We start from the raw sequence: 116061 nt of genomic DNA on the forward strand, positions 1-116061 counted from the left end.
ATAGCCCTCGCCGAGACGCTTCTTTTGACACCACTCACGTTGCGATATCTTTTACGAAACGTCAAAAAATGCCCTGCCCACCCACCCGGTGTGTACAGGGCAGGTAAACTTTGCCTCAAGGTCATATTGTGATTACCGCGTTTTGAATGAAATTTCTCTCGAAATGGGCTGTAGTTGCCTGCAGAAACTTCTTTTGTTCTAACAAAACCCTCATAGTCGTACCAGAGAGCGTCAATGCGAGTGTTTTGATATTGACTTTTCGATATGTCGACTCGACGAATAGTAGGTAAAGTAAGGCGGCCAACCGTCCCGCATTCTGCAGGACCGTCCCGCAATGCTTGACGAAATCCCGTTTTGAAATTATTAGTAAAATAGTCCCGCAAAACGTTGTATGCGTCCCGCATGTCCCACATCCCTATTTTTCTACCACGCTTCTGCTTCTTCACGCTTCTACACAACACCCACCTGCGCGCACGCTCAACAGTGAAGGAACACAGATTACCTATAAGTAACAGAATCTCGTTCTCTTTATTTCTGCTGAACTCGTGAGGCCTAATGATTTTGAAAATAAGACATTAGTGCACGTTGTGACACGATATTGATAGGTTAAATTATACCTTTTTGCTTACGGTTTTTATTTTATCAGTTCCGACCGATCATTTTTCAATGCCTCCCCCCCTCCCCCCCACTTTTCACGAAAGGTTAAGTCATCATCAGCCTATCGCAGTCCACTGCTGGACATAGGCCTCTCCACGTGCACGCCACTGAGATCGATTTTCAGCTTCTCACATCCAGCTCCTGCCAGCCGTCTTGCGCAAGTCATCACTCCACCGTGCCTGAGGACGTCCTACACTACGTTTGCCGAGGCGTGGTCTCCCCTCTAGAACTCGTTTACCCCAACGGTTATCGGTTCTTCGGCTAATATGGCCAGCCTACTGCCACTTCAGCTTGCTGATTCGGTGGGCTATGTCGATGACCTTGGTTCTCTGACGGATTACCTCATTTCTGATGCGATCCCTCAGAGAAATGCCGAGCATAGCCCTTTCCATAGCCCGCTGAGCGACTTTAAACTTGTGAACCAGCCGTACCGACAGTGTCCACGTTTCGGCTCCGTAAGTCATGACAGGTAGGACGCACTGATTGAAGACTTTTGTCTTTAGGCACTGTGGGATCGACGATGTTAGGACTCGACGTAGCTTCCCAAATGCAGCTCAACCCAACTGAATTCTCCTATTCACCTCGTCCTCAAAGTTGTTTCTACCTAACTGCAATGTCTGCCCGAGGTATACATATTTCCGAACAACTTCGAGAACGGCGCCGTGTATCGCAATCGGTTCCGGTAGAACATGTTCATTGAACATGACCTTGGTTTTGTCCAAGTTCATCCGTAGGCCGATGCGTAGAGAAGATTCAGCCAGGTCGTTCAGCATCTGTTGTAGGTCCTGCAGCGTTTCCGCCATGATGATGATATCGTCAGCAAATCGCAAGTGAGAGATGTGTTCGCCATTGATGTTGATGCCGCTTCCTTTCCAGTTCAGCGTCTTGAACATATCCTCCATTGCATTAGTGAACAGTTTCGGGGAAATAACATCCCCTTGTCTCACTCCTCGATGCAACGGTATGGGCCTTGTTTGCTGATTCTGTACTTGGACGGACATTGTAGCGGCTTCGTAGAGACATCTCATCACTTGGATGTATCGCTAATCTACTTGACAACGCTGCAGGGACTCCAGAACAGACCAGATTTCAACCGAGTCAAAGGCCTTCTCATAGTCCACAAATGCTAGGCACAGGGGCTGATTATACTGTTCGGTCTTCTGTATAATCTGTGTGGATCGCACTGTGTGGATGTGGTCTATGGTGCCGTATCCGCTCCGAAACCCAGCCTGCTCCGGTGGTTGGAATTCGTCGAGTCTTCGCGCAAGTCCGTTCGTGATCACTCTTGAGAACAGCTTATAGACGAGGCTTAGGAGGGAAATGGGTCGATAGTTCTTCAGCTGGGTTTTGTCTCCCTTTTTGAAGAACAGGACGACAACACTCCTACTCCACGCCTCTGGAGTTCTCCCTTCAAACAGGACGGCATGAAAAAGCTTCTGGAGCTCCCCCAGTAAGGGGTTTCCTCCTGCTTTTAATAGCTCTGTTGTAATGCCATCCTCGCCAGGGGCTTTTCCATTTTTGAGCTGTCTCAGAGCGATCTCGATTTTGCCACTGCTGACTTCTGGCAGGTCTTCGGTGAAATGGCGTGTTAATGTGGCTCTAGAATCCTCATTTCCGGGATCAGGTCGAGATGCATGCGATGCGTATAACCGGCCATAGAAATTTTCCACTTCCGAAAGGACTGCCGGCACCGAAGAAACGACTTCTCCACTTGTTGTGGTCAGCTTCGTCAAGTGGCTTCTTCCAAGAGATTGTACGAACACCTTTGACTCCCGATTCAGCTCAATTGCTCTTTCATTGGCAAGAGTATTGGAGCACCGGAGGTCACGTCGTACGTGCTTGTTGATCTCTTGGTTTAGAGCCCGCTTAGCTGACGAAGTGACAGGCGGGTTTTCACGTCGTTTCTTCATAAGCCCTAATGTCTCTTCCGAAAGTTTTGATTTCTTGCCCTTACGCTGCTTGTTACAGAATCTCGAACCTTCCTCCCTGAGGATCCGAACCACATATTCATGGTTCTGGTTAACGTCTGTTGTGGTTTCCACGGCGGCAAATCGGTTCTCCAGATTTGACTGGAACGTTTCAGATCCTGTCATGGTTTGGAGCAGTGTTGGTCGGAGCCTGGCCTTCATCAGACGGAAACGTTCGGCCTTGAAGTTGATATTCAGAGAGCCTCGGACAAGTCGGTGATCGCTCCCGGTATTAAACTTATTGATCACGGAGACGTCTCTGAATATGTGCTTCTTGTTCGTCATGATGAAGTCAATCTCATTTTTAGTCATAGTGTCGGGGCTTTGCCACGTCCACTTCCTTTGGGGCTGCTTTTTGAAAAAGGAGTTCATCATCAAAAAGAGCCCCTCGCGTTCGAGGAAGTTGACGAGCATTTGCCCCCTATGATTCCTGCTTCCAAATCCATGGGATCCTACTGCCGATTCGCCGCAAATCTGTACTCCCACTCTCTTCGAACTTCACATAACCCTAATATGTGCCACCTAATCTTCCCAAGTTCCACCTCGAGTTGCGCCAGATGCGAGTCAAGCCGTAGCGTGCGGCCGTTGTACGTCGCAAGAGTCAGTTGTGTTTGGTGGCCTCCCGTAACCCGGAGATTCTTCGCACCCCCTGTCCCGCCGTAACCACGGTCGCCACCGTGACCGGGAATAGCGGGACTGCCGGGAACTAGGGGCAGTGGCTTTTTTGTGCTGCTCATAGAGGTATTTAGCCTACTGCTATCACGCTCGCCGGACGGGTTGATAGAGGGTTTTTTTCGAGTTTTCCTTCTCTCGCACTGGTGTTCGGTGTATTTTTGACTCCATTAGTCGACTTCTACGACACCCACTGGAAGAAGGGGTAGCGACATATGTATTCTTAAGCCGTCGCTACACGGCTGTCGCTACAAGGTTAAGTCCCGCATTCAGTTTTCAGAAAGTTGGCCGCCTTAAGGTAAACATTAGTTTTATGTATGAAGTTGTTCAAAAGTAGATATTGATAAAGAATAATGTTATTTTTTTTTCTAGTGCAGAACTAAGTGGATACTTTTCCCTATTCAAAATTATAGCAAATAAACCATTTTTAGTTTTCCACAAAAAAAAACATTTAGGTACTTAGTAATAGTTTTACCTAATTTTTAAACTGTACCCACAGGCTACAGGTGTAAAATGGGGTGCAGTAAGCTCTAAAGTGTGTAATTTTTACATCTTTAGCGGCCCTCGCGAACCTTTTCGACGAACGCCCACCGTTTTGACACGCTTGCGCGTGACAAAAAATATATTATTGTAAGTATAAGTATTTCTTGATTTTAAGTTTCCGGTGTAAGTTTACCAGCCTTTATTTCCTCAGTCCATGGCACTGAGAAATTGATCAGTAAAATATTACCCACCACACTGGTCAATTTTGAGGTGCCAAGCCTGACTGAGGCTTTAAATGCTTGGAAAGTCGCATGCCCGAACACCGACTTACCCGCCTACCTGTCCTCCCAGAGACAGTGGGATGAGCCGCTCTGCAGAGTAATACGGAAAAGTTTAATCGATACGTCAATTACTTCTGCGGAGCGAGCGCGCCTACTGGCTGTGGGTGAATGGGAGTCGGGTCTATGGCTTCTTGCACTTCCGTCCTCAAAAACAGTCACCATGTTTGATGATACCACCTTCAGACTCGCCGTTTGCCTCCGACTAGGTGCTCCATGCTGCTCTCCTCATCTCTGTCACTGCGGGGAAGCTGTCAACAGCCTCGGTCACCACGGCCTGTCGTGCAGCCGGAGTGCCTGCCGCATATCACAACATGCCAACATCAACGACGTGATCCGTCGCGTTCTTGTTGCCGTCGGCGTCAGGCCCGCCGTAAGCGGGCGTGCATGGCGTGCACCGCACGCGGGCGGCACGTCCTAGGGGGCGGCAAATCGAAATATCTTTTTACCAATTATTTCATTTCAATATTTCCGAAAACAGCAATAAGAATATTACTTACACTGCCGGTTTCAGTAGCATCTGTTGAAAAATCATTTTCAAAATTAAAAATTTTTAATAACTATTTAAGATCAATAATGCTCCAGCAGAGACTTAGTAATTTATCTATAGTTTCAATCACGGACGTCAGTAGCGGCGTAAGGGGGAGGCGGGGGCGGTCCGCCCCGGGTACCACGTCTAGGGGGCGCCATCTCGGTCGGCACATATCTGCACGACCAGGATGGCACGGGCAAAAGGGAGAGTGCTTTTGTAATCTGCAAAGCCTAGGTTCACTACCAGTCGCAGTGCAGGCCCGAGACACGCATTGCCACGGGACTAAGCGAGGTGACACAGTCCGACTGTCAACCCTCTCCCCTCTGAATTCCTTAAAGTTAGAAAAAAAGCGCTCGCTTCGCTCGCGGTTCTTTCTTTGCACGTTTTAATTTATTCTGCGCTTACTTTTTCAGTCCTCAATCTAACAAAAAGTTGAGGCACCGAAGTGACAAAAATCACTGGTTCTCGCTTCAGTCACGGTTTCTTTGGGTACTTTTGTGTCCCAAAACTCAAAAAATTTCGCGCTCGTTACGCTCGCGGCTTTTCCAATTTACCTATAGTGCTTTCTTTTTACCGCTTTGGGTACTTTTGTGCCCCAAAACTCAAAAAATTTCGCGCTCGCTACGCTCGCGGCTTTTCCAATTTACCTATAGTGCTTTTCTTTAACCGCTTTGGGTACTTTTGTGTCCCAAAACTCAAAAAAATTCGCGCTCGCTACGCTCGCGGCTTTTCCAATTTACCTATGGTGCTTTTCTTTAACCGCTTTGGGTACTTTTGTGTCCCAAAACTCAAAAAATTTCGCGCTCGCTGCGCTCACGGCTTTTTCCACTACTTTCTTTTAATTTGCTGGGGTATTTTTGTGTGCTTAACGATTTTTTCATTTTTGACAAAGCCCAGTATAATATGTAGTGTAGTAGGGCGGCATAATCAGTTTTGCACGCGGGCGAACAAACTGCTAGCGGCGGGCCTGGTCGGCGTACCAGCCGTACTCGAACCAAATGGCTTGGCACGCGACGCGACGATGGCAAGAGACCAGACGGTATGTCGCTATTTCCATGGAAGGTGGGTAGGTCTTTAGTGTGGGACGCGACCTGCGTTGACACTCTTGCGCCATCTCACCTTCTCGGAACTGCATGTTGTGCTGGCTCCGCCGCTGCACAAGCAGAGAACCTCAAGCGGCGCAAATATAGTAACCTTATAGGCAAATACAGGTTTGAGCCGTTTGGGATTGAAACCCTTGGGCCGTGGGGTCCGAGCGCCCGCCTTCTTGCCAAGAATATTTCCCAGCGCCTGGTTGACACTTCCCGGGACCCAAACTTTATTTTGCACAGAGCTGAGCATTGCTTTCCAACGTGGCAATGCTGCCAGCCTTTTGGGTACATTACCCAGTGACAGCGACGGGCTAAACACAGCGCGAGTGACCGGAGAGTTGAGTAACGGCGAATCAGTTCAGCTAAGAAAAGTTATTCTTAGAAACCAGAAATGAGCGGATTTTAAAAAGTAACGCACAACTAAGTGCCCTTTAGATTACTTAAAGACAATCAAATTCATTCACAAAAACTATGACTGAACTTTAATTACCTACTGCAAATAATAATTTTACTAAATACCAATACCTACCTGAGAAAGGCGGGCAAATTGACATAACCGATGCCGACCGTCGTCCGGGTGAATGAATTGTACTGATATTCCTCTATGGCAGCGGTTCTCAAACTTTTTTGATGACGGAGCCCTTTTGGGAAACAAAATACTTGGTGGAACCCTACAATAAAACAATAGTTTTTAAACGTGTATCTTTATAAAGCCATTTTGCCAAGCATTGGATATTCAACACGAATCCTGCACCTACAATAGGCATGATGACAAATTTTTAAATTCCTTTGTATGATGTAGGTATACGTCTATTTTATACGGAAAATCATTAATTTAAAAAAAATGCGAAGTTTTTTTGTCAAATAATTGCATTTTTCTCTGTCCACTTTGAATCCGGCGCGAAAACGCTTGTCAGTGTCATGCCGTCACTTGTGACGTCACGCTTTGGGTTGACAAGATGCAAGTAAACAACGCTCGTTCAATAATTAAGTTTTTTTGTATTATTAAATATGAATTCGAAAGTGTATAAGTGGTGTGGGGTCCCCCAGTGTAAGAACACATCCATAACAACTCATTTTAAGTTATTTGTGTACGTTTCTCTGGTTTCTCACATTAAAAAATACGAAAAAAGTGGCTTAAACTTGCAAGGCGAGATTCAAAACCAATATTGCCCAGTATTTTTTACCCACACCATTATTTTTGTGAAGATCACTTTGATGTAAGTTTTTACATAGTTTTCTAGATTCTAGTATAATATAGGTTTTGTACGAGGTATAATGGTAAAAGACCGGCCAAGTGCGACTCGGACTTACCCACGAAGGGTTCCGTACCATAAAAAAAAATCACGGGGAGCCACCCAAATTATTTATTTTATTCAAATTTTCAGTATTTGTTGTTATAACGGCAACAGAAATATATCATCTGTGAAAAATCCAACATGGACGGACGGACGGACGGACGGATGGACGGACGGACAGAGGAGCGAAAACAATAGGGTCCCGTTTTACCTTTTGGGTACGGAACCCTAAAAAGGTGCACAACTGTCTGTTACTTTTAGTTTACACATAGACATAATACATCTTTTTTGCATCCTAAAGATATCTTTATTTGATGCCAAAAACTCTCCTAGCATATATCGATTCTAGGCAAATTAGCGTTGTTTGCCTAATCAATCCTTGCTTCATGATTCGTGTTATTTTATATTCGATTTTAATAACATTTACATTCAAATAGTACTCGTTATAAACAATTAATTAATGAAAACACAGAGATTCGCAGAGGAAGTTTACAATACGAAATGTGACGTTTGTGCGAGTTTTTAATGCGTCGACCAAAAGGTGACGTCACGCGCTCTGATTGGTGTTCAAGATATCATGGCGGATTGCCTTATTTCGTAGTTTTATTTTATAAAAATAAATATTAATCACATTATTAAAAAAGAAAACAATGCGCGTTTTATATTCCAAGCTTCAACTTTAATTTAATAAGTATAACATTTTAATGATTTTTAATTACTGTCATCATGCCTATTGTTGGAAGACATCGTTTTGGACTGTGACTTATGTCTGATGGATATATTTCTAAAACAGATTCATATATCTCATTTGACATATTTTCAGGCTTTTGCAGGCTGAGTAAACTCGGCTCTACGTTAAAATAGCCTTTTTAATGTTTACCCCGAGACAGCCATCGCACTCCTGTATGGAGCAGCAATGTTTTATCTTTGCTGCCATAATCTTCACACAATAATGAGAATTATCGGGATTTTAGTGGTCGTGACTATTTAACATTAATTATTTTTGTCGCTTCATCCATAACTAATCTGTCTGGAAGAGATCGCTCTTAGCGATAAGACCGCCCATTATGTCACCTACCTTAACTAGTTTAAGATCAAAAATGTAAAATTGGTGTACCTAATAAAGTATATCAATCTATCTATCTAATCTGATGGCATTTGCTTCATTTGCAAGTGCTTGTATATGCACAATATAATGGAGGTGTTTTGGTTTTTTTTCTGAATTCTTGCGGAACCCCTCCAGAGATATCGCGGAACCCCCGGGTTCCGCGGAACACACTTAAGTATAGCTGCTCTATGGGATGAACTGATAACCGGATGTTGGGGAGCGCGTTTATGGCGGGTTTGAGCGAAAACTATATTCAGCTGCATCTGGTGAAGTTTGAAGACTTTGTCAACATAGTTGGGGAAGGGCTACGTGTATATGTATAATAGTGGGGCATAGACAAATAAAACAACCTCGTTTGTGTAGAATTGTATTACAAAACAATAGCATCTAGTCTAGAGTTACAGTTGTCTACGGTCGAGAAGAATTACATGATAGCTCGCTACGGATATAAATGCTTGTTGATAAGATTTTATTATATTTCTTTTTTGTGTCTTTTCTATTTTTTTGTTTATTCCCGACACACGAGTGTGACTCGCAGCGTGTAATGGATAGTAAGTCAATATCATTAAGGAATATGGTTATTTACATAGACCTACATTGCGGGGTTTTCAATCATCTCCTTCCGACTCACTCACACACACACACGCGGCCGGCAACACAACATTTTGCCTCTTTCATACGTCACTCAATGATATAAAAAGTTAAAGACATAATAAATAGTTTTTGTCATTATATACATAACATTTTATTTGATATTCCTTTTTTAACAAATTATATAAGTTACTGCGGTTACATTCTTGCTATGTGCAGGCTTGCGTCAAAATCACAGCAATATGTTAACGTCATTAGGTATTTCATTTATCACTTAATATAATAAATGCGAAAGTAAGTCTGTCTTTATTTAATTTCCATTAAAGTAAAACTTTTGAACATTTAGAAAAAGCCACTTATTTTGAAAGCAAAAGTTATTTTGAAAGCGCTAAGGCAGGTGTAGTTAATTGATATAAAAAGTATTTTAATAATGCACACCATTTAACCGTGCCTAATACACATCTCTTTACCTACCAAATACAATTGCTGTAATTTCAACACAAATATCAGCTATACACACTCCCACCCACTCATCACGTCACGACGCCATGACGTCACGCTAGTATAACGTTACGCTGTCATGACGTCACTACCACGCTAGTATGACGCCACATCATCATGACGTCATGACGTGACGTGACGTGTCGCAGCTAGCGGCTGGGCAGGTAGTCGTCGGTGTTGATGTCGTTGAGGCCGAGCTCCTCGTTCTGCTCGAAGTTGCGCTCGTAACGAGTTATCTTCAGACCTGCGGGTACAACGTAATAATATTACTGAAAAGAAATTACTTCAAAGTTATATCTTTTCATACTGAACCATTGCGAAGATCTCGTGGCTAAGTTAAGAAGTCAGAAGGTAGATTCTACATAGTATGTTCGACAGTCAAGCGTATTATGTTGCCCTGGTAACAGTAGGTTGGTAATGACATGGGGGTCTCCGGCGGGGTCGTCCAGGATGATGGTGACGGCATGGGGTCTGGCTGGCTGGCTACACTACATACCGGGGTCGGGCTGCGTGGGGTCGTCGGCGAGGCTCTGCACGTACGAGTTGCCGGCGGGGTCGTCCAGGATGATGGTGACGGCTCTCTCTCCTCGCAGGACTTCCTCGAGCTTTTCGATGAACCTGCGGAGGGAAGAGATCAATTGAGAGTGAAGGAATAGTGAGTGCACCTGTGTCTGTGCAAATTCGCCTGCACTATAATATGTTCTGCGCAGCTGGTTGATCTCCGTATGTTGTCGATGTCTCATTGTTGCAAATAATGCTGGCCCAAAATAATGTCATGTTGATTTCTTTTCACACACCTTGTTATAAACCTACTAAACGCAATGAATCAAGTATATAATTTTCTATTAAAACTTGCCAAGGAACATCATCAAAAAGTAACTATTTTTAACTGAGGTATGTGTATGGAACTTGGTACTTATTCAGATCTCACTTCTTTTATAGGCGAAGCATTCTCATATTATCGAACTTGGCAACCTTTCACATTTTTGTTTTGGGTGGGATCTTTATAATACTGTAGAAGTACTACAAAACGTGTACACCGTATACGAGCAGTACATACTTGTCGAGCTTGTGAGTGGAGAGCGAGGGCGCGTCCCCGGCGCCGGGGCAGGCTCGGAGCTGCGCGGCCGTGGCGCTGAGGACGCCCTCCGCCGTCGTGAAGCGCCCGCCCAGCGCTCGGCCCCCCACCTCCAGCTCCAGCTCGGGGACCTCCATGCTGCACGTCTCCGACTGGGAGGGATACGAGACACAGATACATCAAACTGCTCGGCCATGACTGACAAATCAGTGACCGATTTTTTTGTACGAGAAAAATAAAACACACTGATGGTCACATCCTAAAGAAGTCAATTAAGAAATCCTAAAATCGGTCTGATTACCTATTCTACAAAAAATCTGATGTGAGCAGTTTTATACATATACAAGTCGAGTAGTTTTGCTCGTCTGAAGTTAAATACTAGTACACAAACAAATTATTTCTTCCCGTGTTACGTCGAATAATTAACTTCAGGTGATTTTACGTCGATGACTGTATATGTGCAAAAACACAATAAAATACATAAACATTTTTTTATAAAAATTACAACATCACGTTATGTGACTGACCTTAAGTATATCTCTGGAGAAGTCTTCCCTCCCGGCGACTCGCACTTCGAACCTCACGCCCTTGTCCTCTATGCCGCCGCCTGACTTCACCTGCGCATACAATACGATAATATTAACATTTGCAATACATAGGGGTATTGGCTTGCCAGCGTAACTGGGTTGAGGAGGTCAGGCAGCCAGTCGCAGTCAAAGATACTTTAAATTGGTGGGGTCGGATGCATTTGAACTTCTTTGACAGTCGTTATGAGTAGTCAGAGAGCAGAAAGTTTGACTACCAGTCTTACCAAGGGTTGCCTGGGCGACTGGGTTGAGGAAGTCAGGCAGGCACTCACTCTATAACGCATTGGGGAGTTTGTTCCACCACTTCTTCTTTCCAGCAATAACACATAGGAAGTGAAGGGTGGGCGTTTTGGGGCTGTCTTTTGTAAATCTTGACGTTCAAAAAGTGCTGTTTAGCATTCATGTCTGAATTAATGAGTTTGACACCCAGTGTGTCAAAAATTTGGACGGGTGACCATCTTGACACGAGTTCTTCCGTGTTTCTGGAGACCCGTTATATCGGTCTTGGGTGTCATTTGAACATCTTTGACAGTCATTACGGGTACGGCAGTCCAGAAACCAGAAAGTCTAACAACCAGTCTTAAAAAGGGGTATCGCCTTGTCCAAGCAACTGGGTTGAGGTCAGATAGGCAGTCGCTCCATGTGGCACACTGGTACTCGGCTGCATCCGGTTGGACTGGAAGCCGACCCCAACATAAGGCCAGGGCTAGCCGGCTCGCTACCTCGTTGGTGCGATGCCCGCAGTAGTCGCACGTGGTGCTCATGATCACTACCTCCTTGAAGTGCGGGATGTCTGTGAAGAGAACAAAGTTAATGTTACAGTAACAAGTTACATGTTATACAAAGTGTGTCGTACCTAATCACATTAAATTAAGAACGTTAATATATGTCAATTAGCACAAAGAAAAACAAAAATACGTAAAACTAAAAAAAATGTTTTTCAAACAAAGTAATTAGAATAAAAATGTGCGACAATTAGAACACCATATAATAAGAGTCAGTCATTACAAACAACGGAAATTCTCCCTTGAAAACTGAGAGCTGTCAACTGATCAAAACATTCGATACTCCTAACTTTATCTCTGCTTTACACATGATGAACGAAAAATGACTCCTGTGGCTAAACCACTGAATGGATTAGGTTATTTCGCCATAGAATATCATAAAGTATATGGGACAAGATTTAATGTGATTAGGTACGACACACCCGATATGCGGGTGCTACTATGTTCCAATGAACTGCCTCGTTAGTCTAGTGGTCGCAAGCGCGGCTGCTGTGCTCGAGGTCTCGGGTTCGATTCCCGGGTCGGGCCGAAATCGCTTTGTAGGTTTTCTTAAACTTTCACAAGGCAGCCCGTAGTCTGGAAGTTGGTGATTGATTCACCCGTGCATCGGAGAGCACGTAAATGTCGGTCCTGCGCCTGATCTCTCTCCGGTGGTGTCGGATTGCCGTCCCATCGGGTTATGAGAGTGAAGGAATAGTGAGTGCACCTGTGTCCAAGCAAATGTGCGTGCACTATAATATGTCCTGCGCAGCTGGCTGATCTCTTTAAATGAGAACAGCCGCCGTGGCCGAAATCGGACGTGGACGCCATTATTACTATGTTCCATTCCACGCTATACTCACTGGTCATCTTCATGTTAGTATCGCAGGGCGCGTTGCAGTCGGGACAGTTGGTCCTGAACTGCAGCACCTCGTCGGCCTCCAGCCGCTCGTACGGCATCGCGTCCGCCCCCGCCGGCGACAGCAGCCCCTCCGACGGAGTGGGGGCCGAGGGGGCGGGGCTGGGGGCGGAGTCTGTCGGCTGGAGGCGGAGCGACGCGATGTTGGGGTACGAGTCGCTGTTGTCGTTCTCTGAGGGGGAGCTGTCGTCTGGCGTCTGTTGGTTGAAGAGATGATGTAACATTGTAATGCAAAAAATGCGAATCTATTAGTATCTACGTTTTTAGGATTTCAAAAATAAGCATGTATGTGTGTGTCTGTCTGCGTGTGTGTGGATATGTGTATAGTATATAAGTAAGTGAGTGTGTGTGTGTGTGTGTGTAAGTGCGTGTGAGTGTGTGTGAGTTTGCGTGTAAATGTGCGTGTTTGTGTGTCTGCATGTGTCCTCGTGTGTGCGTGTGAGTGAATGATATAACATTTTAATGCAAATGCATGTGTGTGTGTGTGTGTAACTATGTGTGTGTCTGTGACTGTGAGTGTCGCTGTATGTGAGTGTGTCTCTGTGTCACTGTGTGTGTGTAAGCGTGTCCCCTCACCTCGTCGCTCTGGTTGTATATGCCGAGCTGCAGGTCCTGTGCTCGCGAGCGGCTGAAGTCGCGTCGCTCGCAGCGCGGGTCGCGGCGCGGCGCCACAGGGTTCTCCACGAAGCAGTTACCTGCAACACGGGAATAATATCTATCAGTATCCACTACATCTGACATCCTCAACCCAGTTACCGTTGGTAAGACTGGTGTCAGACTTACTAGCTTCTGACTACCCGTAACGACCGCCTAGGATGTTCAATGACAGCCGGGACCTGCAGTTGAACGTGCCATCCGAAACACAGTCATTGATGTCCAGTTTGACTCACTACTCACCTTCTTTTTTATAGTGATGGCAAAAATCATCAAATGACCCCTCTCGCTGTGGGTTAGCAGCGGTGAGGGAGTGTCAGCGGACTCTTACTGACTAAAAACCGTTGTGTTCCGTCGTAGGCCTTTGATGTACCAGGGCCGCGGTAACTCGCGCGAACAATCCTGCAGTCTCGGCAGGCCTTGGCCCTGCTGGGCCCCGCTGGGGGCGCCGAGCTTCTTGTTCCAATGTGTGAGTACAGTTTGAGTGAGTACACACCTGTAATATCCTCTAGCTCGAGGGTCCAGCTGTCGTGCAGGTCGCGCAGCGCCGCCAGCCGCTGCAGGAAGTCGTCCAGCTGCGCCGCCTCCGCGGGGAAGGCAAGGCGCCGAGCTTCTTGATCCTGAGACAGCCCGGAGATGGCTCGGGACAGTATACCCTCCACAGTTGTTACCTCTGCAAGAATAGATAAAGAATAAAGATAAAAAGTCATTTATTCAAAGTAGGCTTAAAATCTGCACTTTTTGAGGGCAAAATTTACAAAAGACAGCCCTCAAATCGCTTGCCCTGCTCCACTTCCTACAAAAAAAAATTATGCTACTAGTGCCGAGAGTGTAACACACATCAAAGCTGGAAAACTGGTTCATGTAGCAACGTACCTCCGTTCTGACTGTTGGCAGGTATCTCGAACTCCAGCGAGGGGATGCGGACACAGGTGTAGTCACTCTTCACCACCTGCCGGTTCAGGTCCTCTGGCGTCTCCACACGCAGCTTCCATCTGTAACATAGCACACAACATCATCATCGTCATCCTGCCCTTATCACAATGTTTCATAGGAGCCTGCAAAGGTCTATTTGAAATGAAAAACATTTGACTTTGACTTCAAATGATAATTTGGGATTGGCACAGCATGTCTTCTTCTTCTATTCTCTTCTATCTGATAATGTTGTCCGGGTATCGGCTACAGCAGCTGTTCTCATATAAGGAGATCAGTCAACTGCGCAGGACATAATATAGTGCAGGCACATTTGCTTGGACACAGGTGCACTCACTATTCCTTTACTCTCACAGCGCGATGTCACGCAAGTATACTCACAGCACCCCCTTGTCAGCGTAGGCGCCGCCGGGCTGGATCTCGTTGTTCTCGTAGCCGCAGTGCTCGCACGAGAACGACATCACCACCACGTTCTTGTAGTGCGGGATGCGCGTAAGTAGCAGACGGGTTACACCCTGCAGGGACAAGAAAGAAAGAAAGAAAGAAAATACGTTTATTTACGCACGCGTGTGACACAGCCTTACAATCAATGAACAAAAATAATATTAAAAAGAAAATAACAGTCGTTAGAAATAAGACAAGAAAAGACGAATTACAATTAAAAAACAGTCATGGGAAATATGTGTCACACCCCACGTGAAACGGCCCTTGCTCAGCATAATGCTGAGACCCTGTATAGGACAAAAGCCTCAGCACTGATTTTCAGCGAGAGCCGAAGCTAACGCGATGACGTCTGCTGGGGCAAGAATTAAATAAAGACAAGTACACACTCAATATCATTTATATCATTCAATCGTTGCTGCAAAGCACTTTTCAAATGGTAAAGACAGCCCTCAAAACGCCCACAATTCACCACTTCCTGTGTTTTTGCTAAGACTCTACTGAAAGAAGGAGTTCCACTGAAATTCTACTTATATTTTATTTAGAATTTCATGTAAAACTGCAGCATGGATTTTTATTAAACTAAGCAATAATACAGCTTCTTTATCAGAATATTATATAGGCTACTTCTTATCGATGTATGGGAAGTAGTTCCCTCAGGACACAAGTGAAACGGTGAGCAGAAACTAATGTTCTTTGAGCAAGGACCTTTAAGCACTGTAACCACTACAGAAATTGCTAAAGTACTATAAGCTGTACTGGCTATGCTGCAGTAGATGCAATAGTCCTTAGACAGATCAATATGTGTGTCTGTGTAGTTTTGGAAGCAATCCAATTCACAACTGCATTTAGGGTCATAAAAAAGTCCTTTTATACTTTAGTGCATTGAACTTTTGGATCCTTTAGAACTAGGTAGTTGACCCCCACAGTGACACATCTTGGTCAGTTTGTTGTCTTAGTATTGTTATATGGTTAATATGGTACTAACTATTCTCATGCAACGTAGCCAACACTGACCTACCAATACTGACTCTGTTCAATAACATTTCATTCGAAAATAATAGAATATCTGAGACCCCTGGCTGCATTTACTAGCGCAGCAGACATCTACGCGTTAGCATCATCGTATCAATGTACTTTTTTACACGAATAAACTAGGCCCTAACCTCGGCTATTGATCTGTCTACGCAGCAGTCATTTGCGATAAAAACAACGCAATTCCCAACTTTTTAACTAGAATAAGCGTAGTTAAGCGTTAAAAACACCATAGAAAGTGTGAAATACATGAGAAATTTGTGTTTGAACGTAGTTTAACAACAATAACAATGTTCGGCGGCCACGGTCTCATGTTTACGTACGTTAGCGTGGCAGTTCATGCAGAGTGACTCGATCTCCGTGACCTCCGGCTCGTCATCCTCGTTGCCGCCGAAGCCGCGGAACACGGGCTGCTGCCCGACGCTCACCATCTTGTCTGGGAGTTGGGATAACTTGTAAGTTTACTGGAAAATTCTCGCAATCTTGCTTGCGCACGTTGCTTTGATGGATGACTGGACTGACAGTGACAGAACTGCGTTCCAATTCCATTTGACGTTTGTTTGACAGTTAACAGTTACGTTTTTTTTTTGTTCGAAATTCGAAGCAAAGGAAAAAAGGAAGAATAAAATTGTTTATAATTTGAAGGCTAAAAAATACTACCACATTTGCGTGCGAAGCTGCGGTCATGATTTGATATATCAAACAGACCCAATACACGTGACCCAAGTCACTAAATCGTATTTTCAACAAAACAGGGTCCGATTCTCCTAATTTTACTTAAGCGACATACGAGTCACATTCGATTGCGATCCCATCACGACTCGATTACGATTGAAGTTTATGTGGCATCCTCCTCTGTCATTTAACACCTAATGAATCATTTTGCCTGCAAATGATTTACGATTGCAATATGATTGTAGAGCAAACTACCGTATAGACCAAAATCACCAAAATAGCAAATCGTATTCCAACGAAATTCGATTGGTCTTGATATGGTTAAAACTGCTATTGCGATCATGTTGCGATTCGATTTCTATTCAATTTTGACATTAGTAACTTAGGAGAATCGGTGTATTATCAGTCGGATTATATTCATAATGCATATCAGTTAAAGGCCAATGCCATTATCCTGCAAGCGATAGCGGCATCAATCATCTTGTTTCTCAGGCATCATAAATCCGTGAGCGATAGGCGTCCATAACGTCTGTTTATCAAGTGGCTGCAGTAAATAGTAATAGATCAGTGTGTAACATCGCTTACCGAAGGTTACGGGTTCAGCCCGCGCGATGAGGTCACGACGAGATATAAACACAACCTTGGAATAGCGAACCGAATCATTGCGTCACCATTTTATTTTCGTTGATTTTCATCTCTATAACCGGACCAGTTTCAATAGCCGCTAACGTACCCCATTATGTGCTGTAACTTCTACGTCTGAAATTGGTAGTGTTATAACGAAAAGTTCCCGCTCGTAGCGTGGTATTTGAATGAATATTTAGTCAACACGGAATCTCAGTGCGTGCTAGTAGTGTTATAAAATTATTTAGTATAAGTAGGAACACGTGAAGAGCAGCTAGTCTTCTCTAAGGAATATTCATTTATACATTTAATCGTAAGTAATATGCTTTAGTATTTATATTTCCCGCGCTTTAGTGCCGACAACTGCTAACGATAGATTTGAAATAGAGTTATATTTGTGGAAAATGTAATGTTTAGTTTTTAGAACATTATTCGTGTATGATAATGACATCATTTCGCTAATATTCGCGTGTTCTCTCATCAAAGAGTTTTTCCGATTGTAGCTCTCGAAATCCGGTAGGAATTCAACATTCACAATCATATCGGCATTTTCTTTTCTACTAAAGCGTTTTAAATGTAATTCTGCCGTCAAAACCTAGGTGATGGCAGCTCTACTAAGTCCTAAACTTAGCTCTAATGTTTACATTTAGAATAATATCGAGGTTACTACCGTCATAAACACTTCTTCGTCATAAGTAACTGATGCATTCTGTGAGCTATTTTATTGCCTGTACCTGTGCAATAAATACTGAAAATATAGTCTGATTTGTAAATTATAGGCAATGTTATATCAAATCACTCAGTACGGGAAATGCCTTGATGCCATACCACTTGCCTGCTTTTAAGTGTCATGCTATACTAATGCAAGTTGCCTCTGCTAATGCTAGGGATGGGCTACTTTAGCCGACGAAATAACATCGTGTGTCTAAATCGCCCACTGCAGCCTACTGCCAATAGTTGGCCCGATGGTTTTGAATTCAACAAAGATTTTACTCGGTCCAAGTCTGTTTGATCTGCCGGCCGGTACCTGTCGTAATATGGCCCACAATGCATACTGCCATTCATAAACCCATACAGTGATGATGATTATCGCCCGACTAAAAGTTTGCAGTGGGCAACGGCTTTTACGGAAATTGAGACATACTTATTCGATTTCTACGACAATGTGGCATTAGATAGTCCATTTATCGCGGAAGGCTTCTTTTGAACCGAGTAGGTATGCGGAGTAGTCTCTAAGAGACGACTGAAACTGCTAGTGGAGCTATAAGTTCTCCTATAAAACCGGCATCTATTGAGCATATCTACCTACTCGTAGATATAATGTACGAACTCAGTGAGAGTGATGACGTCTTGCATTTGTTTTTCTTCGCCTGCCAAGTGGGTCGCCGCGCCGGTGCGAGTGACTTACTACTAACATTACTAGTAGTGATGCAGACATCAAGAATGAGGATATATTCACATCATCGTCACGGATTACTTAAGGTGGGCCTCACGAAAGCGTGTGAGCCGCGCTTGTGTGAGTAAATATACATGCACATTGTCTATGTATGCGTAAGCTCGGGAGGCCTCATGGAGGCCTCGGCTGTTCTCATGTAAAGATATTATCCAACTAACGCTAGTTAGTGCACAAGCATTTAATAATCACCAACTACCAAGCTCCAAGCTGCTTTGTGAAAATTTCTAAAACCCACAAAGAGATTTCGGCCCAACCTGGGAATTGAGACCGAGACCTCGTGACCAACGAGGCAGCCAAGATGTACTACACATACACACTTAACTATAGCTTACTGGCTTTCGTAAAATAAAACGTCTATACCAAATGCCTACCTGTCTATAAATGGTCTATAGATCTATGACGTCACAGGTGACAAAGACTAAGTACTGAACTTGGCGCCAGACATATGCCTACTCGCGCCTTCCTCCTAGCTGCACCTACGCGTTGCATTGAACTCGGCTCGTCTTGTATGTAAATTCACTGCATATGGCTATATCTACGTCAGCATTCACCTAATAAGGTGATCATAATGTGTCTATTTATGTTGGGGTCGGCTTCCAGTCTAACAGGGTGCAGCTGAGCACCAGTGCTTTACAAGGACTGACTATATCTTACCTCCACAACCCAGTTACCCTTGGTAGGTAATAGTGGTTGTCATACTTTCTGGCTTCTTTTCACACTTTCTAAGGTGCCGGACTAACAACTGTCAAAGATGTTCAAATGACAGCCGAGACCCTATTGCTCCTAGCTTTGAGCTTTGACTCGGCCATGACTTCACCTAACAAAGTAAAAACTTATAATATTGTAGGTAACATGTGAAAGTCCTTCACTGATCAAACACACATTTGTAAGGCGCGCCATATCGCGTCATCGTCTGGGGCCCGATTCTCCTAAGTTAATAATGTCAAAATCGAATAGAAATCGAATCGCAATATGATCGCAATAGCAGTTTTAACCATATCGGTCATTCTGCTACTAATAAAAGACCAATCGTATTCGATTGACATTTGATTGGTGTGCGATTGGTCTGCTATTTTGGTGATTTTGGTCAATACGGTAGTTTGCTGTACAATCATTTTGCAATCGTAAATCATTTGCAGACAAAATGATTCATTATTGAATAACAGAAAAGGATAAAAACGTTTATTTCAAAGAAAAAATAGCGGAATGCCACATACGTTTCAATCGTAATCGAGTCGGGATTGGATATCAGTCGAATCGAGTCGAACATGAATCGTATATTGCTTAAGTAAAATTAGGAGAATCGGGCCCCTGGTTACCTCGACAGTTGTGTAGCTGCTACTAGCTAAGTCATAAATATTGTCACTTTCAATAACAAATACCTAAGTAGTGTGTTAATGCTTAAGACCTTTACTACCTCCTCTAAGGTCGAACCCACAACCTTCTCAGCCACTATACATAGATAGTACTTGTGCAGTAGAAATAGTAGGTACAAGGAAATTCACAACATAACAACACATCCATTCGAATAGCTAGTAAGTACTAAGTAGGAACTTAGTCTATGCTGTGAAGTTTATCATAAGGTATTCGGTACCACCAGCGGTTTTACCCGCATCCCGTGGAACTATTCCCCACACCACGAAAAAATTGCCTATCGGTAGTTTTCCTGGTCATAAAGTAAAATAGTCTTTGGGTCCGGTAGTTCCTCAGATTAGCGCACACAAACACAAACAAACAACTCTTCAGCTATTCTATTACTTATAGTTTTATAAATTCCGCCTTTTAAAATGATCGGGGAAGAATGAAGTTGAACTGATGTCATTATGTAAAATGTATGCAAATACTGTAAAGCGACTGAAACCCGCGCTCAGCGAGTGACTGACCGATACGACAGCCTTGACGTAGCAGGTATAGGTAAGGCATAGAGAACCAAATAAGTAAGTAGCGGAGGCTGCGGAGGTGCCAAAACGGAACATCTAAGAAAGTAGGGCACCAAAATGCACGGGGACGAGAAGCGTTACTGTCTTCGCCCTTTGGAAGCCTTCTATGGACCCGAAATTTTTTGAAATACCAAAAATCGTTGTCAGATGTCTCAAAGAACCCGAACACCTCGTTAGTTCATTCGTAACTAATCGTTTGGTCATGCCCGCTGTTTGTCTTCGACCTAGCAGTAGGCGCCTGATCTACCTGCATTATGTCATCTCCGCTCATCGTTCCTTATTCCGTGGTACAAGCTCATACACAGATACATGCATCGTTATGTGTGTATGTTTGAACGAGGCATCACGCTTGTATGTTGTTATGTAATGTTAGGTAAATATGGTAAAAACGCACTATTTGCGTTTAAGATTTAAGTATCTGAAGATTTTGTGCAAGTCACGTGTGTACACTAGGTATAACTTATAATAGTTAGTTGCTAAGCTTAATTAACGAAAATAACAATATGAAATCCAGATTTATTGTTGTCTTACTATTCTTTTTTTTTTCGTATTTTCCGACTGTCGGCAATTCAGCATCAACAATATTTCTATGCCTACGCAGTGACCTACTGAAATACTGTAAAAGATGTATTAAAAGTCAGACAATATCGCATAATTTATGTAAACCAGGTGTGTAGCTCGTTAACAAACATATTAAAGGTTTTTTATATTATTACGAAACGTTAATAGCTAGGTTCCTAGGAGTGGGTCTTATAGAGAAGAACCGGCAAGGATCTCCATAGACACTATTCTTATGTTAAGAAATAAAAGTAATTTTATTTGATTTATTAAGTAGTTCTTACAAATATAACAATGATTAACACAACGATTACTTACATTTTACCGCCAATGCGTATGATTCGCGCCATTTTTTCGGCGATGACGTCACGTTAAGGTCAATACTACTCGAAATTATTTAAATAAATTCTCCTCAAATGTTCGAGTCGTGATGTAATGTCTAAGATGAGATAGTTTACATGTCAATTTACATAAATAATGAGTAGTACGTCATGTGAACATTTTTAACAGTGAAGTAATAATAAAAATACAGGTTCTATAAGCAATTAATACAAACAACTTATTTATTAATGAATGCATCTCCTTGACCTACACGACGGGACAGGTTGTAAGTCTAACTCCTAGGCTCATGAATAGAATAGCTAGTTACAGTTTAAATATAGTAATGTTCTATTAATAAACTGTTGTTTGGAGTGTTTGCGAATTCATTGCGCCCTGTGACCACCTTTATAATTATCGTCAAATAACTTTTCCACTCAAAAGTTACTAGTAACTTCACGATGGTAAAAATGTTCCTATTTTTTACGCACTTTTGCGCACGTGAGCATGTCATCAATTAGCTGAACTCAGAGAGGCAAAGTTTTTTGACTTTGAAGTGGTATAGTCATCTTGAATAGTAAAAGTGCAGGGTTTAAGTCAGTCGATGGACTTTCCAGTTTGTCAATTTGGAAACTTCACACTAATGTTTCACAAGTTTTAAAGTTCCCCAATCTAACCACAGTCGTACTTGTGTTGCAGATCATGGGCAAGGAGGACAAGGAGGAGTCCGGCTTCGGGTTCAAGGACCGCGCGAAGGCGGAGGAGACGCTACGGCTGCTGCAGGCGCACGAGCCCAACTACCGGCGCCTCACCGTGCGCGGCCTGCTCGGCCGGGCCAAGCGCGTGCTGTCCAGTGAGTACCTAGCGTGCATGTATTTGTACTGCAGAGCATGGCCAAGGACAAGGAGGAGTCCGGCTTCGGGTTCGCTTAACGCTGTTCGGAGTGACAATATCCAAACAAACAAACAACCGGCGCATTTGGCTGATTATGAAGTAAGTCACGCAGCAGACACAACGTTCTTAAAAGATCTATATTTACAGCCAAAGGGTGTCTGAGTCGAGTTGGTTGTATTATGTCTTTTTACTATTTTTACAGTTGTAATTTGAGGATGTGGTAGACAAACTATATACACCAAAACACTTGAAGACCTACCCAATTTCTTGTTAGTTATTTTATACAGTTCACACAAATGCATACCTACTTTACGACTTTGTTTCTTATTTCAGTGACAAAAGCAGAAGACAAGATCAAGAACATAAAGGAGGCGATGGAGGTGTTCGAGCAGTGGCTCGCAGACCTCGACAAGGACAAGAAGACTGACAACAAGCAAGACAAGAAGGACGACAAGAAGAAGCAAGACAAACAAGAGAAGAAGAGTGATAGTGATGATGTGAGTTATGAAGTTGATTTAATTCTTGTAGGGGCATTCCAAGTAATGCATACTCAGTTAATATTAGTATACCTAGATTACAACGCTAATCCGTTTGTTTGGTTTAAAGCTCTAATGTTAGATATCTGATTACAAAAAATATGCTTTTTTTATTACGCTACAGCCTATAATTTAACCTAATGCTTATTTTGACGCCTTCCGGGATCCGGCGAACCGCAGAAAACATATACTATCTTTGTAAAAGATCATACTTAGGGCTAACTGTTTCTTAAACTTCCGAAGGTTCTTGATTCTTCAAATCCTCACTAGAACCTGTTTGAACTTCCAGAGCTCATCAGCATCAGACGTGGAAATGGAAGAGAAGCCGAAGAAGGCCGAGCTGCCTGCGGACACGGTGCCAGGACTCGGCTTCAAGGACGCGGCGGCCGCTGAGGGCACGCTGAAGGAGTTGGAGGGAAGAGACCCTGATTATCAGCGGCTGGCGGTCAAGGGACTTATCGGGAGGGCTAAGAGGGTGCTTACGTGTAAGTATATTTTAGTATCATATAAGACGGATGAAATCTTTTGCAGTTATTGATAGCAATGTATCTATGTATTTATTTTCGCACCATGATATGCTTTTGTACCTATGTCATAAAATAAGTTCGATCATGATGTGATGATAGCTACATTGAGCCCTTGGTGAAAATGATTTACCTTAATCTTGGATAGATTGGTATTGTCTATCATACTTTATTCAAACACATAATGTGTGAATATGATATAGCGAAAAATACGTTACACTACTCTTCTAAAGAACACATACGACCATGACCATAAGTAAAAATCTATTATTTTTACGTAACTGTGCAGGTACCCGCGACGAAGCAAAGATCTCGAACATAAAGGAGGCGATGTCGATCTTCGAGAAGTTCCTGGACGAGTTCGAGTCGCTGCACCTGAGCCGGCAGAACAACCCCTACCTCAGCCTCGGCGTCGTCAGAACCGCGGAGAAGCTAGCCGGGGAGGATGTTAGTGAACAACAGGTGAGTACACTAATATTATAGGAAGATTTTATTGTTTGTTTGACATAATATGCTCTGAAACTTCTTGACCTAATTGAAAAAATATTTCACTATTAGGGAGCTCCATTATTCTCGGTGAACATGGGATATATTATATCAGTTAACGGAAAAAAGTTCCGCCAGGACGCTTGTGAATCCGCGTGGAACAGCTAGTGTTACATATCATATAGTCAAAACGACCCTTAGTTGGGTTATGGGTATGGAATACAGATGGACTGGCCGTCGGATCTACCTCGGAAACGTGGTGATACGTTCCCTTGCTTTGACTTTTATTGTATTGGTCCAGCGCGGCTGTCGGAAGCCATCTACGTATATCTGAAGTATACTTTATTTTTTTAATTAAATGACATAATCATGCCAATCTACCCTCTGTTTCCAGAAATCGTTCATATTGGCGTACAGCAGCGTCCGCGGTGAGTACAAGCGTCTCCGCACCGTGCCGAGTGACGGCGGCAAGACGTGGGACATCGTTAGGAATAACGCGCTGAAGGACCTTAAGGAAAAGGTACATTTTATTTTGGTTAATTTTTGGTGTTCAGTGGATTTGAAGCAACGTAATAGCACCAACTAAGTTAGCAAAATTACTTTTTTTTATTATATAAAACTCGATTATTGTTCCGAGCAGAAAAGCCACTATATTCTATTTAACTAATGATAAACAATCTTGAAAAGTGTTTTTATTTAATAACTCACTTTAAAAATAAAATGCCGCTAAAAACCTATGTAAATTAAATAAATAAATATTGCTTAGTCAGTTGAATCATTACCTTAAGCAATGGTATATTTGTGAAAAACATCCTATCAAGATCTTTTACCTTAGTTACGTACAGTTTTTGAGTGCTTAAGAACGTCAGAGCAATAAATAGACCTTTACATATCATTTTTTTAATACCTTCCTCCTTCTGGAAAAACTTCTATCACGCATGTAACAATAACTCTAATTGCTCCTTACAGCACGCAGACGCGAAACTCTTCAACGACAAAGACGAACCTACAGCGGAGCACTTACAAATGTTACTGTGGGCGTACTCGCCCGAACCCGCCCGCGTCAAGAAGTACGTCCCCGAGACTAAAGAGCAGAAGGAGAGCAAAGAGAAAGAGAGTGAGAACAACGACAGGAAGAGACGCCGGGAGAGCGACGAAGAGGGAGACAGGCGGAGCTCGCGCGAGGACGAGTCGCCTGCCAAGAAGAGCAAAGAGTGATTGTTAATGCATTTATTATTCAATAAATATTATTTTCTGTCTTTGAATTTATTTGTGAGTTTATTTTGGTTTTCCTTGCAAATTGCGTATGAACCAGAAGATGTAAATCGAAAAATGTACTAATGACGATTTACAGCAATAGGGAATTAAAAGGTTGACATTAGCTCCTAGAACTTCAATTTCATCGAATTACTATGTCTAGATGTGGTGGCCTTATCGTAGACTTGACCACTTCATGAAATGACTCGACCATTTCATGAAATGGTCCCGTTTCATGAAATGTTTCACTGTTTATTGGCCACATCATGATGTGACTTGGGCAAATCAATGATGAGAAATCGTTTCTCGATATGTGCAACTAAAAGCTCGGCTTCTTCATGAAATTATCAAAATTAATTGATCACATCGTAAAATAGTTATGTAAATTGCCCCTAGGGGCGCTGCCAGCGCTTTATTTACGTTTGAAGATGGCGGCCGTTGACTGCATTGAAAATTCTCGCAGCGAAAAATTGAATAATTCGTTTGAGGAAGAAAGTGACAAAAGAGTGTACGACGAAAATAATAATAATATTAAATAATTCTACGTTGGTGAATTATAACAACGTTTTTAATTATAAGGTTATAAAAAAAATCAAGAACAGTAGGGTGACCACGCCAAAGACGTCCATGGACTATTACTGGCTGTCAAAATATGACGTTATGGAAACTGCAGATGAGGAATATCTTATATTTAATAAAAAATGCGTCGACGATCCTACTATGCGTATAATTCCGATGGAGAAGAATTTTGAAATATTAAAGGAAGTTCATAAAACTGTTGGATAAGGTGGATGACTAAAAATGATTCAATACATTAAAAATAGGTTTATATCCCAAAGAAACCCATTGAGCTATTTATTGACTATTATTGTGTTATTAATAATAATATATATGACAGGAACATACTTTTCTGTTTAATTTGCTTACTCCAAACCCCATGGAATTATTTACCAGCGATGTAACCCTTATAACTTCTTGCGAGTAGTAGCGAGTGTAACATCCACCAGATACAAGAACCCACCGCTCTCAGAACGCATCCCAAACGAGCCAGCTGAGCGCAGACCTAGGTAAGGTGGGGAAACTCGTCTACCCCTATAGTCTGCAACATAGTATGCAACAATAATGTCCTCTTAGCCAATTATCGGCTACGGCGGCTGTTCTCATGTAAGGAGATTAGCCAACTGCGCGAGACATATTATAGTGCACAAGAATTTGCGAGGTGACACATAGACACAGCTGCACTCACTATTCCTTCACTTCCATAGCCCGATGGGACGGCAATCCAACACGATCGGAGAGAGATCAGGCGCAGGACCGACATTTACGTGCTCTCCGATGTATTTGTGCAACTTCCAAGCTGCGGGCTGTTTCGTGAAAGTCTCTAAAACCCACAAAGCGATTTCGGCTCGACCCGGGAATCAAGACCTCGTGCTCGACAGCTGCGCTTGCGACAGCTAGACCAACGAGGCAGTGAACCTACAGGTTACGTCATTTAAGATTAAGTGTGTTCTATTTTAAGATTCCTAAAATGTTACTAAAGTTCCTTTTTTATTTAAATTATTATGTATGTCGGACTTAAAGGACAGGAACAAGTTCTTACTCTTTATATTTGCAATCGAAGTTATGAAAAAAACCTAAGTGTTTTTGCCTCCTGACAATTTTGAGCTGTGAAAAATTTCACAACTACCAGATTTTATGAAATTAAACTCCAATGGGTCGAATTACCTATGCTACGCGAGTTTCCCCCTTACCCAAAATATTGTGGATTTATATTAAATATTTTATGGATACCCTATTATACCATACGGCCAGACGTGGATGACAAAATCGAGAAATGTTGACGATTTAACGATCTGGTCAAATTAACATGAACATTTCATGAAACGCAACCATTTTATGAAATGCTCAAGCTTTTCATGAAGTGGTCAATTCTACGATATGGCTACGACACTACCCCTTAAATTGCCGTATAACGTTTCGTTCAACTGCTTCTCATTCACATGCAGTGCTGTTTATAAACCGATATAGAGACGTAAGTATTAAATCATCAAAAGGTACACAATATATGAAATTCTTATTTGAGAGTATATTTACGTAAGTTGTTAATTCATCTAGTTGTAAATTATTTGTTATTATAAATTTACCTGCTTGAAATTACCAAAGCAAACCATCACATTATCCATTTACGTAAAACGGAACGCATTCAGCCGTGATCGATTTGACACTTTGACAGTATATTGTAAACACAGAGTACAATGAACTCTTTCATTTATAACACAAACAGTAATTATATTGAATTAATTGTGAATTAAAACCGTGTCATACATCATTCCTGTGTCTTTGTGTGTCAAATTCGGCTGCGTCTGTGTCGTAACTCGCGAGTTCTGGGCGCCAGTGTGTTAGGGCGTGTGTGTCGGCACTGTGGGCTATTTTTGGATGAAAAGTGAAGTAAAAGGCAGTGAAACTATCGTGCAAGTGAATGTGTAAGTGATTCACGATGTCCCCGTGCGGTGTGCAGTGAGTGCAAGTGCAGTGCGAGTCACGAATATGAAGTAGTCGCCATGTGAGTATAATGCTGTTAGATTCTTATTAAAACCATGGACAGTGTCGTCTTATCAGATTTAAAGAGTTTGTAATGTAGCTGTTTAGATTTGAATACTCTTAAATCTGAATAACGGCATGTTCACCCCAAACTTTGCTAGTGTATGTAGTTATACATAGATACAGTAGTTAGAACTTTTGTAAATATTATTTGAATGCGACTAAGGGCTTCCCCGCAGTATGATATGCTTTTATGATAAGTACTCTCCCGTTAAAGTTGTTTATAGTTATCGAATCTTGTTGAATCTTGCGCGCTGACCTTCACCTGCGCAGAAGTAATTTATTGGGTCCCTTTTGTAGTATGAAGTGAGGCGCGGGGGCATTCTAAAGCGGTGATTGGCCCGCAGTGCATCGCGTCATAGCCATCACTCGGGATTGGTTCTTTGCTAATAAATCACTTCTGCGCAGATGTAGGTCAGAGCTCAAGATTCGTGCCGACAACTATATCATATTTAGTCAACTAAGTATCTGAATGCCTAACTTTATATCTCTTGGTTAAACCAATTTACTGCTCTTATTGAAACTAATATTATAAAAAGGAAAAATATATTTGTTTGTTCGTTTTTAGTGAAGGCTCTGTAACTATTGTGAAAGCAGATAGTTTAAACTATTAAGTATCTTAGACCAAAATTTCACATAAATCTCTCAAGTATATAAATGTTTTTCAGGCAAATACTGGAACACATTTTAAGGACTGCTCAATAATTCTATCTCTGTCACATTAAGGTTGAACATGTAGTCAAGTAACGTTCAAGTATTTCAATGTAAGCAATGTAACTTTACTGAGATGTTCATGAAACTGTACAGCACCATTTGTTTCAGAGTGCAGCGCGTGATGCAGGCGACGGGCGCACGCCTCAGCATGGAGGCCAGCAGCGAGGCTAGCTACTGTACGTAATGCTTCCACATAATCCTGTAGACCCTGCTCTACTTCTTCTTCTTGCTAGCCTTTTCCCAACTGTGTTGGGGTCGGCTTCCAGTCTAACCGGATTCAGCTGAGTACCAGTGCTTTACAAGGAGTAACTGCCAATCTGACCTCCTTAACCCAGTTACTCGGGCAACCCAATATCCCTTGGTTAGACTGGTGTCAGACTTACTGGACCCTGCTCTACTATGGTCACTGTTACTGTCCTCGTATGTATTTCCTTGTGAACTCTCTTTTGTGCCTACCCGTTTTATGTACTAACGACGCTGTTTACTCCCCATTTGAACTCACCCAATTAAATCTATACTAATATTATAAAGCTGAAGAGTTTGTTTGTTTGTTTGTTTGAACGCGCTAATCTCAGGAACTACTGGTCCGATTTCAAAATTTCTTTCAGTGTTAGATAGCCCATTTATCGAGGAAGGCTATAGGCTACTTTTTATCCCGGTACGGGAAGGAGTTCCCACGGGATGCGGGTGAAACCGCTGGCAGAAGCTATATAGTTCCTTATATAATCCCCCTGTATACTGACCCTACGTACTCCCAACAACACTGCTCTTATATACTTATGTACTAGTCCTATGTACTCCCAACTACACTACCCTCATGTACTCTCTTATATCCTACTCCTATTTACTCTCCTATACACTCCCTTGTGTTCTATTATGTACCTCTCGTGAACCCCTTTATCTACTCCCTCAATGTACTTCCCTTATCTCTAGTGTAGTTTTTTTTTTTTGAGATAGCCCATTTATTAAAGAGTAACGCTCAGTCCTTCTCCATGTGAGAGGAGGCCTGTCCCCAGCAGTGGGACATTGAAAAAGCTGTAACTATAGCCCATTAACGGCTATCAAGAAGGGCTATCTTTTTATCTCTAGACTTTTTATCCGGTTGCGTGAAATAGTTCTCTCAAGCTGCGTAATCATTTTGATTGATGTTGGTGTATTGTTGCAGGCGAGCGCGAGACGTGGGACGAGTGGGGCAGTCGCTCCTCGCTCAGCCAGCTCGACGAGGTAGGCTCATGTGTGACATGCTTTAAATTATGTTGAACTAAGCCGTCTTTTGTAGAAACGCTAAAGATAAATGAATGTTTAGTGATTAAGTGACAAGTGCCCAGGAATGTTAGTCTGTTCAAATGTTTAGGCAAGTTTTTCGCTGCCGCCTGTTTGTTGTTTTCGCGCCACATCGTGCCGCTTCGCGTCTGCGTCCAGATCGCTCACATAAGTCACATGGGTAGCCGCATCGTAAGTAATTTCATTCCATCTACCCAACACCCATTCTGAAAAAACTGCGTCGCTAAGAACGCGATGCCACTGCACCACAGTTTGCAAAGCAACGCTGCAACGGTAGCAGGAAGTAATGTGTTACCGCCATTAACTTAGAAGCGCTATTTGTGTGTGGTGTGACGTGAACTACCGCACGCCCCGCCCGGGCCACGGGGTGCACCGCTAATGAATAGCTTATTTATATAAATAACTAGCTGCTTGTTTCGGTTGTACTCATGTCTAGAGAGTACTTCCCGCATCCGGGTAAAAGTAGCCTTTGTCCTATCTCAGGCTCTAGCTAGACTATCTGAGTAAATCGGTTCAGTAATGTTGACGTGAGAGTCAGACAGAGTTGCGTTACTAAAGAATGAGTGATCTTCATGTCTCCTTATAAAAATAAGCCTATATTTTCTTTTAGAGGAGTTTCTTCTCAGTCTCCCTACCGATACAGTTCTCATCATATAATTTTGCCGCTCAATACAGCCACTTGATGGGTTACCCGGGTAATTGGGTTGAGGAGGTCAGATAGGCAGTCGGTCCTAGTGGCACACTGGTTCTCAGCTGCATCCGGTTAGACTGGAAGGCGACCCCAACAAAATGAGGAAAAGGCTCGGCAGATGATGATGCCTCACGCATGCGCAATAAGGCTTTTCTTCATACGTTTTGACAGTTGCACAATGCACGATCGGTAGCCGAGTTCAGAGCGTGAAAGCTATTAATTGACAGCACAAAACAGTGCCCATTTAAGTCGTCAACATCAGTAATATCAGTTACGTAATTAATTCCAATCCAATAAGGCAGTAAGACAGCTGACAGTTATCATATGATGCAACCGAGACGCGGTACTTAGCGCACGTGGGCGACGCGACGCGACTCACAATTTTGTAGAAAAGAGTTTGGTGTCGGACCTCAAAAGTCGGAGTGTCGCGACTGTGAGCGACAAGTTATATCTCATTTTACAAGGTGGCCTCTTTAATTAAGTATGATGAATTCATTTTTTTGAGATTTCCTCAAGATTCTAAAGACGAAAAGTTGTTACGTTAATTTTATAACCCGGTGCGGGACATACATACATAGTTATTTCGGGACGCAGGTGAATTCGTGGGTTAAATCTAGTTCACTATGAAAGTCGATAATGCGTCAAACCTTAAAAACCTTACTAAAAAAACCTAGTCTAGATCTAGAGCTAACTTTAAAATCGAATAAACATGTAACAAAGCGATACGTGTGCTGTGAGGTCACCATCCGTATCCTTACTACGAGGAATATTATAAATGCAATAGCCGAACTCAGTGTCCGGCTTTCACCCCAAAACTACTACCCACCTACTACTAAACCGAGGTATACAGAGACTAGGGTAGAGCTAGAGCCTGAGAAAGGACATACTGGTACTTAGGCTACTTTTTTATCCATTTGCGGGAAGTAGTTCCCTCATTAAGTGGGTGGAGCTACGTTGCACAGCTAGTAATAGTAATAAAATATAATATAATATCTTCAGGTCATAGCTACTAGGACATAACGAAGTGACCTGTATGTGGTGTGACCGCGAGCGGCGCTGAATAAACTAACAGAAACGGACGTGCTTGCACTAAATGTCGCCCAAAATTCACACACAAATATGAATACGCTGCACTACGTGCTATTCGAAAAAGGAGTTTGCATTTTTAGGTGTCTTCCGGAATAAAGTAGGAATATTTTTATAATCTTTACTTCCTTATGAAGTAGTACTATAAGTAAATGCTAAATTAGGTAACTCTACGACATGGACTTTGGGTGTATTTCACCCGGGAGACGCAGTTTGAATGTTAAGACTCCGATCATTTGCGTACCTATCTTATTTCTCCTAAATAATTAATTAACTCTCACACACATAATAAAAGTATACTAAGTGTATTTATTTATACATTTCAATCGCATACTCGGCCTACGCCGCACAAATTGCATTTTACAAGAGCATCTTTAGAAGACTTCTTGCTAATTAAAACTGATTCCCTTCTTCACAACGTAGCGAGATAGGACTTTCATTACCAAGCACCGCAAAGTTAATAGAACATTTTACAAGTACATAGATCGTTGCTTATTTCTGTTTTGAAGCCTTGACTTCGAGTACCAAAAGCCTGTGCTTTCTCTCCTATTAAGTGCTACGTAACCTAGATTTGATTTTTCTATGACCTAAATCCTTGCTTTTAAAACTAGGGTTCAATAATTTTATCTTAAAACGCATAACGGCACGGACGGGGATACTTCCGTAAAAATATATCTATGAGAACAAGATCGAGTCTGTTTTGACGCACTTTTATAACAAAACATGCGTTATCCCGTCTAGCTAGCGAGTATCAAACGTTTATTGTTACGACGTTCCTTTATTAGACAATTTACGATGTTAATTGACCTTCGATAGTGTTCAGCCGCTGGGCAATCAAGTGCTAGTTCTAACATCCTCATGCAAGTGTCGCGCTAACGGTATTCTGTCGAGATCGCCGCTCGTGGTACCGCTGCCGGTAAACCAATGACATTTGTTTTAATGTTGCCAGTGGTTTCGTTTTTGGATTGGTTGTGGGAAAACTGTTAATTTGAGTATTAGTATTTGTGATTTGAAATTAAGTTAAGAATTATATTTTTAATTGTTACAACAGGTGTTAACAAATTAATTGAAGTAGGTATCATCACATAGTGTGGCGGCAGCATGTTCTAAATACGGAATGTCTATAATTAAAAAAAAATATTAAAATTCATGCGCACATACATGAATTTTAACAAAATCGATCTCAGTGGCGTGCACTTGGAGAGGCCTATGTCCAGCAGTGGACTGCGATAGGCTGATGATGATGATGATGATGATGCACATCCAGATCCATCAGATTTAAACCTACTTAATCTAATATTTTTAATTTTAGATTAAGTAGGTTTAAATCTCACAAGTAAATAACAACAGTGCTAATACAAAGTGGTAAACTATATTAATAAGATGGTATCCCCACGTCAAATGCGCCATTCCGCGGCGCGCTACGTCACTCGGCGGCCGCTCGCCGCTCGCGTTCACATCAAAATAAACTCCGTCTAACATTTTCAATACAAATACAACAGCAATTAAGGCAAACATCCCAAATTAATTACCTAAATACTGTTCAGTGATAGTTTAGAGTGCACAACGTGGTGTCCAAACCGGTTTCCGAAGTGTTTCGCAACGGAAAAGTGTGTTGTATCGGTATTATTGTGAAGTTACGAGCTAATAGTGCGGTGTTTGTGTGTGTGAGTGTTTGCCCACGTTTGCCCAGCTAGCCCAGGCTGCCCAGTGGGTCGGTGTCCAGCGCTGGGCTAGTGGGAAGTGGTGAAGAGTGTCGGCTGTGTGCATCGGAGATGACCTACATTTAGATGGTAATGCAGCGTGACGTCAACGGCTTTCGGCGTTCCATTTTTGAATTTGCTCGAGGTATTTCGCGCGGATTTGTCGTCAAATCTGCTAATTATTCATGTTAATTAATAATTTAATAAGTACCTATCTTATTGTTTTTGGGTAACGTTTGATAAGCATTATTTTTATTAACACTAAAAAGCTTCGGCAATGGCAACGGAACTGGATACGAGTTTTATGTTCTACGATCTACTTTCGAAAATAGCCTCCTTTTTGAATAGTTCTACTTTTATTTTGATAGACAACATTGAATTCCAGTTTTTAATGTTTTAAAGATGTAGTTTCAATACAATTAAGGATATTTCTTAAATTCTAAAGATAACCGCCAACCTAGTTTTAAAACCTTTCACCTACTTGCAATAAGTAATTATTGACCCATATTAATAAGATCAGGAATATTAACTATTTCTTTTATAGTGCGTTTCCATAGGACTGTGAGATATTATGTTGTAGGTAGTAAAGACACAAAGAGAGTACAAAAAAACTTGATGAACAAAATAAACACAGTTAACATTGAAATCACCACACTGGTAATCCAATAACACTTAGCATAAAACCACTGCAAACCACTGCAAACCACTGCACAGTCAGCAAAACAAAAGCAAAAGCAGTAAGTAAAGGACTACATGACAAAATAAGTCACAAAAGTACACAAGTCACTGAACTGTAGGTCCCGACTGTCATTTGAACATCCTTGGCAGTGCTCACGGAGAGTCAGAAGAAAGCAAGTCTGACTACCAGACTTAACAGGGGGTTTAGGTTTGTTCAGGTAACTGGGTTGAGGAGGTCAGATAGTCTCTCGACATGACACACCGGTACTCAGCTGCATTAAACCAACATAGTTGGGAAAAGGCTAGGCAGATGATAAGATCATGTTAATAATGTACCATTGTGGCTAACTGTACAGCAAATGCAATAATCAGAGTGTCGGGTGTCAGTTGATATTGATCCCCACACCACAACTACACACACATGTTGCCCTCACTCTAAATTACTGCACATAGTTCTGCTTATGGTATAGTTCTTGTATTATATTACAAGGAGAATATAACTTGAATATATACATATAGCTATGAGTTTTTTAGACGAAAGAAGTTTTGGTTCAGTCATTCTATGGATTACACCTTACATACAAACTCAATCGCTGTCTGTTATTTTAGTTAATGAACAATTGTGATATCCACACTTACATATACATTGGGAAGGTTTGATTGTTCTTTTGAATCAGAACAGTTACTAGACAGTCACTAGACGAATAGTTCAGAAGGGCTGAGCCAATTTGATCAAAGATGTATAAGCAATGAGCTACTGTGCTGCAGATAAACATACATAGTGATCAAACTTGTATGTAACACCACTCTTTTTACATAGTTGTTAAAATATATGTATATAAGTTTTATTATAACATTGCTATTTAAAATCTTCCCATTGAAATACAGTCTGGGGTTTACCCCACAACTCTTTGAGGAAAGGAAAGAGTTGAAAACTATTTTATGACAGCAATAAAAACAATAGAATATCAATTGAATAGCCTTGTGGTTCCCCATACTAGACTACAATATGATTTATTATTGTTACTGCAAGCATTGTGTAGTTCCCAATAAATGAACTACAATAGTCTACAGTGACCGCATTTTAACAATATAAAAGTAGTCCTCATGTTATGCAAGCCATAGACTATAAAGTTATGGCTAGGAACCTAGGTCATCTGCACAGTTAAATAGGTATATGTAGTATAACATGTCCATCAGGATTGAGGAGCCAGTTTTTGTATCTTAATGAAATTTTGTACTTATTTAGTAGTAAGTTAAAAAGTATTGTAGGCTCAATCTTGGAATTTGTAGTATAATAGTTCAAAAGTTATATGAACACAAAGGTGGCTCCTCAATCTAAATATTTGGACTGAGGAGCCACGTTGGAACACAGAAAGTATACGATGTACATTCTTGAAAATTTTGTATGATTTAGTAGTAATTGAGCGCAATGCGTACTAAAAATTGAACTCCAGTACCTTTAATATTTAAGAAGATACAATACTTTTAATGTGGCACCTTAACCCATACGATGAAAGTGTGAATTCCCATGAATCGTAAGTGGCAAATTCAAATTACACCCCATAAACATTTAGTAGTAAGTGTGTCTGAATTTGTAGTACATAAACAAAGTAGTAAAATTGAGTGAATTTTGTAAAAATACGTATTTTAAGTGGCTCCTCAATCCTGACGTTTCTGAAACGAGAAAATGCTTGGGTTACCTGAAATCGGAATGGAATTAAAAAAATAAAGACACTAACATTTAGTATAAATTTCTACTAAATATACATGCACAAATGAAAATTGTATGTATTCAATATCTGATAAAAAATCATCTTTTCCATTTTCCTTAGGACGTCGCTAATAAGGGTGACCATGTAATGTGAATAAAAATCAGGATAAATAGGTAGGGCGACAGATAAAGGCGAATATCTGTTTCATATTAATGCTGTCATTATTAAAAAAAATGCGAAGTATCGAATTTATGGACAATGAAAATCAAGTAGTGGTAATCACTACGAAATACTAGGCAGTACGGTCGTAACATTTTAGCCTGCCCTAAGGGCAAAAAAAAAAACCATTGCAGGCGCGTTTTTTGAATTTGGAACATTACATCGCTCCAGCAATGTTGAATGGCAAAGCAAGTTTATTAACTACTTTATTAAGTAAGGTTATTAAATACTTTTGTATTTAATAATATTTTGTCATTCACGAGGCGGAATAGCCATACATGCGTTTGTCTACAGAGGTTTCATAAAAAATTGGCGTCAAAGCTAAGAACTACCTATTTATCCTGATTTTTATTCACATTACATGGTCACCCTTATTAGCGACATCCTAAGGAAAATGGAAAAGATGATTTTTTATCAGATATTGAATACATACAATTTTCATTTGTGCATGTATATTTAGTAGAAATTTATGGGCGATTCTCTGTAAGCTCGTTCAGCTCCATACAATTTCTGTCCTGGCAATTTTTTTTTAAATTTGACAAAAAACCTAGTCCTATGCCAAAGAAAATTAACTATTCATTTAGTTAGACAAGGAGGCCCACTGAATTTGTACCTATTTTCCGAGTTATTAGCGATTTTCCAAAAAATCATGACAGGGGACTGTTTGAGGCATCAGGGGACTGTTTTGAATGTGAACAGAAACCCACATTTTATGACTTTTCTATGATCAAAAGCCATATATTTTGGGGTTTTATTACCGCAAGCATGACACGACATAGATCTAGATACGTCGCAACATAGATATTCCAGCAACTCCTGGTGATTGTTGTAAGTTAATATGTTAGCAGTATGAAGAGCGCTGAGCTTCATGTCTATGTGGCTGTGAACTATACAAAGACGTGTTTCGCCATTTTGAGCGTTTGGTTTGATAACCCATTTCTTTCAACTGCTTACCAATGACGTCGCCGGCCAAAAAGTCGTGGTAGACCTCGTGGGTAAAGAACCAACTTGTCAATTATGAGGGCGCGGCTTCGATTCCAGGTCAGGCAAGTACCAATGCAACTTTTCTGTATGTACTTTCACCAGAGACTGTGTTTCGGATGGCACGTTAGACTGTAGGTCTCGGCTGTTATTTAACATCCTTGACAGTCGTTACGGGTAGTCAGACGCCAGTAAGTCTAACACCAGTCGAACTAAGGGGTACAGGGTTAGGGCACGCCACCATAGCGGGGACCTCTTTGAGGAGTGGCTCGGGAGGAGTCACGGCGCCCTCATTTACCGCATGACGCAGGTCCTCACCGGACACGGTTGTTTTGGGAAGTATCGAATCGGTCGTGAGGTGGCGCCCGGGTGTCACCACTGTGCGGACAGTTTCGAGGACACGGTGGACCTCACAGTCCAGGAGTGCCCTGCATGGGAAGGACACCGCCGGATCCTCGTCGAGGGCGTCCGGCCCTGGTTCAGGCCATGGTCCGGGGCGAGAGGAATGGGATGCCGTCGCCTCCTTCTGCGAAGCAGTCATGCTCGAGAAGTAGGCGGCGGAACGACAGAGTTCGCATCTCTCATCCCGGCTGGACCAGGTAGTCACCACGGGCGCCGGGTTGCGCGAGACGACTCCCGGCCACCGTAGGCGTGGGTCTGTGGGCGATGAGTTCGGATGGTTCATCGTTCCTGCGTCTTTTTAGACAACAGACCCGTGTTGGTGGCGTGCGTAGTTCCACGCGCTCGTCAAGTTGATGTCAGCAACCCATACATTATTACATACCAAGCGAATACATTTACACAAACAATTCATGAAAACTATTAAACCAATACGCAGAATACACAGTCCCCTGTTTTGTTAAACAGTCCCCTGTTGCGTTTTTTGGCAAAGGACTGTTGCCAGAGGACTGTGTATTTCAGTTAGATTTCACAATATTTATGAAACCGATGTCTTATAGTTTTTTAAGAACCTACCGATCAATTAAGGCACAAATAATGTAACAATTAACTATAAATAGAGATAATTTAAGTAATTAAATTACATACAATTATTTACCAGAGGCCTGTGTGAGGTAGCGGCCCAAACGCTTGTTCACCTCACAAATGACGCTCTAACATTAAACAGAATGGCGTATCGTTACCGCATTTGATTAGTTTGCCAACTTCACAACAATTGCATTTCGTTGCACTAATAAAACGATTGTAAAATATTATAGTTTTTTTTAAATATTGATTTAAATTTTTGGCAGGGGACTGTATTAAAATTCTCAGGACAAAGTTTACAGGAGTTTATTAAAATGAATAAAGTTGTAATGAGTGCTTGTTTTACGAAAATAATATAATTTCATTATTTTTGTTTGTGATATTAACTGCCAAGTGAATGTAGTTTCATCAAGTTTTTCGGAAATCGCATTTCTAGGTGTAAATGCAGTGAAAGGGACAGCCAGGGGACTGTATTTTTCGAGCTTTTAAAACGTATAGAAAAAAAATTAAAGTAATTATGTTTATAAAAACAAAGGGCCCGTGAAGCTTCAGGGTTAAAGTTTCATAAAATGTGATTTTTTAAATAAGAATTAAACTATTTATTGAAAAAATCGGTCCGGACAGCCGATTACGAGCTTACAGAGAATCGCCCTTATACTAAATGTTAGTGTCTTTATTTTTTTAATTCCATTCCGATTTCAGGTAACCCAAGCATTTTCTCATTTCAGAAACGTCAGGATTGAGGAGCCACTTAAAATACGTATTTTTACAAAATTCACTCAATTTTACTACTTTGTTTATGTACTACAAATTCAGACACACTTACTACTAAATGTTTATGGGGTGTAATTTGAATTTGCCACTTACGATTCATGGGAATTCACACTTTCATCGTATGGGTTAAGGTGCCACATTAAAAGTATTGTATCTTCTTAAATATTAAAGGTACTGGAGTTCAATTTTTAGTACGCATTGCGCTCAATTACTACTAAATCATACAAAATTTTCAAGAATGTACATCGTATACTTTCTGTGTTCCAACGTGGCTCCTCAGTCCAAATATTTAGATTGAGGAGCCACCTTTGTGTTCATATAACTTTTGAACTATTATACTACAAATTCCAAGATTGAGCCTACAATACTTTTTAACTTACTACTAAATAAGTACAAAATTTCATTAAGATACAAAAACTGGCTCCTCAATCCTGATGGACATAGTATAACTGTTCCCTGTGGTTATTACCAGTGACCTCTAGGGGAGCCATTTCCTGCACTCTGATAAAAAGTAGATTTTATTCTTTCTCAGGCTGTAGACAATCTGTGTAACTTTCAGTTAAGATTTTTTAAACGGTTTTATTTAGCTCACCCCGTTTGTTTTATTTATTATTTATTCATTCTTGGGTCAAATTTAGAAATTAAAATTTCAGTGCCTTCCTGTTGTCAGATTGATCTGAAATTTGGTACACACCTTTAATTCCGATGACAATACAATATAGTAATATCAATAACATTGTAAATCCAAGATGGCCGCCGGTACAAAATGGCGGATTACATATTTTTCCACAACCCCCTCAATATGGGTATCAAATGAAAGGGCTACTCAAGTAGAATACTGTCAGCAACCCCAACGGGGCCCAACAGGGCCAAGGCCTGCCTGGGCTGCGGGATTGTCCTAAAGAGTTACCGTGGTCGTGGTACATAAAAGGCCTACGACGAAAAACAACGGTTTTTAGTCAGTAAGAGTCTAGCACTCCCTCACCGCTGCTGACCCATGTATAGAATGAAGAATATTCGGTAGGCATTTTCATTAAATACTAAAAACTAGATAATAAAAAATCGGTAAAAAAACTTTTAAGTTAAACGGTTTTATATCTTATGTGCACTGAAAAATAAAAAATAAAAAAACAGTTACTTACCTATAAACCTACGTAGGTGGTCCCGGTCATATTAGACTAAAATAAAAACGTGGGGCCCTCTGAAATCCTACTTATGGCAAAGCATATCTTTATACTTTGGTAGATCGTGAGCTCGGCGTTCGCTGATGAAGCCGCTACGGCTGATAATTGATTGTCAAAATCTCCAGTTATGATTATAGTAAGTCGATGCAATCCACACCTATTATACCTCTAGCTAGAAGAAAGTATTACAGCAATAGTTACGGAATGGGCCCCACGTTTTTATTTTAGTCTAATATGACCGGGACCACCTACGTAGGTTTATAGGTAAGTAACTGTTTTTTTATTTTTTATTTTTCAGTGCACATAAGATATAAAACCGTTTAACTTAAAAGTTTTTTTGTTTGTAAGTTGGTATTCTGCCTTTGGGCTAAGGCTGAATCTTTTTCTGGGACGGGAAACAGCAAAATCCCGAATTACACCGTCACATCGTATTTATTATTCATTTGTTTCACACTTTTTAACCGACTTCCCAAAAAGGAGGAGGTTCTCAATTCGGCCGGTATGTTTTTTTTTTTTTTTTTTTCTATGTATGTACATCGATTACTCCGAGGTTTATAGACCGATTTACGTGATTCTTTTTTTGTTCGACGCGGAATAGCTGCCAGTTGGTCCCATAGTCATCAGGTCACGGATCTGATGATGGAAACCCTGAGAAATCGAAGGCAAACTTCGAAAGTTGTAGGCATACATAGGGTAAAAACTTGACACTCAGGTGTATGCCTGAAAGCACTATTCAACAGTGAAGGTTTGGAGCTGACCTGATGATGGAGACCAGAGAGGGTCGAGGGAACTTGACAACTGAATATGTAAACTACCTCGTGTTTGGGCTTATATTATTTGTATTGACGAGACCTTTGCAACTGTGAAGGTTTAGAGCTGATCTGATGATGGAGACCAGAGAAGGTCGAGGGAACTCGACAACTTTGTATTGATGAGAACTTTCGACTTATATGGATAGTGACAACTATTCGTATAACTGAAAAGCTGTAAATAAAAAACTTTTTTACAAAAAAATTAAACCGACTTCCAATAACACTAAAAAACAAAAAAAAAACTAATTTTATACAGCTGCCGTTAATAACATTGAAGTTCTGAAGTTTGATAAATCACACGGTGCTTTTAAAGATATTTGACAAAACCTGTGATGTGCTTGTGACGGTTATATTCAAACACAACTTTACATTACATGGTGATATGTATTATACTATGAAAATCAATGACTCCTCCTAAAAATAGAATCCACGACCTGAAACTGTAATAAGTACGAGTATAATGTATTGTTCAGTGGTGTATGATGTCAACCCCCACAGTAATGTTAGTAGCCTAGTTAGAAAACCTTGACTATATAGAGTACACAAGGATTTCACTATCTATGCTCGACTGCCGTGTAACGCTAGACATATATGTTAATTGTGCTGTTTCTTATATCCTCATGATGTCATATAGTAGACACTAGCTTCCGCCAGTCGTCTGACTCGCGTGTCATGAGAACTACGCCGCGCACATGGATTAAAACGCCTATCTCCATTCTCTATCACCACATTACCCCCTCTAAAATCAATTTCATCCCCATATCAATCAATTCACGGTCACGCGGGAATAATTTCCCGCACCCAGATAAAGGCTGGCCTATGTTCTTTCTCACGCTCTAAACTAACTTTGGCAATTTTTGTGTTAGTAAAACTGTTCTGCAGTTTCCTTGTCAGTACCTACCTACTAACTTTCGCCGCATTTATAGTGTTAGTAAGGGTAGTGTTCCGGGACCATTGTAATCTTTACACAAAACCTTTCCTTCAACAGTGGGAACTATAAACGAGCACCTCTGTGATCCCACTTTCATGCATGTTTAACACTCCGTGCGCAAAACTGCTGACCTTTGCAAGGACACGCCGATGTCCTAGATACTACCCCCTCCACCCCTCTATGCCGTCCTCCCCACCCCGGGGCCTCGCGCACTAACGCTAAAAATATTAGCTATCCTTTCATGTTGCCTGATATTGTACCGCTTTACAATATTATATTGCCTTGTTAAATATCTAGTAGTATCATCTGCCTAGCCTTTCCCCAACTATTTTCAAGTCGAATTCCGGGACTGACTATGTGTTCTAATAAACCTATTTACCCCGACAACCCTTATTTAACGCTGATTGCCAGACTTTCAGGCTTCTAACCCGTAACGATTGAAAGATGTTCAAATGATAGCCTGGACCAATTTAAGCCTTCTGAAATACGACAGAGATGGTCACCCATCCACATACCAACAGCGCTAAGCGTTGCTTATCCTTTGTTTTATCGTCAGTATGACTGGCATTTCACCAGCTTTGCAAAAAAGTAGGTATGTTAAAGTATGGTATTACCTACAATAAACTATGTAGGTAACGAGCAAATTCTCCAGTATTTTTCTGTCTGCTAGTGTCGCATAGCAACACGCCAACGCGTCGCGAATAATATTAGCATGCCATTCGGGACTGTATCATCCAAAATGTACTAGCTTTTCACATTTGTTTCAAGCTTTTCCTAGGAAATAGGAAATGGTGCTGAACTGTTCACGTTCTTTACATTTTAGTATTTTGCTCTGAAATATATTACATCTCTACGACTGAATACTGAAAGGACACTCAATTTGAAGTGCTGCTTCAACAGCATTATATCTCTGTCACACATAAGTAATCTTTTATGTACTCTAAAGGCTCCGAAACTACAGAAGCGATTTGAAATATTCTTTCTCTGTTGGAATGCTACACTTTCCCCGAATGACCAGTAGTAACTAATTTTATTCAGTCACCTGCAGTTCTCCGGGATGCGGGTGAAACCACGGGAAAACAACTAGTCTATTATAAAGCTAAGTAACGAGTTTGTTTGAACGCGCTAATCTCAGGAACTATTGGTTCGATTTGAAATATTATTTCAGGGTTAGATAGCCCATTTATCAAAGAAGCCTATAGGCTACATTTTATCCGGGTGCGCGGAGTAGTTCTTAGATATTAAGGATCTGCAAGTGCACTCTGTCTTCCCAGTGCACTGAGCTGGCAGTTGGCAGTAGTTCCGCTCTCCTCGCCCTTGACCCGGCGCGTCGCATTGTGCCAGTGTCGCGTCTCACTGCGCCAATGTAATGAAGCCTTTACTTACATACACTCTTATTATGAACTTAGCGGTTTCCTACTATTTCATAGCATACATCGTTGTTCCTATATTTTCGAAAATAAATGTCTTTGTCTTCACTCGCGTCACGTTGAAACTACTTTCTTACTTTAATTTCCGGACCTGGGTAAAATATACTCGGGGATGTTGTAGCTTTCCAACAGTGAAGATTTTTTCAAAACGGTTCCGTAGTTTCGAAGGCTTTGGGTTACAAACAAATCTAGTCTAGATATTAGGTGAGTCTGAAAACCAATCTTGTCGAATGCAAGGTATCGGGCTGTAACTGTGTTGAAGAGGTCACATAGGTAGTCGCTCTACATGATGATGATAATATCCTCCTAGCCGATTATCGGCCATGGCGGCTGTTCTCATATAAGGAAATCAGCCAACTGCTCAGGACATATTATAGTGCATTTGAGCAGACACAGGAACACTCACTATAACACAGTGGTACTCAGCCGCATCCAGTTAGACTGGAAGCCGACCCCAACATAGTTGGGTACAAGCTTCATGAACGGATAGATTATAAAGAACAACAGATTAGTGAATACGTGTCGATGAAAACACAACATGCGGTTATCTATAATTATACCCGCCACGGGTGAGAGATTATTGCAAAGCCAAAGGTCTGTATATTTAGGTCGTTTCAAAATACACCCGAGAGGTTTTAATCTTATTCCAAAATATTCATTGATGTTAACCTTTAGCGAATGTGTCATACCAGCACGTGTGGCTTCTCTTGTTTTCTAAGAATATTACTGCTTGCATCGTGATACAATCGTCCGTAGGAGATTGTTTGCTCATTACCGCGGCGCTGGTACGTAAAGGGCTTTAGAAGGTACATGGCGGGGTTTAGTCAGTAAAAGTCTGACACTCCCGAGCGCTGCACACACAGCGAGAAGAGTCATTTGATGATTTCCTAACAAAAAAGGGTCTTTACTGTCTCTTAAATTATCCTGCTTGTTGCCAGTTGCAAAAAGTCCAAAAAAAGAACCTCTGCGGAGAAAAAAGGTGTTTAGGGATATGTTCGCTACATATGCACATAAAAACTGAACAGTTGAGGTCAGCAGCCCACAATGTGTCACCGAGGTCACGGACTGACCTCCTCTTATTTAGGACAAAACATATTAGCTCCACCTACACTCAAGGCATTACAAGTAGAAAAAACTTAATCAATTATGAACGACGAACCACCTCACTAAACTAATCTTAGATACAAAGTGATTGGTATTTTAAGCTGTATCCTTGGAAAAGTAATAAAACTAATTAAAGCCCTTTGACCCTTTCCTTTCTATGATCAGATATGAATCTTGGTATGATTTCAAAATTGTTCAAGTTTTAGATAACTTATTTATCTAGGAATACTATAAGTAGGCTACTTTTTATCCCAGTGCGCGAAATAGTTGCCACAGGACGCGGGTGTTACCGCAATCAGAGCTAGTTAAATATAAGTTTCGATAAAGAAGTAGGCTGATCGATAGACAGCGACCTATATTAGTCGCTTTGAACTGAGCGCCATTATACACGATCATAAATAATGTGATTCTCAGAATATAAATGTAGTTGAGATGCACTAGCGTATTGTAATCACGAGCCGCTGACGCACGATGCCGCTCAGTAATTGACTTCACGATGATCAAAATGTATGACCGAAACACTACTTACATCGTCATCTGCCTATCCTTTACCCAACTATGTTGGGAGTCGGCTTTCAGTCTAACCAGGTGCAGCTGAGTATCAGTGTGCCACATGGAGCGACTGCCCAACCCAGTTACCCGGGCAACCCAATACCCCTTATTCAGACACGCTTCTGACTACCCGTAACAACTGCCAAAGATGTTCAAATGACAGCCGGGACCAATTTAACGTGCCTTCCGACACTCATCATGTCCCGATAGTCATCCATCCACACACCTTAACATTATGATCGATTGACTCCCACTGTTACTTAGCCACAAACTCCTACCATTTCCCAGTTCAATAAGGAAGAGCCCACACCGAGTTAGTATCGACAGCACAGGTGCTTTACGATCCGGACTCGCTCGAGGTCGCTCGAGGTCACGCGAAGTGCATGCGATGTGTATTGTGCACGACCTGTTTACATGCATTGTGTTCAAGCTATTACTGTTTGCTATACATATGCTAGGTAGGATGTTTTCTTCCTTGCTTGTTTAGGATGATGACCTTTCATTGAAGAATCATAATTTACTGTACATTTTGCAGAAGCTTCCGTCCCGGGAGGAAGCTATTTCCTGCTAATAGATGACGAGTAGCCTATGTATCAGTTATTGTCAAGTTTCTTCAAATTCCATCCTGTAGTTTTTGTTTGAGAGAGAAACAACTGTGCATCCTAACATACATACTTCCGCATTATAATATTAATGTGACAGGTCATCAAACAAATGTATTACAACATAACCTTTCTTGGCAATTGGATAAAAATAGAAATGCTCTCCATTACCCGTCAATTTGTCAACTAATAAAATAAAAATCGAACGCCAATACTTTTGTCGTGCAAATAGTGCGCAATAGACTCCCGGTGACGTCACCGCCTCACCCCCTAACACCCCCCGGCACTCCCAACACCTCCCAACACCCCCCAACACCCCCACAGGCTAGGAGGACAGGTAGCGAGCACTTGTGTTGCCTAAATCCTGGGCTTAGTGCCTAGTTTTGGATTCTGTTACTAAAAGTCACCTTGATACGTGCACTTGACTTTAAGTCGTAATAAATATACCTATTTGGGAGATTTTGGGTGGGTTTTGGGGAAAATTGTTGTTAAAGGAATAAATATAACGTAGGTTTGTACCCCACTGGGGGTTTGGGTTTTGAACGGTTTGACAATTTCACGCTCAGAAAGCATCCTCCCTGGCGGGCTGTCTCCGATGTTATTGTGATTTGAAAGCTAGAGAATTAGAGACAGAATTTTGAGATCGTCCCATTACAAATATTGCCCAATTCCTATGGAAAGCAAAACATTAGCCGTCTTACTACAAAAACTTTTAAACGTCAGTTTAAGCCTTGTCTAAAAAAATGTCAAATTATGACGTTGACATATGGCTCATTTTGCAGCCACAATTTTTTTAGACAAGTGTAAAATAGGTGTTTATGTTTTTGTAGTAAGGCCATATGTGTTTCCAACTGTTCTACCTTATATTGGATCCCACCTATCTCTATATTTTTCAGAATAACACACATTTACATTTCCATTACTTATGAAAGCATGTCTTAAATGGTTTAGTTGAATTCAGTCCCGCAGCAGCAGGTAAACTCTGACCCAGTTTAAGTCAATAGCAGTTAATCAAGAAACCACAACTTATTACCAACTATCCGTTTCCAATACCATTCACTATTGCCCCTGAAGCTTCGTACTGACTAAACCTAAAGATTTTTTTTTTGATGTTTTACGTAAGTTCGCAGAAGATATGAGGCGTGATCTTAACTTTGCGTTTAGTTTTGATGTCTTTTTTAGGATTCCGAACCCAAAGGGTAAAACGGGACCCTATTGTTTTCGCTCCTCCGTCCGTCTGTCCGTCTGTCACCAGGCTTATCTCATGAACCGTGATAGTTAGAGAGCTGAAATTTTCACAGATGATGTAAGTATTATTGTTGCCGCAATAGGTGAAAACTAGAATTAAATAAATATTTTGGGGGCTCCCATATAAAATTGTGATTTTTTTTGTCCGTTTTATAAATCGGTCCGGAACCCTTCGTGCGCGAGTCCAACTCGCACTTGGCCGGTTTTTTGACTCCGAAAGTTCGATCTGATCTACTATTATATTTCGCATTAAATACATTATAGAATTACATTCATAATATTTATTTGCATTCCACAATGTATAGAGTAGGTGTTACAAATAAATGGAGTTATGTACAATTGTGGTCATTAGACACTTGACTCGCGCCGAAGCTCACACATTTTTTGTTTGCGAACAAATGTGCGTTTAATCTGTGTGAAGCACCAAACTCAATAAATGCATTGAGCTGGAAGATATCCCAGTGGCAATGCAACCCGCTGCGGCAGTAGGGCACTAATTAGTGAATACCATAGGGGATTTGTGCTAATTGAGTTGTTGATAGCAAGTCATACTGCGGGATATGTGCTGATAGGTTTATGTACATACTTACCTGTACAATATTAAAATGTATATTTTATAGTTTAATTATGTAACTTGTTAAGTAATATGAATTCACTTGATTTCTTCGTTGGTTTAGCTGATGCGTAGTGCGACTGCTGTGCACGGGGTCTCGGGTTCCATTCCCGGGACTCGTTGCAATCGCTTTGTGGGTTTTGAATAATTTTCCCAAAACAGCCCGGAGTCTGGTAAGTTGGTGATTGATACACTCGTGCGTGGAAGACCACGTAAATGCATGTTACAATGCACCAGTTGGTCCTAAGACTAGCACATACAAACAAACTCTTCAGCTTTATAATACTGTATAGAGCATTTCACAAGTGATCTATCATTTCATGAGTTTCGTTTTCCCCCAATCTTTCCGAATCTATCTCCTTACCGCCGCAATGGCGTCCAATTCCAACACTTTCCTTGTGTGTTGGGCGCCAAAGTGATGACGTCACGCAAGCCGTCAGTTTTATGGCGACACCCGACAGACTGGCAGACAGGTATAGCTGTACGGCTATGGGGAAACGAATTCAGGGGGTAGTGAAACTAAGTTGTTGATAGATCTGAGATGGCGCAAGAAAGTAAGGAAGGAAAAATAGGTATTCACACTAAATGACTCATATCGATGCGTCTAAGGGTGCATCTACAAGGTGCAAGTAACTTGCGCATGTTGAGGTACATGCGCAGGTTACATGCATTTAAAAACGTGCGCGTCCAGCGACTCGCGCATGTACCAAGGGAGAATACTCACCCGCGTGCATTTGTCACTTGCGCGTGTTAACTTGCTCCAGCTGCATGCACCGTGTAGATGCACCCTAACTATCCCTGCTCATGAGATACAGCCTGGTGTCGGACGGACAGTGAAGTCTTAGTAATAGGGTCCCGATTCACTCTTTATGTACTGAACGCTAGAGAATGCGCCAGTGGGATTTGGGACTAACTTCTGTAATGTTTCCTAAATATTTGTCCATGTTTACAAATCGGATCGTCCGTTCAATCAATACATTACTATGGTATTCATTGATTGTACATACCTCAAATGTACACACACATCTACAGTAATATGTATTAGTTAGCTAGCTTGCACCAGTGGTTTCACCATTGACCCGTGGGAATAACTTGGCGCACTCGGATAAAAGTAGCATTCATTATATCGTTCCTATTGTTCCTATCTTCCTCGATAAATGGCCTTTCTAACACTGAAATAATTTCTCTAATCGGTCCGGTTGTTCTGTGACTAGCGCGTTCAACCAAACTCTTCTACGTTACAATATAAGTGTACATTATCTTGGATAATTATACGGCAAGGAGTGTGATATTAGTAATTATAATAGTGGATATATTTAGACGTGACATTTCTGTGGCTAATTACAGAATATTGATTATCGCGGTCGTTTGAATATCTGGAACGCGGTACACCTTTTATAAAAGGATATACAAATAATCTGTGTCTTTAATCTATACTAATATTATAAAGAGGAAAACTTTGTTTGTTTGTAATGGATAATCTCAAAATTTAGAAAGCTATATTATCTGCGAGTAACATAGGCTATATTTTATCCCGGTGCTGGCAGTTCCCACGGGATGCGGGTGAAACCGCTGGCAGAAGCTAGTATTTCATATACTTGGACCAATTATAAACAGGTTGAAATACTACATTAAGATGGATGCGTGGTTCGGAAAGTGTCCTCTACCAGAATAATCAGCAAAAAACTCCTCGGATATCCTTCAATACACCTTGTAACAAGGAAGCAAAGATAGTTCAAATTAAACAATGGTTTCGTCTGTATGTATCTATTTGGACATGATGCCGAATTTAACATAGTTGGGCAAAGGCTTCAAAAGATGAGCATTTCTCTATTGAATACAGCTTTCAAACAACTTTGTGTTTCTCAAGTTGACTTCTAGTGAGAGTCATCCTCCGAGCCTTTTTCCCAACTATGTTGGGGTCAGCTTCCAGCCTAACCGGATGTAGCTGAGTACCAGTGCTTTACAAGAAGCGACTGCCCTGCCTCCTCAACCCAGTTACCCGGGCAACCCAATACCCCTTGGTTAGACTATCAGATTTACTGGCTTCTGACTGCCCGTAACGACTGCCAAGGATAAGGATAGTGAGAGTAACAGTCAAATGTTGCCTAAAACGCTATCCACATTTATTCGATGCTAACTAAAGTAATGATCAAACGAGTAATGTACACATAATTTGGACTGGCAACACTGGTGGCCGGTTGTCAAAAATATATGTCTTAGATTTTATTTAAAATTAAATAGTTTTAGTGCTTTAATTATTGTAATTGACCTTAGATTCAGTAGATTTAGTGATAAGATATAAGGATAAATGTTTGTGAGTGATTTCGGTGCAAAATAACGATAGAAATCAATCGGAAAGATACTGGCTGTCATCCCAACGAACGGATTTTGAAAGTGTTCGAGACAAACATAAAACCCGGGGAGTATTTGTTTATTTATTATGTATTAGATACCCAGTCCCCTCACTTATCAATTTTGTATACCCTGCACATCGTTAAATGACCAAATCTTATACAAGCTGCTATCTAAATATGCCCCATAAGTTTAACTGTCTATACTAAACAAGATCAGCTGTTTTCTTGTGGTCATTGTAAGACTATATTTCATATCCAGTGAAAGTTTATTTTCAGAAATTTATTTCAAATAGAATTTATTACACACTACTACAATTAACAAACACATTCATTTTCAACAGATATTTAGAAAAAAAAAAATATATACCCTCAACAACTTTTTAATTTTTATTTTCTCTTTTCATAAAACATAATTAACTTGCTCACAATCCAGCAATACAGAGTACTCTTTTCCTTATAATTAGCTTCAGCATCTTTAACTCTGTATTAAGAATTAATTCATTAAACAATAATCCTCCAGTCTTTTGTTTCTAAACTTAACTTTACTTTTAACCTTTCTTCCTTCTTTCACTTAGCTATCTCTTCTCACATTCCAGGGTGCCTCAGGGTTAACTTTTCATCATGTTAACCCGTAGAGCTGCATTCTTTGAGGAAAAGTTGAGGGCTACACTGAAAGACTTGGAAACCAGCAAAGATCTGTGCAAACAGCTGTTACAAGAACGGGATGACAGCGAGGTAGAAGTTAAGGTCATTGTTGACAAGAACACTGAACTTAAGAACCAGTTAGCTGAATTACATATAGAACATATGGATATACTCGACCAAAATCAACATCTTAATCGACTAGTGTCAAACATGCAAGAGTGCAGCGACACACATGAACTGGCTTTAACCAGGATCTCTGAGCTGGAACATGAGCTAAGCAGAGCCCACAACACCATCACACAGTTGGAGTCTGCAAAGTCCAGTGAACGGTCTGCGAACACCTGCAGCCTGTACGATGAGCTTGTTGGTAGTGCATCCGGTTCTTGTAGTAATCAGCCAATGATAACAATTGACTTGACCAATGATACTTTAGCTCAGGAAAGTAAAACATTTACATCACACAATAAAATTAAAAAGTATTTAAAATTAAATAGAATAATAGGTAAAATTAGAAAATCATTAAAAAAACAAAAAGTGTATAAATCAAACAATTTCCTTAGGAAAAAGAACATTAGTTTAATAAGTGATTTAGAACTTTGTCAATCAGAATTAGACGTATGTAGGTCGTTTCATGACACTGAAATTCAGCACTTACAGGAGGAACTTCATATTAAAGAAATTTGTCTTAGGGATATTTTCCACAAATATGAAGCTTCACAACAGGATTTGAGTAAGCGCATGCAAGAGGCCTGTGAGCTGGCAGACATAGTGAGGTGCAATGCAGAGAGGTATGAGTCATTGACAAATAACCTTTCCTGTAGTTGTACTTGCTCCCCGACACCTGAGCCCCAGTCAGTTACCCCGGCACCTCAGGTGACTCAAGTGGCTGTCACCCATGATTCTGATTCTATTACAGTTATAAATAAAAGTGTTACATACATTTTTTCTGACAAATTTGGTCAAGGATTAGGTAGTATATTTAATCAGTGTTCGCAACAATATGTAATTAATAATTGTTTACCTGGTGCCAGTTTTAGCCACTTAATAAATACTATTAAATTGACAAAGCTAATCCCCTATTCTACTATAATATTGCTTTATGGAGATAGCTTTAATGTTACAAAAAAAGATATTATAGATTGCATTAGTCTTGTTCTACATTTAAGTGAAATAAATAAATGTAAATTCATAATAGGTGCCTTACCTTACTCTTACAGTTTGACTGAGGAACAGAATAGGCACATTTTCAATCTAAATATGTTAATGTACAATAGGACTAACCGTCTTGACTCTATTTCAATTTTTGATGTTAATCAGTTTGATAATAGATTTCAATTAACTGAATATTCTATGTATTTGCCACCTAGCTGTAGACGACACATTGCTAATCTTTTAGCATATAATATACACATAGACACAGGTACTTGTCATGTACCTCCGGATATTGTTAGTAATACTACTAACATTCTTATTGATATGCCTACTAGTTTAAACTATTAGGCACGACAACAGGTGAGTCAAATGTTTTGAATCTTGTACATCAAAACATGCAGGGCTTATCTGGCAAGGAGTTAGAGTTAAGTTTGTTTTTGGAAGGTTTTAATGTTCATGTCTTATGTTTGACTGAACATTGGTTAAAAGAACCCGAAATATTGTTTTTAAATGATAGCAAATATACTGTACAAAGTGCGTTTGTAAGGAAGAATGCCATACGAGGTGGATCTTTAATATTAGTTTCTAACGAGTTAAAATGTAAACAACGACAGGATCTGGTTAATCTTTCTGTCGAGCGCACTATCGAGTTGTCTTGTGTAGAACTTGAGCGATATGTTATAATTTGCGTATACCGCCCCCCCACAGGTGATTTCAACATATTCGAGTCAGTTATAGAAGACTTGTTTAATAAATTGAAATCTAATAATAAACGTAAAATAATATGCGGAGATTTTAACGTAAATATATTAGAGGTAGATTCTCCATTAAGTATTAGACTCGTAAACCTATTTAAATCTTATAACTTAGTCAATTTGTTTTTTGAACCTACAAGAATCACGGCCACTTCTTCAACTTGCCTTGATAATATTTTTTGTGATTGTGCAGCCTCAAGTTGTATGCTTCTTAATAACCTGACGTCTGACCATTGCGGACAAAGTGCTTGTTTTCCCATGGTAATCCACAAAAAGCCATTTAAAATTGAATGCAGGCCTGTTACAGCTAGTCGATGTAGTAGATTTAAAAGTAATATAAACAAAAAACTTAAACCTTCTATTCTTGCAAATGAAGATCCTAATGTCATGTATGGATCACTCTTCGATGTTGTAGAAAAGGAATTCAATTCCACGTTTAAGACTAAAACCATGACTGTCAATGCTACCTCTGCCAACTTTAATAAATGGGCTACTGAAGGTATTTACAAAAGTCGAGCGAGGCTTTACGAGTTATACGGTATGAAAATGTACAGGTTTGATACTCCGTTCTTAGATTATGTTAGAAAATATTCAAAATTATTTAAACAAATTTGTAATGTTGCTAAAGCAAAATATTTAAGTAATACAATAAAAAATTCTTCTAATAAAGTAAAGACTACTTGGAAAATTATTAATCAGGAAACTGGAAAATCGACAAATATTGAGAATAAATTAGAAATAGTCGCTGATAATAAACGTATTAGTAATGCGGCTGACGTAGCCATGGCATTTAATGAGTTCTTTGCTAGCATACCTTTAACTACGACTCGCTCCTTGAGTTCTTCTGCTACGGACGCTGAGAATCTCCTGCATAATAGTGTCCCAAAGTGTGACGCTATTTTTAGTTTTGAGCAAATAACGCCAATTGATGTTATTAACGTTTTTAATTCGCTGAACTTAAAAAACAGTGGTGACTATTGGGGCATTTCCATTAAACTATTAAAGAATATTATCGACATTGTTGCCCCCTATCTTGCTATCACATTTAATAAATGTATTGAAACCGGAGTTTTTCCCGACCTAATGAAACTAAGTAAAGTCATTCCTTTATTTAAATCAGGCGATAAGAAGGATGTAAATAATTTTAGACCCATATCCATCTTACCCGCTTTTAGTAAAATATTCGAAAAATTAGTACTCAAGCAGTTACAAAGATATTTCAATGTTAATAGCCTCCTTCATAGTGAACAATATGGCTTCACAAAAGGTCGTTCGACAACAGATGCTGGTGTAGCTCTTTTAAAACACATTTTTAATGCGTGGGAAAACTCTCAGAATGCCATTGGAGTATTCTGTGATCTCTCCAAAGCATTCGATTGTGTGCACCACGATACGCTTCTACGTAAATTACGTTATTACGGAGTCCAAAATGAAGCTCTTAGCGTAATAGAATCCTATTTAAAGAACAGAGTGCAATGCGTAGATGTCAATGGCGTCAAATCATCAGGTTTATCAGTCCAATTAGGTGTGCCACAGGGCTCAATATTAGGTCCGTTCTTATTCCTGGTATATATTAATGATCTACCATACCATCTGAAGAATATCTGTGACGTTGTACTGTTTGCAGATGACACTTCACTTATTTTTAAAGTCGACAGAAATAGGGATCAATTTGACGACGTAAACAGTGCACTTTCGTTGGTTACACACTGGTTTAGTACTAATAACTTGGTCTTAAATGCGAAGAAAACAAAATGCCTTAAATTTACTCTACCGAACGTGAAAAACCTAGGCCCGAATATTATATTAAGTAACGAGGTTCTAGAAACTGTCAAATCCACAGTATTTCTTGGTATATCAGTCGATAGCAGACTTCAGTGGGGCTCGCATATAGCTAGCCTCGCGGGAAGGCTTAGCTCAGCTGCGTACGCCGTCAGAAAAGTAAGACAATTCACTGACGTAGACACAGCTCGAGTAGTCTATTTTAGCTACTTTCACAGCGTTATGTCCTACGGTATTCTTCTGTGGGGCAAAGCTGCTGATATTCAAAACATATTTGTATTACAAAAACGAGCTGTTCGTGCGATATACCGGTTAGGTAGTAGACATTCGCTAAGAGAGCTTTTTAAAGAAATAGGCATTCTTACTGTGGCATCACAATTTATCTTTGCCAATATACTCTACATTAGGCAAAATATTCATTTGTACACCAAAAAAAGCGATGTTCACAGTATTAACACTAGAAACAAGCATAAACTGTGTGTACCCACTCACAGACTTCATAAGGTTCATGGATCATTTTTGGGGCTCGGTATCCGCTTTTACAATAAACTACCTCTAACTTTACTACAATTACCGTTTAATGCATTTAAATTACAAGTAAAGTCAATTCTTTCAAAGAAGGCTTATTATAGCATTAATGATTATTTAAATGATAGGAATAGTTGGTCGCTAAGTTGAACGCAAGGCAGCTCATTCTTGTTATCACTATAATTAAATTATTAACTTATTATAATTTTTTTTACATTGTTTGACATTACTTCTGACATTAATTTGATTTTTAATTTTGCTTAGCATTGTTTCTTTATGGCTTGCTAGTACTGCAGTACTTCTTACATATTCTACTTTTCTTGAATAGCTGCAAGCACGTCATGCTCCCTTAGACGGTATGGCCAGCGGTAGCGTTGGGGGTCGGGTTGTCCCCTTCCCTCAAAAATGTGCGAAGGGGGCGATGGCTGATCCTCGCGTTATACTCGTGAACGGGTGCTGCTGGCGGTACCAGGTCGTGTTGGTGGCTATTGACACTATTCATAATAGTATGATTTTCTATTAGCTTTTTTTGGAGAAAATAATAATACTGTAGTCCTGGCAGGTACACCTTGTTTGTGTTGCTACAACATAATCATCTGCGCATGTGGGTGGGCACGCCGATTTTATGCTTATATTAAAAATACATTTCTATTTTATTATCAGGAGGCTTTAGATACACTTAACAGACTATAAGTAATGCTTGAGTACCTACTTAGTCTTTATGGGTGTAAATCTGTGTGCTAGCCTACTTGTGTTAAGTTTGTATTTTTTGTTCTTTCCTAATTTTATATAATGGTTATCATGTGATAATGATATTTTTATTTGACTTGTTTTGTATACATTCTGGTTCTTCAAACCTTACAGACAGACATGTGTTGCTGGGGAGTTTGTTGCGCCACTTCTTCTTCCCAGCAAAAACACATAGGAAGTGGTGAAGGGCGGGCGTTTTGGGGACTGTCTTTTGTTTTTGACGTTCGAAAAGTGCTGATTTATCAGCCTAATTTGAATAAACGATTTTGAGTTTGAGTTGAGTTTGAGATCTATATAGTTCCCGGAATGCCATCAGATGGATGTATAGCGTGCAAGCTATTTATATCCGCGTCGTCCTCTCGCGATGCCATCTTACTTCCTGAAATGCTTTGCGTTGAGAGTTACGTAATGTAAACCATAGATATCTTTTTGTAGATTCCCGTTTATATTCCAAGTACAGTTATTTATCCGTGTGTTATGAAGTCGTGTAGGAAGGCACGATAAACTGTAGGTGTGTCATTTGAACATCTTTAGCAGTCGTAACGGGTAGTCACAGCCAGACTTAACAGGGGTATTGGATTGTCCACAGTCCGGCAGTCAGCTGCATCTATGCAGACTGTAAGCCGACCACAACATTGTTAAAGAAAAAGCTAGGCAGATGCTGTTTCTAAAGATTGAAAAGAGAGAAAATAAAGTCTTAAGTTTATAACGATATACGATCGATCTAGCTAGACAAAGACTACCCTTAAAAAATATAGGCATCCGGATACAAAGTCTTGAAAACAGCAATAAAAGCCATGACGTGATACCCGTAGCAAACAATATTGATGTTCAGGTATATTGTCGGTACTGCGGCACTCTAAGCAGGGTTTACGCAACTATGCGGCGTGACGCACTCACTGCCGAAGACAATACCTCTAATATGAGGTGCTTTGACCTAGCTCCGTACCTAAAGGGTCAAACGGAACTATTTAATAAGGTCCATAAAAGTTTTTCTTAAAACAGCTATTTATGTTGACCGGTGAAAATGTGTCTAAGACTTCGCTCGCTGTCCTACTGTCACCAGGCTGTATTTCATGAACCGTGATAGTTGGGCAGTTGAACAAGATGATGTATTTCTGTTGCCGCTATAACAACAAATACAGAAAACTAGAATAAAATACGTATTTTAAGGGGTCTATAACATTTTTTTTTTAGAACTAGCTGTTCCCAACCGCAGCCCGAGGGAACTACTACCAGCAATAATACGTTATTTCCTTTCTCAGACTTTAAACTATTCCTGCACCTTTCATCTAATAGTTTTGGCGTAAAATCGCAACAGACGGACAGAGTTACATTACATTCGCATTTATGATGGGTATTTGTAACTACGGTTAAGATTATAGATAAAAGTGGCTTCAAGTAAAGGGATTTACTTCTGTCCAGTTTGTCAGAATATAAAAGGCGCGCTTATCGTGTGACAGTCGCTTTGTATCTCCTGATGCTATCTCGTCAGGCCGACAGAGTTTATAAAGCTTATGTTTTTATGAGCATATACATATAAAAGTATAATTATTTCTGTATTTTTGCGTTAATGTCCTTTGGATTGCATGCGTCATTTGGTACCCATTTCCTACAGTGATGAGACCTATGTCATATGATAGCTTTTGAAACGTATTTTATCAGTCGAGTTTGATTCCAGCGCGATCTCGGTATTCCTTTATTCCATACCAGCTTCTGTCAGCGGTTTCACCCGCATCCCGTAGGAACCACGGCACGAACCCGGATAAAAAGTAGCCTATAGCCTTCCTCGATAAATGGGCTATCTAACACTGAAAGAATTTTTCAAATCGTTCCAGTAGTTCTTGAGATTAGCGCGTTCAAACAAACAAACTCTTCAGCTTTATAATATTAGTATAGAAAAGGCTCGAAACACATAATGAAACTTAACCTCGAAATACTCAAACGTCTTATGTCTTTGAATTGCAGATATTTATGTAAAACATGAAGATAAAAAGGATAGATAAAGATATGAAGGATATTAGAGCAGTCCTTAAAATGTTCAATTGCAGTATTTGGCCGTTAGATCTTTATTCCCTCTGAAACCCGCTGGCACGCGGAAGAGTCCACTATAAACGCTAATAAATAAATAAAAAGCGTGCGCCCGCGCGCTGTCGCAAGCGTTTGATGCGCGTTGCATCAGGCGCGAATGTGTGCGCTCTAAGCTCAGATCACACGTATGTGTAGTGTTTTATTATAGTTGGATGTGGGTTTATGGGATGTTCTCGTTTTTATTCTAATCCCGACTTTACACTTCTATGTTGCTTCTGTAAAAAATACTTGACTTCCGTAATAAATAAACAAATTTCTTCTTCCATAAGTTGGAAGAAGAAATTTCTATAAGTTACTTTCCAATATGTAAAATCTTAAGTTTGTACCTATGTAAAACTTTCAAGTGTAGTTAGGAAAAATTCATAACTTTACCTTTATCCCTTAAAATAGTTATTTGTTATACAAGAGTGCAAAGTTGCTTTTTAACCGCGGGCTCAATTTTGATGACCGAGCAAGCGAAGGATTCTAAAATTGAAACACGAGCGTAGCGAGTGTTTCAATAATTAGAATCCTGAGCGATAGCGAGGGAATCAAAAGAGCACAAGGTGAAAAATCTTTGCACTCGAGTGCAACACGTAACTTTTCATCCCACCTCATCGAGGAAATTACTAAATGCAAAAAAACAAAATGGCGCGCACATACGAGTATCAAATTAAAAAGATGTACCTATTAAAGTTAACATATTTGAAAACTCACTTTAAAAATGAAACGACGTTAAAAATATGTGTAAAAACAATAATAAAAAATACTTAATTAATTGAATAATTATTTTAAGCAGTATTTTATTTATTTAATATGTATTTGTTTGAAAAGTCTTATCAAGATTGTCACAAATGGAGTATTGCACACGATGTTCTAAATTCAAACCACTTTGCCGCTCTAGAGGATAAAAACGACTTTTGCGCTCAGATATCAAAGGGTAAAACTACTCTTTCCGAGATGGTGGGATGAAAAGTAAATTTACATAATTTTCTATTTGAGATTTAACGTATTTAATAGATATAGTAGGTATGTAATTTATCCCTTACAATGCTAATCAAGTTGATGGAAACGTATAGTCATAAGTTCATAAGTCATTCATAAATAGACATGTTTCCGTATGTTGCTTGTCGGTATTGTCAGGAAAAATAATATATTTTCTCTTTTACCGTTACCGCGTGACATCGAAAGTAAACAGTCAAGAATCGTCCTCAAAAACATAAAAATACATTATTTACTTGTTTTCTCAAGTTTAGCAAAAGATGCACTTTTACAAGCTTTTATATTTCACTTTGCGCTGTTATTTAAGTGGTACGGATCTTGCAAGTTTTATTAAAACCACTTCTAAAACTTTTTAACTTCCCTTTGAGATTCAAGACCCATATAACAGGGCATATTATTTACTAATTATCCCCCGTGGCTCCACTCGCGTACCGAGGAAACTACTTCCCGCACCCGGATAAAAATTTCATTTAAAGCGCTTGCAGTAATTTTGATATGAAAGCGCATCATACAGCAGACAATTTCTTTCTCACTTATAATATTACCCACTCATCAATAATGCTTTTATTTCCAATACATAAAATGTAGATCGCCGCCGTTATTCTTTCACAAAACATTCGTAAAACCGTCAACATTGCACCCACACACATATTCTCACACACACATACATACATCAACATCGTTCGAAGTGATTGCAACACTCAGTATTGAAAGCTGATCACATTACTGACAGCTCTGCTTGATGTACCAGCACATGCATTAGCAATACACATTACTGCTCTAATCGATGCTATCCGATTACAACGTTTATATCGATTACTTGTTCATCGGTTGCTTATGACCTAACGTCTAAGCAGATGCGGCTGAGTACCAGTGTACTACAAGGAGCTAACCTCCTCAACCCAGTTGCTTGAACAACCCGATAGGAGGAACCCCGTTGTCAGACTTACTGTAACGACTGCCAAAGATGTTCAAATGACGGCCGAAATCTACCGTTAAACGTACCTTTCTAAAACACGGTGGAATTCGTCGTAAGAAGACCACCCATCCACTGAGCGATCGCGTCAAGCGTCGATCGACCCGTGTGTCTTACTTAGCCCACTTACGAGGTCGTCTATGTATTCCAATTAATCTAGCCCATGCTAAATTATTCAATTGTACTAAATTGTTGAGGACTAAAAATACTCATCTCATAGATCATCAATGTAAGTCTATTAATAACTCTTCCCATATCTGCTTGCCTAGTACTTCTCTCCGTGCTATATTTGTACCATGTCCTTATAAAGCGGGCATCCGGCCCCGAATTCATTAGAAATGTGACCGACTCAGACACATTGATCTCCGAATCACTGGGAATTAAAAAGAGCTGTTTTTATTAATGGTGTTCTTAATTTATGAGCCGTTTCCTGGCTTTCGTTAGAACACGGAAACAGTGAAATTATAAGCAAAATGCTGTCTATAGTTCACACTGAATAATATTATAAAGGCTTAAGTTAGTGTGATGTTCCTCAATAGATTTTGATAAAAATTAACAGTATTATAGCTTAGTATTATGTATGTTAGAATATACATATAGGCAACTTTTTATCCATGTGCGTAGAAAGTATATTATATATAGCCTAAAGCCTATCAGAGTAGAAACTATAATATAATAAATAATAGACTTTTGGCTACGGTTTAAATTGTCGAGAACTAGTTCCATAGGAACACAGGTGTAACCGCGGAACACAACTAGTCTAAAATAAACAAATAAACTACAGTTTTAAAACTGAAATCCGATCTGGTAGATTCATAAAGTAGAATTTTGATGACATGAATCATATCTTTACATAATAAATGTGTCTAATATTTCACGTATTAATGCGAGCGGATCAGCCTACGAGTTATAGGAGTATTGGTGTCGGGGCACTAAGGAACAGATTATGACGGATTACAACGTGTAAGGAAGATTGGAGGGTCTTATGTGCTCATTACACCATGTTATAAAGCTTATCATTAAGTTGATTATTCTCAAAAAACCGAAAGAAAAGTTGTGGGAACTTTGATTTATTGCTATGTTAGCCAGAAATCGACACCAGTACGTTTGTTTTCACTGTCTTTGGTTTACATCAATTCAGAATTCCAATCATCGGGTCACTAGACTCACTAGGGTAAGCAAATTCAACCACATACGAGTATGCATTATCTAAAAATACTCATAATGGCTCCTAGCTGATTGTCGGTCACGGCGGCTGTTCTCATATAAGAAAATCAGTCAGCTGCGCAGGACATGTTGTGTGTTATATTACACAGCCGAAGAGTTTCTTGGTAACTACCGGTACAATTTCAACATTTCTTGTGCTATCCAGCCAAGGAAATCTATACAGACGACTTTTATCCAGGCGCTTGATGTACACAATATATAGATGACTCTGTGAGAGGAAGCTCCTCTTAAGTAATAAATAAAATCTTAGGTAATTACCGTCGATGCGTCTCGCAATCTGTTTGGACAGATGTCGGGTAACCAGGCCAAGGCTTGCAACACGCGCTTCTAATGCGTGTGCTGTGTAGGCTATGTTATGGTGGAAACTAGCTGTTGTATGTGGTTATACTCGTCAAAGACGGCTAAATAGCTACCTGATGTTTTTAATGTGCTTCATCCTTATACTGATTTATCGGGAGACTCAAAGTTTACAGTGTGCTTAGTACACTAAAGAGAAGCTTTTATCAGTCTAGGGCTAAACATCTTTATCGGCTTAGAAGTTGAAGACTGTCTTGTGTCAGATACAAAGGTTTTCAACAAGTCGCGGATAAGATAGTTCGTTGTATAGTTCACCCCAAACTTTTTGTTGTCCTGGACCAATTGAGCGGGCCCATTTTTAACCGACAGCTAAGAAAAGTTGTCTATGTTTTTCGCGCGTTTATAAAATTGTTTATTCGAAACGGCGCGGCTGGACGGATTACGATTATCAGGGTATCGTTGGATTCATCTCAATTCCCCAACTTAGATACATTCTTCAAAACAAATAGTGGTTTTCTTAGCATATTAACTAATATACCAGAAGAAGTAAGCACGTCTTGCATATAACATTGTAACATATCATAACATATTATAGTAATCCACCACTATTTACCGAGTCCAGTGCAAACACGGCGCTCCTGAGATTAGCCGGCAGACGTACATATTGACTATCGCGATAACGTGCCCACTGTGCACTAATACACTGATAAGACTAAGCTTTCCCACGTTTTACCTGGACTTATAGTTCGCAGCAAATTACTTGACAATTGTGAAGTTAGCGTGTAGGTACAGACATTGTCGAGAAGATTTGCTTGTCCGAAGATGGCTGTTATTGACTTCACAATAGTCAAAAAAGTTATGAACAAAATACTATTTACTGCACATGTGTCAAGCGTTATATGGCCAACTTCAGAATCACAAACCTATGTGGCGCAAACTGTACGCAGTTTAGATAGTGAGGGAGCTTACATCTGAAATACTCAAGCGCTTTTTCTATTGCAGCAATTTTCGCTAATCTGCTAGAGATGGAATAGAATTACGTTTGACCAAAACTACTACATGGTTTTTGATGAAGCTTAGCGTATAATCAGAATAACGTATTCACCATCACGGGACAGGGGTCAAACGGGGGGATCATCTAATTACATATTTTGATATTTTTTCTCGAATCTAGCAATAAGCCACTATACATATATGAACACATAGACAGCCTTACCCACATACAATGTATTTACCCCACAATTGTGCGGGTAACGTGAGAGTAACACATTAAAGCGAGCTTCGTTATCTGCGCGGAACTCGCCGAGAACTTTTAATTTTCCGCCGCCAACACTACCCCCGGCTTGAACTGGGCTTACTGGGTTTTTTACGAACATTGTTTCAACTGCAGTCGTTGTTATGTACTCTTTATTTATCTAGTAGGTGTTCCTAGTGGTTTTGCTTGTGTTCCTAGAGAACCACTTGCCGCAACCGAGTAAAATGAAGCTATGTCCATTCTTAGGCTCTAGCTATTAGATAGATCTGTGTACATTACTTTTCAATCCGTTCAATAGTTTAGGCGTTCAAAGTTCAAACACATCAGACAGACCTAGTTTCGTAGTTTCGGTTTTACTCGCGTCCGGTGGAAGCTACTTTCCGCACCCGTTTAAAAAGAAGCATTTCTAAAACTGAAATATATATGTTTTCAAATGACACCAGTTTTAGCACTTTCAGTTAGAGTGTGAAAAGTAGCATTTTATCTCGTCACCAACTTATCTAATTATACTAAAACTCCAGCAACAGTTTTGAATATATAATAATAGTATAATTTCTCGTATTGCTAGACATTGTACCTCGCGCGGTGGAAGTTTTTCAATTACAGTTGTCGCCGCCAGAGGGCACTAGCTGCGACTTGCCGACTTTACCGACAGAATACATTTGTATTCCTTTATTATTTACATGTATTTTACTTATAATGTACTAGCTGTTTCACGCGGTTTCGCCCGCGTCCCGGGGAAACTTCTTTCCGCATCAGGGTAAAACAGTCCATCAGTTTTCTTCTACATTAGCCTATAAGCTATTGGTCTACTGTTATAGGACTTTCGTCATATCATTTGTATTAGAAAATTCTTTGATAGCCAAAATAATTTTCTGTCATAATTTTTCCGTTACCAATGGCACTTTCAATCTTCCAGATTCCTCTTAGCATTGTCATCTTTACCTCTTAAAGTTTTCTTTAATTCTTTGCTTTTGTGGGCCAACACTCAGAACCATAATGACATCAGGTCTGTCCATAGTCTTATATGTAAATCTTCCTCTCAAGTTAAGAACCATAAAATGTATTTGCCTACGATCCTGCGAGAAAGCCCAAAAAACAAACTTAACTTATCGGCCATCCCAACCTATTGTCAGAGTGATGTTTATGTTCGCATCCCGCTTTTACAGAAAAAGCCTCCTTAAACAAATGACGGACAATATGCGTATATCCTTCTAGCGCACCATCATTTGAATTCCCACTCTATAGCGTTAACAATAGATTTGAAAATCCCACTGCATCTGTACGGAAAACTTTTAGGAGACTGCTCATTCCTAATCGATTCAGTAAAGGTGCCCCAGGGCTTGGCGAAACTCCTACTAATTTGAACCCTAAAACTGTGAGCATAAGGTTGATATTTTCTTCTGTGGGTATAGTTAAGTATTCAGGAACTTGACCATGAATTGTGAATGTAGGAGGTATGTACTTACTGCGGTATATAGAGAGTGCTTGAACAAAATGTAGCAGAAATTATTTGTCTTAATATAGCCATGTGTGGGAGAAGGTATAAGCTTAATAATGATTTACTAAACTGCCTTGTTGGTCTAGTTGTTGCCGAGCGTGACTGTGCCGTGCCCATAAGGGTCCATAATTGTGACAATCCTAACTAATATTATAAATACGAAAGTAACTCTGTCTGTCTGTCTGTCTGTCCTTTCTTCACGCCTAAACTACAGAACTGATTTGTTTGAAATTTAGTACAGACACAGTTTGGAACTTGAGAAAGGACATAGGATAGTTTTTACCAAAAAAATCGGTAAAAAAACTTTTAAGTTAAACGGTTTTATCTTATGTGCACTGAAAACTAGAAAATAAAAAAATAGTTACTTACCTGTCAACCTACGTAGGTGGTCCCGGTCATATTAGACTAAAATAAAAACGTGGGGCCCATTAACTATTGCTGTAGTACTTTCTTCTAGAGGTATAATAGGTGTGGATTGCATCGACTTACTATAATCGTAACTGGAGATTTTGACAATCAATAATCAGCCGTAGCGGCTTCACCAGCGAACGCCGAGCTCATGATCTACCAAAGTATAAAGATATGCTTTGCCATAGGTAGGATTTCACAGGGGCCCCACGTTTTTATTTTAGTTTAATATGACCGGGACCACCTACGTAGGTTGACAGGTAAGTAACTATTTTTTTATTTTCTAGTTTTCAGTGCACATAAGATAAAACCGTTTAACTTAAAAGTTTTTTTACCGATTTTTTATTTTCTAGTTTTTAGTATTTAATGAAAATGCATACCGAATATTCCTCATTCTATCTAATTCATTTAGTGTATCATTATTACACGGTCTCTTACCTGACAATTTATTACAATCTAATTCCTCAATACATAGCCCTTCCAGATACTTTTTTTTTTAACAACCCCAAAAATCATCACATGACCTCTCCTGCTGTGGGTCAGCAGCGGTGAGGGAGTGTCAGACTCTTGACTAGAAACCGTTTTGTTCCGTCGTAGGCCTTTTATGTACCAGGGCCGCGGTAACTCTTTCGAACAATCTCGCAGCCCAGGCAGGCCTTGGCCCTGTTGGGCCCCGCTGGAGTTACTGACAGTTTTCTACTTGTGAAGCCCTTTCATTTGATACCCGTATTGGTGGGATTGATAAAAAATTGTTATCAGCCATTTGGTAGCGGCGGCCATCTTAGATTTCAATTTTGCATAGTAAATTGTATTCTACTTGTTGAGACCTTTCATTTGATACCCATGTTGATGGGATTGATAAAACCTACGTTATCCGCCATTTTATAGCGGCCGCCATCTTGGATTTAATTTTTTATAGTATATTGTATTCTGTTTGTTGAGCCCTTTCATTTGATACCCATATTGATGGGATTGATAAAACCTACGTTATCCGCCATCTTAGATTTCAATTTTGCATAGTAAATTGTATTCTACTTGTTGAGACCTTTCATTTGATACCCATGTTGATGGGATTTATAAAACTTAAGTTATCCGCCATTTTGTAGAGGCCGCCATCTTGGATTTTAATTTTATATAGTACATTGTATTCTACTGGTTGAGAACTTTCATTTGATACCCATATTGATGGGATTGATAAAACCTACGTTATCCGCCATTTTGTAGCGGCCGCCATCTTGGATTTCATTTTTTATAGTAAATTGTATTCTACTTGTTGAGTCCTTTCATTTGATACCCATGTTGATGGGATTTATAAAACCTAAGTTATCCGCCATTTTGTAGAGGCCGCCATCTTGGATTTTAATTTTATATAGTACATTGTATTCTACTGGTTGAGAACATTCATTTGATACCCATATTGATGGGATTGATAAAACCTACGTTATCCGCCATTTTGTAGCGGCCGCCATCTTGGATTTCAATTTTTTATAGTATATTGTATTCTGCTTGTTGAGCCCTTTCATTTGATACCCATATTGATGGGATTGATAAAATCTACGTTATCCGCCATTTTGTGCCGGCGGCCATATTGGATTTACAATGTTATTGATATTACTATATTGTATTGTCATCGGAATTAAAGGTGTATACAAAATTTCAGATTAATCGGTTGACAGGAAGAGGGTGAAATTTGAATTACTAAATTTGACCCAAGAATGAATAAAACAAACGGGGTAAGCTAAATAAAACCGTTTAAAAAATTGAAAAATAAATTTTATTCCGGACGTACAGCGCCATCTATTGGTCAAACCTAAAATCTGCCGAAAGTCACTATTCCACGCGAACAAAGTCGCGGGCAAAAGCTAGTCATTTTATATTTTCCACCTCATCTACGTTATGGAATGATATGACTTCTGTCAACGGGGTCTCAAATTCGAAATTGGTTTTTGGGTGTTAAGTAACTTTCCCAGAGTCTGGAAATTGGGCACAGTTGTTCCCTAAGAGCATATCATAAACATTACTTTCATCTGAATTGAGAACCTCCTCTTTTGGGAAGCCGGTTAACAACTTCCTGCATGTTTAACCTCTGTTATCACATAGTTATGAAAGTGACATCATAGTTAATTAAAAGTGCAGTAAATAGGTCGGTAGGTCGCGCTATCTATTGCATCACTGTGCACTGTCTATCTATACTAATATTATAGCGGAAGAGTTTGTTTGAACGCTGTAATCTCGGGATCTACTGTTCCGATTAATAGATTATTACATTACTAGGTAGCCCACTTATCGAGAAAGACTATAGACTTTTATCCAGGTGCGCCGAATAGTTGGAAGGGAACGCGAGTGAAACCGTTGGCAAAAGCTAGTGCAAGATATGCCTCGTGTACAGAGTTATCATCGGTGCTTTAGTCAAATCCGGGAAGCGGAGTTACGGAGATCAATATTAACTTTTTATAGTTTGTCGTCTATGAAGATGGTTCTAAGACTTCATGATGGGTCAATTGGTTACAGCGCTTTGTGAAGCCATTTTAATACTTCCTCTAATATGTACTGTAAATATGATGAAAAGTTTATTTATTTCTTTGTTTGAACGCCCTAATGTAAGATAGAGAGGGCTGACATTAGGGCCGGATTCGTCCAAATGCATTTGATTTTTCCATGACTGGGTCGATTGTCCCCAAGGAAAACTATTGGGCGTCAAGTGGCCCACTGAGGTGCATTCGGAAAGGCTATATATCCGGAGTAGTTTTCACGGGATGTATGTAAAACCTCTAGCGGAAGCTATTTACTGTGGGGCCAGTAACAATATATCTCATGCAGTAAAATCTTCGTCCACCATATATTTAGTCAATAGCACAGTATCTACGTCACACAGCTTACTGCTGAACTACCGTAACTCTGTAACTACGGCCTACCACAGACTATAAAACTTTATGCCTATGGTACACCGTATGGAGGTCAGCTTGCCGATTTATGCTGACTCGTGTCACTGAATAGATAGTGTTGTTTGTGTACTAGCTAGGTTTTTATGCATTGTCATATTTTTGGGTGCTTGCTAGGTATAGAAGTGTCAATTATCTATACTAATATTATAAAGCTGAAGAGTTTGTTTGTTTGAACGCGCTAATCTCAGGAACTACTGGTCCAATTTCGGTGTTAGATAGCCCATTTATCGAGGAAGGCTATAGGCTACTTATCCGGGTTCGTGCAGAGGTTCCCACGGGATGCGGGTGAAACCGCTGGCAGAAGCTAGTACTAAATAATTGACTGATGTGTGTTATCGTGAGCTAGATTAAGATATGTGCTACAGCATGGGATATCAAAGAAACTTTAACAATATAGCAAGGACAACATCAGGCAAACTTCACAATCAATCCTTCGCTCTCTACGTAATCCTCATTGATGGATAGATGGATAGACTTACGTCAGAGAATTTTGCATCTCCCCCCAAACCAAACCCTTTCAATATCAACTTCTATCACATCGACCATCTTAGTGAGCTACTGAGGCCCAAGTCACCGACACAATAAACGTTAGTTTTCTTAAAACAACTGTTGCCTATGACTTTTCACGTTTAACTTTCAAAATCAACAGTTGTTCTAAGAAAAACTGACGTATACGTTGTCAGCCTTAAGAGCCTCAGTTTATGACTCCCAGGAACATTTTTATGTAAGTGTAAGTGTAGTGTTCACACAATGCAAGACGTATTAGTCGCACACACGGTGCCGTTCGTCCTTCACATTATACCGTCTTACTTTGTGACTCCGACAGTATTATGCACCAATTGTTTTGTCATGTCCTGTCGGTCTGTCTGTCACACCATACTTAAACGGATGAAGCTATTTGCATGAAGTTTTTTATTGGTATTTCTCAGTTCTTAAACATGTTGCATCAAAGCTGTTTTGTCAAAATAAAGTAGAAGATAATGATGTGTTGGAGGTGTTTAAAATATAGAATAAAAATGGGAACAAATATAATGACCACCATAAAATGCTTTGATACCCTAAGTTTTGTAACCAGAAATATCTACTGAACACCAGAAAAATAAAGTCTAAAAATGTAATAGTACCAGCTATTTTAGTCACGACTTCACTTTAAATTGTATTCGACCACCAAATTTAGTAAATGATCACCAACTCTTGACGACCAAATTAATGTATTATTTTTGCCTAAATAAGTCACTGTGATTGCCATAAAATGTAGGCTTATTACCAAATAAAGTATTATGATGCCATATTAAGTTATGTGTCCGGCTTGCAATGCATGCGTGAGTGTCAGTATGACGAGTGACAGGGGAAAATGGAAGAAAATGACATATTGCGCCGACCCCAAGTAAAATTGAGAACAGGGCAGGAGAAAGAAGAAGAAGAATGTGTTTCTCAATACACTCCCTCGAAAACACACTCTTATCGCACTGTTTAGAGGCATGCAATAGACAATTTTCCACCCTAGAGCAGGAAAAGGGTCCCCATAATGTTATTACATTTATTGTATCAGGCCGAACTTATTTTTTTGGAGTCAGTTTATTTAAACAGGATAGCAAGATGTAAAAACTTTGATTATCATTTTGATATAATATATCTGGTATAATTTTGATGATCATTTACTACTTTTGGTGATCATTTACTACTTTTGGGATAACAATGATTTATTTGGACTCATTTTGCTTAAATAGGATAGCAGAATTTAAAAACTTTGGTTGTAATCTTACTTTAAAATGGTGGTTTAATTTTGGTGATCGTTTACTATTTTTGGCTTACGCATGATTTATTTTGGAGTAATTTCACTTAAATAGGATAGCAAAGTGTTAAAACTTTGGTGATAGTTTTACATTAAAATGCGAGTTTCATTTTGGTGATCATTTACTATTTTTGTCTGCTATTTGTTACTATATCTGGTGATCATTTAAACATAAGCCAATAAAAATTATACCTATGCACAAAGGCTGGGCAGATGATGATCAACCAATTCCTAAAATGTTACTATGTTATATCTTCAGTGTATCGCCATACAAAATCTTTGCTACGATTACTTTGTGACCGCAATACAATGCGTCAATTGAACGGCAGGCTCCCTACTCTTTATGCTGTAATGGCGAGGTCGCACCACAATTGTTCGCGAACAAGGCTCCGAAACTACTGAACCGATTTGAAAAAATCCTTTACTAATACGGATATAAACTATTCCCGAATAACAGGCTATATTTTGTCCGACGACGAGAAAAAGGTCTCCCGGGATGCCGGGGGAACAGCTAGTGAAGAGTGTAGGTACGCTATGTGTTTAGTCCACAGCTAGCATGTGCGGTTGCAGTGTCGCGGACATGTTAGTAATGTTCGCACGCAATGTGTTACTGTTTGCTACAGCGAGTACACCACGAGATACATTCGTATGCCTCACTCTAGTGGCAACTCGCCTTAGTGAAACATCCTTTGTTCAGCTCAGTTTGGTGCTCAAATAAATTGTTTCTTCAAGTAGTGTTTGAGATAATGTGTAGCGAATTGTTCTGACTCATACATAAAGAAATAACTGATGGGTTTTGACCTCTGCCTTCACTCACTGGCAGACAATTGTTTCACAAGTACTTTAGACTTTTAAAGAATACATATTTTGAAGATTGAACTTTCAGATGAACAAGTTAAGAATGATTTTCCTGTGACTAGGACAAGCTATTGTTAATGGCTTTGCCAAATGTAAAGATGTTAACAATGATTTTTCTGTGAAGACGTTACAAGCCATTTTGTATGTATAGGGTTGCCAAATGTTACAGTTCAAGACTTGTTATTGTTGATGCTTTTCTGCCTCCTTTTCCTTAACTATGTTGGGGTCGGTCGTAGCCAGATGTAGCTGAGTACCAGTGTGTTATAGAGCGACTGCCTATCTGACCTCCTCAACACAGTGAGGTGGGTAACCCGATACCTCTTGGTAAGGCTGGTTGTACATACCCGTAACAATTGCCACAGATTTTGATGCGATGATCATAAGAGTAAGAACTAGCTACTGACTAATTCAGATACACTTAAAACTTACGGTACTTTAAACAAGCAAATCAATGAAGCATACCAATCAAGAACTATAACAACAGAAAGCACTAAACACTTCATTATTGCTTCTTCCCTTGCCGTGACGCGCCTGAGAAGGCGTCGGATGCAACTTGTCTTCATTTCCCTGAGTAGTTCATTGTGTATTGTGTAGTGCACACCTGTGTACCTGTGTATTGTGTACTACACAGTGGCGTAGATCTGTGTACTTGTGTAGCTGTGTATAGGTAGTGCAGGAGTCAGGAGAAAGGAAAGTGAGGTGTCAATGATCCTAGGGCTGTTGGTTTGTGAGGATGTTTTGATGCGAAGGTGTTAATAAATGCTGTCTAGTTTCTTATGTTTCAGTAAAATGGTGGTTACAGTTTGCTTGTCTGAACATGCTTATCTGAGATCAAAAACTATCATCATCCTCCTGTCTACCTCTTCGATACTTTTACGTAAAGCCATCTCACAAGTAACGCCATAGCCACAATCCTCTTTCACGCAATTTATCCATCGTTTCTTTCATGTTACATCAATAGACAGGATATTGAAATTGCAAAGGGTAGCTTCTCATTATGCAATGTTATCGATTGGTTACGGTTTTGTTGACTGGGTAAATATGTTTATGAACTCGCACATTGCGTATTACATAACCTTTAAACCTACACACACATGTGTAAGTACCTATTTCAATAACAATATCCAAGTCTCAAGCAACAGTTTTTCACACACACACACACACACAGACAACTAATTCATCACATTGCCATACATCAGCTGACTGTATAAAGGTCACGAGCCCTCCCCCCGCAGCTCACCGCACCCCGCACCCCTCGCCCCGCGGGTAGGTAGGAAACAAAAGTGAAAATATCCTTGTAGAACAATGTTTACGCAGATAAGAGCTGCGCTTTGTGTTGAAACCTGAAAGTACTGGAGGAATCTAGATTTTGTATTGTGAAAATGTGGTTTTACAAATCGAAAATAACTTTGAATCTCTGCTATCGCAATGCTGGATATTCTGACTTTAAGTCTATCTTATTGTACAAAATCAAAGGCTTATTTATATTTCAGGGCAAATTACATAAACTAAAAAAAAGTCAAACCGCACACTGTTCTAAAAAGTTGGTTTTGTGGAGAGAATCCCGCTATAACTCCTGAGGGATAAAGAGTACTATTAAATGATTGTCCCATCATGTGTAACAACTGGATACAAATGACAATCCCAAACGTGGGAAGGCAGTAAAGTCAGCTTCCCGAATGCTACTCAGTAGCACTCGTTGTTACAATTCCACGTCAGAGGCCGTCAGGCGGGGTTGAGTACACTCGGACACTGGTGCTTGCTAGCTGATTAAACCTGCAGCTCACTCGATGAGAAGTGGTGGCAATATGTCTGTATACATGTGGCACTGAAGTTACTGCGCAATATATTGAGAGCCAACAACTGTAAGCTTAGGATGTAGCGCACTGCGACGTGCACCACACGCCACATAGCAGCACAAAGTTCGTCCTTCTGCATCGTATGTGGTCACTAACTTGAACAGCAAGGGTTATGCAGGGCTGTAGGTTCCTAAATAAGACGGAGATTTGGCTGAAACAGTCCTAAAGAGCCAAAATACTTCCGTTAACCGATATAAAATTGCGTAGTTGTCATAATGCGGTTACTTCAACGAAAGCTCGTTTATATAAAACTCCTGATAGCTCGTCATACCTTATTTAAATACAAAATCGTTTAGCAGTCAAAGTCAAATCATGTATTTCACTTAGGCAAGCACTTATGAACGTCAAAATTATAAATGAATTTGATTCTAGTTGCTCATTCCAAATTCTATGGAGAAGAACGCAGTTAGGTAACAATGCTACTTCTATAGTTAAGGTCAGGCAGAGCAACAATAGGTTTTAAAAATCCGCACTCTTCTACCTTCCTACATAAAGAGACTAGGTTCAGGTCTCGATATCAAGAGCCTGGCATCGAACAGCGCAGAACAGCTGACTCGGTCAAGGTCGCCCCCTCCGCCCCGCGCCTCACACCCTCCCGCCCTCGGGGGAGAGCTCTCGAACATCATCGGGGTTGGGTTCCAGTGATAGAAAGTAGTTACTGAAAATGATTATTCTCTGTACCTTTTCATCCGTAAACAAAGAGTCGTTTCTCTTTATGGATAAAAAAAAAAACTATTTGCTTTCACCAGCGTCCCGTAGAAACTAGTCAATACCTACCAAACAAAATATAGCCTATGTTACTCGGGGATTGTCTACCTTTCCAACACTGAAAGAATTTTTCTAATCGGTTAGAAAACTGAATTTCGGAGAATTTATGGTACAAACAAAAAAATGTTTCTTCTTTGTTATATTAATATAGTATAGAAAATCGGTCATCAGATGCCATTAAACCACATCACCGTCTTCACAAGATGGCAGCCTAATCGTTTAGCTACGGCTGTTTGTTTTGGCGAGATCTTAATCGATTTGTGTTGGCGCAGTCGCCGTCTATCGATTAGACAATCTAAATGTTTATCGATTATCCTATTGGTGGATCTTGTGATCTCTAGACCGTTTTATGTACGGTCTACCCACGTTTAATAAGGTCAGATATAATCTTTACCATTATAACGTAGCAACACTGTCTGCCCAAAGCTTTTAAACTTATTATTTTACTGCATTTACTGTGAATACTCTTGGCTACAATATCGCTTCCTAATCTCAAGTTTTATTCATTCAGCAACTCAAAATAACTTTCTATGCTTTCCGTTCCCCGCGGTTTCGTCAGTGTCCTGTGAACCTCTTCACATATACCCATATAGAATTTAGCCTATGTTTCCCTTGAATGGTGTGGCTTCTCAATAGTGACTAGGAATATCATTTCGGTACAATTTAAATCGGACCCATTAGGACACAAACAAGCAACCTTTTCCTCTTTGTAACTTTACTATAGAGTTTACACTAGTGACCAGCGGTAGCGAGTGAAAGTGGCGCCCAACCCGACCGAGGGAGCAAAACTGTAGTGATTGTATTAGCCGCCCCCGGGACACAGGCAAATACCTGCAGAAGTTCCGCCGACTCTAGTTCACAACTACGCAATTACCAGCTGCCTGTCGTGATTTTATTAGTATGTAGAGGTAACTTAGTCATATAGGTAGCTAGATTAGATGTTTGGCGTGCAACACGTGTAAGTATATCAAGAACTACTGGAACAATTATGCCCATTTTCACCAACAATCTCTTAATCTACGTGCCACTTAGAATAAGGGCTCTCCCAATTTTGACATAAATAACTATGGATAAGGGATACCTAAACTTTGGTGAAAACGAAATTCTTATTAAGTGTTCCGTAAATGCTCTTAGGGGATCCCTTAATTTAGGTATTTGTTGGTGAAAATGGGCATGAGATTTCCTTTTTCGGTATTAGATAGCTTACTTATTGAGGAAGGCCGTAAGGCAGGACTGATTCCCGTGGTGGTGGTGTATTTAGTTTAATTTTTATCTGTATCTGTACTTCCCTTTCTCACTCTTCAAACGATTTACGTTTTGAAAATTGATGATATATTGTTCTAACTACCCAGAAGAGTTGTCCTAATATTTACTACCCCGTCGCAAAGGCTGGCTACTTCTCCCCGAATGGTACTACTGCCTCCTCTAGCAGTTGTCTCAGGGTGGAGGGCAGTGTGACAACAGGCGAGGAGGAATTGAGTCATTCAGCAATTAGACAAGATGGCGTCAATGAGTCGCCCTCACTCTGACGAGGCGTCACATGTCAACAGCTTGAAGTTTGGGGGTATTACCTGAGGAAGTGAGGAGATGGGGGTGCGTACTTGTGGCGATTTCGGGGGTTATGTAAGTTGGGGTGACTTTTATCGTGTGTGCTGTAGGATACTTATTTCGTATTGGTTTGGTTCGTGTTCCTACAGTTAGTTATCTAACAAGCGCTCATGACTAGTGTGTCAATCCTCTGAACTGCAAAGAGTTAGATTCCACAACATCGAGTTATCTGCATAAGGCAATAGGGAATGAATCGGACAGAATTGAGTATTTATTGACTTGTAAATTCTAGTTGAGTGGTTACATTACAAATGGCCACCTTCAGAAATGTAAAGTTAATTCGTGCAAACTATAACTTTACCGTCAAAAACCTTTCTTGGCAGTCGGGTAAAAAGAGAATGCATTATTTATGTTTTTAGTGCACTGGCAGTGAGCCTAAAACACTGTCAGCATTGCTTTGTTAACTTTGACCAAAAATAAATTCCTCTTTACATTTTTCATCCAAATCTGGCCACTTACATGAGCTCAGGATTTTTGCCAACATTTTTGTTAGTATTCTGAAATAATGACGTTCATAACATTTAATGTGTCAGACTGTGGCTGCTCATCTAAGAGCCTAATACCAACTGGATACGCCTATTCGGCGTTTGTCCTGCTTTTCTCTCGTAATGATGAGTGAGGTATCATCACTATTTTGGCGTTGCCTCGCCCCTCGCGCTTATATTCGAACGAAAGGTTTGTGCTGATGGCAGCGTCAGTTGGTGTAATACTCTAAGCCACCTTGAGAACAATGCCTTGTACATAATTAACGCATAGCCTAGACTTGTGTATAATTAGTACTAAACATCGGCACTAAGTAGATACTGCTAAGTGCTCACATGTAGTGCATCGATTGCTATTTAGGTATATGACATACTTAGTTACGCAATCATGCCCAGTACGTAACACCACTTCTCGGCTCTAGTGTAACGTTTCATAGGAGCCTGTAAAGGCCTATTTGCAATAAAAATATTTGATTTTGACTTGACTTCACATTACGGGGTGGTCCAAATGATGTCGTCAAACTCCATGCTTGTTCTGCAATTTTGTTGTGGTTCTTACTTGTTTCGATTTCCGTCCGTCACTTGTTTTATGTGATGAACTTTCAATTGGTGGCTTCCGGCTGGCAATTAAACATCTTTGGCAGTCTTTAAGGGTAGTTAGAAGCAAAAGGTCCTGCATTAACCTCCTAAAGGTCCACTGGATCCTCAAATGTGCATCAGTCGGCATGCAGTCGCGTGCGTCGCATTCGCCGGCGGCTGGCTCGCTGCCAGACACCCGCATACTTCATTCATTCGGACAAGAGGACACTGTCCTTGCGAGACTTTGTTTATTTACCGGCACAGGGAACCACGCCTCTAGTGTCCGTCTGCTTTGGTCCTAAACTATGTTGAGGTCGGCATCCTGAGGTCTTACCTGGATGCAACTGAGTCACAAGTGTTACACATGGACCAGCTTTCTGGCTTCTGTCTACCATAGGCTGTCAAAGATGTTGAAATGGTAGCGGGGACCCACCAAAGACGACCCACTGACCACCAATTTAACGTGCCTTCCAAAACAAGAAGGAACTCGACATAACAAAGTGGTCACCCATCCACAGTACTTGTGCGTCAAGCGTTGCTTTGCCTTGTGACCGATACACCCGAACAGCTGTTACTTCGTCACAAGCTCTAACATCTCTCCGAAAATAATGTAAAACTATCCTATACAAGCTATTCGTACAACAAAAAGTACACACATAGGTATGTACATATTGTATCGTATGGCATTTACACAAAGTTACACAGACGCAACTCGGGGCGCGAGTCAGCGTTGTGTAACTTACTAGCTGATCGTCTGCTGTTTGTGTCGCCGACAATATAACTCGTGTTGGAAGTTATTTGTATTGTAGTTCGCGAGGCCTTGTGGCGAGTAGACTAGCTTCCAAGCGTGGATTCACCCGAGTACTGTAGGAACTCACTACTCACGCAACTGGACAAAAAGTACCAGTACCACAGTCGTCTTCAGTATCTAATGGCAAGATTCAACCAAATTCTGTAGGTTCGCTGTCTTTAGTCCACAGCTAGCATGTGCTCGCGCGGCGGTTGCAGTGTCGCGGACATGTTAGTAATGTTCGCGCGCAATATGTTACTGTTTGCTACAGCTACAGCGAGTACACCACGAGATGCCGCACATTAGTGGAATCTCCTTAACACAAACATTTTCCATCTAACCACCGTTTTTAAACAACACACACAAACACAGGATATTTTTCCACGCGAGTGCATCACTCAGAACTGTAAAACATGTTTGTTTTTTTTACAAACACACAAAGTGCAATACCAAGTCCCAATTAGTGTGGAATTCGAGTGTTTTATCCGCCGTTACTATTCTTATAGGAGCCGCTTCCGCATCGGCGAGCCGCGGTCATTGATCCCGCTCGCAACAATTGAAACTGACTAAATATAGACGACAATTAAACTGTTGCTTCTCTTATAACTTCGGTTTGTGGACGATTCTTGTTGCATGGTCATCGGCTTTAAAAGCGAATCATTCCATCTTTTGGCATGAAATATTTTGCATTGAAGTCTGAAATCACCAATCTGCCCTCCGCGCACGCACGTGGTCATGTGTGCTTATTCCTTCTCTATACGAGAAGAGGTCAGAGAACACCCGGGGGACGATATAAAGGACGATGATGATAATAAGTACACATGTCTTAGTAGCGTAGGTAGGTACTGGTTGTGTAAGTTACTGGTTGCAAATACATTACTAAACACTAGGTTGGTAGACGCGACAACCTTAGGGAGGTTAGGGTGGTTAGGTAGGTCTTTGCTGATGTCCTATAAAAACTATGGCAAATAGTTATAGGTACGGCTTCAGACACCTAAAACCTTGAGAAAACCTAACTCAATTTCGCATTGTTAACATTAGATTGACAACAAAACAAAATGAACAAGTTGCTAAGCGAACTCGGTAACTTGACGAACAGATGAAATGTGCACAAAACATCGGAGTTACATTACGAACAACAACAATATCAATCAAATTAAACTTTTATTTCTGTCGCGTCTTCACAAGATTGATCGCTCTGATTATAACAAGATGACGGAATTTATAAGGAAGGCATAATGTTATTTGTGTAATTGTAAAATTTAATGTAATGTAAGTTAACTGGGTTGAAGAGGTCAGATAGGCAGTCGCCTCTGTGGCACACTGGTACTCAGCTGAATCCGGTTAGACTAGAAGCCGGGAGATGATGAATTGTATTTTACGATGGGGTAGGCGGAAGAGATGCACCTATTTTACACTCTCTTACATTAGTGATCAACTGTTCTAGTGGTCGTGAATGTCACCATTTTGAACGTAGTCTCGAGTTCTTATTGTTTCGTTGATCGTTTCCTTGTGTCTTGGACGTCAGAGGAAATAGAGAAAACTCATTGTTTCCCTTATGATTACGTTAACCCCGTCACTGTATAGATAGCACATATGCTGTCTATGGCTGTTTCTCAGTACCATTAGGTCAATGTTAACCGACTTCTAAAAGAATTTTGTTTATTTTCTCAGACTGTTTCTTGCTATATCTCTAAGTATTTCGTGATAGGTTCCCCTCCTTATGATACTTAGGTACCTATAATTCGTCACTAATGTCTGTGCGGGGGACAGGGAGGAGGTCTTGCTTGTCGATCAACAACCAATGAGCATCATTAGCAATCAAGGCTGCTGTTACTGTCATCACGAAGGTTTTATAGTTCTGGGTCTGGCAGGAGTGATACTGTCATTTGGACTTTGATGAGGTCTCTTTATTAAGCAATTAACATTAACATTTACGCGTAGTTAGATCTACTCACTCATAGGTCGGAACTTAGGAAAACACTGTTTGTTGTGCAGGTACTTATTTACCTACTGAACTTTTGGATTTTATTATAGTGTACCTACATATACTAGCCAATTGTCGGCCACGGTGGCTGTTTTCATGTAAGATACGCAGGACATATAATTTTAGTGCTCAAGCATTTGTCAAGCAATCTAATAGCTTTTGTGTAAATCTTCAAAGGTACAACCAGAGAAATGTTTCCATAGAAAACCATAATATTACGTGAGTAGATATTTTAAGCGTGGCATCCAAATATGATGTTACACATGAAATATACAATGTTACAGTTCTAGAAATACGAGTAGGATAGCTTTAGCCGCATTTAGAATTTACTGAGAATTCTATGTAGTTACGTCAATGGTATTATCTGGCTTTACATCATATCACAAAATTATCCTACAAACGTTACCCAAAACTACTTGGAACGCCGAAATCCGTTTACCATTCACAAGAGTCTTACCGACCTTGTCTTCTATCCTTCAAACAATATTTCTCTACACAGGACCGTGTCACATGTAGGATTAGAAGACTCCAGAAAGTTCGAGACGCTCCGAGAATGTTCTAGAAGCATGCTATGAAAATCCAAACGGTGGCGGGGACGCGCACCCTCAGCGGGGAGCCGCCGCGCTCCACCGCCTATTACTACGCAGACCTCGAGAGGCTCAAGCGGAAGACCTCCGAGCCCCCTCAGGAAGCACCTCCCAACCCTGACGAGCTCAGCGAGTATGTCGAAACAAATGAAGTAGTCAACGACGGGGCTGTTAGAGAAGTTCCTCCATTGAGAGACAGAGGACGCCAATGGAGTCTTCCAGAATACAACACTCCGGAAAATTCTAGAAAGATCGAGGAGACGTATTCCACTGCGGGAACGTTTCCCATGCCTGAACCGAAGGAGAAGGAGCCTTTGTTAGCTGAGCTGGAGGTGGTGGGTCGGTTGCCGCTGACGCAGCTGGAAGGCGCTGGTGGTGTTCGCCGCAGCAGAAGCTGGTACCTGTGCTGCCCGAATGTGGCGGATGAGGAGATGTCCCGCGAGTCCTCGTGGCGGTATTCCAGTCTACGGCCCGTGACGGCGCCCCCGGTGCCGGGACATAATGGATTGAGTGTGCTGGTAGGTTCGGATTTAAAAGGATTTAAATTGGGTTGTCTTGAAATTGTTGTTAACGCAGTATTCTTTAACTCAGGTCTACCATATCTATCTACCTGCACGGGGTTTAATATAAAAGGTATAATATGAAGACTAGGTAAAGTTTGAACGTATCCTGGGCACTTGTCATCTTTAATCAGTTACATCCTGTGAATTCTCTCTTCAGTGTTATTCCCTAGTAAATATTTTCATTAGGCATATTTTCCGCCGAATTGAATTGTGGCTCGTAACTAACTTCGGAGCACACACATACCCTTCGCACACCTCTAGCATTCCGCTGAAACCTAAAAATAATTTCGGCAGTTTTCCGTGCATCTTAGTTGTCACGAACCACTTATGAGAAAGTTTGATCTCCATGATTAATCAAACCCTATCTTGTACATTCCAGGTGAGCAGCGCGCAATCAGGTCGCGAGGACGTGGCGTCGCTCCGCGCGGAACGCGACGCTCTCGCCCGCGCGCTGTCGGCGGAGCGCGCGCGCGGAGCGGCGGCGGCACGGGCGCACGACGCGCGGCTCGCGGAGCTGCATGGTGTGATCGCGGAGTTGGTGCGGAGGAGAGCGCATGATAAGCAGGCCAGGGCTATACCTGAGGAGGAGGTGTCGGGTAAGTGGTATATTTGTTCTACTAGATTTTGTAGCATTTGGCAGAATTATGGTGACATTTTTGGGATAAACACATTGGGGTAATGCTTTGCGTGATAGCTAAGTAAAATTCGTGCACCAACTTAACTCCCATTTCAGCCACTAAAAAGTCATATCTCGTACGTTTGCAGACGAGTGCGAGTCGACGACGCAGCCGGCGGGCGAGCTGGACAATGACGCCGACAACTCGCGCACTGAACAGGTAACTAATGCATTGCTTTACTACTGATGCCCCTACTCACTGATACTCATCGAGGAGCTCGTGGCTAAGTAACAGCCGTACGGGTCGAGTCGCTTATTCCGTGGATGGGTGACCACAGACCATCTTGTCACCAGGAGTTCTTTCGTGTTTCGGAAGGCATATTACATTGGTGGGTCGTGAATGAAAAGCACTGGCACTCAGTTGCCATTGCTAATATTGGAAGCCGATCCCAACAAAGTTGGGAAAAGGTTAGGCAGAATATCACTTAGAAACCAGGTAGTTAAAATGAGAAGACGGTCAACCCTCTTGTTTGTTTATGTGAGGGATATGGCTCCCGTTGCACTGACCTTTACTCATCTCAACAAGTAGTCTTCTTAGAAACATGATCATCATTCCCTCTTTAGCACAAGCAATAGGTCGATGACGACATTAACCAGTATTGTCTTCTCTTCCAGAACGACACATCGTCAGCCATCAGCCCGGAGCTGCCGACTCCTCAGGAGTCGAAGGTGGAGGCGACGCCGTCCGCCGTCGAGGACCTGCCCACCGACACCGAGACCAGCGTGCACGATGTCAGGTACACACTCCTATATGTTGTCATCAGCCTGGAGCTGCCGACTCCTCAGGAGTCGAAGGTGGAGGCGACGCCGTCCGCCGTCGAGTACCTGCCTACCGACACCGAGACCAGCGTGCACGATGTCAGGTACACACTCCTATATGTTGTCATCAGCCCGGAGCTGCCGACCCCTCAGGAGTCGAAGGTGGAGGCGACCATAAGGTTAAGCAATAACTGTCGCACTTGGTCTGTGGATATGAGGCCAGGTCACTAGTATGTGTCATGACGAATTCCTCCGTGTTTCGAAAGGCATGTAATTGGTGGGACCCGGATATCATTTGAACATCTTTGGCAGTCGTTACAGGGAAGTCAGTAGCCAAAAAGTAACAACCACTCTCACTCAACGGAATTCAGAAAATCAGATAGGGCAGTCACTCCTTGTGGCACACTGGTACTCAGCTGCATGCGGTTAGACTGGAAGCCGACCCCAACATAGTTGGGAAGATACTTGATGAGGACCGATGAGGACGTTTTTTGCGGTGTTCCTTTTGTGACGTCATGTATGCTCGTGTGTTACAGAGCGGAGGGTCCGCGCGTGGAGGTGCGGCCGCCGTCAGCGGAGTGCGACACCAGCCTCAACCTCTCCGAGAGAGACTCCGACGTGTGTCTCAGCACCGCCAGGTATGTACTGACATTGTGTCGGGCAGGGCGGAGGGTCCGCGCGGAGGTGCGGAGTGCGACACCAGCCTCAACCTCTCCGAGAGAGACTCCGACGTGTGTCTCAGCACCGCCAGGTATGTACTGACATTGTGTCGGGCAGGGCGGAGGGTCCGCGCGGAGGTGCGGAGTGCGACACCAGCCTCAACCTCTCCGAGAGAGACTCCGACGTGTGTCTCAGCACCGCCAGGTATGTACTGACATTGTGTCGGGCAGGGCGGAGGGTCCGCGCGGAGGTGCGGAGTGCGACACCAGCCTCGACCTCTCCGAGAGAGACTCCGACGTGTGTCTCAGCACCGCCAGATATGTACTGACATTGTGTCGGGAAATTCTCGCACATTTTTATTCTATTTGTTTGAAAAAAAAACATTTTTTTTTACGTATTTTATTTTTGTCTTTGTACTAATTGACGTGTGATTAGGTACGACACACCCGATATAAAATGTATTTGTTCATCAGATGCTGCGAGGCTGTGGGGTCTGACTTGGCGGCGGGGTCTGGCGCTGGGGGCTCGGGCGCGGGGGGCTCGTGCGAGCGCGAGCGCGGCTCGCCCACAGAGCCGCGCCTACACACCCCTTGTGCTGGTCAGTCTATTACTGTATACAGGCTGTACTAACAAGTCACACCGTAAAAGTCTAGATTCCTCATAGTAAGGGGCTCACGGAGATACCCCATGTATGTTGCGAGGGTTTTTGAAGGTTTTCAATTGACTGTAAATTGAAGATTGTAATTTTTTTGGGGGTTGCTACACACATAAGCGGACCGGCATTGACGGTTCGGCAGTATATGTTGAACAACAAAGCCGACCCGAAGCAATGACTACACTTGTTCGCTCGTGCCGATCGAGACACAACTGAAATAAAATTGATCGCTATAAGCCGAATGGCAGGAGTCGACTCTTGTGGTTCTTGAGGTTCGGCAGCCGAGCGCATAGTTATTCCCGAACGTTCATGTACACATTTTATCGCCCAGATGTGCCGTATAATGCCGGCCCACTCATGTGTCACCCTGACTGATAGATAGTCTCCCCGTATTTTCTACAATAAAATCATAATATATTCCAATCTCTTAAATATAGTGTATGTGTGTATGTTACAGGTCGGTGCGAGTCCCGGCAAGCCAAGATGGCGTCCCGCGTGAAGTTGCGCCGCACAGACAACTCCGACTCCAGCGAGACCAGGAACAACGAGGTTAGTCATCTTTCTATTTCTAATCATATATAGTTCACGTCATCACATCCACAGCTGACGCCCATATTCAAACGCCAAGAATTCGGTTATGCTTTTATATAAACTCTTTTGCAAAAAAAGCGGGCACCTATGTGAAATCTTGGTTTTAAGGACTTCACGTGCTTTTCAAAGGGTTTTAATGACTGTAGTAAGTTATTACTAGCATCAAAAGCAAGCAAAGCCAAGCATGCGTGAGAATGTATTCTAAATTTGAATTTTGTAGATTTGCTAAGAAACGGGTGAAACCTTGTTCTGGACTAATTCCTGGTAGAAAGTTCGTGGGCGTTTTGAAAAGTTTTTGACGTGATTTTCAGAAAACTGATAATGCAGTTTTAATTAATGATTAATATACCTTTCTGTCAAATCAAAACATTTTTGAAAAACTATCCGTATTTGATAAAATTTTCACCTGCTCTAAATGGTCAATGCTGATGATTGATGGCAATGTTAAGAGTTTCGGTATTTTTGCGTAAAGCGTTCTATTGTTTAAATATTGTACCCACGCGGTTTAAAATATCCCTTTCTCATAAATAAACACAATTCAGAGGAGTATCAATATTTTGGGCTGCGACGAAACCAATTTAAAGTTAGCAGTGCCGTTCACTAGTCGGCTCCTATCAGACTTTGACATTTTGAAAAATCTTGAAATTCTACAAAATACCGAAAATAACGCATAGACTGTGAGCACGAGGTCTTAAGGTCTAACCTCGCCTCTTGGGAAACTCCGTAGACCTCTAAAGATCTATGAGTCTGAGCGTTCAAATGTTTTTCGGGTTTTCATTACACGGACATTTTATTAAATAAACCTTTCTACTCCAAGGTTTTCTGGTATCCACAGCACTTTCCTGCTTAAATCATAACAATTATTGGCTAACTGATCATTTACAAAAAACATACGTTTGGCCAATAATTTTGAATTCATGACTCGCTTTCAGCTAAATCATCGTTTAGTAACCCGACACCTATGGAGTTATCGAGAGCTTCAACGCGGCAATAATTTGACCGTTTGGATAGTTTTAACCTTTCTCATTATTTTTCATATGGTTATTTTTGCATTTGTCACCAAAGGTATTTTTTAAATGTCAAAGTGTGATAAAATCAAAAGTCATTTATTCAAAGTAGGCTGAAAATCAGCACTTTTTGAACGTCAAATCTACAAAAGACAGCCCAAAACGCCCGCCCTTCACCACTTCATGTCACTATGTGTTTTTGCTGGGAAGAAGAAGTGGTGAAACAAACTCCCCAGCAACACAATTCTGTCTGTATGGTTTGAAGAACCAAACAAAAAAATAAATAAAAATATCACTCAAAATTATACACATAAATTTGTATAAAAAAAGCAAGTAAACATGTAATCATGTTAGCTAGTACACACCTTGCCTATACCTATTACTCAAGCAGCTACAAAAAAAATGTGTAAAATAAAAAAAAAACAAGAGAGAACATAATGCCTCCATTCAGTGAAAATTGGTATAGTTTTAGGGCGTACCCACCGACATGTGAAACACGACGTGTTTTTATACAACATGTAACTTAATTAACGCACATCCTGAAATTAGTTTATTCAGAATCGTTTACTGAATCGATTTATATCATTTTTAATATAGGTAATTTTTTATCCCAAAAATAATTAAAACTACGGAAATTATTGTCACATTAACCCTGTACTGTCAAAACAAATTCAAATAGGCCGTAACTCAAAGTAATAAGACTTCGTGTATTGTCGGCTTTTTCCGTAGTTTCGTTATGTTGTGTCGAGTCGAGCGGCGCGCGGCGCGATATTTGCGTGCGTAGTAGTATGACCAAAAAGTTCTCCAAGAATTGGTATAACTAATTTAGTAAATAACAATGCATATACATGTTAAATTAAAAATTCAGTGTATGTATTATGATTATAACATAATATTCTAATTGGCGTGTTTGAGGGTGTGCGTTAATTACGTTACATGTTGTATATATAAAAAAAAAAAAAAAAAAAATTACAACATAAACAGTGAAAACGGTGAACTAGGACTACTGTTCAAATCAAAAGTCGTACACATTATATTACGAGTCAAGAAAATATGTAGTCAGCAAGACGACCTGGTACCACAAGCAGCACCCGTTCACGAGAATAACGCGAGGATCAGCCATCGCCCCCCTCGCACATTTTTGAGGGAGGGAGGCAACCCGACCACCGACGCTACCGCAAGCAATACCGTCTAAGGGAGCATGACGACTTGCAACCACATAACAAGAAAACAGTTAATACTAATAGATTCACAGTCGCTAGTAAACCATTTACAAAATTGCGAAACAACCCATCGTGAAAACAGTACGATGGTGGTAATCTGTCAGTATACATACAAAATGGAAAATGTCACGTATATAAATAAAAAATAAATCACATCAACTATTAATGACAACTCTTGAAGCTGTCCGGTGTTTAACATGAGGACCAACTACTCTTATCGTTTATGTAATCATTAACAGTATAGTAGGCTTTCTTCGACAGAACAGATTTGACTTGGACTTTAAATTTATCAAATGGCAATTCTAATAACGACTGAGGAAGTTTATTATAAAGTCGTATACCTAGCCCCTTAAATGTTCCATGCACCTTGTGAAGCCTGTGAATGGGTACGCACAGTTTATGCTTGTTCCTAGTGTTGATACTGTGGACATCACTTTTCTTAGTGTAGAGATGAATATTCTGCCTAATATATATAATAGTATGTTAGCAAAGATGAATTGAGATGCCACAGTAAGGATACCTATTTCTTTGAAAAGCTCCCTTAAGGAATGCTTGCTACCTAACTGATATATTGCACGAACGGCTCGTTTCTGTAGTACGAAAATGTTTTCGATATCTGCAGCTTTGCCCCACAGTAGAATACCATAGGACATAACGCTATGGAAGTGACTAAAATAGACTAGTCGAGCTGTGTCTACGTCAGTGAATTGTCTTACTTTTCTGACGGCGTAGGCAGCAGAACTAAGCCTTCCCGCGAGGCTAGATATATGCGAGCCCCACTGTAGCTTTGCATCAACTGTTATTTCCAGAAACAGTGTTGACTTCACAGTTTCAAGAACTTCATTATTTAGGATAATATTAGGTCCTAAGTGTTTCACATTAGGCAACACAAGGAACTTAACACATTTAGTTTTTAACCGACTTCCCAAAAAGGAGGAGGTTATCAATTCGGCCGGTATGTTTTTTTTTTTTTTTTTTTTTCTATGTATGTACATCGATTACTCCGAGGTTTATAGACCGATTTACGTGATTCTTTTTTTGTTCGACTCGGAATAGCTGCCAGTTGGTCCCATAGTCATCAGGTCAGGATCTGATGATGGAAACCCTGAGAAATCGAGGGCAACCTTCGAAAGTTGTAGGCATACATAGGGTAAAAACTTGACACTCAGGTGTACGCCTAAAAGCACTATTCAACTGTGAAGATTTGGAGCTGATCTGATGATGGAAACCAGAGAGGGTCGAGGGAACTCGACAACTGAATATGTAAACTACCTCGTGTTTGGGCTTAAATTATTTGTATTGACAAGACCTTTGCAACAGTGAAGGTTTGGAGCTTACCTGATGATGGAGACCAGAGAAAGTAAGTCGAGGGAACTCGACAACTGAATATGTAAAATACCTCGTATTTGGACTTATATTCTTTGTATTGATGAGAACTTCTCACTTGTATGGATAGTGACAACTATTCGTATCACTGAAAAGCTTTAAATAAAAAACTTTTTTACAAAAAAATTAAACCGACTTCCCAAAACACTAAAAAGCGAAAAAAAAAACTATTTTTAGGTGCATCGGCCTAGAAGTCGGTGGCAAAATTAACTTAGTAACATCCATTAGACACCGACTTCTAGGCCGGTGCACCTAAAAATAGTTTTTTTTTTCGCTTTTTAGTGTTTTGGGAAGTCGGTTTAATTTTTTTGTAAAAAAGTTTTTTATTTAAAGCTTTTTTTAGCATTAAGAACTAAATTATTTGTTGTAAACCAGTTCGTAACTATTAACGTATCAAATTATTCACGTCATCAAATTGCTCTCTATTCCTATCAACTTTGAAAATGAGAGATGTATCGTCTGCAAATAATACTACATCACATATATTTTTTAAATGGAACGGTAAATCATTTATATATACTAAGAATAAGAAAGGACCTAAAATAGAACCCTGCGGCACGCCTAATTGAACTGGTAGGCCTGAAGATTTGACACCGTTGATGTCTACGCATTGCAATCTATTATTTAAATATGATTCTATGACGTTTAAAGCTCCGTTTTGAACGCCGTAATAACGTAACTTGCGTAAAAGTGTGTCATGTTGAACGCAATCAAAAGCTTTGGAGAGGTCGCAAAACACTCCTATTGCGTTTTGAGAGTTTTCCCATGCATTAAAAATATGTTTTAAAAGAGAAACGACCTCGAGTAAAGCCATATTGTTCACTGTGGAGGAGGCAATTTACATTAAAATAACTGAGCAACTGCTTGAGTATTAACTTTTCAAATATTTTACTAAACGCAGGTAGAATTAAAATTGGTCTAAAATTACCAATATCCGACTTGGTTCCTGATTTAAACAAGGGAACGACTTTACTTTGTTTCATTAGGTCGGGAAATACACCAGCATCAACGCATTTATTGAATGTGACAGCTAGATAGCGGGCAACAATGTCAATTATATGACTTAAAAGTTTAATGGAAATACCCCAGTAATCACCGGTGTTTTTTGCCTTGAGAGTTTTGAAGACATTGACCACGTTTTGTGGCGTTACATGCTCAAACTTGAATAAGAAGTCACACTTGGGTACACTACTACGCAAAAGCTTCTCAGCATCAGTCGAAGAAGAATTTAAGGAGCGAGTTGTAGCTATGGGTATATCGGCAAAGAACTCGTTAAGTTTGTTATCGACTAAGATCTCAAACTTCTTTTCATGACTGACCGATTTACCAGTTTCGTATTATTTTCCATGTAGTTTTAATTTTGTTATTTGACTTTTTAATTGTATCGCTTAAGAATTTAGATTTTGCCATATTACAAACCTTTTTAAATAATTTAGAATATTGTTTAACATAACTAACAAATGCATCATCAAATTGATACGTTTTTATTTCATACAGCTCATACAGCCTCGCTCTACTTTTATAAATACCTGTGGTGGCCCATTGATTAAAGTTGGCCGAGGTATTATATTAATTAAGGTAAGGTATTATATATATTATTTGATTCAACAGAATCGGTAAATATATTATCGAGGCAAGTAGAAGAAGACGCCGTTATTCTCGTTGGTTCATAAAATAAATTTACTAAATTAAAAGACTTAAATAAGTTCAAAATTCTAGTAGTTAATGGCGAAGCCTCCAAGATATTAACATTGAAATCACCACATATAATTTTACATTTGTGACTTGATTTTAATTTATTAAGTGAATCTTCAATTACCGATTCGAATATACTGAAATCTCCTCCTGTAAGCGCTGTATTTCAGTGTCATGAAATGACCTACATACGTCCAATTCTGATTGACAAAGTCCTAAATCACTAATTAAACTAATGTTCTTTTTTCTAAGGAAATTATTTGATCTATACACTTTTTGTTTCTTTAAAGATTTTCTAATTTTACCTATTATTCTATTTAATTTTAAATATTTTTTTATTTTATTATGTGATGTAAATGTTCTACTTTTAATTAAAGTGTCATTGGTCAAGTCAATTGTTACAACTGGCTCATTACAAGAGGGTCCGGACAAACTACCAACTAACTCATTGAAAAGACTGCAGGTGTTCGCAGACTGTTCACTGGATTGAGCAGCTTCCAACTGTGTGATGGTGTTGTGGGCCTTGCTTAGCTCAATTTCCAGTTCTGAGATCCGCCTTAATGCCAGTTCATGTGTGTCATTACATTCTTGAAAATTTGTCACAAGTTGACGGAGGTGACTATGTTGATCAAGTATGTCCATGTGTTGGATATGTAATTCCGCCAGTTGGTTCTTAGGGTCAGTGTTCTTGTCTACTATACGTTTGACTTCTACCTCACTATCATCCCTCTCCTGCAACAGCTGAGCGCACAGGTTTGTTTTGGATTCAAGTTCCTTAAGTGCAGCCCTCAACTTTCCATCCAAGAGTGCAGCACTGCGGGTCATCATGATGGTAAGTTAACCCAAAGGCACCCTGGAATGTTAGAAGAGACAGCTAAATGAAGGAAGAAGGAGAAAGTTAAGACTCTAAGTAACTTGGGAAATAGGGGAAACTATTTATTGAAATTAGTATCGATTGTACATTTTTAAGACTATTTAAATTAATTAAGTTCTGGAAATACCTACAGTTTGAATTATAAGAATAAGAATTTTCGGAAATGTATGTATAATGAAATGTAAGATAAAGAAAAATTTTAAGATAGAAAATAAAAAATATGTTGAGGGCATAATTTTATCATTTGTGATTTGAAAAAAATAATTAACTTTAATTGTAGAATAACGGCCACTTTAGGTAGGCAACTGTGAGATTATAGGCTAAATTATCGTACACTGAGCTGTTGTAAGTTTCTCAGTTACTGTTGCTTCAATCAGCTGTTAAAAATCAACTTTTTACTTTACAACAAAGCGGGCTATTCTGCTATTGTTTACACCGCTGAAGACTTGTATAATAAGAAATCTGCATATGGAAGCAGGTATCGGACAAGATTAGACTATATTATAGTGAAAATATAGAATACTCCCCGGGTTTCAATGTTGGTTTCAAATCCATCCGTTGGGTTGACAGCCGGTTCCTTTATTGTTGATTTCATGCACAATCTCGCAACGAAATCACTCACAAACGCGTGTACTTATATCTATTCACAATATCTATCGAATTTAAGGCAATTTACTATATTAAAAGCACAAAATATATTAAATTTTAATTTTAAAACTATCACATATTATTTTGACAACTGGCTGCCAGTGTTGCCCCAATCAAGATATCAAAGAAGATATAGGAGACGAGTTGTGATCTGGCTCTGCTAACTTTAAGTTTGTTTTGTCGCAGCCCAAAGTACTTATACTCCTCTAAATTATGTTTATTTATGAGAAAGGGTTATTTTAAACCGCGTGGGTACAATATCTAAACAATAAAACGCTTTACGCAAAAATACCGAAACTCTTAACATTGCCATCAATCATCAGCATATACCATTTAGAGCAGGTGAAATTTTATCAAATACGCATAGTTTTTTTTTAATGTTTTGATTTGACAGAAAAGTACATCATCCTCCGAGCCTTTTTCCCAATCATGTTGGGGTCGGCTTCCAGTCTAACCGGATTCAGCTGAGTACCAGTGCTTTGACAGAAAAGTACATTAATCATCAATTAAAACTGCATTATCAGTTTTCTGAAAATCACGTCAAAAACTTTTCAAAACGCCCACGAACTTTGTACCAGGAATTAGTCCAGAACAAGGTTTCACCCGTTTCTTAGCAATAGGGTTGTTTCCAATTTTCGGAAATCTATTTAGATAGCTTCTAAATAATTTTAAGATCACCCTCTCTTTCATTTTTCGTCTCAAATCTTTTTATTTTTTATGTATTACATGTTTTTCTATTTGTCTTAAAATATTGCTCAGAAAACGCTAGATCACGTGACTGTGACGTCAACGTTCTCTGTTCATTCCTTTACATTTTAAAGGAGAGAAAACGAGAAAAAACTAACATACCAACTAATGGATTTCTTAATTTTAATAATGTATTTTTATAAAATAGCTACAAAAACTATAATATTTTATACATATAGATTATTTTTATACATTTGCACAAAAATAAAATACCTCAAATGTTTTGAGTTGTGTACGCGGAAAAATGAAATGGTGCAAAGAAACGTAAAGTTTGTGTTTATTTATATTGAGGTTATGTTTGTGTCCGCGTTCGAAAAGATTTGATGCTTTTTCAAAAAACTTAAATTAAATGAATGTCTACAAGGTTTGTGTTGTGCGAGACTGTGGAAATACGACCATTAGTGCTCTAAATAAACTGTTCATCCTCGTACCGCTGAATAAAAATCTTGGTTATTGGCAAAGAATTGAGCGACCATAAAAAAGTCTACTCTTGGCAGATTGGAACTATCAGCTTTCATAAATCCTTTCTCCATAATTCTTTAGCAGTTGTATCACTTAAATGCAATTAAGACACAGAACTTCACAGAAGCAAGTAAACAAAACATTAATTCTGAGGTTATTTCGATATATCTGTCACTGTCAAATACTTGTCATTGTCAAATATAGAAAGGATGACGTCATCGGTCTCTTCTCGTCGTTTTTAATGGCGTGACGTCACAGGCTCAAAATTAAAATTTCATAAATTAATTAAAAAATATATGGTCAGTTATAAATAATATAATATAGCTTATCGTGTTTCTAGTTTTGTGAACTTTCGGTGCATTTATTTAATTTTAACTAAATGAATACTAGGAAACAACCCTATTCTACAAAATTCAAATTTAGAATACATTCTCACGCATGCTTGGCTTTGCTTGCTTTTGATGCTAGTAATAACTTACTACAGTCATTAAAACCCTTTGAAATACACGTGAAGTCCTTAAAACCAAGATTTCACATAGGTGCCCGCTTTTTTTGCAAAAGAGTGTATATTTAGTGTTTTTTAGGCACCGCAATCTGGCCTGTTTACATTTTTATATGAAACAAAACTCAGTTAAAGTTGTTAAATCTACAGTTGACGTATTCACATCCAGAGCCTCATACGAAGTACACCCATAGCTGACGTTTACATTAAAATCTATCGCGGATTGTATAATCTGTTTATTATGAAGAACAAATAACATGATATAATGTAGTTTTATTTTAAAATTAGCCTATGTTGTCCCACCGCTGGGCAAAGGCCTTCCCCATGGCCATCCACCTTTCCCTACCGGTCACTATTTGTGGCCAGTCCTTGTGGAAGCTGTCTAAGGTCCGTATTACAGAAGGCTACTCAAGTCAAGTTTGATCTTAAATCACCTGATCATAGTTTAAATATGGAATCTGCACTTGAGGGTTGTTCTTATTTCAGAACAGTACTTAAACTGCACTCAGCTGAATCGAGATTCAAATCAAATATATTATCATAATAATCAATTTCTTCAAAAATATCAATTTTTTGTTCGTATTTTAATTTTAACTTCCTATTCGACAACAAATTATTTGCTAAATTGACAAGGAAATCTCTGCTCAAGCGTGGCGTCGACCACACTTGCGTGATTATAGTTCAAATCTCTACTTAAACTGTAATCTACAACTGAGTAATGATCTACACTCGGCTGAACTATGATCACCGAATCTATGCTTGAGGAGCGTTCTAAAATTAAATCTCAACTCAAATCTAGTTTTAAACAGAGATCAGGACTTGAGTAGCCTTCTGTAATACGGACCTAAATCTTCTCTCCACCGTGTTCTTGGTGTTTATTTACGATAATATAATGCAGTATGTACGTCCGCAGTGGTGGAGCTCTGAGCGCGTGTCGGAGCTGTGCGCGCGCGACCCGCTGCTGCGAGACGCGCTGCACGCCGCGCAGAATGAAGGTCAGATCATTTGTGTTATACTTTACTACTTGCACTTTTTCAATATCTTCCAAATTCACATATTCCTATTGTTTTTTGTATTGATCATTCCAATATAAATATTCAATAATGTATTTAATACCCAAACATACTTTAAATATACTTACTTTACATATTTAAATTTTAAAATAGATAATACAACTATGTATCAAAAAATTCATCCGCATCGCTATCGTCGGGAATCGTGCCCAAAAGACTGGCTGCATTGCCACGCTGAATGACAATGCATATGCTTGGGCCGAAGTATAAGTCAGCCTTTAGGTCATCTACCGGGGCTGCGGGATTGTTCGCGCGAGTTACCGCGGCCCTGGTACATACGCGGCCTACGACGGAACTCGACGGTTTTTAGTCAGTAAGAGTCTAACACTCCCTCACCGCTGCTAACCCCCAGCAGCAGGGGTCATTTGATGATTAAAAAAAAAGCCTGTTGGTCTAGTTGTTCTAAACTTGATAAAAAAAATATTGAACCGATTTGAAGAATTCTTAGGCCGCTGCCTCGAATTTTGCGGGCAGCGGGGCGGCAGCGGCGGCGGCGCGGGAGCGGCTGGATCTTACGCGTATAATCAAATGGACCGGCCTTCGAATACAGCGGCGCGGGGAGCGGGCAACGAGCGGTGAGCTCCAGTCAAATGGTGACCGCCCGCGCCGCCGCCGCTGCCGCCCCGCTGCCCGCAAAATTCGAGGCAGCGGCCTTACACAATTGTAAAGCTACACTCTTTCCGAATAACATAGGTACGGGCAGTAGTTACCACGGGACGCGGGTGGACCCTCGGGGAAGTGGCTAGCTATACAATATATGTGTGTTTAGGTTGCACGTGGGCGGCGCGGTGCGCGCGTCTCCGCGCGGAGCGGCGCGTGCTGCAGTGCGCGTTAGCACGGGCCGCCGATACTGCGCACAGGTACGTACACTATACAGTCAAAGTCTAAGTTAAATGTTCTTATTTCAAATCTATAGGCCTTTCCAGGCTCCTATGAAAAGTCGCACTAGTTACACAAATAATACATTGACTTACGTTCGGCGTTCTACATTTACATGTGTACTTTTAAAGAACTATTGTAGTTTTGTTTTTAATTTTTGATGTGTAAAATTATGTGTTACCATTAGGAGGATAGCATTTTACAACACCATAAAAAAAACAAGATTAACATGCTGTTATGTGACGCTATTTGTAAAAAAAATGTGTCTATGTAAACGTTCTTTATTATATGGCCACACACACAGCTTCACTTGACATCACACACACAGCTTCACTTGACATCACACACACAGCTTCACTTGACATCACACACACAGCTTCACTTGACATCACACACACAGCTTCACTTGACATCGCACACACAGCTTCGCTTGACATCACACACACAGCTTCACTTGACATCACACACACAGCTTCACTTGACATCGCACACACAGCTTCACTTGACATCGCACACACAGCTTCACTTGACATCACACACACAGCTTCACTTGACATCACACACACAGCTTCGCTTGACATCACACACACAGCTTCACTTGACATCACACACACAGCTTCACTTGACATCACACACACAGCTTCACTTGACATCACACACACAGCTTCACTTGACATCACACACACAGCTTCACTTGACATCACACACACAGCTTCACTTGACATCACACACACAGCTTCACTTGACATCGCACACACAGCTTCACTTGACATCGCACACACAGCTTCGCTTGACATCACACACACAGCTTCACTTGACATCGCACACACAGCTTCACTTGACATCGCACACACAGCTTCACTTGACATCTCACACACAGCTTCACTTGACATCACACACACAGCTTCTCTTGACATCACACACACAGCTTCACTTGACATCACACACACAGCTTCACTTGACGTCACACACACAGCTTCACTTGACATCACACACACAGCTTCACTTGACGTCACACACACAGCTTCACTTGACGTCACGCACACAGCTTCATTTGACATCACACACACAGCTTCACTTGACGTCACGCACACACAGCTTCACTTGACATCACACACACAGCTTCACTTGACATCACACACACAGCTTCACTTGACATCGCACACACAGCTTCACTTGACATCGCACACACAGCTTCACTTGACATCGCACACACAGCTTCACTTGACATCACACACACAGCTTCACTTGACATCACACACACAGCTTCACTTGACATCACACACACAGCTTCACTTGACATCGCACACACAGCTTCACTTGACATCACACACACAGCTTCACTTGACATCACACACACAGCTTCACTTGACATCACACACACAGCTTCACTTGACATCACACACACAGCTTCACTTGACGTCACGCACACAGCTTCATTTGACATCACACACACAGCTTCACTTGACGTCACGCACACACAGCTTCACTTGACATCACACACACAGCTACACTTGACGTCTCGCACACACAGCTTCACTTGACATCACACACACAGCTTCACTTGACATCGCACACACAGCTTCACTTGACATCGCACACACAGCTTCGCTTGACATCACACACACAGCTTCACTTGACATCGCACACACAGCTTCACTTGACATCGCACACACAGCTTCACTTGACATCGCACACACAGCTTCACTTGACATCACACACACAGCTTCGCTTGACATCACACACACAGCTTCACTTGACATCACACACACAGCTTCACTTGACGTCACACACACAGCTTCACTTGACATCACACACACAGCTTCACTTGACGTCACACACACAGCTTCACTTGACGTCACGCACACAGCTTCAGTTGACATCACACACACAGCTTCACTTGACGTCACGCACACACAGCTTCACTTGACATCACACACACAGCTTCACTTGACATCACACACACAGCTTCACTTGACATCTCACACACAGCTTCACTTGACATCGCACACACAGCTTCACTTGACATCGCACACACAGCTTCACTTGACATCACACACACAGCTTCACTTGACATCACACACACAGCTTCACTTGACATCACACACACAGCTTCACTTGACATCGCACACACAGCTTCACTTGACATCACACACACAGCTTCACTTGACATCACACACACAGCTTCACTTGACATCACACACACAGCTTCACTTGACATCACACACACAGCTTCACTTGACGTCACGCACACAGCTTCATTTGACATCACACACACAGCTTCACTTGACGTCACGCACACACAGCTTCACTTGACATCACACACACAGCTTCACTTGACATCACATACACAGCTTCACTTGACATCACGCACACAGCTTTACTTGACATCACACACACAGCTTCACTTGACGTCACGCACACACAGCTTCACTTGACATCACACACACAGCTACACTTGACGTCTCGCACACACAGCTTCACTTGACATCGCACACACAGCTTCACTTGACATCACACACACAGCTACACTTAACGTCACGCACACACAGCTTCACTTGACATCGCACACACAGCTTCACTTGACATCACACACACAGCTTCACTTGACATCACACACACAGCTTCACTTGACATCACACACACAGCTTCACTTGACGTCACGCACACACAGCTTCACTTGACATCACACACACAGCTTCACTTGACATCACATACACAGCTTCACTTGACATCACGCACACAGCTTTACTTGACATCACACACACAGCTTCACTTGACGTCACGCACACACAGCTTCACTTGACATCACACACACAGCTACACTTGACGTCTCGCACACACAGCTTCACTTGACATCGCACACACAGCTTCACTTGACATCACACACACAGCTACACTTAACGTCACGCACACACAGCTTCACTTGACATCGCACACACAGCTTCACTTGACATCACACACACAGCTTCACTTGACATCACACACACAGCTTCACTTGACATCACACACACAACTTCACTTGACGTCACGCACACACAGCTACACTCGACGTCACACACACAGCTACACTTGACGTCACGCACACACAGCTTCACTTGACATCACACACACAGCTTCACTTGACGTCACGTACACACAGCTTCACTTGACATCGCACACACAGCTTCACTTGACATCACACACACAGCTTCACTTGACATCACACACACAGCTTCACTTGACATCACACACACAGCTTCACTTGACGTCACGCACACACAGCTACACTTGACGTCACACACACAGCTACACTTGACGTCACGCACACACAGCTTCACTTGACATCACATACACAGCTACACTTGACGTCACGCACACACAGCTTCACTTGACATCACATACACAGCTACACTTGACGTCACACACACAGCTACACTTGACGTCACACACACAGCTACACTTGACGTCACGCACACACAGCTTCACTTGACATCACACACACAGCTTCACTTGACGTCACGTACACACAGCTTCACTTGACATCGCACACACAGCTTCACTTGACATCACACACACAGCTTCACTTGACATCACACACACAGCTTCACTTGACATCACACACACAGCTTCACTTGACATCACGCACACAGCTTCACTTGACATCACACACACAGCTTCACTTGACGTCACGCACACACAGCTACACTTGACGTCACACACACAGCTACACTTGACGTCACGCACACACAGCTTCACTTGACATCACACACACAGCTTCACTTGACGTCACGTACACACAGCTTCACTTGACATCGCACACACAGCTTCACTTGACATCACACACACAGCTTCACTTGACATCACACACACAGCTTCACTTGACATCACACACACAGCTTCACTTGACATCACGCACACAGCTTCACTTGACATCACACACACAGCTTCACTTGACGTCACGCACACACAGCTACACTTGACGTCACACACACAGCTACACTTGACGTCACGCACACACAGCTTCACTTGACATCACATACACAGCTACACTTGACGTCACGCACACACAGCTTCACTTGACATCACATACACAGCTACACTTGACGTCACACACACAGCTACACTTGACGTCACACACACAGCTACACTTGACGTCACGCACACACAGCTTCACTTGACATCACACACACAGCTTCACTTGACGTCACGCACACACAGCTTCACTTGACATCACATACACAGCTACACTTGACGTCACACACACAGCTTCACTTGATGTCACGCACACACAGCTACACTTGACGTCACATGCACACACAGCTACACTTGACGTCACACACACACAGCTACACTTGACGTCACACGCACACACACAGCTACACTTGTCGTCACATTTTTGGTGTGACCGTTAGGTGTTTAAGAGCAGTGGTAATATTGAGACCAATAAGAACGCTCCAATCGGAACCATCTGAGGATGCCGAAGGAATCGTGCGCGCGACGCGACTACACATAAATAAGGAGCGATGCTCCCTGCAGCGCTGTTCTCTTCGATATAGCAAAGGCATTCGACAAAGTCTGGCACAAAGGCTTGATTTACAAGCTTTACCAACTCGGTGTCCCAGACCGTCTCGTCGTCATCTTACGAGACTTTTTGTCGAATCGCACCTTTCGCTATCGCATTGACGGCACTCTTTCTTCGGCCCACCCTATAAAAGCTGGCGTCCCACAAGGCTCGGTACTCTCCCCCATCCTCTTCACGCTATACACTAGCGATATTCCTAAGAACAAGCATGTTCAATTAGCCCTATTCGCCGACGACACGGCAATCTACTGCTCAGGCCGCAGCCCAGCCGCCATAGTGAGACATCTCCAAGCCTATTGCAACACCCTAGGTGTCTGGACTAGGCTATGGAGAATCGAACTCCACCCCGACAAAAGCCAGGCCATACTCTTTTCGAGCCCTCGCCGTAGGCTTCCTCCCGCGCCCCCGTCAGTCACCATGTTTGGTAGGCCGATTCCTTGGAAGGAGCATGCCAAATATCTAGGTGTAATCTTAGACCAGCGCCTTTCATTCTCCGAGCACATACGTAAGGTGCGCTCTAGAGCAGCCTTTGTGTACGGCAGATTGCACTTCTTGCTCAATTCAAAGAGCAAATTATCTCTTAAATGCAAGTTACGCCTCTACGTATCGTGCATACGCCCCGTCATGACGTATGCTTGCCCTGTGTTCGCACAGGCAAGCCATCGCCGCCTTCACAGAATGCAGGCCCTTCAAAACCGTGCTTTACGGAAAATCACAGGAGCTCCCTATTATGTTCGAAATGAGATTCTTCATCTCGACTTAAAAATCCCCACCATCCGCCAGTATATGAAGCGTGCCGCCATACGGTACTTCGAACGCGCTGAGAAACACGATAACTCACTTATCGTGTCAGCCAGTAATTACACTCCCTCCCGCATCAGTAAGATTCGCCGCCCTAGGCATGCCCTTCTAGAACCTGACGATGAGATAACTGTCCTCCAAGAGAGTAGTAAACTCACTAGCACCCTACACAAATACAAACCGCGTTCGTACAAACCTCGCCGCCGAGGTCCGCCGCGACGTCCCGATCTCTGTCCTCCCGACCCTTGCTCATCGAGCCAGCCCGCGAGCTGAGCCAGTAGCTTTAAATTCCCCATTTAATAATAATGATCATATGATCCAGCCTGTCCCTTTGCTGCCTCCCCAGCGACGCCCTAAGCCGAGGTCCGACCCCACAGGGGGTACCCTTAGCGCAGTCGCTTAGTTTATAAGTTGTTTTACGCCCCTGGCTGGAGGCCTTAAAATCTAGGCATCCACAGGGAAAAGTCCGGTTAAGCAGTACACGGCCTCCTAGGCTGAACTGCGAGATGCCATACCAAAAAAAAAAAAAAAAAAAACCTGCAGCGCTCAGTGCTCCGCGCGCTGCGGCGGCGAGCAGACGTGTGACAACACTCGCGTGTTGCAGGCTGTACTGCGCGTGCGCCGTGCAGGAATCCACCTCCGTGTCGCTGTGCTGCGCCCTCCGCGCCGCCGACCGCGCGCTCGAGACGTACGACGTGCTGCTCGCGCTCGCAGAGACGCAGCACGACCAGCACGACCAGGTATGTCTCACTACGACGTGCTGCTCGCGCTCGCAGAGACGCAGCACGACCAGCACGACCAGGTATGTGTCACTACGACGTGCTGCGAGCGCGAGCAGAGACGCAACACGACCAGGTATGTCTCACTACGACGTGCTGCTCGCGCTCGCAGAGACGCAGCACGACCAGCACGACCAGGTATGTCTCACTACGACGTGCTGCTCGCGCTCGCAAAGACGCAGCACGACCAGCACGACCAGGTATGTCTCACTACGACGTGCTGCTCGCGCGAGCAGAGACGCAGCACGACCAGGTATGTCTCACTACGACGTGCTGCTCGCGCGAGCAGAGACGCAGCACGACCAGCACGACCAGGTATGTCTCACTACGACGTGCTGCTCGCGCGAGCAGAGACGCAGCACGACCAGCACGACCAGGTATGTCTCACTACGACGTGCTGCTCGCGCGAGCAGAGACGCAGCACGACCAGGTATGTCTCACTACGACGTGCTGCTCGCGCGAGCAGAGACGCAGCACGACCAGCACGACCAGGTATGTCTCACTACGACGTGATGCTCGCGCGAGCCGAGACGCAGCACGACCAGCACGACCAGGTATGTCTGATATGGTTGTTCTCGTATAAGGAGATCAGCCAGCTGCGCAGGACATATCATAGTGTACACACATTTGCTTGGACACAGGTGCACTCACTATTCTTTCACTCTCATAGCGCGATGCGAAACTGAGGCCTCGTATTCAACATCCACGCTTGTGTCAGCTGGACCAATGAGGCAACTGCCACATAATATACGATGCAGGAATCCACGTCTATTTCCATGTCCTATGTACTATCCCTATATCCCTATATACCTCACATTATTCACCCTGACGTCTCACTCTTCTAGCGCGCAGCAGCTGAGCTGGTAGCCTCCCAACTCCTCTCCCGCCTGGAGTCAGAGCAGAGCGGTGCGGTAGTGGGGGCACTACTGTCGCCGGGCCCCTGGCTGGCGCAGGCGGCTGCTACTGCCGCCCCGCGCTGGTCCCGCGCGGCCGAGCTGCGGCTGCGAGCGCACGCCGCGCGGCTGAAGGCCGACACCGTCGCGCTCAGGGACACGCAGACCGCGCCCAAGCTGTTCTCTTATCATGGTGAGTTGCATTTGTTAGCTCGGATATATTCGAGCTCATGCATATTCGTTTTTGTACCGAATATTAAGTATTATTATTGCTGATGATAGATCACATTGTATGTACATCTATGAATTCTTTGGTTCTGCAATCTTAACAGACAGACATGTGTTGCTGTGGAGTTTGTTGCGCCACAATCTTCGCAATAAAAACACATAGGAAGTAGTGATGGGTGTTTTGGGGGCTGTCCATCTTCTATCTTCTGTTTTCTATTTTCTATCTGTTCGTTTGTGTTGTATAAAGTTAGTATGTATGTCTTACAGACGTGGAGGAGTCGGAGCTGGGCGCGGGCTGCAGCGCGGCGGAGATGGAGGCGGCCGTGGCGCTGCACTCCGCGCTCGCCGCGCCGCACGCGCTCAACAAGCACTGCACGCACAAGGTAACAACACCCCCACAGCCCGACGTCGTATGTATGTACTACAGACGTGGAGGACGAGGAGCTGCGCGTTACGCGACACCCACGGCTCTAGTCGTATCTGACAACTTGACGTCAAGTTAACCAGCCACAAGGTAACCAAGCCGAGGACTCTTGGTATACCAGGCTCTATCGCAACTTTGCATTCAGATACTGCCAAAGCGGATTTTGACGGACGACTGGCAATTTCTACGACATTCGTTATTCAAACATCTCATAGTATCCCTGAGTGTAAATGTTATTTTGCTTGTCTTAAACTTCGCCACTTGTCTGAGCCTTTCACAAAGGTCGAGAGTTGAGTTGGCTTCGTATTAGAGGTAGAAACAAGCCTACCTATATCTTAAGCTACATTACATTAAAAAATCTATCCATAAGTATCATATCTTATATTTTTCTCTCATAAAGAAAATTACAGCATTCCGCAGTGTTTAACAGCACGACTCCCACAGCTGACGTCGTATCTGTCAACCTTGACGTCAGTCGTGGGGGTGACAAGTATTAATGTAAAACTATAAATATTCCAACGTTTTGACGTTTCATTTTAATAATATTTACTTCCATATTAAATCCTTTTTAGTTTTAATTATTTCCTTGTACTAACGCTACACTTATTGTTCTACAGAGCGGTTCGTCTCGGCGCAGTCGCCGCGCTCGGCCGCGTCACTGGCTCGACACGCAGGCTTCCGAGACCGACCTGTGAGCATGCACTACTAGACAACACAGGGATGACGGTCGGTAATGATACTACTATACATTGGAGTACGCAGTGGTTCAGCAATAATCACACATGGATGTACGATGGAAACTTCAAATTCAATGTTGGAGTCAAATGAACGAGCTACCCAACGGCATAACCAAATCAAATTACCTTTATTGTCAGGCTATGTTGGCACATAGATTAACATGTGTAATGTGTAAAATCTAAATAATTGTAAACGTTAATATTGATATAACCAATAGACGACGGTGAAGATAAAATAGAACCGTATTGTTTTGTTCATAAGGTTGACATTTCAATATTATGAATCTTACGTGTTAACCCATCTGTGTCTAGATATAACAAAGATAAATGTATTTATGAAAAGACACGCGCATGCGCGTTATTCAAGCCATAATAATCGAGTACATACTATAGATATTAGACGTTAATACAAACTTGTATTATTGTAAACATTACACGTACTCGCACACACTCATACAAACACTCACTACTATTCTCTCATTCTAACTTAAACTCACACATCTACATGCACACATACTTTGACATATACATACACACACACACACACACACACACACACATTGGCATGGAGACGTTACGGACGGTAGCTTATTGACATAAGTCTCACAGAATTGACTCGTTTCTTGTTTATTGGCAAGAATCTGTATTATCTCGAATGTTAAGTTTTAATGAATGTGTTTTTTTTAAAGAGTAATAATGTAGTAAGTAAATAATCTCCTAAGAATCTTTATTTTAAAACTAAAAAAAAATATTGTTTCACAAAAACATATTTAAAAATTGGTTGGCTTTTTTTATTAGTTGTAAAAAACATGAGGCTATGTATCGTCTCATCGACAGGTTACCAACGTTAAGTTCATCATTGCGTGAGATGGTGAGATGTATCCTCGAAGTTATCTTAACTATTGACAACTACCTGCTTGGTTAACGTAATGTGAGTAACAGCCCTGCTGTACACACATCTACTATTCTCAAGTTAATGAAGAAAAATCACGTATTTCAGGGCTTAAAGAATATTTTGAGAAAAAATGTGTCTTGAAATATTTTTTGGGTAAAAAAACATCAAACTTCACATTATAGTTCATTATCACTTTTTGACTTGTCACAGACTTGATATATGACAACGGAAATCATCAATAATGTTGTTTTAACTCAAATCTTAATTTCGCTGTAGCAAACAGTAACACATTGCGCGCGAACATTACTAACATGTCCGCGACACTGCAACCGCACATGCTAGCTGTGGACTCAACACATAAGAATCACACCATTTAGATAAAATAGTACAAACCTTTAATCCTAAATAGTATTAGAGCGAAACTGTATGTTTATCACATTTTCATTATATTGTAGTGAAAGGTGAAACCGCGGGCAATGGCTAGTCTTCAATGCAAAGAGTAGTTTACGTCTAACCGCTGTATAAATGATACCACGCTTCAAATAATAGTAATGACTTCTAATACATCATACTTTAATTGTTTGACTAACAAATTGATGTTTAAGAGGGAGACAGTCACTCGACATAGACATTATTGTAAGGTATATTACAATAAAAATCTAATCCTCTAAACCCTACGGGCAAAAACATAATATCATCAAATATAATTGAAGACATGAGTGGATGAAGGTGATATGTCGCATTTTTAGAGTTTCGCTGTTCTATGCATGGATGATGATGTTATATACATACAAACAATTTTAAACCTTAAAACAACCCCTTTTGTGGCTATTTTAGAAATTCACTACTTGATGAAGGTGTCATGTATACTATTATTTTTAATGAATATTGGAAGAAAGTGGTACGGGCACATAACATTTGTATAGATGCCTAAAAAGTAAAATAATTTTAAAATAATAAGTTTCTGCAATGGACGAAGGAGCTATGTGGCATTTTTGCATGGCAAAATTAGTTTTAGTCGTGAAGTGGATTAGGATTGATGAATACGGTTCATATTTATATAAAGAGTCCTATGACGAAATGACACCATTCCAAAAAGTAGATATTTAAAAAAAAAGGGGTCAGATTAATCCAAACTTTGAGGTGCTCTGTGTCATCGGAAAATATGGTACTGTGTCAGTTGAAAAAAAATTAATATTAAGGACCAACTAAAATTTGTTAAACCGGAATATCGATATCATATATCGAGAAGAATAATCGTTTTTCATTTATTTTTAATTTCTTTCTAATTTTTTAAGTAACTAGTCTCCTTCAGACTTCATTTTCTTAAATACATTTATTTTTGCCTATACCTTTTTATGTACATATTTACATGACGTAAAAATAAACTTATAAAATGGCATCAAAAAACTCCTCATCGCTGCCCACCGGGAGTGTACCCAAGAGGCTGGCAGCATTGCCACGTTGGATGGCAATGCTTAATTTTTGACCAAAATAAAAACCAGCCTTTGGTGTTTTCTTAAATTGATTAAAATATTTCTTTGCGGAAGAAGGAGTTATGTTCAGTTTTTATTAAAAAAAAGGAGTAAAAATACATTTTATTTTTTAATTCCTCCCCTATTTCAAAAATACTAAACGTTTGGCGCCGCCAGATACATTACATTAAAGGCGTTTTGAAATATCCTAAAATGTTTCTGCGTTTGAACTCAATTTTCTCGAAATTAGAATTTTGTGGCATACCACCTTCATCCGTCGTGGTGGCCTAGTGGGCAAAGAACCAACCTCTCGAGTATGAGGGCGCGGGTTCGATTCCAGGTCAGGCAAGTACCAATGCAACTTTTCTAAGTTTGTATGTACTTTCTAAGTATATCTTAGACACCAATGACTGTGTTTCGGATGGCACGTTAAACTGTAGGTCCCGGCTGTCATTGAACATCCTTGGCAGTCGTTACGGGTAGTCAGAAGCCAGTAAGTCTGACACCAGTCTAACCTAGGGGTATTGGGTTGCCCGGGTAACTGGGTTGAGGAGGTCAGATAGGCAGTCGCTTCTTGTAAAGCACTGGTACTCAGCTGAATCCGGTTAGACTGGAAGCCGACCCCAACATAGTTTGGAAAAAAGGCTCGGAGGATGATGACCACCTTCATCCACTCATGTCTTCAATTCTCTTCTCATGCATGTTATATAAAATTTCATCAACACACACACACTCACACACATATTTTTCTAAATCATAAATGTGTCTATAATAAGTAGACCTAGAGTGTATTGAAGAAGTTATTATCAAATTAATGTAATAAATAACTATATTCTATTACAATGATAGAATATCACCTTGTTACGTGACTGCCTCCCCAAAGTAAAAAACCTATACATTTGTAATGTATAGTATAGTTAACTAACATTGTCCGCTTGTGGCCACGAAATGCATTTCTTAAATAATAATGTAAAGCTTGCTTATTAAATAATAATAAATAATATTGAAGAAACATATAATAATGTACAGTCATGTATGGCGCGATAATGTACAGGCTTACTATGTATGGAGTGGTTAACTGATATCTAGATAGTATTGTATGAGCTGCTGCTAAGAGTGAAGTCTTGAATTCCAGGAATTTAATAATTGTGCTATTTGGCTTGTATGTTTAGAGAGGGAATGTTAGTAATTCTAGAATGTTTGACGAATGGCTCATGAAATGCATAATATCGATGTGCACTTGCTCTTAATCTTTTTCTGTAGAAAGTCTCTAAAAAGCTATATTTGATCTGTAAATCTAAATGTATTGTTAAAAATACTAATAAAATAATATTTAAATAAAAATATTTTCGCCGAAATATACTCGAGATTATAATAATAATTATATTTTGTGTGTTTTGGAATTATTTCGAGTATAATTCGGTGAAGTATAGACGGACGCCATTATATTGTAAAGTTGGTTTCAGACATTGGTTCCAATATTTGTACAGCATGCAGAAACGTAACTTAAAACTCCTTTGGAAAGTGACAGTTGACCAACATCCAACTTTGGCATGAATGTTGGAACCAACGTTAGGAGCTGACATAAGACATTGTAAATGTGAAAATTATAGAACGGACTTAGATCTCAAGAGTACGGTGTGTCGCAATTAAGAGAAGAATTTTATGATTTTACCGACTGCAAAAATATGTAAGAAACAGCACCATATCCGATATAAGCATTTATTCTGTATTTTTTGAGTTTACATCCAAAAATATGCGTTTTCTTTGAAACATTTTTCAAAATGACGACTTGATTGCGACTAACACTGTATGATAAATATTGAATGAAATAAAAAGACTATATATCAGAGTAGATTCCGTCGCGACTTATGATTTTGTATTGATTTCGTTAAGTATAGTATATAGTAGATAAGTATAGCAATGTATAAATGTATGGCGATGTATAAATGTATGTATGTACAGGGGGCGGAGGGGTTGGTGCTAGTACGATGAACATTAACTATTCAAATAAATATTACTATGGATTACTTGCTGGCGTTTTATTTTATAATGACTTCCCTAACATTATTAATTCATCACCCGCACATTGCTTGCCTCGTTGGCAAATCTCGGGCTCGATTCGATTCCGGGTCGGGCTGAAATTGCATTGTGGGTTTTAGTAACTTCCGTATTTTAAGTGCATTATACAGGAATGAATTTTAAGCAGTGCGCAAAAAAAACTGGTGGTCCAGAATCATTAACAGAACATATCTGCATAATCAGTAAAAAATTTTTTTTCATTCTTTTGTCCGCCCTAAAATCAGCAAAACATGGATACTAACTATTCTTACGCGCGCCGAGCGGAGCTCCGTCAGTAAACCGGTTTCGCGTTGCCGCCGTGCATACTATGACGACTGTGACCGTACTATCGGTTACAAAATAAACATCTTTCGATATCAATAACTTTTCTTTTTTGTACTAAAACACTACAAAATAAAAATATACGTATCTATAAAACTTATTTAACTATAAGTTGACCAAGTTTGCGCACTGGTTAAAATTCATTCCTGTATTTATTATTGTCAATATCAGTCAGGAGGTGTCACAGAAGGTGCATGTGCATATAACAAAATAAATAAAAAAGATAACATTTAGTATTCACAACGTAAGGTGTGCGTATTCCGCCGGCCCAGTGAGTCTAACCGGCATAACCAATAATATCCATTTACACATCAAATGATAGCTTATGCCCTAAAATACGATTTTTGTTATGGCTGGAACATTGTTAACCACTGGGGAAAAAAATATCAATCAGTCCTGTAAGCCTACGACTGCCTATCCTATGGAATTAAACCACTTTGGCACGTATGGTATATAAAGAAAACCTATCCTCTAACTATAAATAACGTAGCTTTTCCACCCCTGAAAGATTTTTCAAATCAGTTGAGTCAAGTTCGTGGCCCATTTAATGCAAATACTTATCGTGAGTATTTGCACGGACATCATCTAATGGCCAGGATAATACATCTTGCTTTAAAAAATAATCCTGTGGAATTGGAGATGTGCTGGCATCAATCTATCATTACCAATGACTGTCGACTGTCCATGGCTAACAAGCCTGATGTGCCGTATGTTGAAAACGCTGTGAAAGCTGACTAACTTAACTTTATTCTACTGACGATGATGTTGACATATAAATGCTGACATTGTACTGGCAGTTTCAAATGGTTCAATAACAAAGACCTTCGAAAAAAAATAAACCCTCATGTATCCTTGCGGACCTGACTACCCGTTTGGATACTATTTGTGTATCACTACCTAGTATAAAACAAAGTCGCTTTTTCAGTCCTTATATCCCTGTCCCTTTGCAAGCTTAACTCTTCCAAACTACGCAACGGATTTTGATGCGGATTTTAAAATATTTATTATATTCATAGAGTTATTTAAGAGGAAGGTTTGTATGTGTAATAACGTCCGTAAAATAGTGAGGAAATACTGTTTTCCCGTGCGCAGCTGGGGTGGGTCCACTACGCTACTTTTCTAATAATTCGACAACCCAGGGCCGACTATCCTGGTACCGCAGATCGAAGAAATGCTATCTCCAATAATGGAAATAGTATACGGTGATAGAAGTAAAAGTTTTTGTTTTGTTTTGCTATTAAAACAATTATGCCTAGTTAAAAATTATGCCGATTTGATTGATAGTCTACCCTAGGCTTATTTAAATAAGTGATAAGTTGACGAAAATGCATCATACAATAAATTTTTCTACTATGGATTTTATTTTAACAAAAAAATGGGTGCAAACAGTCTAACTCTTTTGTTCCCGAGTGTACTTATTTCCGGTCGATTCTTGACATGAACTGTTTTATTTCAGTAACTGTAGGGTATAAGCAATAATCTAATTCACTTTTGAACTTTATTGGTTATCAGGCCAGGGTCCATACAAAATTGCCCATCGTCCAATTTCACAATCGGTGTGATAAAACTCGGACCGGATGGTAATGAAATGTTGGTTGTTAAAGTATATGTATTTATTTATTATTTCTTTGGAAAACAATTATTCTTAGGGTATTATAAACTAACTAAAAATAATCTAAAGTAAGTCTTTAAAAAAATCAGGACTATAATGATCACAGGGGCCCGATTCTTCTAATTTTACTTAAGCAATAAACGATTCACGTTCGACTCGATTCGACTGAGATCCAATACCGACTCGATTACGATTGAAGCGTATGTGGCATTCCGCAATTTTTTCTTTGAAATAAACGTTTTTATCCTTTGCTGTCATTCAATAATGAATCATTTTGTCTGCAAATGATTTACGATTGCAAAATGATTGTACAGCAAACTACCGTATAGACCAAAATCACCGAAATAGCAGACCAATCGCACACCAATCAAATGTCAATCGAATACGATTGGTCTTTTATTAGTAGCAGAATGCCCGATATGGTTAAAACTGCTATTGCGATCATATTGCGATTCGATTTCTATTCGATTTTGACATTATTAACTTAGGAGAATCGGGCCCCAGGTCTTATGGGAAAAGGACAAGTTTTTTTGTAAAATGGTTTCAGAAATTCAGTCCAGCCGTTGAATGCATCTTGTGAGCATTCGATGACATTGAAAGGTTTCAGTCTCTGTCGAGCTCCACGCGTCAGCTCTTCTTCAGGATGTTCAATCCTAGCCTTTTGATTTAAGTAGGCCATGTTACGATCGCACTCCATGTAAGAGTGCCCTCTTATCGACCTAACATATTTTCTGCATACTGCACATGCAATAAGCTCCAATTAAATGTAGCAAAATGTTATCATGTGGCCTTCACACGTCGAAAATATGTAATAGATTCCAAATATACGATTAACAGTGAAATCATCAGCAAAGTTGGAACAATGAAAGATCTTGGAATCACACAAGATAGTAAGTTACTATATGACCAACATATTGATATTATTGTGAATAAAGCATTCAGAGCCCTTGGATTCATAATCAGAACTACAGCCTGTTTTCGATCTTTAAAGCCTATTAAGATATTATACTGCTCATTCGTACGCAGTCACTTGGAGTATGCGTCCCAGGTTTGGAACCCACAATATGCAGTATATAAGACACGCATTGAAGGGGTTCAGCGTAAATTTCTAAGATATTTAGATTACAAGGCACAGCAATGGTCGGATGATTATGTTCATCGTTGTAAGAGGTACCACTTTTTACCCCTGGAAAAAAGGCGTGAAATCAATGACGTATGTTTATTGATAAATATCGCGAATGGAGCGGTCGACTGTCCTGAACTACTAGGAAAAGTACAACTGCGTACCAATCACATTGCTTTCCGACAGCGACCGCTGCTTCACGGACCTTTTGCTTCCACGAAGTATAGACGTAACGCGTTCTTCTCACGTAGTGCACGTAGTTTTAATTCACTACCCCGGGATCTCGACATAGACCTTTTTTGCACAAAGTCTAACGTAGTAAGGCGACGTTTGGCAAAACTGTTCTTTTGCGAATGATTTTAAATAAAATTGTAAATAATGTAACTGGCTAGCAATTGTAATCAAACTGAAGGTATCTAGGGTATAAAGACTGTAACATTATGTTAAATTGTTAATATGTTAAATTATGTTATAAAGACTGTAACATATTGTTGTAAATATCGATAGGTTGAAATTATCTGTGGAGGCTTGTTGTTGGCAATTTAGTTATATAATATGTTACTTATAATATTGTGATTATATAACTATTTTTTTATAGTCCGTAAGCCTTCTCTAAGAATAAATAAATAAATAAATAAATAAATTATCGAGAATATAACTGTAGTAGATACTAAGCGATTGCAGCAGTGAACTAAGCAATGTAGCATTCTAAAGACGGTATAATTTTTATTTTGACCACCACATGAGTCAGAAAAAATTGCCTGCGACTGGACATTCATCGTTATTGTCGTGAACACCTGTGACGTTATAAGCGTTCTAGCCGTGCAGCCAAAATATTAAAAACGTCTTATCTCGGGACTGTCAGCGATATTGCTAAGTTTGTCAACGCGATTTCATAACTACATAGTCAAGTGACCGAATGGCATTACTGAATAAGAAAAAAATGTTTTTGGACATTCATTATTATTGCAGTGGACCCTTCATATGCTAAGATCATAAAATAAAACCAGAAAGCTTGTGAATAAATATTTAATTTTTACATAATAATAATAATGCAAATGATCTGTCGTAACAACATCCAGGAGTGGAACCCGCACTCGCACACCCGCGGCTCGCGGCTACGTTTTATAAAAACTTCGTGAACAACATATCTACACAGAACTTTATACAACGTTATATCATACATACGGGTTTATACATTATTATTTATTTTACAATTATAATAATATCGTCTTTACACTAACAAATGCTTTATTTGTGAATGTTAAGGGACGCGCTGAGAAACACCAATTTATTCATACATAGTCCAAAGTCTAAAAGGGCGGCTATTACAGACTAAAACGCATTTTAACTCAACCGACATTGTTTACTTACTGAGATATGACAATTTATATGAAGATAATGTCAAAATTAAATCTTTAATTGCCAAAAAAATGGATAGGTTATAGAATCCGCAGGTAAAAGTATGTAAAACTTTTAATTTCATTATTTCAAATATAAAACACAAGAACGTACATTGAAATGCATTATTCAGAACTTTATAAGACCCAGAGAAAAATACATAGAACACATACCTTGCTATATAATCGTAAACCGCCGTCTACTACGGACTGACACAACGTGGTAACCCAACCACATTTGATTCTCACTCCACAGCTACGTTATTGGTCCAACAACGCTGTCCCAAGTCTCAGAGCGTCCCTTACATTCACAAATAGACATTGTTCAACAAAGTCTTAAAAAACATGAATTTATTATACTTTAGAGGCGTAAGTATATCAGAGGAATAGACGTGTATTGGTGTTCAATGTCGGAATACGACAAAATGATAAGAAAACTTAGGGAAAGTACACGGTCACCCATCCATTTGCTGGCCTTGACAGTTGTAGCGTCATTAATACGATTGTGACATAATATTATATGGCATCTCTATACAAATAGAATTATAGTTACTGTTACAGCCTTTTTATCGTCTCACTGCTGGGCTGCGGCCTCCTCTCACTCGGAGAAGGATTGCACGGGAATTATAGTAAATGCATGATTTAAAAAATAACAATATTTCATCAACATATCATCTATTTAGTTATACAAATTATTGGCAGTTACAACGTTGTGATAGTGAACAGTAAAAATCTTTGAGACTGAATGGCAGTGTTACAGCATACATTAAATGCTTGTGAAGTGAGGTTAAACACATATGTTATGGATGGGTGACCAGTTCAAAAATTGCTGTATTGCTATGATTTTTCATAGTTTTGAGTTAGATAAACTTCAAAATATACATTACAAGTCTCGTCAAATAATTTTACTGTTCTGTAGCTGGCAACAAGTGTTTGTGCATAGTCAAAATATATGGACAAAACACTATTTCGCAGACAAATGGCTAACTTCAGAGCGGCAATCTTATTTGACGAGTGCCGTAGTGTTTTGTTCATACATTTTGACGTAAGTCACTTGTGGCTATCTTCACACAAGTAAAATTATTTGACAACAACCGTAGCTTATTCGTTGTACCATATAAAAGTAAAATATTGTTGGTCTTACTACAAAAACTTTAACCCCTGTTTTACAGTTGTCTAATAAAATTTTGGCTGCAAAATGAACCATATGTCAACGTCATAATTTGACATTTTTTTAGACAAGTCTTAAACTGACGTTTAAAAGTTTTTGTGGTAAGACGGTGTGTCTTTAACATGGGCAGTGACAGAGTTACATATTTATTAAAATGCTCAACAAAACGTGATTAACTTGAGACAATTCATAATTTGAGACCAGGAAACAAAATAGTGCAAAAAACATGATTTATCTGAAGATTGTAAATAATTTTTTATTTTCACATATTTCCTTAACAGATATCAGTTACATTAAAATTCTTGAAATAAAATTTTAAATTATTAAAAAAACAGTCATATCCCGGAGTATTAATTACCTTACGATAATCATTATTTAATTATGTACAAGTTCATATAACTTCATATAGTAATATCCATTGTCTTGTGGCGCGTGACAAACACACAACTCTTACTTACTATATAATACACAATTTTTCAGTTCTTATAAGCTTGTACAGTTCGTCAAATAACTGTGCCGGTCTGAAGTTTGCAATAATCCATAGTTAGTGATAATACTCTGATACCTTATTTGATTGATAAACTATAACTTTTGGTTTCCTAGGTCTTGGATAACAGAATCTGGCAGAAATTATTATTAGCCTTTATCTGGCAGATAGCATTAACTATCAGATAACTAATTGGCACTGTATCGGTAACCAGTGAAACCGGGCGAGGCGACAAATTGCTGACTTCAGACCGGCAAAGTTATTCGACGAGAGCTGTTATAAGTGTTTATTGCAAGTTGAGATGATAAATATGTAGTATTTTATTTTAATAATTCACATTATTCAGTGTTAGCATGGTAAAAAGGGGTATTGTGTTGCCCGGGTAACTGGGTTGAGTAGATCAGATAGGCAGTCGCTCCTTGTGGGACGCTGGTACTCAGCTGCATGCTGTTAGACTGGAAGCCGACCCCAACATAGTTGGGAAAAGGCTTGGGAGATTTGAAAACTTGCAATAAACACTGTTATGATCAATTTAAATGTTAACATAACATATTTATCAGAATATATAACATTGACTATATACTAATATTATACAGATATATTATTATATTGACGACAATATACACGAATGATATTTTATTATACATGTTATACCTTAGGACAGCGTGTGAGCCATCCTTGTGTGTGTACGTGTACATGCACATAGTGTGTGTATGTGTGCGCTCGCTCAGTAGTGACCGAACCCGCACTCATACACACACACTATGTATAGCTTACACGCTGTCGTGAAATAAAACATCTATTCCTGTGTTAATAAAATACCACCGTGTATATTTAAAGACTCGAATTATATAAAAATATTGCTTTATTTTACTTCAATATTTCAAGTTCAGTTCACCCAAATAACTTTGACTTACTATAACTTTGTGCCCTGAACTTGCTCGCGGGAGGACTTAATGAGCGCATCCGGCCGTGCTCTCGCTGTGGCGGCATATTGGGCTGACATAGTGTAATCTCAATATATGACATGTCATCGACACGAAAGAAGAAGAATAACTTTGCAATTCTGAAACACAGTCATTGGTGACCAAGATACACTTATAAAGTACATACGAACTTAGAAAATTTGCATTGGTACTTACCTGACCAGGAATCGAACCCAGGCTCATACTTGAAAGGTTGTTTTACCCTCTAGGTCATAGTCAAAAAAATTAACAAAACCCTTCTTAAAATTGCGAGACGCTTCAAATTTCGGAATTGCAAAGTTATTTGGTGCTAGACATGAATTTTAATTGAAAACAGCGAATTTTTTAGCATATCTTTCAAACGCAAGTAATATAAAGCAATATTGTTAGCAAAGTCCATATTTAATTACCAATAGTCTTACGGTGACCTACACCATTTAACTATAACGATAACCGAACCATTTTCACTCAAAGCGCCGATGTGAGCAATGCGCGGCAAGTATACGGCTGGGCATGGTTCGGTTATCGTTATAGTAAAATGGTGTAACTTACTCTTAATTTTAACAATTTATATGAACTTACGTTGTCTATATAATACAGTATATTATACTCTGTAATATTTGACTTGATTAGAATGACAGATTCTAACAGAACTGTAATTATTTCTATTTCTAATACATTTGACTTAATTTAAGGTAAAACTTGATATTTAAAATTTCGGCTCTCGCTGAAAATCAGCGATGATGAGGATTTTGTCCCGTATAGAGTCTTATGCTGAGCGAGGGCCGTTTCACGTGGGGTGTGACACATATTTCCCGTTATTGTATTTCCTAGTGTAATTCGTATTTTTTTGTCCAATATTTTGTAATTTCTTTATTTTTAACCGACTTCCCCGAGAAGGAAGTTCTCAATTCGGATGTTTTATATATTTTCTTTCTTTATTTGATCAATAATTCCCAATATTACCTCAACTTTGACACTGTAAATTCTAATCAAGTTAAATACTACATAAAGTATAGTTGACTTATATGATGAGATCATAGGACTGGGAGGAGAGAGGGGACGTAGAGAGGGAGGGGAGGGGGCAGAGACTCTCTCTGTCTCTAGAGAAATGGAACACAGCGCTGCAGTGGTGACGAGTACGCGATCGATATGGTGTGCAGTCAAAATAATAGATTTCAAAGTACCTTTATAATCATTATCATTAGCCTTTTTACTGTCCCACAGCTATACACAAGCCTTCTCTTATACTGAGAAGGATTGAGCCAAATAAAAGTTGGTGATTTCACACTTTATAGTCCAAGTTTCCTCGGGATGTTTTCCTTCACCTTTAATCAGTCATTGGTGTCCAAGATATACTTAGAAAGTACATGCAAACTTAGAAAAGTGACGTTAGTGGTCCGGTTAGACTGGAAGTTGACCTCAATATGGGAAACAGCTAGTCAGATTAAGATATAGCACATTTTAATGGACACTAAACGATTTTACTTGTTGGAGACTATTCATAAGTTTATATTTACTTTAGCTTCTGATGGCATAAAAACATTCCTCAAAGGGCATTTTCAATGAATTTTCTAATATTTTGACCGCACACCTATTACCAAGTAACACTTCAATAGTTCAGTGTCTCACTCAGAGAGAGGGGTCCATATTGAGCGGCACATCACTCTCGCCGACCAGCCAGCCGCTGAAATACACAAACAACTTGTTAACATAACGACTTACATGGTCAATTTCACTGATAAAGTCTCTGAAAGCCTATCGGGAACTTATCTGTCAGATAAACAATTGGTTTCACAAGTCTCAGATAGTGATATCTGGCAGAAATTATAAGCAGCCTTTATCTGGCAATTAACTATCAGATAACTACTTGACACTTTATCAGCAACCACTGAAACTGGAGCTCAAGGTTTTAAGAAACTAGCTTTAGATCGCGGTATATCACTGTAAAGGAGAGGAGGAAATAAAAAGGAGCCGATATGTCCGACGTACTTTGACTTTGACAGATCTGACGTCACGAATTATTCAAAGTTTGACGTAAACCTAAATGAGACGTCACGGACTATTCCATGTTTATCGTCATTCCAAATGTGACGTCACGATCACTATTGTACAGTTAACATCGAATAAGTAAGACTACTCTTAATGCGGGTATGGTAAGTAATTTCCTATAAACGCAGGTGAAACCGCGGGCATCAGCTAGGAGTATAGAGGATGTGTCTCACCTGTGGGTCAGGCGTGTCTCACGCGTACGTGTGGCGACTGGACGCGCTCGCGCCGGAGTATGACGGCTCCACTCTGAAAACATATCATAAGCTAAGCAACAGTCACAGTGGCCGATACAAACTAATATTAAAAATGCGAAAGTAACTCTGTATGTCTGTCTTTTCTTCACGCCTGAAGTACTGAATAGATTTGTGTGAAATTTGGTACAGACATAGTTTGGAATATGAGAAAGGACATTTTTATTACAAAAAGTAAAAAATACAATTTATTCCGGACATGCAGCGCCATCTATTGGTCAAAAGCCGGCATCAATTCAGTACTATAAATGTCACGACATTTGGTTGGTTTCATTTTTGAAGAGATCCCGCGAGATCGCGAACTATGTGGGTAAAACCTAAAATCTGCCGAAAGTCACTATTCCACGCGAACGAAGTCGCGGGCAAAAGTATATTATAAGGCTAAACAACGCTTGGTGCGGTCGTTTCGTAAAGGGGTCTTGTCATGACGTGTTCGACCGTGTTTCGAAAGACACGATAAACTGTAGGTCCCGACTGTCATTGAACATCCTTGGCAGTCGACAGTCGTTGCAGATAGTCAGAAGCTAGTAAGTCTGACACCAGTCTAACCAACGAGTATTGGGTTGCCCGGGTAACTGGTTTGAGGAGATCAGATAGGCAGTTGCTCCTTGTGGCACACTGGTACTCAGCTGCATGCGGTTAGACTGGAAGCCGACCCCAACATAGTTGGGTGCAGGCTCGGGAGATTGTGCCGTGGGGCTGGTACCTGTAGTGGGGGCGGTATAGACGCGAGTGGGGGCTGTGCGGGCTGGGGCTGCGGCTGGGGCCGGCGCTGCGCTCGCTGCCGAGGCGACTCACTGTAAGAGGACATACAGTCAGTATATATGATGTATTATGTATTCACAAAGTGTGTCGTACCTAATCACATTAAATTAGCATACTGGTTAATATACGTTAGTAAAAATACGCACAAATAAGCAAATGAAAGTTGCAAAAAAAAAAAGACAATAAAAATATGCGAGAGTTAGAACACCATTTAAAAGTCTTTTAGTAGGTACAAACAGCGGAAATTCTCCCTTGAAAACTGACAGCTGTCAACTGATCAAAACATTCAATACTCCTAACTTTATCTTTGCTTTACACATGATGTTGTAAATTATGAAAACGAAAAATGATTCCTGTGGCTAAACCTAATATTTTTACAATTCGCCAAAGAATATCATAAAGTATATGTGATAGGATTTCATGTGATTGTGTATGACTAGGACTACCATCTCGAATTTCACCAAGCCCGGACAAACATTAAATAAAACCCGGACGTTTGGCGCAAATCGCATTTTTTACCCGGACGAGATTGAAATTATTTTTTAAAAGAATACCTCATTTGTAATCCATTTACTATTATCATATAAAATGAGGTGCTTCCTTACATGAAAAGTGTTCGGGTTTATCCCGGACATTTCGTGAAACTTCGCCCGGACGGCTCCCGGATGGGCTCTAAACGAGGACAAATCCAAGAAAACCCGGACGGATGGCAGCTCCAGGTACGACACACCCGGTGTATGTGTGATGTAGTATTGTATATGTAAATGGATGGAGAGGAAGAGGAAGACCTAAGAAAAGATGGATGGATTGCCTGAAAGATGACATGAATAGGAAGGGAGTGAGTGTCAGT

The 116061-nt window shown here is 40.4% G+C and overlaps 3 protein-coding genes and 2 long non-coding RNA genes across 5 annotated transcripts; 3 read left to right on the forward strand and 2 right to left on the reverse strand.

Annotated features, from left to right (window-relative positions):
• Window positions 1–8500: 8500 nt before the first annotated feature.
• On the reverse strand, window positions 8501–16180 carry LOC124644452 (zinc finger protein ZPR1). The gene is made up of 11 exons (XM_047183808.1): window positions 15973–16180; window positions 14555–14688; window positions 14117–14235; window positions 13737–13913; window positions 13163–13281; window positions 12531–12783; window positions 11626–11696; window positions 10844–10933; window positions 10299–10468; window positions 9735–9856; window positions 8501–9482 (listed from the first exon to the last, which is right to left on the reverse strand). The coding sequence occupies exons 1-11, from the start codon at window positions 16078–16080 to the stop codon at window positions 9388–9390; spliced, it is 1458 nt and encodes a 485-aa protein (XP_047039764.1). The 5' UTR covers window positions 16081–16180; the 3' UTR covers window positions 8501–9387.
• A 920-nt stretch (window positions 16181–17100) lies between these two features.
• On the forward strand, window positions 17101–24929 carry LOC124644454. The gene is made up of 7 exons (XM_047183809.1): window positions 17101–17261; window positions 21920–22073; window positions 22448–22611; window positions 22940–23135; window positions 23464–23636; window positions 24055–24180; window positions 24630–24929. The coding sequence occupies exons 2-7, from the start codon at window positions 21923–21925 to the stop codon at window positions 24876–24878; spliced, it is 1059 nt and encodes a 352-aa protein (XP_047039765.1). The 5' UTR covers window positions 17101–17261; window positions 21920–21922; the 3' UTR covers window positions 24879–24929.
• Window positions 24930–27180: 2251 nt separating this feature from the next.
• On the forward strand, window positions 27181–29458 carry LOC124644455. The gene is made up of 3 exons (XR_006986063.1): window positions 27181–27480; window positions 28341–28408; window positions 29398–29458. It is a non-coding gene; the product is annotated as an uncharacterized LOC124644455 (long non-coding RNA).
• Window positions 29459–32707: 3249 nt separating this feature from the next.
• Window positions 32708–102641, forward strand: LOC124644362. Its single transcript, XM_047183674.1, has 14 exons — window positions 32708–33086; window positions 77699–78304; window positions 78729–78945; window positions 79115–79185; window positions 79641–79762; window positions 80321–80422; window positions 80918–81042; window positions 81557–81648; window positions 91148–91229; window positions 92077–92167; window positions 98156–98291; window positions 99176–99416; window positions 99719–99834; window positions 100493–102641. The coding sequence occupies exons 2-14, from the start codon at window positions 77771–77773 to the stop codon at window positions 100568–100570; spliced, it is 2007 nt and encodes a 668-aa protein (XP_047039630.1). The 5' UTR covers window positions 32708–33086; window positions 77699–77770; the 3' UTR covers window positions 100571–102641.
• Window positions 102642–110921: 8280 nt separating this feature from the next.
• On the reverse strand, window positions 110922–115475 carry LOC124644557. Its single transcript, XR_006986084.1, has 3 exons — window positions 115153–115475; window positions 114369–114441; window positions 110922–113830 (listed from the first exon to the last, which is right to left on the reverse strand). It is a non-coding gene; the product is annotated as an uncharacterized LOC124644557 (long non-coding RNA).
• Window positions 115476–116061: the final 586 nt, after the last annotated feature.

The sequence above is a fragment of the Helicoverpa zea genome, chromosome 30 (genome assembly GCF_022581195.2).
Source record: "Helicoverpa zea isolate HzStark_Cry1AcR chromosome 30, ilHelZeax1.1, whole genome shotgun sequence".
Taxonomy (NCBI): Eukaryota; Metazoa; Arthropoda; class Insecta; order Lepidoptera; family Noctuidae; genus Helicoverpa; species Helicoverpa zea.

What these genes read in the sequence shown, in the direction of transcription:
- LOC124644452 (XM_047183808.1), bottom strand. Translation starts at nt 16,080, where the DNA reads ATGGTGAGCGTCGGGCAGCAGCCCGTGTTCCGCGGCTTCGGCGGCAAC. An exon ending in GCATGAACTGCCACGCTAAC is followed by an intron (nt 14,689 to 15,972) that starts GTACGTAAACAT and finishes TTGTCCCTGCAG; the next exon opens with GGTGTAACCCGTCTGCTACT. An exon ending in TGCCAACAGTCAGAACGGAG is followed by an intron (nt 13,914 to 14,116) that starts GTACGTTGCTAC and finishes CTATTCTTGCAG; the next exon opens with AGGTAACAACTGTGGAGGGT.
- LOC124644454 (XM_047183809.1), top strand. Translation starts at nt 21,923, where the DNA reads ATGGGCAAGGAGGACAAGGAGGAGTCCGGCTTCGGGTTCAAGGACCGC. An exon ending in GGCCAAGCGCGTGCTGTCCA is followed by an intron (nt 22,074 to 22,447) that starts GTGAGTACCTAG and finishes TTCTTATTTCAG; the next exon opens with TGACAAAAGCAGAAGACAAG. An exon ending in TGAAGGACCTTAAGGAAAAG is followed by an intron (nt 24,181 to 24,629) that starts GTACATTTTATT and finishes TGCTCCTTACAG; the next exon opens with CACGCAGACGCGAAACTCTT.
- LOC124644362 (XM_047183674.1), top strand. Translation starts at nt 77,771, where the DNA reads ATGAAAATCCAAACGGTGGCGGGGACGCGCACCCTCAGCGGGGAGCCG. An exon ending in CCTACACACCCCTTGTGCTG is followed by an intron (nt 81,043 to 81,556) that starts GTCAGTCTATTA and finishes TGTATGTTACAG; the next exon opens with GTCGGTGCGAGTCCCGGCAA. An exon ending in GCGAGACCAGGAACAACGAG is followed by an intron (nt 81,649 to 91,147) that starts GTTAGTCATCTT and finishes GTACGTCCGCAG; the next exon opens with TGGTGGAGCTCTGAGCGCGT.